The sequence below is a fragment of the Schistocerca gregaria genome, chromosome 2, assembly GCF_023897955.1.
Source record: "Schistocerca gregaria isolate iqSchGreg1 chromosome 2, iqSchGreg1.2, whole genome shotgun sequence".
Classification (NCBI taxonomy): domain Eukaryota; kingdom Metazoa; phylum Arthropoda; class Insecta; order Orthoptera; family Acrididae; genus Schistocerca; species Schistocerca gregaria.
In genome coordinates, this window is record NC_064921.1 from 985,466,963 (window position 1) to 985,591,605 (window position 124,643).

At 42.3% G+C, this 124,643-nt stretch overlaps 1 protein-coding gene across 1 annotated transcript; it reads right to left on the bottom strand.

The window, feature by feature from the left end:
- Positions 1-5,524: 5,524 nt before the first annotated feature.
- LOC126335469 (leukocyte elastase inhibitor-like) lies at positions 5,525-93,149 on the bottom strand. Its single transcript, XM_049998783.1, has 8 exons — positions 92,993-93,149; positions 89,514-89,600; positions 79,177-79,356; positions 59,956-60,163; positions 43,357-43,571; positions 19,244-19,429; positions 11,066-11,207; positions 5,525-5,947 (listed from the first exon to the last, which is right to left on the bottom strand). Exons 2-8 carry the CDS (start codon positions 89,586-89,588, stop codon positions 5,793-5,795), a joined length of 1,161 nt encoding a protein of 386 aa, XP_049854740.1. The 5' UTR covers positions 89,589-89,600; positions 92,993-93,149; the 3' UTR covers positions 5,525-5,792.
- Between the last annotated feature and the right edge of the window lie 31,494 nt (positions 93,150-124,643).

Genomic DNA, 124,643 nt, shown 5'->3' on the forward strand with positions numbered 1-124,643 from the left:
AAACCTGCAAATTTATGTAAGGGAGCTATTCTCGTCTCTATCGATGCCACGTGTACTAAATGTGAAAAATGTGAAGTATACACAAAAAACCGATCCCATGCTGCAAAACCAGCGTCTTGAAACTCTATAAACGACATGTAAAACTGAGGCACCTGACATGTATGGTTTCAAAAAGCCTGACACCTTACAACTAGCATGAAATGAAATGTAATGGGCAGCAAAATTTAGATAGTTCACTTCAGCGAACTTGAAATAGCGCAAAACTAATTTTAATCCTCAGACCAGATTTTACGTGAAAAAAAAAATTGCATGTGCTTCAGTACTACAACAGGGGGTTCCCAAACGAGATTCTTTACAGCACATTTCTCCGTGCTACATCACTTTATAAACTATGTTTTTGGCTCATACCGGATTTTAAGTGCGTATTTTACGTGTAGAAGTAGGAAAACTTTCAATCCCTGTACCTAGGAAGCGGATTAAGGTGTGAAGCAAATTTTCAAGGTTGTTCGAGATCGAAATCTTAGGAATAAATCGTAAACATTACAGCCATTTGCTGTGCATAGCCGTTTCGGAAAATTTGAAAACAGGGAGATGGTTCTTCTAGATAAATGGCTAGAGAATATACCGTTAAAATTTGAGCGATTTTCTGAAGTTATTTACTATTTAGATGTAGAGGTAGGGTAACTTTGAACATCTGTATTTTGGACGCGGATAAAGATATAGAGAACATTTTCTAGGATGTTAGAGATTGTGATCTTAGAAATAAATTGCAAATATTTCAGCCATTTGCTATGCATAAGCACCTTGAAATCCTCAGCTGTGGTTTGGTGCACTGCTGACCGTGATGATACAGTAAAAAGTCATTTTTGTGGGGTCTTCTGAGAAGCTGCCCATTAACTAATGGTGGCTCCCTAAGTCCCATCAAGCCCAAAGTAGACGACATCAAATGCGAAAAAAAAAAAACGATTTGCTCCATGTGCCTAATTAGGTGGCAGTATCTAATATTCATACTCTGACACTGTATTTTAGGATATCGACATTAAGAAATTGTTCTGTTGTGTATGCAAATGGTTCCTAGCCCGAGGACTATCCAAAAGACTTGACCCTAGCTTTTTACCACAACAGAACCCAAGGTATGAGCACCAGAAAATCTTGTTTTTATGCGTGATGTTTTCGAAAATATTAAGTACGCATGCTGTTGCATGCATACTGATAATAATCATCAAATGATGAAACAGCATCCCCACCATAAGCTAGTAAGGTGCCAAGTTGAATGAATGTCAATTTCGCACCTTACATGAGAGATTGTGTTGTGGTTGGCAGGAGAGCCAACACCGTGTTACTAGAGGAGGTAGAAATGCATGCGTTTTAGCTCACGCAGGCTGGCGTGAGGTCTGGAACAGGACAAGGAAATTAGAATTTAGAAAAAGCGGACGTAGCTGGTGGAATACTTAACTTTAATCCATTAACGAAGAAAGTCGCTCTTGACGGTACATGATTCACAATATCAATGGTAACTGAATATGGCGCCTTGCTAGGTCGTAGCAAATAACGTAGCTGAAGGCTATGCTAAACTATCGTCTCGGCAAATGAGACCGTATTTTGTCAGTGAACAATCGCTAGCAAAGTCGGCTGAACAACTGGGCGAGTGCTAGGAAGTCTGTCTAGACCTGCCGTGTGGCGGCGCTCGGTCTGCAATCACTGATAGTGGCGACACGCGGGTCCGACGTATACTACCGGACCGCGGCCGATTTAAAGGCTACCACCTAGCAAGTGTGGTGTCTGGTGGTGACACCACAGATTGTATACGTTGTAACAAGTAGATGAATATGTCACCTGGCATACTTTGGCTATAATGAGCAGATTTGTCTAGCAAAATGTACAGTATGGAATGCGAAGGGATGACACTCAATTCGATGGTATTGACACACTATACCCAAATCCTGCATTCCAAGAAGCATAAGGTGAAAAAAGCTGCTGGAGGAAATGTTTTGTTTGGGAGCAGACGTGAGTTGTGTCGTCACGCCCCTAGTAAAACGGAACACTTCTAAAATGGGGTTGGTGACCTGTGGCGAGAGGGACAATGAACACGCCGGGCGACACACCAAGGAGAGCAGCTAGTAGGCCAGTGCTGCTTGTGGTGGATAAATTCTTCAGAAAACTGTCTTGGGGAACTTCCAGATGGATACAAACAGACCATCGATGCAGCTGATAACATGAAATGTATGTGGTACGCACGTGATATATGTGTGTAACTTTTAGGAGTCAGGAGCAGGTGCAAAATGTCCGAGTGGCTGAAATCAACTCGGGAAGGGTAGACAGGGGCAATATTTCGAAGCAGTTTAAAGGTAGGTTCAAAATGGTTCAATGGCTCTAAGCACTAGGGGACTTAACATCTAAGGTCTTCAGTCCTCTAGACTTAGAACTACTTAAACCTAACTAACCTAAGTACATCACACACCTCCAAGCCAGAGCCAGGATTCGAACCTGTGAGCGTAGCAGCAGCTAAAGGTAGGTCCTTTGCGATTGGCAGAGGTAGTTTTCACAAGATGAAAGGAACGCTTCCACTGGTCTCGAAAAGCCTTGACGTGAAGCACGAAAGTACACAGGTGGGGGACAGTTTGCTGCGAAAGACACAAGACCGAAAACTTCGGGGACTCTACTCTAAACCAACGTCAAGTGTAGAACAGGGCGCATCACGCTCTGTACGAACCCAAAAGAGGAAATTTGTGTGAACACTGTGTTCACTTTGGCTGACATTCAGCTATGAATTAGCTGAAGAGTCGTTGAGCTCCGCTAGTGGAGAAACGAAACAGCTATGTAGTTGAAACTTGTGTGCCGGTCTGAGACTCGAACTCGTGACCTTTGCCTTTCGCGGGCAAGTGCTCTACCAACTGAGCTACCCAAGCACGCCTCACGCCCCGTCCTCAGAGCGTTAAATCCGCCAGTACCTCGTCTCCTACCTTCCAAACTTCACACAAGCTCTCCTCTCCATACCAGCGCACACTCCGCTGTAGAGTGAAAATTTCATTCTAGAAACAACTGCCAGGGTCTGGCTAAGCCTTGTCTCCGCAATATCCTTTCATCCAGGAGTGCTAGTCCTGCATGGTTCGCACGAGGACTTCTGTGAAGTTTGGAAGGTAGGAGACGGATACTGGCAGAAGTAAAGCTGTGAGTACCGGGCGTTAGTCGTACTTCGGTAGCTCAGATGGTAGAGCACTTGCCCGCGAAAGGCAAAGGTCACGAGTTCGAGCCTCGGTCCGGCACACAGTTTTAAGTTTCATATCAGCGTACACTCCGATGTAGAGTGAAAATTTCATTCCAGCTGTGTAGTTAGTTGTTCTTGCGAGAACTGAGAGCACATTGCTGCACCATCTATGCACGTGTATATCTCCATATTTTCCAGACGGGAGATGAGCGCACGTTTTCTCGCCTAACGAGAAACGTAAGACAGATTCAGCGGATGAAATCAGTAAGGATTGTATAGGACTTTCAGAGGGCGAGAGCAGCCATGCAGCCAATAGCACATTGCAGCTAAAAGGTAATTGCCGCTGGCAGAGCCATAAACTTGTTGGTTCACCACCTTGTGTCCACTGTGAACTCGAGCAACATTGAGTAACATTTTTTTCATCTTGTCACAAAAACCAACCATTCTCCATAGTCTTGATTAGCATTCTAAATACACTCCTGGAAATGGAAAAAAGAACACATTGACACCGGTGTGTCAGACCCACCATACTTGCTCCGGACACTGCTAGAGGGCTGTACAAGCAATGATCACACGCACGGCACAGCGGACACACCAGGAACCGCGGTGTTGGCCGTCGAATGGCGTTAGCTGCGCAGCATTTGTGCACCGCCGCCGTCAGTGTCAGCCAGTAGTTTCCCGTGGCATACGGAGCTCCATCGCAGTCTTTAACACTGGTAGCATGCCGGGACAGCGTGGACGTGAACCGTATGTGCAGTTGACGTACTTTGAGCGAGGGCGTATAGTAGGCACGCGAGAGGCCGGGTGGACGTACCGCCGAATTGCTCAACACGTGGGACGTGAGGTCTCCACAGTACATCGATGTTGTCGCCAGTGGTCGGCGGAAGGTTCACGTGCCCGTCGACCTGGGACCGGACCGCAGCGACGCACGGATGCACGCCAAGACCGTAGGATCCTACGCAGTGCCGTAGGGGACCGTACCGCCACTTCCCAGCAAATTAGGGACACTGTTGCTCCTGGGGTATCGGCGAGGACCATTCGCAACCGTCTCCATGAAGCTGGGCTACGGTCCCGCACACCGTTAGGCCGTCTTCCGCTCACGCCCCAACATCGTGCAGCCCGCCTCCAGTGGTGTCGCGACAGGCATTAATGGAGGGACGAATGGAGACGTGTCGTCTTCAGCGATGAGAGTCGCTTCGGCCTTGGTGCCAATGATGGTCGTATGCGTGTTTGGCGCCGTGCAGGTGAGCGCCACAATCAGGACTGCATACGACCGAGGCACACAGGGCCAACACCCGGCATCATGGTGTGGGGAGTGATCTCCTACACTGGCCGTACACCTCTGGTGATCGTCGAGGGGACACTGAATAGTGCACAGTACATCCAAACCGTCATCGAACCCATCGTTCTACCATTCCTAGACCGGCAAGGGAACTTGCTGTTCCAACAGGACAATGCACGTCCGCATGTATCCCGTGCCACCCAACGTGCTCTAGAAGGTGTAAGTCAACTACCCTGGCCAGCAAGATCTCCGGATCTGTCCCCCATTGAGCATGTTTGGGACTGGATGAAGCGTCGTCTCACGCGGTCTGCACGTCCAGCACGAACGCTGGTCCAACTGAGGCGCCAGGTGGGAATGGCATGGCAAGCCGTTCCACAGGACTACATCCAGCATCCCTACGATCGTCTCCATGGGAGAATAACAGCCTGCATTGCTGCGAAAGGTGGATACACACTGTACTAGTACCGACATTGTGCATGCTCTGTTGCCTGTGTCTATGTGCCTGTGGTTCTGTCAGTGTGATCATGTGATGTATCTGACCCCAGGAATGTGTCAATAAAGTTTCCCCTTCCTGGGACAATGAATTCACGGTGTTCTTATTTCAATTTCCAGGAGTGTAGTACCGAACATAGAACCGAAATCGGATGATTTGTCGTAATATTGACCATCTTCACAGTGTAGTAGTAAGAATAACCTCACAGAAATTGTGATATTGCTGTGTTCAGGGTTATTTCTTTTAAACAGGACATAATGCGTTATATTGACAACCTGTGTTATGTGTCATTATGTAAATTCGTGTACTTCTTTGACAATAATTCTGAAAGTAAACAAATTGTGTACAACTAAACACCGATGTGCTCTGTCATAGAATAAGGGTCCGCTCCTAACCCCAGCCCTTAATTCTACAGACTCTAACGCACTCACAGGGTGTTTTTGCTGATGTCTGACGAATGGAAAAAGGAGTGGAGTGTCAGTAGCTACAAGAAATAAAAGTATATCATGGCTTTAAATTAAAGTAAAATTAATGAGGAAAAAATTGCAGAAAAGGCGTTTGCAATTTATTTTTAGTTTGAGGGTAGATCTAACATTCAGTGTAAATCTGTGTAGTCGAGAGGCAACGTTTAAGATAATTATAAAACTACAAACAACAATGAAAACTTAGAAACATGGTGTATCTCAGTATTTATTCCAAACGCAGAAAATAAATTTTTACAGTACTATGCGAAATTTTAAGTTATTTGGGCATTGTGCAGTACGCACGTCCGAAGTGCTGCAGACCTTAGGCTAGGCAACATGTTCACATTACGATGTTGATGGAGGGTCCACGTAACGTCCCGCGAACAGCACAGTTTTTGTCCGCTGGTCCAGTATGAGGAACAGGAAGGGGTGATCCGCTTTAAAGATGATGGGTTGTGGCCCCCCAATTTGAAGGGAGGCTGGAACGGCAACCAACACAGCTGCAAAAGAATGCATCGCGTAACATTTGCTTTAATAACACTAGTCTGCGTGATATAAGATGACCTATGTGTTATTAATTAATATTTTTACATAGTTTCCAAAACTGTTCTTCATTTAATTCCAATAGTGTACAGTTTATTCACAAAACAGAAATTTTTTTCTTTTCTGATTACAGGAATTTTATTTGGACAGCAGGTTGGATACACGAATATGTCCTGTCTTTTTTTGTGTTTGAGTGAGGGAACTTCGCACAACAAAAGCATTGGAAGTTTTAGCGCCAAGGACAAACAACATTTTGCATGAACCGCACATAAACTACCAAAATATTGCTTAAAACACTACATTCTAGTTTCGGCTTTATGAATCAGTGTGTAATGGCTGCTTCATAAGATGGATCCTGTTGTAAGTGCCTTTGTTTCATCAGTAAATGAATATTGAAAGTTGGAATTTTTGTTGGTCCCCAAATTCACAGTTTTATGGAGGATCATGGATCTAAGAATGCAATGGATGTTACAGAAAAAGATGCATGATCTGCCATCAGGCCTGCTATTGAAAACTTTGTAGGTGATAAAAGATATTCAAATTACAAAAATACAGTCAGAACAAAGTTGGTACATTCCAAACAGTTGTGTTGTAACATGAGTGTAAAAGTGCACTTCCTACAATCGCGTATTAACTACTTCCCTGAAAAACTGGGACATTGCTGAGCAGAGCAACGAAAATGCTTCGACCAGGACATCAAGGAAATGGAAAAGAGGTAATAGGGGAGTTGAAGTGAAATTGCGATGGCCTACTATTGTTTGATGTTATAGATGAACATTAAAGTTGAAGGTTCCGTGATGAAAACAAAAGAGGGAATGTTTGAAAATTATACGTAACAGAGTACTAGTAATTTTGCTTAGACATCTGTTTGTAATATTTTAATGTGTGTCTAAAAATAAAACAATAATATTAAAAATATATCCTTGATTGAAAATTTATTGCAATGCGCGTGCTTCAATTACTATAGTCTTTAAAATGTGAGATAATGTTTTGCGAAAAATGTTGTCATGATACAACCAAATGAAATTAATTTTCGTAAGAAGAACTACGTATTCTAGACGTTATTTTTGAAGATTAATAGGACAAAATTTTTAAAACTGCAGCTTTGTGTTATATTCACTTTTCAAGACAAATTCGAATCTGATTCAATAGAAATAATCAATAAGAAAAATTCGGCTCCTTTTGTCACGTATATGTTACGCAAATCAGTTGCGAGATAATAAGATGCCACCGAGTGTAATGAAATAAACAAATGCGTTTTTAAAATTAATAGATTTATCCTTTTTGTCTGTGCATTGGCTTCAATTGCAGAACATATATTGAGGCATCTCATGTGTGTTGAAGTAAGTTAATCACTTAAATTTAGCATGCCAAGTATCCCAGTATCCCAGAAAGATGTGGACTATTTCTGATACTGCAATCCGACAAGGAAACATTATTTAAAATTATATTGCTCTTCATTACTGTCGGTCAGCACATTTAGTTCACTTTTGAGATGCCAAGAAAAAAAAAGCGATCTTGATACACACAGAAGGATTTTTAGAATTACTTACATGCTAAATTTCGTCTAATTTCTACTGTTTTTTTCTGCAAGTGAAAGGCAATGTCATTACAGAAAGTAAATAAAAAATTTTACTGAAAAATTTCAGCTGTCATGGTGATGGTATATTTCCGGACTACCTGCTGCGTTTTCCAAGATGTAGAATCTATTTCCACTTAATGATAAAGGAAGGTCATTTACACCATGTAGCTTGGACTGGAGTGGACCTAGGATTAAATCCTCTGGAACGCTCGATATCATTCATTAAGAAAAGTGAAGGAATTGCTTAAAAAGATATCCAGTTTTCCATGCACCTGACATAAGTCTATGCACATATTTCCTCTGCTTCTTCAGAAAAATAGGCCAAAGATTACCTGCATAAAGTGGATAGCTATCGGCATTGGCCCAGCAGTCTGTATTATTATTCATCACTTACCACACCTAAAGCATACCTGGATATGGCCTATGAGAAAATTAGAAATACTGTACATTTTAGACAAATTCCTAGCGGGGAATTGCTCCTAGATGCATATTTTTATGAGCAGTACGGAGCTACACATTATGTATCGCAGTTTTTTTAGCGAATGAAAGCTATACATTACGTGTTGCAGTTTTCTTAGCGAATAAGGTTGTTTACTTCTATCCTGCTGAACAAAGGTTCTGTAATATATCAAAAAAGCAAAATCTATTTTTCTCATTATGTTAAGTCCATCAGCATCATCGTCAGAAACATTTCCAGATTTATGATGCGCTAATATTTCCATTCTATTCATCGACACTAGATTTTGATGGAATTCCACACATAAATTTTGGATGTTAATTGCAGTATTATGTAGGACTGTCATTATAAATCGATTTTGTAATATTAAATTATTTGAATACAAATTGCACTTGATGTTGACTCGATATGCAGTGTCCCATATATCTGGTTGTTGTTGTTGTAGTCTTCAGTTCAAAGACTGGTTTGATGCAGTTCTCCGTGCTACTCTATCCTGTGCAACCTTCTTCGTCTCCAACTTACATCCTTCTGAATCTGCTTAATGCATTCACGTCTTGGTATTCCTCTACGATTTTTAACCTTCACGTTTCCCTCCAATACTAAATTTGTGAGCCCTTGATGCCTCAGAACATGTCCTACCAACCGATCCCTTTCCTAGTCAAGTCGCGCCACAAATTCCTCTTCTCCCCAATTCTATTCACTACCTCTCCATTAGTTATGTTATCTACCCATCGCGTCTTCTGCATTTTTCTTCAGCACCACATTTCGATAGCTTCTATTCTCCTATTGTCTAAACTAGTTATCGTCCATGTTTCACTTCCATACATGGCTACAGTCCATAAAAGTACTTTCAGAAATTACTTCACGACACTTAAATCTAAACTCAATGTTAACAAATTTCTCTTCTTCGAAAACGCTTTCCTTGTCACAGCCAGTCTACATTTTATATCCTCACTACTTCGACCATCACCAATTATTTGGCTTCCCAAATAGCAAAACTTCTTTACCACATTGTCTCATTCCCTAATCGAATTCCTTCAGCATCACCTAATTTAATTAGACTACATTCCATTATCCTCGTTTTGCTTTTGTTGATGTTAATCTTGTATCCTCCTTTCAAGACTCTGTCCATTCCGTTCAGCTGCTCTTCCAATGTCGTCGGCAAACCTCAAAGTTTCTATTCCTTCTCCATGGATTTCAATTCCTACACCAAATTTTTCTTTTGTTTCCTGTACTGCTTGCTCACTTTACAGATTGGATAATATCGGGGATAGGCTACAACCCTTTCTCACTCCCTTCTCAACCACAGCTTCCCTTTCGTGCCCCTGACTCTTATCACTGCCATCTGCTGTCTGTACAAATTGTAAATAGCCTTTCACTCCCTGTATTTTACCTCTACCACCTTCAGAATTTGAAAGAGAGTATTCCAGTCAACACTGGCAAAAGCTTTCTCTAAGTGTAAAAATGCTAGAAATGTAGGTTTGCCTTCCCTTGATCTAACTTCTAATATAAGTCTTAGAGTCAATATTGCCTCGCATGTTCCAACAATTCCACGGAATCCGAGATCGGCATCTACCAGTTTTTCCATAAAAAGTTCGTGGTAGTACTTTCAAACCGTGACTTATTAAACTGAAAATTACACCTGTCAACACCTACTTTCTTTGGGACTGGAATTATTATATTCTTCTTGAAGTCTGAGGGTATTTCGCCTGTCTCATACATCTTGCTCACCAGATGGAAGAGGCTGGCTGTCCCAAGGCTATCAGTAGTTCTAATGGAATGTTCTCTACAACTGGGGCCTTCTTTCGACGTAGTTGCTCTGTCACATTCTTCATGCAGTATCATATCTTCCATTACATCTTCATCTACGTTCTCTTCCATCTCCACAATATTGCCCTCAAGTACATCGTCCTTGGATAGATCCTCTATATACTCCTTTCACCTTTTTCGTTTCTCTTCTTTGCTTACGACTGGTTACAAGCGAAAACTTTCGTTGGGATTTAGGCAGGAAATTGGCAACTTAGAAATAAAACCGGCTGATACCTCAGTTAATTTAAATGACCCTCTTCACCTATTCCTGACTTCTTCATATTTTCATGATTACACTTATAACTGTCAAACAACTGTGAGGTCTACAAACTGTGAGATTAGAGGCCGTGTACAGGAGAGGTTGCTACTTTGCCGTGCATCTAACAGATGCTTGCAGTTTTTTGAAATTAGTTATTTGCATGATCTATAGAAAGACTAGACACCAACTTGTTCAGCTGTTCTTCAAACTTTATTCTCCACTGTAAATACTGAGGTATGCTCCGCAAAGTGAGCCATATACTTTAGTGTGGAAAAAAATCTTGATTTCTTTATGTGTTATCAACGACGAGAAAATACAATAATCGTAGACACAATTGTGAAGTATTATTACTGTAGAAACGTAACTCACTTGAATATGTCTACGTATGCCATATGATGACAGAGCGTCAGCTATTTTCAGTTGTTCATAACATCTTTATTTGCAGTAACAGTCGCAAAGAACTTTAACAGCAATTGAGGAAATTTTATAACTATTCGTTTTGTCTGTCTCAGGTCCACGACCGATTTCGATAATAACTTTATCTCCATGGTTTTCTGGAAGCAATGGCATGATATTAGTCTTATTACCAATAACAGTCACGTCGTTTTTATGGAAGCTGACGAGTAAATAAAGTTGAGTGATGGAACATAATGAGCTGCAAATGGCAAATGAGAATTCATTTCTCGCAACTCACTTTCAGAAGTAAAAGTTGTTCAGCCGTATACACATTCGATGCGTCAACTACACCGTTCCCATTCACCTAATTATTTTACCCGTTCTTTCTTCTACCAGACTGTTTACATAAGCTGATAGAGATCTGACTGACCTCTCGGTTTTGTCTTGATAACGAAGGAAAAGCAAAAGCTCTGAAGAAAGACGTTTTGGTGAAGTATGTCATGCTAAATTCAAGACATGTAAATCCTGTGATTGAGAACACATCAGACAATTTAGAGTTAAGCGTCTCTTACCGGTAGCAGCGGCGGCTTCCGTTCCCTTCTCGTTGACTTCAACGAAAGCCTTGTGCAGGACCTTGTCGACCTTAAGTCGCTCTTCGTCAGTAATTCCAGTGAAATTTGCAGCGTAGTCATCAAACATATCAACCATTCCAAGCTGAAAAATGGATACAGACTAAAGTTATGACAACATTTGAGCGTCATTAAAAATTAACCAAAATAATGGTGTTTCTTTGGGATAGTCTATGTTGACCGTAGTGCCAGTCAATGTTGTTACTTCGAGCGTCGTAGTGTAGGCAACCCTGCCTGCAAGGTGTTAGCAAAGGCCCGAATTTCGCCTAACCGGACCAAAATGGCCTTCCGAACTATGTCTCAGTGCATGCTGGTTGCTTTTTCCAGAGTTATTAAAGAAAATTTCTGGCAGATTAAAACTGTGTGCCGGACCGAGACTTGTACTCGGGACGGTCTGTCGCCCCTCGGTGTCATGTTTTTCACGAAAATAAGCTGCCAAATACTGCGCACCAAACATCCGTCAAACAAGTCAGGAACGCATAATGTTGATTTTATTATTAACCGCTCCTTATGCGATTTGTTCAGTAGAGCAAGAGGTGTACAGTAACAGATTGACTCCTAGTGGTCAAAACTGGAACAACTCTTTTTCCAGCGCATTTCGGTTCCGCATTAAGGCTTTAGCATATCAACGAAGTTTGACTGCCATACGATCATTACAGCACACAGTGGACCTCCGTAAGTAGCGGTACATTGATTACGAGGGTTGGAACTTTAATAGTGGCAACTGTTTGTTTACAGCTCGTACAAAATAGATACGTGTTTCAATGTTTTACTGACCTTCAGAGTGGTCACCAGCATTGTGTATAACCCGTTGCCAGCGATGTGGAAGTCGTAGGATACTCTGAACAGTGCTAGTTGTGTTGACAGATGGAGCAGCGTGGCCCATTGCCCGACGAATTTCTATCAGTTCTGAAGCGAATGCCTTGAAGTGTTTCCTTCAGTTTAGAAATAGAATTGACATGAGGGCTTAGGTCAAGGAGTGCAGTAGGTGGTTTAGCTCTTAGCAGCCCCGTCAGTGAAACAAGTCAGTAAGAGCTTGCACTGTACGTGCTTCAATATTGTCCTGCAAAATAATTCCCAGGTCCTGCAGAAAGTGTCATCACTTCTGTCTATATGCTGTTCAGTTTTGGAACACAACCTACGACCTCCTTAGAGACAGAAGTGATGACTCTTTCTGAACGGCCTGACCGTCAAATGGTTCAAATGGCTCTGAGCACTATGGGACTCAACTGCTGTGGTCATCAGTCCCCTAGAACTTAGAACTACTTAAACCTAACTAACCTAAGGACATCACACACATCCATGCCCGAGGCAGGATTCGAACCTGCGACCGTAGCAGTCGCACGGTTCCGGACTGCGCGCCTAGAACCGCGAGACCACCGCGGCCGGCCTGGCCTGATCGTCATTTAGCAGGGGCTGTAAGTACTGTACCACATACTCCACTTCCCTGACTTAAGCTCTCGTGAGTTCAACTCGATTTCTAAACTGAAGGAAACACTTCACGGCATTCCCGCTACAAATTCGTCGGGTATTAGACCGCGCCGCTCGAACTGTCAACACAACTGGCACTGCTAAGAGTATCCTACGACTTCCACATCGCTGACAATGGGTTGTACACAATGCTAATGACTACTTTGAAGGTTAGTAAAACTTTGAAACACGTATCTATTTTGTACGAGCTGTAAATAAATAGTTGCCACTATTAAAGTTCCAACCCTCCTATAAACACCTGGTACTTCAGGATCAACTGGAGGCCGAGTCACGTCCTCAACGAGAGTGCTTCGGATATTGGCCCGCAGAGGGTACTGTCCACCATTGTCCAGGAGCGCCGAGCCTGGAGATCGTTGATTGAACCGTGACATCACGGCCGCCTCACGATCCTTCCGCAGTGCAGCAGAACTGCCCACGGCCCTCTCGCTTCTGCTGACTGCGTCCGCACTTTGCTGACCCGACGGAACTGCCTGCGTCTAGGGTAGACAATCACATATTTCTGATTAATAAACGTTTTGTTGTGAATAACGATTTCTTGACGCCATCGAGCGTGAACAGATCCTTTTCACGGCACCCTGCGTGGTTCAAACCTGACAGCCGTAGTGGTCAGGGTCTGGCACCTACAGTACCGAAAACGGACAATTCCTACACATATATGTATGTATAATATTGTATTGTCAGTTGGTCCACATATAGGGTTGATAGCTCGAATTGCAGCCACAGGATAGGAAAAGCGTGTAGGGTAGTGAGTCTGTGTGATGGAAACAAAAGCGCGCCACTAGAAAGGTGCAGAATACAAGGAGGGTATGCCAACTGAGAATGAAGTACCGACCGGTCGTTTGCCGTCGGACTGCGCACGTTCCAGCATGGAGGCGAGGCTGAAATATCTACAGTTCCAAGTAATTAGCGCCTCTGATAGATGATGGCCCCGTGTCTAAAGATGTGGGGAAAATTACAAAGACTGGTTCAGATGCAGCTACTACTTTCATTTCGTGCAATTTGTCATGTTACATCTGGCTTTCAGAAATCACGTTCGAGATTTTCTTATGGTCTCACTCGCTACGCACAAACCATTAGCTCTTAAGAAAAAGTTAACCGTTTTTATTGGAAATGTAATGTAGTTTTCGCTGGAGCCCATGGTTTTCCAGTTATTCAAGGCAAAAGTACAAAAGTGACTCACCGCCACCACCACAAACACATCCCTTACTAACCAGGATGTCTAGTATATTGTTCGTGACACTCCTTCCTAACACTGAACAAAAGTTACCGTGAACGCGAACAGTTCTGAGTATCCAACATTTTTTGGTCTCTATTCATTGGGCTGTTGCATCTTTAGCGTAGGCGGCTATTTCGTGAAATTATTAATCTAAAATGCCCCTGTGGGTAACGAAGGATAACCGACTGTTGTAAACTATACGCCTCAATTAATTACGTAGATCAATCTTATCCAAACTTAACTTTTACAAGAACAGTAGTTTCGTTGACAAAAGGCCTGATGCACAAAATGATGAAATTATTTATTTTATGCTGTTCAAATTCACAAAAACTGTTAGGTAAAATTTACACAAAAGTCAATTTTTTTGTAAACGCTGTACTATGCCGGTGGTGTAATAATACTAGTCAGTGGGGAAGTGAGAAGTCGCAAGTTTTCGTATGGTGGTAGTAGGAAGTGCCATGAACAACACACTGGAAATCTGTACCCATCTGGGAGCCAGGGTACGGTTATAGATGATTTTGGCTTTCTTCTCGAATAACTCGAAAACTACGATGACAAACGAAAACATGTTTTTGTTGTTGTGGTCTTCAGTCCGGAGACTGGTTTGATGCAGCTCTCCAAGATACTCTATCCTGTACATGCTGCTTCATCTCCCAGTACCTACTGCAACCTACATCCTTCTGAATCTGCTTACTCTATTCATCTCGTGGTCTCCCTCTACGATTTTTACCCTCCACGCTGCCCTCCAATACTAAACTGGTGATCCCTTGATGCCTCAGAACATGTCCTACCAACCGATCCCTTCTTCTAGTCAAGTTGTGCCACAAACTACTCTTCTCCCCAATCCTATTCAATACTACCTCATTAATTATGTGATCTACCCATCTAATCTTCAACATTCTTCTGCAGCACCACATTTCGAAAGCTTCTATACTCTTCTTATCCAAACTAGTAAACGTCCATGTTTCACTTCCATACATGGCTACCCTCCATACAAATACTTTCAGAAACGACTTCCTGACACTTAAATCTATACTCGATGTTAACTAATTTCTCTTCTTCAGAAACGCTTTGCTTGCCATTGCCAGTCTACATTTTATATCTTCTCTACTTCGACCATCTCAGTTATTTTGCTCCCCAAATAGCAAAACTCCTTTACTACTTTGAGTGCCTCATTTCCTAATCTAACTCCTCCAGCATCACCTGACTTAATTGGACTACATTCCATTATCCTCGTTATGCTTTTGTTGATGTCCATCTTATATCCTCCTTTCAAGACACTGTCCATTCCGTTCAACTTCTATTCCAAGTCCTTTGCTGTCTCTGACAGAATTACAATGTCATCGGCGAACCTAAACGTTTTTATTTCTTCTCCATGGACTTTAATACCTACTCCGAATTTTCTTTTGTTTCCTTTACAGGTTGCTCAATATACAGATTGAATAACATCGGGGATAGGCTACTACCCTGTCCCACTCCCTTCCCAACCGCTGCTTCCCTTTCATGTCCCTCGACTCTTGTAACTGCCATCTGGTTTCTGTACAAATTGTAAATAGCATTCCTCTCCCTGTATTTTACTCCTGCCACCTTCAGAATTTGAAACAGAGTATTCCAGTCAACATTGTCAAATGCTTTCTCTAAGTCTACAAATGCTAGAAACGTAGGTTTGCCTTTCCTTAATTTAGCTTCTAAGATAAGTCGTATGGTCAGTATTGCCTCACGTGTTCCGATATTTCTACGGAATCCAAACTGATCTTCCCCGAGGTCGGCTTCTACTAGTTTTTCCATTCGTCTGTGAAGAATTCGCGTTAGTATTTTGCAGCTGTGACTTATTAAACTGATAGTTCGGTAATTTTAACATCTGTCAACACCTGCTTTCTTTGGGATTGGAATTATTATATTCTTCTTGAATTCTGAGGGTATTTCGCCTGTTTCATACATCTTGCTCACCAGATGTTAGAGTTTTATCAGGACTAGCTCTCCCAAGGCTGTCAGTAGTTCAAATGGAATTTTGTCTACTCCTGGGGCTTTATTTCGACTCAGGTCTTTCAGTGCTCTGTCAAACTCTTCACGCAGTATCGTATCTCCCATTTCATCTTGATCTACATCCTCTTCCATTTCCAAAATATTGTCCTCAAGTACATCGCCCTTGTATAGACCCTCTATATACTCCTTCCACCTTTCTGCTTTCCCTTCTTTGCTTAGAACTGGGTTTCCATTAGAGCTCTTGATATTCATAGAGGTGGTTCTCTTTTCTCCAAAGGTCTCTTTAATTTTCCTGTAGGCATCATCTATCTTACCCCTAGTGAGATAAGCCTCTACATCCTTACATTTGTCTTCTAGCCATACCTGCATAGCCAATTTGCACTTCCTGTCGATCTCAATTTTGAGACGTTTGTATTCCTTTTTGCCTGCTTCATTTACTGCATTTTTATATTTTCTCCTTTCATCAATTAAATTCAGTATTTCTTCTGTTACCTGTGAATTTCTACTAGCCCTCGTCTTTTTACCTACTTGATCCTCTGCTGCCTTCACTACTTCATCCCTCAAAGCTACCAATTCTTCTTCTACTCTATTTCTTTCCCCCATTCTTGTCATTTGTTCCCTTATGCTCTCCCTGAAACTCTCTACAACCTCTGGTGCTTTCAGTTTATCCAGGTCCCATCTCCTTAAATTCCTACCCTTTTTGAGTTTCTTCAGTTTTAATCTATAGTTCATAACCAATAGATTGTGGTAAGACTCCACATCTGCCTCTGGAAATGTCTTACAATTTAAAACTTGGTTCCTAAATTTCTGTCTTACCATTATATAATCTATCTGAAACCTGTCAGTATCTCCAGGATTCTTCCATGCATACAACTTTCTTTTATGATTCTTGAACCAAGTGTTAGCTATGATTAAGTTGTGCTCTGTGTAAAATTCTACCAGGTGGCTTCCTCTTTCGTTTCTTACCCCCAATCCATATTCACCTACTACGTTTCCTTCTCTCCCTTTTCCTACTGACGAAATACAGTCACCCATGACTATTAAATTTTCGTCTCCCTTCAACTATCTGAACAATTTCTTTTATTTCATCGTACATTTCTTCAATTTCTTCGTCATCTGCAAAGCTAGTTGGCATATAAACTTGTACTACTGTGGTAGGCGTGGGCTTCGTATCTATCTTGGTCACAATAATGTGTTCACTATGCTGTCTGTAGTAGCTTACCCACATTCCTATTTTCCTATTCATTATTAAACCTACTCCTGCATTACCCCTGTTTGATTTTGTGTTTATAACCCTGTAGTCACCTGAGCAGAAGTCTTGTTCATCCTGCCACCGAACTGCACTAATTCCCACTATATCTAACTTTAACCTATCCATTTCCCTTTTTAAATTTTCTAACCTAAGTGCCCGATTAAGGGATCCGATCCGTAGAACGCCAGTTTTCTTTCTCCTGATAACGACATCCTCCTGAGTAGTCCCCCCCCCCCCCTCCCGGAGATCCACATGGGGGACTATTTTACCTCTGGCATATTTTACCCAAGAGAACGCCATCATCATTTAATCATACAGTAAAGCTGCATGCCCTCGGGAAAAATTACGGCTGTAGTTTCCCCTTGCTTTCAGCCGTTCTCAGTACCAGTACAGCAAGGCCGTTTTGGTTAGTGTTACAAGGCCAGATCAGTCAATCATCCAGACTGTGGCCCCTGCAACTACTGAAAAGGCTGCTGCCCCTCTTCAGGAACCACACGTTTGTCTGGCCTCTCATCAGATACCCTTCCGTTGTGGTTGTACCTACGGTACGGCTATCTGTATCGCTGAGGCACGCAAGCCTCCCCACCAACGGCAAGGCCCATGGTTCATGGGGGGGAACCAAAACATATCCCAGCACAAAACTCAACTACGTTACATTTTCTACAAGAACATGTTCTTAAATTTGTTTGTGGGACTAAAAACCTGCACATATAGAGCGAGAGAATACGAAAATGTCACACGCCGTTTTTGAAGATATAACAACGCGAGTTGTATAAAAAGACAGTGGTAGTATCCGTTGACGCGCCCTGTGTAGTCCAAGGCAAATGGAAATGAGAAAAAGTGCCTCGTGTGAGCTATGTAAACGCTAAGGCTATGTTTACGTATTACTATTCAACGTCCAGGCATCGCTTCGCATCGTCGCTACCCTTCCCTCTTTTTTTTTTTTTTTTTGTTTGTTTACTCTTCCCTCCTTTTTTTGTTTTGTTTAGTATTGTAAAACTGTATGAGTCATTTTATTCTGTGTTCATTTTTAAGTATATGGACCAAGTTTAATTTACGTGAGTAGCCAGACAGTTACTGACCCAAATCGTGTTATATGTGATAGGATTCTCATCCGTTATCTAAAATCTACCTTAATGTCATAAATTTTCTTAGCCAAGAGCGTCCGATATTTGCCAGGAAAGAGTTTACCGAATGAATAAAGCAAAATATTTCATATTAAGCTACTGCACAATATCGAATAGGACTTGAAATTCGTAAGAATATAAATGTCAGTTTGAAAATAATTTAGTTTGGTAGCACTATTCAACTGACATTTTAAGTAAGTGTTTAGATTTTGTACAGAAAATATTGTTTCGTAAGTGTAACAAATGTATTTTCATTTATATGTAGTTGTGAAAATGGAACGTCTATGTAGCATAAGTAGGTCGTCAGGATATATTTCGTTGTTGGTTTATTCAGATGCATCCTGCGTATTTCTGTAATCGTTAACGACAGGGAGTGGTTTCCTTATCAATTACTATCCTATAATGAAATGAAAATTCAGCACTTTAGTTTCCTTGAAACAAATTTCTCAAGGATCAGTTACTGAAGAAATTAATTACTTACTTTAATGTTGGGTTTAAATATTACAATTTCCTTGCTTTCTACGTTTTCGTTTTGAATTGGCGATCCTAATTTTACATTGCTACAACTTGTGACAAAATCTTTGTGCAGCCTAACAGAAACGCTTCACAGATCGCATTTTTTACTTTGTTTGCTTCCTGGGACGTACTTCGGGGATGAATAAATGACTCTTATCCAGTAAACAAACAGTTAATAACACAATCACGATCAAAATGTTGAAAAATAGCAGCTCGCGAATTGCTGAATTGTGAGTTGGTATTAGGTCTGTCGTATGGTAATGTGCAGCATACAAAACATATGACTCGAAACAGAACAAGTGTAATCAATGAGTTGGATCTGGACTTGAAACTGGTTTCAAGCGTATGCAGTCTTAGTAAACAGTTGTGACAGGTCAGAAAACATTCAAATATCTTGCCTCTCACTACATTGTTACAGTTGCATTTACATTCAATGTTACCGTGGGTATCGCAATGCATTTGTTTAAAAATACGGTACTTAGAAACTTTGAAGCTAGATATACAATTGACACACGTCACTCGGATATACTTACTCTCGTTAGTGCGTCGTTAAGTTGTTTTGAGTATTCCATTTTGAATTTAGGTAAATACACGTGCACATTACTCTCATGCATGTTGTTAATAGTGTCTTGGAGACTGAAACTCGCAAGTTTCTCTTCAAGGTTTGCCAAGCCATTTACTTCTCTGGGTAGAAAAATCATCATGCTGAGTCTCTCTCCCTGTCGTAACAAACATGGAAAGAATCGTGAGGGACAATTTATTCAGCACATTTACAAGATAGGCTTATCAGTCAATGTTATTAGCCGTTCTTAAGTTCTCTCGAATGTTATTCAAATCATTAGCAGTCAAGGCATGTAGTAATAATTGTGACATGACTCAAACACACATCAGTGAAATTGGATAGAGATCAAAACTAGCACAGAGAAAAGTTGATACCAAATTCTGAAAATGCACAAATTATGTTAATCCAGCAGTATGTTTTAGACATCTGTAAACACAAATTTTATTTCTCCACGAGCAACACTCATGGAACATTGGACGCCCACTCTCTAAATCATTTCGTCTACTCTCATCTCGCAATTGTCTTTCTCAAGTCCTTAAATACAGCGATCACTAGATCATGGAATAATTTGTACCACAAATTACCCATTTCAAGTTCTAAAAATAGACTACCAGCCGTCTCTCGAGGCAAGGAAAATTTTCGTTTATTTCTCATTGAAGCCCTGTACACCACATCTCCGGTACGTTACCCAGAACATCAATGCTGCTTCCGATTTCTTTTATGCTTTATCGTCTTTAGTACCGCATGATATAATGTCTTGTTTTTTATTATAATTGTTGTAATATTATATATTATAATGTAAATACACTCATGTACTAATGTTAGCTACCAAGTAAATATACCTCTACGTCTCCCTTGTAAAATGGAAATTATGAAGTTTGATAGAAAGAATGACTTGTGACCCCTGACGGTATACAGCGAAAAACAAAATACTTGCATCGAAAATAAGAATGAAACTCCGTTGGAATACAGCAGCATTGTACGTTGCAGTGTAAACGTGACTGAACACATGTAAACACAAAACCGCACTCGTGCTCATTAGCGTTCCTTGGAACCGCTTTATATTAGGAAATATGTATCATGTGCGAAGCTAAACAGGTGAATTCGGGTTGCGGGTTTCCATAAGGTAATGTTTGTTTGCTGTAGCAAAGATTTTCATAATCGAAAAATTCCAGGTTGTTCCATTGTTCGGAGATTATGTAAAATACTAACTTCGAAGATTATCTGCTGGGATGATTTACAAGTTGACAGTTATTGAACTGTATGAAGTAAAATCGTCATAAATTTTGGACGCTCAAACTGCACGGTTGGTCGAGGGGCATGATGGGAAATAGTATGCGAATTATGGTTTGATTTAGCGACGGGGATGGGTTCGTCAATAAGCAGAATTGGGGCATTTGGGGAACTGAGAATCCGCATTTTGCGATCGAGAAGTCTCTTCACCCTCAATGGGTGACTGTGTGGTGTGAAATGTCCAGTAACGGAATAATATGTGCGATATTCCTCGACGGCACGGTGACTACCGAGTGGTACGTGAAGGTTTTGGGAGATGATTTCATTCCCATTACCCAAAGTGACCCTGAGTTCGATAGAATGTGGTTCATGCAAGACGGAGCTAGATCCCATCGAAGCAGAAGAGTGTTCGATGTCCAGGATGAACACTTTGGGGACTGGATTCCGGCTCTGGGGTACCCAGACCCCACTGGTATAAGCCTTGAATGGCCGCCATATTCTCCGGATCTGAGTACATGCGACTCCTTTTTGTTGGGCTATACTAAAGACAAGGTGTACAGTGATAACTCCAAAAGCATTGCTGAGCTGAAAACAGCCATTCAGGAGGTCACCGACAACACTGATGTTCCGACGCTTCAGCGGGGCATGCAGAATTTCGCTATTCGTCAGTGCCACATGATCTTCAATGATGGCAGGCATCCGAATACCTGTAGTGACGTTTACGTGTTGAATAAAGTGTGTGCACTCCTTGGCGACTAACTCAGTAGGAATATGCGTGCCATATTAAGCCAGCTCGCCCACTAGCACATGCGACAACGAAATCGCAGACGGAACGTGACCTTCACGTTAAATTTTCGAACAGCTGGCTAAAAGAAAGCTGAGATCAGACCGGGAGATCAGTATATCTTAACGCATTGGGTCAAGGCGGGGGGCTGCAGGGCAGAACGAGCGGGGCAGTCTCTTTCTGGTGCTATCAACGAGCTGACCTATCACGAACCATTAGGGCTTTTAATGACACAAATCGACGTAAGAGATGAAAAGTGTGCCAATTTTGAGATAGATTGTGTATGTCAGCTGCGTTGGCAGTGTTTTACGGCACAGACTGTAGTTAACTAAAGCCGCGCTAAGCGCACTTTAGAATTAACGTACTTGCTACAGCATAAGGAAGTGACTGCGAGAATAAACTCTGTGTAGGCCAGTGGATCCCAGCTTTTCTTAGATCATTACCCCTGATTGCAACCAGACACTAGTTACTGTCCCCCCTTTTATCACCTACTTTAGCACCTGACTAATCTATGAAATGAAATACTTTTCTTGGAACACTTATTTTTATGACCAAAGATGAAGGATACTTAGTTTGTGTGTGTGTGTTTTAGAATGAATGACGAAGAAATTTGTGCTACCCACAACTCCTTCAAAGATGAGAAAGATAGCTACCCACAATGAGGGTATACACTAGTTACAAAACATTCTTCCCCTGCATTATTCCTCTCCATTGGGGCACTTGCCTGACCTGCACACTCTAATTGCAACCCCATTTAAAAGCAATCAAGTTAAAATGTGTGTACTGTAATTATTGTTTGTAAATCATTTGACTGTGGCACTCCTTACTCCTGAACTGGCAGAAATTGGACTTCAGGCTGTCAATGCATTGTGTCTGTCTACTGTCTGATAATAATGATAATGATAACGATAATAATAATAATAATACTGTGTACAGAACTATAGTAGTCCTTATGCAGTTAATGCTGCATCTAGCTCACAATTCATTTCTCTCTTTCAAAGCGAGTGATGAAGCAACTTCACGGCTACTGTAGGTACTACCTACAACTTGGAGAAGACATTTTCTTGAGATATTTAGCACTTGTTACATATATGTCTCACTTTTATCATCAGCGATGTACTGTACAAAGCACAACATAGGTGTGTAGCGGATGGACTGTGTGAGGAACCTGTAACGTCACTGCATTAATACTGCTTTTTGAGAAAAAGTAATTATTGATAACTTATATAATCCATATTAGAAGTTACAAAATTGTGATAACAGTAACGATCTTTTGAATATAATTTAGTTCGTGCCTGAAACAGAATCGAATCGTTTAGTTTTCTCACCTCAGAAAATTTCATTTTAAGGTAATAATCAGCAGGTTGGGAACCAATGGTGCAGGCGGATGCTATTCTTTGCTGATATCGAGTCCTTGACACTGGGTCAATAATACTTTTCACTATGACTTGAGACACTGGAATAGAAGGACGTGATGTCGGAACGGATCTAATTTTAGCGTTGCGCGGCAGCCATTACGGAATTGGTCAGGGAATTAAGTTTAAATCTAGGTGTAAAGAGCATATAAGAAGTTGGAAATATGAGAACAGTCATTCTACCTTTGCCGAACACCTGATAAAACATGGACATGAACCATCCTACATGGAATGTGACATGACAGTTATCAGAGTGAATAATCACAACAAAAACCTCCTGACATTGCAAGAAAACTTCCACATACAAAGAGCCATTGCAATGGAAAAGAAGGTACTCAATGACCAAATCCATATAAACAATAACTCGCTGATCATGCTAGCCACCAAAACAATAACAAACTGAAGTGCAACCAGGATAAATAATTAATGAATATCCTTCCCCTCTCTCTCTCCCTCCTACCCCCCCCCCCCCCCACCCCCATACACACACACATACTCACAGACAAACACATGAACCCACAGATTAAAGGAAAAGTAATGCACTCAGCAAATTACACACACACACAAAAACTCATACCCCCCCCCCCCCCCCAAAAAAAAAGTGTGGATTGCACACACACACACAGACACACAACAAATGAAAACCACAAAACACAACAGAAACAAAAGACAAACACATAACAACAGTTGGCAACACTACACACTGCAAACACACATATGTTGATCGCCAAATTGCAGTGAAAGTGAAATATGATGTGACAAATGGCTAAACAACACCTGATTCGGCTAACTGGAGCATGAAGACCAGCAAATACATCACCAGAAACACATATATGTGTTAGCAGCACTGGAAATCGTAAGTAAAACGAAAGATACATCATTTTATGGAACTTGTGCTACAAAAGTTGCTTCTAACCTAAAAAAAACCGACAAAATGTAATAAATCAACAGATTATATCTAGCAGATAATACGCTTATTGTATATACAAAAAGAAACATGTATTTCAGGCCACTGATGATGCTTCCCAAATAAATGAAGCGAAACGCGTATGGCAACAAACAAACTGCCTTCATTTAGTTGCATTGACGGCACATACCTCCACGAATTAAGTTTATTTGAACACAGAGACGTAACATCTTGTGAATGGAAGATATGAAAGCGGTTCTTTTGTCAAAGAGAACTGTCGTATAAACATATACCTATTCCAAGGTGAGTGATTTCATCATTTCAACAACTCTGGAAACTTGCTCTTCAAGTTTCATGCACGCACGTTTAGACATTCGCCAGTGCGGCCTTATGAGTGCGAGCCTGCAAGCAAGCCCGGTTCCGTCGCAATAGGCCCTCTCTGTCCTGGAACTGTAATTTACTAATATTTTCTCCCCCCCAAAACTAAGACGACTATATTCATACATCCTAGAGTTCACTTGGCCACGCAAGTCTGTTACGAGAAATAAGTAAGGTTTTCAGGAGAGCGGCGTGCAACGGCGGCTGTGCTGAGTTCGAAGGCTACAGCTTCGTGCCGCTACCATTTGATCGTTACGCCGACTGTACGAACCCACATCGTACAAGCTGCCCTATCTACCTACACCGTACAAGTTAACTTATTAAACATAGACAGTGCTGGACAGTCCTAAAAGCTTATAACCATTCAAAGGCACTCTGAATTAAGAGGAAAAACGTTTTTCGTGAAGTTCAGTAGCATTTAACTTAACATTCGCGTAACTTTCATTCCAACTTTAAAATTTCAAATTTAATATTCATTGAAGTAAATCACGATTTAAATTTCTCCGCTGTATTTTTCTGTCGCCGTACAAGAGGATTTTCAATCAGAGTAAAACAACCATTCCAGAATTGACGGCCGATGGCATTACCGCACTAAAGACACTTATTTGCATCCTTACCCCGCAAGCTACGTTATGCTTCATGGTGGTGGGTGCTTCAGATAATACTTCCCTTTTCAGTTGGTGAATGACGTGTGTGTCAAAAACGGCTGGCTACAAGATTTCTTCTTTTAAGGTAATTAATTTTTCAATTGGTTTTGAAACATCCCCTTAGAAAAATTTATGAATTACTGTGCTGGTAAGCTTTTTACGTTATTTGATTTTCCAACAGCTGAGCAAAACTGAATGTATTCAGACATTTCTCTCGTTACTTATTCTGATCATCACTAAACTGACACACAAAATTTTTAGCGCAACGCAACCTGACTTTCAATAATCCCTACATAAGAATGGCCCCGACTAACAATAACCTATACCTTTCACGAATCACTTACCTCACAAAAATCTTTGTTACTCGAACTCCTACAATACAGCGAGCGCCAATACTGTCAGCTAAATAAAGGATTCTAACTACTGAAGGCACTAACTACTGATAGGCATAGTTAGCAAATGAAAGATTTTGGTAAGGACAAACAATGTATTTACCTTAATAGTGTTCAAAAGTCATATATATATATATATATATATATATATATATATATATATATATATATATATATATATATCAGTTCGTGACATCCAGTCTTAAAAATTTCGTTTTTCTGATGGACGCACGTCCAGATCGTCCGCTCTCTAAACTCCGCCCCCCCTCTCCCCACATCCACCACTGCTTGCAGCTCACCTCCAACTGCGCAACGCTACGCGCCACCGAGCGAGGTGGCGCAGTGGTTAGCACACTAGACTCGCATTCGGGAGGACGACGGTTCAATCCCGCGTCCGGCCATCCTGATTTAGGTTTTCCGTGATTTTCCTAATTCGCTCCAGGCAAATGCCGGCATGGTTCCTCTGAAAGGGCAAGGCCGACTTCCTTCCCCGTCCTTCCCTAATCTGATGAGACTGATGACCTCGCTGTTTGGTCTCTTCCCCCAAACAACCAACCAACGCTACGCGCTGTTCACCTCCATGTGTCCAACACTACAATAGTAAATATTCCAACAATGCAAATTAGACACAGACTGCACACAGCACAGTCAGTGATTTTCATACAGAGCGCTACGTTGCTTTACCAACATAAAAACCTAAACAGCCTACTTAGAGTTTCACGTCGTATTCCATCTTCTCCTATATTGGGCTGACACATGATGTCAGTATATTACATTTTGCGGGTTCTGTGGCTACATACTTTATAACATCTACAAAACAAATAGATAAATGACGCATTTAAAAAATTTGAGAGTATAATACCATTACCAACTTCGAAGATTTTCTTCGTCTTCAAATGGCTGGAATACATTAGCATTTTTTATTGTGAGGGGGGAATAATCAGTCTTCTGACTGGGCTGATGTTTCCCTACCCTCTTACTTAAGAGAAACCTTACTTATTCTCGTTACATCGTTTCATACTGTTTTTGATATTATTCTATATTCACTGATCAGATGCCCTTAACTATTTACTTTTACAAATCACCGTCTCCTACCATATCTCGAGTGAGTCTTAGTGTTTCCTTTTCAGATTTTATAGTTGCCATACCACATTCAGGAATCTGATATTCCACGTTCCGATTAGTAAACTGTCATTAAATTGACATATCTTTTCTTGTGATGGCCACCTCCCAGCCCGGAGATCCAAAAGAGGGACTAATCCGGGATGTTTTGCCGACTGGGATACCATCATGACTCTTTCTGCAATTACAGGCCACGTATACCGTGCATACACATCATGTTTCCTTATTACAGCCATTTCTACTGCCTTATGCGTCCTAATGCCATTAATGGCTGCCGATTTCTCCGCCTCTTAGTGGTAATTTCCCACTCCAAGGGCAAGGCGATGCCCCCCCCCCCCCCCCCCCCCACCGGTGTCCACTCCTCCATCTTCTTTGACAATGGCGGTGACACAACGCGGCTGATTGATACCGACCGCCATTGCTGATTCAGAATTTATAACTGGCTGGGATGTAACCCGACACCCAGGACTTTTTGTCTGTTAGTTAAAGGCACTATCCCTAGACCAAGCTGACCACTACACATATACACTCCTGGAAATGGAAAAAAGAACACATTGACACCGGTGTGTCAGACCCAACATACTTGCTCCGGACACTGCTAGAGGGCTGTACAAGCAATGATCACACGCACGCCACAGCGGACACACCAGGAACCGAGTTGTTGGCCGTCGAATGGCGCTAGCTGCGCAGCATTTGTGCACCGCCGCCGTCAGTGTCAGCCAGTTTGCCGTGGCATACGGAGCTCCATTGCAGTCTTTAACACTGGTAGCATGCTGCGACAGCGTGGACGTGAACCCTATGTGCAGTTGACGGACTTTGGGCGAGGGCGTATAGTGGGCATGCGGGAGGCCGGGTGGACGTACCGCCGAATTGCTCAACACGTGGGGCGTGAGGTCTCCACAGTACATCCATGTTGTCGCCAGTGGTCGGCGGAAGGTGCACGTGCCCGTCGACCTGAGACCGGACCGCAGCGACGCACGGATGCACGCCAAGACCGTAGGATCCTACGCAGTGCCGTAGGGGCGGCACCGCCACATCCCAGCAAATTAGGGACACTGTTGCTCCTGGGGTATCGGCGAGGACCATTCGCAACCGTCTCCATGAAGCTGGGCTACGGTCCCGCACACCGTTAGGCCGTCTTCCGCTCACGCCCCAACATCGTGCAGCCCGCCTCCAGTGGTGTCGCGACAGGCGTGAATGGAGGGACGAATGGAGACGTGTCGTCTTCAGCGATGAGAGTCGCTTCTGCCTTGGTGCCAATGATGGTCGTATGCGTGTTTGGCGCCGTACAGGTGAGCGCCACAATCAGGACTGCATACGACCGAGGCACACAGGGCCAACACCCGGCATCATGGTGTGGGGAGCGATCTCCTACACTGGCCGTACACCTCTGGTGATCGTCGAGGGGACACTGAATAGTGCACGGTACATCCAAACCGTCATCGAACCCATCGTTCTACCATTCCTGTTCCAACAGGACAATGCACGTCCGCATGTATCCCATGCCACCCAACGTGCTCTAGAAGTTGTAAGTCAACTACCCTGGCCAGCAAGATCTCCGAAACTGTCCCCCATTGAGCATGTTTGGGACTGGATGAAGCGTCTCACGCGGTCTGCACGTCCAGCACGAACGCTGGTCCAACTGAGGCGCCAGGTGGAAATGGTATGGGAAGCCGTTCCACAGGACTACATCCAGCATCTCTACGATCGTCTCCATGGGAGAATAGCAGCCTGCATTGCTGCGAAAGGTGGATATCCACTGTACTAGTGCCGACATTGTGCATGCTTTGTTGCCTGTGTCTATGTGCCTGTGGTTCTGTCAATGTGATCATGTGATGTATCTGACCCCAGGAATGTGTCACTAAAGTTTCCCCTTCCTGAGACAATGAATTCACGGTGTTCTTATTTCAATTTCCAGGAGTGTATGTAACACTATTAATCATTTGTTGAACGTGTATCATAACACGTGTCTAATAAATGTGCCCCATTTATTTCCGAAAATATGAATTTTAAGTGTTGTGTGAAATATGTCTTTCATTAACGTATCAGTGTTTTTTCCGACATTTTTCAGAACAATCATGAATGCTTCGGACGAGGTGGTCGCGGTTTGAACATTGTGGTTTCGCGTTAACGTAATTTTCAACATTTGCTCATAATACACAGGAACTCTCAAATCAAATATATAAATTTACTGTTATATAGGTGAACCATTTGTGAAACAAACGTGGTGGCAACTTGACAGAATTTAATCGTATGTGTAAGTGAGGTGACATTATACAGACAGATGTTGCGACCCGAAAAGGACTGAGCTTCTCAAAAACTGATTCAAGAAATCCGATTTTTCCTCTGGTGCAGGAAATTACACCCGATATGTTAAATAAGAAACGTTAGAGAGGATAGTAGTATTAATTATGTATGTGGATGAATACTTGTTGGTAGGACTTACTTAGCATGAAAGTAGTGTGTGGCTTACTCAAGTAAGTGTTTTATTAGCAGCAGTTTAACACTGGAGGTACTAAAACCACCAGACATTGTATCCTGATACAACAGCAGTAAATATTGGACGTGTCAGAAGAATCTGGGCTTTGCTCAGGAAATTCTGAGACAAAAACTTAAATATCGTGCCACCACATTATTTTACAAGGTATTCTAATCACAGTTTTTAACTGAAAAATGGAAGAAACCACTGATAATCATCAGACAAGTGTTATATAAAACTTCCAGATAGGGTTTTCCAAACCAAACAAGTTGAAATTTCATCTAATGATGGCAGAAAAATGAGATTTCGTAGTTGTAAGGAATAAAGATGATCTGACGGTAAGTATGTAACAACCACATTCCGCCTAAAACAGTTTCTGAGTTATTGGGCCAAGACACTGGTATTTAGATTCTCTTCGAAATGTGTATTTCTTAGGAGATTTGAAAACGATATGGAATTTTTGAATACGGATCTCAACGTACGGTGTGAAAAATAACATAATCAAGAAGAAAATTAAATTGACCTGTTTAAGACTTGTTAATGATATAGTTGAATTAGAGAAAAAATTAACTAAAGACTTTCATATCCTCTATGACGCAAGATGAAGAACAAAACTTTATCGAAACCATCTTATCGAAACTATTGCATGAGCCTCAAAACTTTACGTCGTTTTATGTATATGTACATTTATAATTGTGTAATGTAATTAATAAAATGCATTGGAACATTATTTGCTATCAATTTTAAACTTTTCTCGCTATCCATTTCCCTAAGGTCCTTAATTTTCCGTTTTAATATTATTACATTTACTTTTCAAGCACAACAAAATAAATCCTTTTTAACGCACAAAATCAAAAATATAAAAAATAGAGTGTGGAAATCAGATGTGTAACTGAATGTTATGATGGCTTTAGGGCTCTTCAAGTAACGCAATTTCTTTTTAAATGTGCACCACAACGTCATCAGAAAAACATGAAATATGTAAGTTTAAGCCTAAAATGATCAGAATGAGACTTCAGGGCAACAGTTTCCCATGAGGTGAAACAACCATCAGGTTTCTGGGACTAAAGGGTTCCATTATATAGAAGAAAACTGCAAGGTAACGTTATCACGAGCTACTGAAACTTTTTCCGGGAAATAAGAAATTTTTAGGCGGTAGACGGAGGGGGAGAAATTTCTCCCTTTGATTTCTTATGTCTTCCTTAATGTTACATTTATTTAATTTGAGTCAACTACAAATTCCTGCACAAAGGATTGACTTTCTGCAGGTCCTCCTGCCTTCACTACAATTTTCTGGCTTTAGAATTTTTCTAATTTGAACAGCTTGGGGAGATTTCTGACGACTTCCCGATCGTTTATAAATATCGTGATCAAAAGTGAGAGAGTATATGAAGACACTGATCGAGTAGCCCCGGATGTAAAGAAAGATGAAAACTGACAATCGTGGGGGACTGGAAAGCTATAGTAGGGGGAGAAACAGAGTAGAGGGTTTCGGGAGACTACGGATTTGGTAGTAGGGATGAGAAGAGAGAGATATTCCTTGCAGTCTGCATTAAATTTCATTTCATAATAACGACCACACGCTTTACGGGTCACATGAATCACAGAAGAGACAGGAATGTAGCAGCTGGGTTACATCATGGTGAAAGAGAGATTGCGAAATCACATACTGAACTGAAAGACGTACTCAGGAGCAGGTACAGACTCAGATCACAACTTAGTCGTGTAGGAGTGGGGTGAACTTTAAGGAGAGTCGTTAGAAAGAAGTGCAGAAGTGAGATATGAAAGTACTGAGGAACGATCACGTGTGATTGAAGTTCTGGGCCTGAAAGTGATGCAAGAATGAATGTCTCAGCAGGCAATTGAGTTCTAAAGGGAGTATCCCTAGAAAAGGCACTCACAGTAGTTGGACAGTCAAATAAAGGTACAAGAAAGGTAACTGCTAAGAAAACTTGCATAACAGAAAAAAACTTCAATTGATAAACGAAAGAAAGAATACAGAAAAGTTCAGGGAAAGTAAAATGGAAATGCCGTGTGGCTAGGGACTCCCGTCGGTTAGACCATTCGCCTGGTGAAAGTCTTTCGAGTTGACGCCACTTCAGCGACTTGCGTGTCGATGGGGATGAAATGATGATTATAAGGACAACACAAGACCCAGCCCCTGAGCGGAGAAAATCTCCGTCCCAGTCGGGAATCTAACCCGGGCCAGTAGGTATGACATTCCGTTGCGCTGACCACGTTTCTTTTTTTTTGCGTAATGATTGAACAAACTAACAGTACACACACACATATATATATCTACAATGCTAAAGTTCTTCAAGGTACCATTTAAACATATAAAAATGATTGTTAGTTAAACAAAAATATTACAAAAACATTAAATACACCAAAATATAACATATTCTGTCTTCATCCTTTTTTTTTGGTCGATGCATGATAACGTGGATGAGGGTGTTGCATCATGTGATGGGTAGGCATGGCACACCCCAAATTTGAGGGAGGTCAAGGAAGACGCTGCGGAGATAACCGCTAAGATGGTTTTTGGGCGAGGGTGCTATGCGCGGTCACAACTTTGTACCAGAAGTCAAGGGCTCTATGCGGACCACTCTGAAAGAGGTATTCTAAAGCATGTGCTCGAAACCAGATGAGTGTATGGTACTTAGCAAGAGGGTAGTGAAATGTCTGGCGCAACAACAAGAGATCTGGTGATACCGTCGTTTGGGTGGGGGGGGGGGGGGGAGGGGAGGAGGCACGAAGGTAAAAGCCCACGATTTGTTGAAATGGGAGCCATACGTTTCGTTTGAGGGGGCATGTAAGACAGTGCTCGTCGGTGTCTTCGAGCTGACAGTCAGGGCAGAGTGGGAACGTGACCAGTCCTTTGCGATAAAGACGACTGTTAGTCGGGAATTAGCCATAGACTAAAACATACCAGAGTGCAGACACCGACGACGGTAAAAAGGGTGCATGCACTCACCCCCAAACCGTTCGCCAGTTAATGTCAGGGTGCTGTAGCACGATGGGGTCGCAAGGGTTGGACAGCTTAAACAAACGAGGACGGGTGACTGGAAGATCGGCCCGAACGTAGCTGAGTTCTATGAAACAATTGGCGAAGTGGTTCAATAATGGAGAAATAGGTGCCACATTGATCGGTGGATCGAGAGAAGCTGGTCGGATGATATCTAAGAGACTGCGTGTTAAGGGCGGGACGGGCCCCAGCCAGTGCCGCAACAGAGTGTGGACAAAGAGGGCAGAAGATCGTGCCCGCACGTTGACAAGGCTACTTTTGCAGGATGCAGTGTTAGAGTGTTGTAGCGGACTTTGAAAAGTGCCCCTGCTGACACAAAATATCCAAAGGCTGATAGGATTCGGCGGCCAAGGAGTAACGGCATTGGGAGGATCTGGGTGACGTGTACCAGTTTAGGGGCGACATACATGTTGACATAGCACACACGTTGGAGTTGGTTTACGTTACGGTGCACTTGACCGCGGACATGGTGCCGAATCGACTGCAAAAGCCGCCGGTATGCCAGGGCCACTGTGCGGTGTGTGGAGCTCGTAAATTCGATACCCAAGTAACGAAGGGTGGTACTGACTGGGAGTGGGTTCGGCACCATAGCCGGGAGGCCGCGCCCAATGTGCATCATAGTCGATTTACGGACATTAAGAATGCTACCAGAAAGATGTCCATACTGGTGGATCCACTGGATGGCGTCATTGAGTTCCTTGGAGGAGCACGTGAGAAAGAGGAGGTCGTCCGCAAAAGCCCTACAGTGAAAGGTGCAGTCACGTAAAGTGAGACCCCGCAGTATAGAGGTAAGACCAGTGATGAGTGGCTCAAGTGCAATGGCATATAGTGAAGTAGACATAGGGCATCGTTGACACACAGAGAGTCGTATAGGAATTGGTCCTACAAGCCTTCCATTCACTTGTACCATCGAGACCGCGGGATGTAGTAACCGGCGAATGGCATCGACAAAGTGTGTTGAGAACCCAATACGTGTCGTCACCATGAGGAGGAATGAGTGTCGAACGCGATCAAAGGCACTCGTGAAATCGATGGATACCAGTGTTGCACGAAGGTGAAAAGCTGCCGCCAGCGCGATGAGGTCACGGCATTCTCCTAGGGCTGTTTGTAAGGTGGCCCCACAACCACGTGCAGTCTGCTCCGGTGAAAGGACCGTAGATAAGATGGTGCATATGCGCGCTGCTAAGAGGCGTGCATTCATTAATGTAAGGGGGCGATATGCAGAGGCATGAGACCCTCCCTTCGGCATAGGCACAGGTAGAAGAATGCCAGTGACGAATTCAGGGGAAATTGGGAAGGACAGAGTAAAGAGTTCCTGAATCATTTCCGTCCAGCAAGGAAGCATTAACGTGGTGAACGCCTGGTAAAACTCCACGGGGAGACCATCTGGTCCTGGTGATTTGTTCTTGGCCCCCTTGTTGATCGCATCTACCACCTCATCTGCGGTGATTGCAGACATCATGGATGTTGACTCCGCTACGGTGAGGCTCCGATCAGGGGAAGAACGGGAATCATCAGGAATTGGCGTTGCTATCAGTTCGTCGTCATAAAATTGGTGGTAATATTCAGCGAAGGCAGACACCACTGCCGCCTGTGTTGTGTGGTGAACACCGTCGGAGGTCGTGATGTTGGGGACGAAAAGTCGACATCGACGACGATGGTCGGATGCGGCATGGATGGTGGATGGTGTTTCGTCTTGGAGGAGGTCCTGTCGTCAGGAACGCACCACGACACCAGACAGTCGTGCACGTTGGAGAGAGAGGAGACGAGCTTCAGTATGCTGCTGTTCCCTATGGGTTTCTGGTGATGGAGGGAGCACATCGAGCTCACGGAGGACGGCGTACTGAAAATTTGTGGTGCCTCGATGCCATGCTGCTACCTCCTTGCCACATTACATGCAGACCTTTCTGATCGCAGGTTTGGCACATTTGAGCCACCAGTGGATGTGTAATGCGGGAGGCGTCTTTCGCAAGGCGCCTATGTAGTGTCAATACATTGTCGGCAGTGTGGATCATTAAAGAGGGAGGTATTAAGCTTCCAGTAAACTCTGTTAAGCTTCCAGTAAACTCTGCTGCGCCATACTGACTGAGGTGGCAAAGCCAGGGAGCAAATGACGGCGCAGTGGTCCGAAAATGCAATGGGCCATCGCTCTGCTTGGGAGACTTCTTTGCCAATGTGGGCAGAGACATAAAACCGGCCCAGTCTGCTCGCAGAATGCGCTGTATAATGGGTAAAACCGGGGGTATTTCCGTGAGGTTTCTGCCAAACGTCCACGAGATGAAAATCTTCGATTAAGGTGAGAAGCACCGGGCGTGGCGAATAACCAGGCATTTGGTCCTGCGGATGGCGGAGGCAGTTGAAATCGCCTCCCATGATAATGCGATCAAAGCGCGCAGAAAACAGGGGCGCAACGTCATATCCGACTTAAGTGGACCGCTGCCGACGGTTCGTGGAGCCAGATGGAGCATAGATATTGATGACGCGCGTGTCGAATATGGTAAGAGCCATGCCCCTTCCACAGGGAAGGATTGTTGTGTTCTTGAGTGTGATTCCTTCACGTATGTAGAAAGCCACTCCATGCCCCGATTGATCACATGTGGACGTGTATGAGTCGTAGCCGTAGACTGGTGGTAGTGTGGCAACGCGTGCTTCCTGAAGAAGGGCGACGTCTTCGTCACAGGCCCGAAGCAGGTCACATAGGAGTTGCAGCTCGGGTGCAGTGCCGATCATGTTGATGTTCAGCGTGACGAACCGGTACGTTTGTTTCAGTGGTGGTGGACGCGCATGTAGCATCACAAAGGGAAGTATGAAGAGGGCACCGACAGGAAGTCCCGTCCCATCAACTGCAGTGCCTCGCTTTTGATGTTACCAGGTAACCTCGTCTGGCAGAGGCAACTCATCTGGAGGAGGAGGCGTATCTTGCTCAACATCGTCGGCCCATGCTCCTGTGACGTGGGTCTGTCAAATGTCCATGGGCATTGCATCGTGGTGAGAGAGATCTGAAGCTGTCGCCGGGGAGACAGGCGTCTCAACCTGCGCACCGATCGTTTCATTGTGCGTGGCGACCTCCATGGTGGTCCCATCCTGAGAAACCTCTTGTTCATCGTGAAAGGTGTCCGCCGTCCTCTGCGTGGAAATGTCGGCTGTTTGGGTGTCACCTTCGTCGTCTCGAGTGGCGACGCTTTGAGAGCCCGTGGGTGAACGGCGGCGGCGTTTGCGGTTACGTGGCGAGCGTTGTTTGCGCACGTGTTCCTCAGTGTCGGACGACGGTAAGGAGGAGCGTCGACCTGTTTCGAAGGCGTCGGTGGGTAGAACGTAATTGTCAAACAGGTGTTGTGAAGAAGTACTGGTCTCCTCAGCGTCCGGTGCGGGAGCCTGTTCGGCGGCAAGGTTGTCAGGCGCTACGTCTGCACCATCCGTAGGTGACTGGGACGGTGGGACGTGCCGATCGGAAGGACCGGGCGACGGACTGGACGAAACTGTAGACGTGGCAAGAGCCGCTGCGTGAGTGACCGGTAGGGCGGTCATCGTGGGTGTGACGGACGCTTCCGACAACGGGAGCTGCGCGGTGCGTCGTTGAAGGCATTCAGACCGTAGGTGACCTTCTTTCCCGCAACCGCAACAGGTCCGAGGTTGACCGTCGTACATTATAATGGCACGGCAGCCTCCGATACGGAGGTAGGAAGTCACGTGTTTCTTCAACTCGATGCGGACCTGTCTGACACCGTTTAAAACGGGATAGGTTTGAAATTGTACCCATCGTTCGGCAACATGTCCCAGAACGTTGAATAGGGACGGAGCGCCGCGATGACGACGTCTGCAGATACACTCCTGGAAATGGAAAAAAGAACACATTGACACCGGTGTGTCAGACCCACCATACTTGCTCCGGACACTGCGAGAGGGCTGTACAAGCAATGATCACACGCACGGCACAGCGGACACACCAGGAACCGCGGTGTTGGCCGTCGAATGGCGCTAGCTGCGCAGCATTTGTGCACCGCCGTCGTCAGTGTCAGCCAGTATGCCGTGGCATACGGAGCTCCATCGCAGTCTTTAACACTGGTAGCATGCCGGGACAGCGTGGACGTGAACCGTATGTGCAGTTGACGGACTTTGAGCGAGGGCGTATAGTGGGCATGCGGGAGGCCGGGTGGACGTACCGCCGAATTGCTCAACACGTGGGGCGTGAGGTCTCCACAGTACATCGATGTTGTCGCCAGTGGTCGGCGGAAGGCGCACGTGCCTGTCGACCTGGGACCGGACCGCAGCGACGCACGGATGCACGCCAAGACCGTAGGATCCTACGCAGTGCCGTAGGGGACCGCACCGCCACTTCCCAGCAAATTAGGGACACTGTTGCTCCTGGCGTATCGGCGAGGACCATTCGCAACCGTCTTCATGAAGCTGGGCTACGGTCCCGCACACCGTTAGGCCGTCTTCCACTCACGCCCCAACATCGTGCAGCCCGCCTCCAGTGGTGTCGCGACAGGCGTGAATGGAGGGACGAATGGAGACGTGTCGTCTTCAGCGATGAGAGTCGCTTCTACCTTGGTGCCAATGATGGTCGTATGCGTGTTTGGCTCCGTACAGGTGAGCGCCACAATCAGGACTGCATACGACCGAGGCACACAGGGCCAACACCCAGCATCATGGTGGGGGGAGCGATCTCCTACACTGGCCGTACACCTCTGGTGATCGTCGAGGGGACACTGAATAGTGCACGGTACATCCAAACCGTCATCGAACCCATCGTTCCACCATTCCTAGACCGGCAAGGGAACTTGCTGTTCCAACAGGACAATGCACGTCCGCATGTATTCCGTGCCACCCAACGTGCTCTAGAAGGTGTAAGTCAACTACCCTGGCCAGCAAGATCTCAGGATCTGTCCCCCATTGAGCATGTTTGGGACTGGATGAAGCGTCGTCTCACGCGGTCTGCACGTCCAGCACGAACGCTGGTCCAGCTGAGGCGCCAGGTGGAAATGGCATGGCAAGCCGTTCCACAGGACTACATCCAGCATGTCTACGATCGTCTCCATGGGAGAAAGCAGCCTGCATTGCTGCGAAAGGTGGATATACACTGTACTAGTGCCGACATTGTGCATGCTCTGTTGCCTGTGTCTATGTGCCTGTGGTTCTGTCAGTGAGATCATGTGATGTATCTGACCCCAGGAATGTGTCAATAAAGTTTCCCCTTCCTGGGACAATGAATTCACGGTGTTCTTATTTCAATTTCCAGGAGTGTAGTTCGAACGGCAGTTCGACGGTCCTTATCGTTCGTGTGCCGAGACCTGCGTGATCGTCGGTAACGGGTCTGACGTTGCCGTCGGAATGACTGAAGCGCATTCAACGTTGTGTCTCTTGAAGCAACTTGTCGCACGCCGCGTCGTTGATCAATTTGATGTAGACGGTAGTGCTAACTGTGGACAAGTGGATACCAATTAGATCCGTTGTTGGTGTTTTAACTTCATCGCGAATAAATCGTACCACCTCCAGGGCCTTGGGTCGGGCGAAGTCGGAACAAAAGTTGAAACGTAATGTCTCCTTCCGATAATTGTACTCCACGGTGGTCTAGAAGGAAAACGGCCGAAGTAAACACAAACACAGGGTGCGCGCCTCGCCCAAAGCGCTCTGGCGCGTGACGGCCTCGCAGCACTGCCGGCGGCAGACTGTCCACTCAGCTACCAGGGGAGGACAGCGTAAGTAAGGAATACACCAATAAAAATCACTAAGGAATCAAACCGGAAGCAAATGTAGAGATGACAAAGCGAAATGGCTGCTGGAAAAAGAGTGGAGAAAGCGAAAAGAACTGGGCACCTGAAGGTTCAAAAATGGCTCTGAGCACTATGCGACTTAACTTCAGAGGTCATCAGTCGCCTAGAACTTAGAACTAATTAAATCTAACTAACCTAAGGACATCACAGACATCCATGCCCGAGGCAGGATTCGAACCTGCGACCGTAGCGGTCGCTCTATTCCAGATTGTAGCGCCTAGAACCGCACGGCCTCTCCGGCCGGCGGTCACCTGAAAGACATGTTCAGTATATAGGAACGTCAAAGAAGCATTCACTAAAAGTAAAAGGCGTCAACATCATGAATTCCACTATAATGACGGTGGGGAGCAGAGAAGTTTGAAGCGTACATTTGACGGTCTCTACGACGAAATTTGCCGAAATGATAGAAGAGGAAACGAATGAGTGTTTTTCAGAGTTGTCTATACTACTGGCCATTAAAATTGCTACACCAAGAAGAAATGGAGATGATAAACGGGTATTCATTGGACAAATATATTATACTAGAACTCACATGTGATTACAATTTCACGCAATTTGGGTGGATAGATCCTGAGAAATGAGTACCCAGAACAACCACCTCTGGCCATAACAACGGTCTTGATACGAATGGGCATTGAGTCAAACAGAGCTTGGAAGGCGTGTACAGGTACAACTGCCCATTCAGCTTCAACATGGTACCACAGATCATGAATAGTAGTGACTGGCGTATTGTGACGAGCCAGTTGCTCGGCTACCATTGACCGACGTTTTCAATTGGTGAGAGATCTGGAGAATGCGGCCGCCAGGGCAGCAGTCGAACATTTTCTGTATCCAGAAAGGCCCGTACAGGACCTGCAACATGCGTTCGTGCATTATCCTGCTGAAATGTAGGGTTTCGCAGGGATCGAATGAAGGGTACAGCCACGGGTCGTAACACATCTGAAACGTAACGTGCACTGTTCAAAGTGCCGTCAATGTGAACAAGAGGTGACTGAGACGTGTAAGCAATGGCACCCCATACCATCATGCCAGGTGATACGCCAGTATGGCGATGACTAATACACGCTTTCAATGTACGTTCATCGCGATGTCGCCAAACATGGATGCGACCATCATGATGCTGTAAACAGAACTGGATTCATCCGAAAAAATGACGTTTTCCCATTCGTGCACCCAGGTTCGTCGTTGAGTACACCATCGCAGGCGCTCCTGTCTGTGATGCAGCGTCAAGGGTAACCGCAAGCACCGTCTCCGAGCTGATAGTCCATGCTGCTGCAAACGTCTTCGAACTGTTCGTGCAGATGGTTGTTGTCTTGCAAACGACCCCATCTGTTGACCCAGGGATCGACACGTGGCTGCACGATCCGTTACAGCAATGCGGATAAGATGCCTGTCATCTCGACTGCTAGTGATCCGAGGCCGTTGGGATCCAGCACGGCGTTCCTTATTACCCTTCTGAGCCCACCGATTCCACATTCTGCTAACAGTCATTGGATCTCGACCAACGCATGTAGCAATGTCGCGATACGATAAACCGCAATCGTGATAGGCTACAATCCAAACTTTATCAAAGTCGGAAACGTGATGGTATGCGTTGCTCCTCCTTGCATAAGACATCACAAGATCGTTTCACTAGGCAACGCCGGTCAATTGCTGTTTGGGTATGAGAAATCAATTGGTAACTTTCCTCCTGTCAGCACGTTGTAGGTGTCTCCACTGGCGCCAACCTTGTGTGTTCTGGAAAGCTAATCACTTGCTTACCAAAGCATCTTCTTCCTGTCGGTTAAATTTCGGGCCTCTAGCACGTCATCTTCGTGGTGTAGCAATTTTAATGACCAGTAGTGTAATGCCAGTGTCAGAGGTTGATACAGCTTTGGAAGTGTTGAGAACAATCAAGGCAGAAGTGACTGATATCTTTGCTTGCTTGCTTGTGGTTCCGTCATGGGGTACCAACTTTGTCATGGTACCTCGTACACCACAGCTAGAATAACTATTCCCTTGCTCTCCAAAAATTATTACTTATTGACGTGCTTGGACATAGCGCATCATCAGAACATTAGAAAGAAATGCCTTCGTACGATGTATTATGTGTCATCTGTCTCCATCAGAACATGACTTCAGAATTTTTGAGCAGCAAGTGACCAGTTATTCCAGCTACCGATTCGTCAGTGGAGGGAAAAGTTTCTTCAAGTTTACGTTATGATCGCACTTTAAGTTACATGTACAATATAAATGAGTCAACTGTAATAATGGATGGAGATTAAGTAATTGACTAAATACTTTCTGTTCCTTTTCTTTTTTTCTTTTTAAAAAAAAGTCGCTATCAGAAGAGATTATCGCAGTGCTGGGTATTGGTTTCAATCAGCCAGTGGTCATCGTCAGTCTACAAGCGAATGCTGAAAACGGCTTACAGCAAATGCCTTTAGTCTTAGATCATACTGTCTGATCAAAACTGATACAGGGCATTGTCAGGCTCATCTGACTGTTACGAGAAAATATAAAAACTAAAATAATACAAATTGAGAAAGAATTACAGGAGCAGTTGAAAGCAATGAACATACCAATGAGTGTAAAATATGAATTGCAGTATCAGGTGAAGATAAGCTGGCAAATAGAAAATACGCTCTATATGTCCCAAAAACTGAAAATTTTCACAAGATGCAGTTGCTGTAATAGTCTATCTGTGACAGCGCTGATCAACCGCCAGTCACAGTTGTGTTTGACGTAGGCTAATGTTTTTATCTAAAGAAGAGCTCTACTTTAAATTATTTATATCGCACACAGTAAATAAGAATATATATTACGTTCTAAGAAATGAATATGTCAGTATCTTATTTCCTCCGTGAAAACTCTATAATTTTATAACTAAAGTAACACTTTCTACGTTTTATAAGTACTTTACTGTTATATACGATTTTCATTAAAAGTATCTCGAAATTACTGCACCTGTCGCCTGTTAATTTTTATTAACACATTACCGGCTTTGAACCGCCTACCGATACATCATCAGATGGTACACATTTATTGATTGTTTGCAGCAGTGTAGGAGTTGTGTAGCTGTGGTAAGCCACATAAACGAAGCATGTAAGCACTGAGTGCGGCGAGAATTATTCAGATTATGGGCTTGATTTTGCTGCATTACTTATAGTTACTAATATGCGTTGGTGGTTTGTTGGTGTACACGGTATTCTGGAAAATATAATGAACGCTTTCCAGTGACGTTAATTTTACTACAGTTCACACACTTTTCCACAGGTTACACGTTTCACATGCTTTATAAGACCTAAATAAACCAAGGAGCATTACTAAAGTTATGTCAAAGACTTTGTCTTAGAGAGCAGAATCTCTTTGTTCAGCTCTTGTAATACACATTGGCGACATTAAGTATGTATCTATTTCTCTGTTGCAAAAATAACATGTAACTATATGGCAAAATTGACATGTGCGAATTATAAAATCTATTAAACATGAATTTGGAGGATGTTACATCAACAAGTTTAGCACTGAAATTTCGTTTGACATTTCCTTTATCTTTCTTTTAATTAACATTGATCAATAATGAAACTTCCTGGCAGATTAAAACTGTGTGCCAGACCGAGACTCGAACTCGGGACTTTTGCCTTTCGCGGGCAAGTGCTCTACCACCTTTTTTTAAAAAAAAAGTCTCATTTTGTTCACTTTTGTTCGTTGTATCTACTCCGGGCGGACATCGTAAGACATCCGTTTGAGTTCGTTGTTAATCGATTAACTCAGGTTTTTTTAAATTACAGAGCGCAGCTAACCCTCTGACCGAACACGCTGAGCTACCGTGCCGGCCATTTTGGTCGCTTTTGTTCGTTGCATCTGCTCGGGGCGGACGTCATAAGACACCTGTTTAAGTTCGTCGTTGATCGAATAACTCAGTTTCTTTATTACAGAGAGCAGCGAACTCTCTCACCCAACACGCTGAGCTACCATGCCGGCGTTCCAAGTGACCTCCCCAAGCACGACTCATGCCTCGTCCTCACAGCTTAAATTCCACCAGTACCTCGCCTCCTACCTTCCAAACTTCACAGAAGCTTTCCTGCGACCCACGCTTTGGTAGCTCAGTTGGTAGAGCACTTGCCCGTGAGAGGCAGAGGTCATGAGTTCGAGTCTCGGTCTGGCGCACAATTTTAATCTGTCAGGAAGTTTCATATCAGCGTACACTCCGCTGTAGAGTGAAAATTTCATTCTATTGATCAATAATACTTACGAAATACACAATACACATCATTAACAATTTTTACATATGTTTAACTATACGTCTTCGTTTATTCGCGTTTTGTAGACCATGTAAGGCTTCTTGTCTGTGGCTAAGTGTGTGAAGTTCACTAAAATTAACGTCAGTGGAAAATGTTCATTATGTTTTACAAAACACCGTGTGCACTAACAAACAAACAACGGTTACTAATAACTATAAGTAATGAAACAAAATAGATTTCATGATGTGAATAATTCTCTCCACATTCAGTGCTTACACGTTTCGTTTACATATCTTGCCACAGCTACATGTCTCCCATACTGCGGGAAACGATCAATAAATATGTAGCATCCGATGAATCGCTAGACGTTTCGCCCCCGTACTTGAATAATAGAAATTGAGTAACAAAACAAAAGGCGACCGATTGCGGTATCTGCAAGAAAACTTTCTTCATCACACTCACAGTGTTCCTCATCCGTAATGGATGCAAGTTTTATGGTTTCGATTCACTAAATGTGGTAATTTCCTTCCCTAATTCTTCTAAGGTCTCCTAATTATACACGAGATAAAGAAAAGTTGTGATAATAAAGAGTAAAACTCAAAGGGAATATACGGAATCAGACTACATGTTGTAGTTAGGTAACGTGAATTCATGTCCGTAGTTACGAGATAACTTTGGTGAGAATTTTCTGAGTATGTATGTCTGGAACACTTACTTGCATGAAAGTTAGTCAGGGGCTGTGGAAAACTGGCAAAGAAGAGAATCGAACTCATGAAGTGTGGAGTTACAGGAGCATGCTGAAAATTAAGGTCCGCTGCAGAAACAGAGAGGAAATAAATATGTGGAAAGCGCTCACTAAAGGAAGGGACAGGTGAAGAGGACCTGTGTTAACATTTCAGAAAATTGTTTTCTTACCCCCAGGGGGAGCCGTAGAGGACAAAAACTGTACGGACCACACAGAAACAGGAATTCATCCAACAAACAATCAAGCACAATAGATAAAAGATTCCGTCTGGATCATTGTTTGTTTTATTAATGATTATCGGTATCGATCTGACTTGCACATTATCTGCAGATCTGGTGCTGCAAAGTGCAGTTTGACAGTAGTCGTAAGAGTGTCCATAAAGCTAACGCAGTCTGATGCTCTGCTAGTCGGATCGAAACCAGTAACCATTTACTAAGAAATAGTGATAGGGGCGGTGTTTTTACTCATTATAAATAGTTTGCGGCTCCTGAAACGTGCCATCAATGCCGAAACAATTAAGCATGTTGGTCATAAGTGCTCCTCCGAGAAGAAGATTAACAAGGGAGATAAAAAGTCGTAGCGGGCCTTATCAAATCATTCTGGAGACTGACGAAAAAAAAAAAAAAATACATGATATCGCAATGTCATGTGCCCCAAAAGGCCATCAGTGCTACATCGAGTTGCTGTTAGCATGACGACATGCCATACGATTCTAATAGATTGCCTCTTAGTCTGTTCCTCATTAGCGTGTATTGCTCTGAATGAACATGAAGTAGCTTTCCAGTAAGAGTTACTGCCGTTAATCAGGCTGCATAAACTTCACACTCTGCATTTCTACTTCCTTTAAGTTTAGTGTCATTTAATACAGTTACTACTGAATCATTTTCATCTGCCTTCGTGTTGATGTTGCTTTGTCAAACAGTTAGTTATCAACAGTCACTATTGTTGTCACATTACCTTATAAGGAAGGAGAAGGACTTGACAGTTTAAATCACTTATCTCCTTGTACTTGAGTTCTTCCACTTGGAACATCATATCTACGTTCTTCGCTGATCCTACAGCTGAGCGGAAGGGTAAAGGATACGTGTCACGCTTCTCAAACTTTTTCAACCACTCGCCTTTGAAGTAGATAGCGTTGACCAGTACCATCCGAGTATCGTTGTTCAAGACATCTGAAAAGAAAAGACAGTTATCAGTAAGCAATCGTTATTCATTACGCATACACGCAGAAAGCCTTTTCACGCAATAAATTATCTTCTTTAGAACTCTTCTATGTTTGCGTGTGAATTTAAACAGCGTCACAACAACTGAGTTTTGTTTTGGTTTTTGTTTTGTTTTGTTTTAGGGTGCGAAGACAAAGAGAGTTGTTAAAAAACGACTACACATTAATCACAATTGACGAAAGAGAAGACAGCTAAAACAAGTACGTGGAGAAAGTTCTATAAAATACACCGTAGAGAGTCGGATGTCGTGAACTAAAGATTAAATGTCCTTCACCATATTGCTATGACGGATAAAAAGTAAATCGCGGTCGACAGCTTGCGAGTCGTTCGCTAAACCGGCTGGCAAACACAAATGAGAACGTAAGTGGTTAAAAATAGGGCATTCCGTCAGGATATGGCCGACTATCCAATGTTGATGGTAAGGAGCACAAAGCGGTGGCGGAGCACCACTTAACAACTGGCGATGGCTAAAAAGACAGTGCCCGATACGCAACCTAGGTAAAATGGTCTCCTCACGACGAGACAGCCGAGAGGATGTCGCCCAAGCCGCTGGGAGAGACTTAATAACAGAGGAGCTTGTTCTCATGAAAAGAGGACCAGTTGTGATGCCAAAGTGGCACCTGCAATACAGAGATCATCGGAGGGAATGTAAGAACCAGTGGGCTGAGGTACGAGAACTGCAGCCTTGGCAGCAGCCCCAGAAGCCTCGTTTCCTGTTAGACCGACATGACCAGGAACCCAAATAAATATCACAGTGGCTCCATCAAGGAAGAGCAAGTGACAGCTTTCCTGGGCTACTTGCATTAAGGAATAACCGGTATACGCGACACAGACGCTTTGATCCCAGTGAGAGAGTCGGAGCAGGTAACGCACATGAAAAGCTTGTGACGCCGGATGTACTTCGTGGCCTAATACAGGGCGAAGAACTCTGTTTTTAAATACTGAGAAGTGTTCCAGATGCCGATAGAGAAAAATGTCGGTGCCAATGACGAAAGCACACCACCATCAGTCCGAGAGCCATCAGTGTACACAAAGGTTCTATAGCAAAGTTCAGTGCAAAGGTCGTGAAACTTCAAGCGATAGAGAGAGGCTGGAGTAGTGTCCTTACGGAGCAAATGAAGGCCTGGGTAAACACAGGCTGCCGCACGAAGCCAAGGTGGTGAACGGTTCACATCCATTGGGAAAGTGGCGTGTAGAGTCAGGTTAAGCTGCCCGACCAAGAGCCGAAAGCGCACTCCAAGATGTAACAGAAAAGAGGCACGCACCACACATTGGCGATCAAAGGAGTCATCGAAGAAGGAGGTATAGGATGGGCGGCCAAGCATGGCAGACAAACGGCATGAATATCGGATGAGGAGAAAGTCACAGCAGTAGGACAGCAGTAGTTCGACAGCTTCTCCATACAGACCCTCAATGCGGATAGTGTAAAAGTCACCAGTGGCCAAACGAGTGCCACAGTGATGTGTAGCATTGTGACAGCGTAAGAGGGACGACGTGCATATGCATAATCGAAACACCCATAGCATAGTTTCGAACAGACAAGGAACCGGTACAAACGGAGGATGGTGGTTCGATCTGCTCCCGCAGAAAGTACTAACGATGACACGTGGGACTGAGGGAATGAATATAGCGGGTCACTAGGTAAGACACATGGGAGGACCAAGAAAATTTCCTATCGAGCATGAGTTCCAGGAATTTCGAAGTTTCAACAGACGGAAGAGCAACAGGCTGTAATGTGACAACATGCCATTTAGCGAAGGCCAAGCATAGTCAAGGCACAACGGTAGAGAAAGTAGACGCTTATGCCATCTGTTGGCCAGAATCGAAGGCAAAGCGGAAGTGCTTCCGCCTGGTGGCAGCTAAATTAAATAACGCAATGCAGGAGACAGTGTCTGGCTTGTGCTGCACTCTGACAGTGAAATAACAAAAGAATTAAAATAAATAATATTGTTACGTGTAGTAAAAATATAAATGTAATATTACCTTAATGTACAAAAATGACTGTAGTTGAATATTGTAATGCTATGGTACATTAATTGTAAATAGAGAACTTGGCGTAATGTAAAATAACGTTTAGCTGTGGGGGGAATCCCCGAGAATAAGAACAGTGTATAGGTTGGCGCGTAATATTGGCAGTAGAAGTAAGTTGGCGTAGCTCTGAGGCAGAACAAGTGTTAAGTGGCGTATAAGTGACTGCTGGTGTGTGCTACGGTAACGTTGCTAACAGACCATTTAGAAGTGAGCTGAAAACAGATACGGACTTCGTTTATCGTATGGCTATAAGCTAAATGACCACTAAGGCTTGTAAGACGCGGTATTTCGACGAATATGGGCTGTGAGCGGCAAAATAGTACGGTTTCCCGCTCTGAGGTACATGGCACTGCATGGTGCAATGCTGCGTTAATTGCGGCGAGTTGCTTGTGCCAACAGCGAGGTGTGAAGGGATCAGCAGCCGCATGCAACGGCGTATTGTGATCTCAGTATCTGATGACGTCCACTGGTGAGCTCACTTTGGTAGCAACGAACTAGAAGTAATCTTACAAGAGTATTATTATGAACAATGGTTGTTATACCGACGCCATTACCAGTACATTTATATTCTGTGAATCAGTTTGTGTAATAATGAAACCAAGTTCTCTAGACTGTGTAAAGTTTGGAGGCAATAATAATTTTGTGGTTTAAATTGCATTCTACATCTACATCTACATCTACATCTACATCCATACTCCGCAAGCCACCTGACGGTGTGTGGCGGAGGGTACCCTGAGTACCTCTATCGGTTCTCCCTTCTATTCCAGTCTTGTATTGTACGTGGAAAGAAGGATTGTCGGTATGCTTCTGTGTGGGCTCTAATCTCTCTGATTTTATCCTCATGGTCTCTTCGCGAGATATACGTAGGAGGGAGCAATATACTTCCTGACTCTTCGGTGAAGGTATGTTCTCGAAACTTTAACAAAAGCCCGTACCGAGCTACTGAGCGTCTCTCCTGCAGAGTCTTCCACTGGAGTTAATCTATTATCTCCGTAACGTTTTCGCGATTACTAAATGATCCTGTAACGAAGCGCGCTGCTCTCCGTTGGATCTTCTCTATCTTTCTATCAACCCTATCTGGTGGGGATCCCACACTGCTGAGCAGTATTCAAGTAGTATTCAAGCAGTGGGTGAACAAGCATACTGTAACCTTCCTTTGTTGTCGGATTGCATTTCCTTAGGATTCTTCCAATGAATCTCAGTCTGGCATCTGCTTTACCGACGATCAACTTTATATGATCATTCCATTTTAAATCACTCCTAATGCGTACTCCCAGATAATTTATGGAATTAACTGCTTCCAGTTGCTGACCTGCTATTTTGTAGCTAAATGATAAGGGACCTATCTTTCTATGTATTTGCATGACATTACACTTGTCTACATTGAGATTCAATTGCCATTCTGTGCACCATGCGTCAATTCGCTGCAGATCCTCCTGCATTTCAGTACAATTTCCCCAAGTGTAATCAATTATGTAAAGGAAATAGCTTGTTATTACCCCTTATCCAGTGATTTCTATGTACTGAAACATCAGTTAAAAGTAATGCTGCGTGAGTATCGGTGTAGCTATAACGCAAGAGAAAATAGTCGGAATTAACGCCAAAATTGACAGCAGACGCCACTTTATGCAATGGATGGAAGAAGCCAGGTACTGTGGCGCCTTAATTTGCTATCCAGCCCGATGTGGTGGCTCTTCAGTACATTGCCATAGTCAAAAATTACTCGGTTCTGTCCAAGCAATGTAATTCTCAATTAGTGTTTTCAGTAACTATATTGTTCTTTAATTAAGCGTTCAAGGAAATTGCTGCCACCACAGTACACATTGTGCCTTCAGCACAATAGCATTAAATTCAGTAATCACCAACTGCGCCGCCAGAAATGCTTACAAACGGTTTTGTCAGAGGAAAAGCGAAATCCATTGTCGATGCTAGATGGTCAAATACGATCGAGACATCGCTGAAGATGTCGCTGAATAAGACAGGTCCATGGAGAGCTAAGATAGATGGCAAAATCATCAACTAAAAGGGAACCGGAGATGCCCAGCGGGAGATGGGCCATTATAGAGTTAATGGCGATAGTAAAGAGAAGGACTTTCAGGGTAAACCCTGAGGCACACTATTTTCCTGGAAAAGGCAGAACCCATATGCGGTTGTACGTACAAAGGAAAAGTGCTTGCTAGCAAGAGAAAGGTGCTGCAACATGTGGATATGAACATGGTCTGGACCTGGAGCGGAGGATCGGAGTGAAGTGAGAGTGTGATCTAGCTCCCTCAGAGTAAAGACGGCATTGTAGCACTCACAATTCTGAGAAGAGTATCGCACAAGCCTCCTACGCTCGTTTCCGATGGAAAAAGGCAGGGTGATAGTGGGAGGAGCTCGAAATCTCAGCAAAATGGCGGCCCCGAGGTGATGGAGATAGCAACACGATCCACTATGACATCGACTGCTACTGAGAGGCTGGAAACTGGAGAATGGACTTGGCCCCTAGAAATCCATCGGAGTTTGGCCCCACACAAAGGAAGAGTGAGTGGAACTATTAAAAGAACTAGTAAATGAAATCCAGTTTTTTTCTGCTATCCCGAAGAACTCTAGGACACTGCACATGCAACCGTTTACAGTGAATGCAGTTTGCCAATGTAGGATGATGGTTAAAAAACCGGAGAACACGTTTCCATGTGTGAATTGCTTCACGGCACCCCTCAGTCCAACAAGGGACTGGGAGACAGCCCAGTTAAGAAGAAGAAACTAGGGAAATGTTTTTTGTCGAAGGTCACCATGGAGGAGAAAAGCCTCCAATCAGCCTTAGAAAGCTGCCATTTGGGTGTGCACGTAGGTCGGACAGGAGACAGCAATCGTATGGCACATGGAAAATGGTCATTCAACAACGTGTCAGAGAGAACATACCACTCGAGATGATGAGCAAGCTGGGCAGTGCAGAAGGAGAGGTCCAAATGGGAATAGGTGTGACTGAAGTGTGAAAGGAACGTGGGTGCTCTCATGTTCAGGAAGGTGTGTTTAAGGTCAGCCAAGAGAGCACCTCTCAGACGAAGGGGTCGATATGCATTAAAGTCGCCAACCAGCAGAACGAGTTACAAAATAAGCTGGAGGATGTGTGCCCTGGTGGCCCCAAATGACAGTGGTATGTAAATGGTAGAAAAGTAAAATGCCAAGTGAGGAAGGAAAATACGGGATAACATGGAGCTGGGTAGTCAGGAGATGTGTTGACTATGAGCATAATCCTGAATGAGCAACATGACTCCCCTATGAGATGGAATGCCATTGTTGGGGAAGTTCGAATAAGACCCTGAAGAAATGCAAGAGCTCAAAGTGGTCGTAAGGACGCAATTTTGTTTCCTGGAGGAAGAGTACAAGCAGATACTGAGATTCTAAGAGCAGTTGTAAGTCCTCTTTGTTGGACCTAAGGCTGCAATAGTTCCATTGGCGGGGAGTCAAGACGAGGAATAAATGAAGGGGTGTCACCTCGGCGACTGTCGAGTGCCAGCCTTCGAAGTCTCATTGCTACAGGGCACAAAGGCACAAGGATCCTGCTCCATGAGGCATACAGAGGCGTCAGCATTCTCCTTCTGTCCATCTACGGAGTCCCGGGCAAAAATACCAATCGTGGTGAGGTTATCACATGGTGGTACCATCGAAGAGGATCTCCGAGTCTCCGGCCGGGGTGGCCGAGCGGTTCTAGATGCTACAGTCTGGAACTGCGAGACGGCTATGGTCGCAGGTCCGAATCCTGCCTTGGGCAGGGATGTGTGTGATCTCCTTATGTTAGTTAGGTTTAAGTAGTTCTAAGTTATAGGGGACTGATAACCTAAGCAGTTAAGTCCCATAGTGCTCAAAGCCATTTGAACCATTTTGATCTCCGAGTCAGCGAAGGAGAAGACCGTTTCCCTTTGTTTGACTTCTTGGAGACTTTTCGATTGGCAGAGGAAGACTCAAATGTTTGTTGGCTGGAGGGACGTAGGAAGTTTTCGCGGGAGTATTCTTTCTTTCCTTTTCAGCCTGCCGGCTGTGTAGCAGGTGACTTTGCCCCGTGAGGCCGAAGTATGGTGGCTTGTGGTGGCTTGTTACACAGCTGGAGGATGGGAGAAGGACACTACCACGACGCTGGGCGATTTCACAACCGCAGTGCTAAATTTGAGGTCACATGTCTGCATGGCCATGTCCTTCGTGGAGCGAGATGTACCAAGAACATTACTGTAGTTGCCAGATGGTAGAATGCAAAGTTTCCAACTAGCCAACAACTTGCGAGCGACTGGGGAAGGCACTTTCTCCTTCACCCGGATCGACATAGACGGGACAATCGCTGGAGGAGACAGTATGGTTGCATTGCACTGCTGTAGTGGGGCAAAGGAGGCGGACAATCGCCCTCGTGAACATCCCTAACACAGGTTACACATTTGGCCGGGAGTCGACAGTAGTCTCGAGTGGGGCTGTGACGATGACACTGGTAGCAGCGTATCAGGTACGGAATGTACAGTCGTACTTCATATCCTGCTTTGATCTTTGATGGTAGAACTACTCCATCAAAAGTGAGAAATAGAGTGCGTGTGGGCATTAAGGACGCATCTAGTGTTTTCATCACCCAATGGACTGCGATGACAATCTGGTCAGAGATGTACCTTTGGATTTATACCTCGGTCAGACCATTGAGCAGCTTACTGTAAATAGCACCACGGGAAGAATACAGCATTCGATGGGCCTCAACATGGATAGCCATGGAGAAGCGAAGCGGCAGGCAGTTGTGCTTGAGAATAAGAAGAAGTCTCCAAAAGCAAAGTGCCATTTCGTAAAGCGAGAGCTGGATTTCACAGGGCCAGCAATGGTATCGATACCTTTCTGAATAATAAACGGATTTACCGTAGCAAAGGACACACTGTCTTCAGTACGTGAAACCAAGAGGAACTGTGATGCAGCTGGGAGGGTCTTTCAATCGTTAGAGTCATTCCATTCATAGTAGACGTAGACTGAGAAGAAGATGTTTAGCTCATTGCGAGAAAATCTCCCATGATTGCCAGCGTCTCCGATGGCGCGCCCCTTCCAACTTGGGTCCCCCTCAGAAAGTGGCACACTCACCTTAGGTGATTGTTGACACCTCAGGTCACACATTCCGGATCGTTCTCTAACGAGGTTTGTTTGCAGTATAGGAACTTTGACTACTAATGGCCAGAGACAAACACTGATTATCTCCTACCTACTCATGGAATGTATAGCCAAACTACACAATTTTATTTATTGAATGCTTCTGTGTTATTTAAAAGTTTTCTGTGGGAGACATGTCACGATGTATGTAAAGCCCTCTACTGGTTAAGTTCTTACAATCGATGCGCGCCTACATAAGATCCTAGCGGCCCACCCAACAGAGGGCCCTGTTCATTGATCTGTCTCTTTGTCAGCTGTCATATAGACATTTTATCTTTCATAAACAATTTATAGGTTGCCACAGGCAATGTATTACGCTATATTAATTGTTGACCGTAAATTCACCATAAAAAAGGGTCGGACCTATACTCTTCATTAATTTCCTTTTAATAATTTTACATGGGTAACTGCATTCATCTTTTAATGTATCACAATTGGTTTCTATGATACTCATGAATTTTAATAAGTCTGCTACGTGCATTTTATCTAATATGCTTTTATCAGATTATGTTTTGCGTAAATGATGACTAAATATAAGCAAGCCCACAGTAGCGACATCTAGGAAGAGTGTAGGCAAACAGGTTTCTGGATGCTACTGTACTTCAGTAGCTAGTTGGCAATAATCACTCTGTGGACGATATGGCCTATTCTACACCATATTTTAAATCTATGTAACGATGCTATGCTGATCATATTTATATGTTTTGTCGATGCCATTATGGCCGTATCACTTTAGGACATGGTGTAAAAAAAGTTTGTTATACCATATTTTATCTATACATTTCCCTGGTTGTATGACAGTATATTGTGATACATATTGCTGTTTTATGTTAAAAGACACACTGCTCACTAGATGTATATATTTATATAATTTAGATCTGAGGATGGTCATTAAAGACTGAATCCGGTCATCGTCTAAAGAATTCATTTGTGATCAGAGACTGGAATAAAAAAGCATTTTACAGTATTGGATCACTGTTTGTATACGCGATTATGTTGCAGTTGGTGAAATATTTCAATCTCCTTACAGCCTAGGTTCTCAGTTTTTTACGCAAACCCGGGAGCTGATAACCTCGCTGTTGGGCGCCCTTACCCAAAACCGTGATGTCATCGTCCCAGACCTTGGCGTAAATTAATCAGACCCGTTGTGCACAGTGCACAGGGGTGATTCAAGTAATGCATTCCGGACTTACTTCATCCTCAGTGATTCCCTGACTCAGCAGATCCCATTCGCAATGAGTGATTGTGGGATTTCTTGATAAGGAACATGTGTCCACCTGTTGGGTCCTCAACTGCATTCGACACAGGAAACTATAATGTACGCAGCATGTCAAAACTATTGCCGATTTGTGATAACAACAGTCAACGTTGGATCCCTGCTGCGTGCAACAAGAACAGAGAAATTAGTGTGGAGAAATTTAAGTTTAAAGTCTTGTAGATGACAACAAAGATTTTATGACAATTTTAGATAAAGCGTATGGTAAAGGACAGCAAGGATGAATATGATGTGTACATTGAGAGGTGAAAGAATCATATCTTTTGAGTAATGTTATTATTTTTGAAGAAGAGAAGTTTGAAGTAAGACTGCAGCTAGGCTGTTTGGTTTTTATAGAAATTGTCTATTAACATTGTACCCTTTTAAATCATTATTTACTTCGTTAAGCATAGCATTGTTCAGACCAATGTTATGTGTGAAATCACGTGAAGTTTTACTCCGTCTTTCTGAATATATAATTCATTCTAAAATCGTTGTTTTAGCATATCATTTTATAGGAATAGCTTCTCTCCCAACCCCAGTGTTTGTCAGTATGCATTACCACATGCAACGGTTTGAATATGTATTTAGAAACATAAATCTAGATTAGCCGCTGCGTGCTTTCTGTTTCCTGTTGTGCTTTCGAAAAATCTATAACAATGTTATCAATACGCGAGGTATGTTGCGATTTTGATTTGGGCCAGATAATTGTTTTACTTCAGTTGCGCATTTAATACAAAGACAGGCTGCATTCAGATCAGATCAGTTCAAATTTGGTTCTATTTAGTCAAAGCTTAGAGTAGGAGTGTAAGCTGGATAACAGTTTGGGAATACACGGTTTTGGTAATACATAGACTTTTGTAGAGTGGGAGATAGAGCTGGGCTAAATTTCATACAAAAACAAATATAGTGGGGAGGCTGCAAATCTACATCACGAAAGTTGGAAGAAGATTTAAAATATGTTCCTTCAGAATGGGAGACGAGGATGTGATACCGAGCTGTACATGGGTGGCAAAGAGTTATCGCTATATCAGAATCATGTTAATTAGAAATACCGAATATATATTAATGATTCGTGGTGTAAAGGTATTGCCCATAACTTTTGCTGGTCGCAGTTGCAGTTAATTCCGGAGTGACTAATTTTCACCACGATGCCTATTTCAGTTATACGAGAATCTTTAGTATTAAGTTTCAACCCGTTTTTCGCGCTTGAATACACCAGGGAAGTGTAAGAGAAGCGGGAGACAAAGTCAGAGTCAGGAAACTGAATTACGCAACTTCTCCACAACTGCGCAGATGAGCAGTATTACGTAGACTACGAATACAGCCCCACTTTTTTAAAGTGCAGCTACTTACATGGGCCCATTGTGGGCTGTAATCACCGTATGGCAGCAAAACTTGGTAGATATTCTGGTTTCTGGGGCGTTAACGTGGAACCGATTTACGCCGAAAAAGTTAAATCCGATTGTGACCACCAGGTGAAAGTCTTGCGCCGTGAATGCATGAAAGACAAAGAAATGTTTCCATAAGTAATGGGTCAGAAACGGGATGTGGGCAGGAATGGTCAAACAAGGGAGGAAGACATGATGCTGATGACATTATAACCGCCAGTTACATAGTTTGTTCAGTACGAGCACACAAAGACATCAACGAGATGCTGTAGAGCGTCACATTTGCACCTGGTGGCCAAAATTGGAACAATTTTTTTTCCAGCGTAATATCACCCACTTTTCAATCCCAGTACAGCCCACACTGGACCGTTGGGAGTAGCTGAACTTTAAATTCTATCTCTTGGTAATTCTTCGCGAATATTCGCATCTTTAAGAGATGAAGTTTAGATTAAAGCTAGACTCAAATATTCCGTTTTCCGGACGGGAATCGGACCCATGACCTTCATGTTTGCAGGAATGCGCTTACCACCACTATACCACCAGACAAGAACTGGCAATTTCAAGGCCTTCCCTGTTGTTGTAATCAGTAATGGGTATCCGCAAGTAAACCTAATCTCCATGTTCTTGTTCAAACAGGGCGTATTCAACAGAGTATTTCACGTGGCCTACAGAAGATTATTCATCGTTCCAACTAAATTAAGCCTTACGTTACACGGCGATGTTTCTATTTCAAACCAAACGCAAGTTAGTTGCTACAAACTCTTCGTGATGGTGATAAATAATAACGTGCATTGTGAATTCATTCTGGGTGTGGAGATGCTAGATAATTTCTTTTCACGTTTGATATCCAATGTTTAGGCTACGCTGCAGCTAACCTCCAAACTGTAAGATTATGGGAAACACAGCAGTTACATACCTTAGTTGAGCATGAGGCAGACTGTCCAAAGTTTCACATGTTTTGTGCCTTTACCGTGAGAAAAGATTTAGGAATTTTTTTTATCGAAAGGCAGTTACAGGAAACACATACTTGGATATGTTGATAACTTTTTCCACAGTTAAGAGAACACAACGTATACTTCATTTTCAATAGGGCGGAGAGACACTGCATTGGTCTTTAATTTTCAAATAGGCTGAGCAATCTCACACTGGCATGATTCTTCAACAGTACAGAGCACCACTGCACTGGAATTCAGTTTTAAACAGGCCCATTCAGTTTTCAACAGACCACTCTCACAATGGCATTGATTCTTCAACAAAACAGTACATCACTACAGTGGGCTTCATTTATCAACATGGCAGAGCACCACTGCACCACTGGACTGGGCATCAATACACTGGGCTTCATTCATCAACAGGGTGAAGCACTACATCACTTGGCTTCATTTATCAACGAGGGAGAGCGCCACCATACTGGGCTTCAATTTTCAATGGGGCAGAGCACCAAGCACTGGGCTTTCTATTTATCAACAGGCCAGAGCATCAACACACTGGGCTTCATTTTGCAGCAGGGAAAAGCACCACCGCACTGGGCTTCATTTATCAACAGGGGCAGAGCATCAACACACTGGGCTTAATTTTGCAACAGGGCAGAGCATCAACGCACTGGGATTCGTTTTTCGACAGGGCACAGCCCAATTCCGCAGACCTTCATTTTTCAACACTTCTTAGTAACACCGCACTACCATCTGTGTGTAAGAACATTTTATAACAATGAGCTGCCTGTTTAGCCAGAAAGAGGCGAATTGATCTATTATATTTTTAAGGAGTTTATGTTCGTCGCTGACATTATAAATTACTTATTTCCCTATTGCAGTTTCGGCATTAGGGTCATTTGCAAGTGGCTCCGCAAAAGATTTTACTTCAACACATGTCGGACTTTAAAATCGTCTGATATGTACACATGTCATCGCCAAAAATAGCCCTTTCCACTGTAGAAATACAACAACAGCAGACTATATCTAAAGTGGAAAGGCCTATTTTTGACGATGGAATGTACACAAGTCGCAGAACTTCAAAGCGGGACTCGTGCGGAAACAATATCATTTGCAATATCACTTGAAAGTGGCCCAAAGTCCGAAAATTTCAATTGTGAAATAAATAATTTCTATAGTCAACGGCAAATATGATGCCCTTTAAAAAATTATACATGACTGAACCCCAACCATGAGAAGTTTATCGGATCTAGGTTTGCATTATTTGCCTCTAAGGTCGCCTTATCTCTCGCTCCACAGCAGCAGCAGTGAATGCTGTAGCCCCAGGCATGTTCGCTAAGTACGGAACGAATCTGAATCGTCTGGATGTTCGTCGTGCGTCCAGTGGAAGGCATATTGACTTTAGTAAAAGAGAAACTAAAATTTGTTCCTAAAGATCAGATACTTCCAAAAATGTTTGTGTATTCGTAAAATCAGATGCTTCATATGAAAATAAAAACTTCAATATATTCTCTTATGATATCCGGTGAATCTCTCTTTTTCAAACACTCGTTGCAACAACGAACAGATTCCTGCATAGCTGCAAGCAAGACCGCGCGCTTTATGGACGCGCAATTGAAGATACATCGTCTCGCCGACGCCAAAAGAGTTGTGTTCCGCAGAGTTTTATATTTGACCCCTTAATGCAGAATGTCATGAATTCGCATCATGCCAAAGCTGTGCTAATAATCGGAAGGTTAACTGTTTTTGAGCACCAGCACCGGTAGACGATCGATTCTGGATTAAGCTGCCATAGTTTCTGACAAGTGTTGCATTCTTCTGAGTGTTTCGAGTACCTCTAAGGTGCCACGATCTTTTATTTTTATCTTTAATCTAGAACTTTAATCAGTTTTAAGGGGTTAATTCTATACTGTAAATCTTTTATATGACGGGTCTATCATTAGCATCACGTATTCAATTAGCACTGTACATCGTTGATATTCAAGAGCTGTGGCGTTCACCTACTGGAGCGCCAAACGAGACAAGCGTTAGACTAACACTATGACCGAACAATCAAGTGCTGTTGAAGGTAGGGTGGAGGTTGCCTGCAGCGCAGTCGCCCAACCTCCTCATAGGTAGCCATCTCCAAAGAACAGAGAAATCGTGATTTTGGACAGCGATCTGCGTGGAATGTTGCACACAAGTACTCGATACTGACGACTGTCGACTTTAAGAAACACTTTGCCACAGTTAAATAACAAAGGAATTGCTGCCTCCTCATTCGTAATCATCATCGGCTCTTAACACACGTTAACCAAGGACACGGTGATTATACAGGAAAACACGGCAGGTAGCCACATCGGCCAAATCCATACAGTTGTCTGGTAGCACCAAATACACTCCTGGAAATGGAAAAAAGAACACATTGACACCGGTGTGTCAGACCCACCATACTTGCTGCGGACACTGCGAGAGGGCTGTACAAGCAATGATCACACGCACGGCACAGCGGACACACCAGGAACCGCGGTGTTGGCCGTCGAATGGCGCTAGCTGTGCAGCATTTGTGCACCGCCGCCGTCAGTGTCAGCCAGTTTGCCGTGGCATACGGAGCTCCATCGCAGTCTTTAACACTGGTAGCATGCCGCGACAGCGTGGACGTGAACCGTATGTGCAGCTGACGGACTTTGAGCGAGGGCGTATAGTGGGCATGCGGGAGGCCGGGTGGACGTACCGCCGAATTGCTCAACACGTGGGGCGTGAGGTCTCCACAGTACATCGATGTTGTCGCCAGTGGTCGGCGGAAGGTGCACGTGCCCGTCGACCTGGGACCGGTCCGCAGCGACGCACGGATGCACGCCAAGACCGTAGGATCCTACGCAGTGCCGTAGGGGACCACACCGCCACTTCCCAGCAAATTAGGGACACTGTTGCTCCTGGGGTATCGGCGACGACCATTCGCAACCGTCTCCACGAAGCTGGGCTACGGTCCCGCACACCGTTAGGCCGTCTTCCGCTCACGCCCCAACATCGTGCTGCCCGCCTTCAGTGGTGTCGCGACAGGCGAGAATGGAGAGACGAATGGAGACGTGTCGTCTTCAGCGATGAGAGTCGCTTCTGCCTTGGTGCCAATGATGGTCGTATGCGTGTTTGGCGCCGTGCAGGTGAGCGCCACAATCAGGACTGCATACGACCGAGGCACACAGGGCCAAACCCGGCATCATGGTGTGGGGAGCGATCTCCTACACTGGCCGTACACCTCTGGTCATCGTCGAGGGGACACTGAATAGTGCACGGTACATCCAAACCGTCATCGAACCCATCGTTCTACCATTCCTAGACCGGCAAGGGAACTTGCTGTTCCAACAGGACAATGCACGTCCGCATGTATCCCGTGCCACTCAACGTGCTCTAGGAGGTGTAAGTCAACTACCCTGGCCAGCAAGATCTCCGGATCTGTCCCCCATTGAGCATGTTTGGGACTGGATGAAGCGTCGTCTTACGCGGTCTGCACGTCCAGCGCGAACGCTTGTCCAACTGAGGCACCAGGTGGAAATGGCATGGCAAGCCGTTCCACAGGACTACATCCGGCATCTCTACGATCGTCTCCATGGGAGAATAGCAGCTTGCATTGCTGCGAAAGGTGGATATACACTGCACTAGTGCCGACATTGTGCATGCTCTGTTGCCTGTGTCTATGTGCCTGTGGTTCTGTCAGTGTGATCATGTGATGTATCTGACCCCAGGAATGTGTCAATAAAGTTTCCCCTTCCTAGGACAATGAATTCACGGTGTTCTTATTTCAATTTCCAGGAGTGTACGAAAGCTGTGTTACCATCCAGTAGGGTAGCCGCAGCCATGGTCTCCGAGCTGATAGTCCATGCCGCTGCAAACGTCGTCGAACTGTTCGTGCAGATGGTTGTTGTCTTTCAAATGTCCCCATCTGTTGACTCAGGGATCGAGACGTTGCTGCGCGATCCGTTACAGCCATGCGGATGAGATGCCTGTCATCTGGACTGCTAGTGATACGGGGCCGTTGGGATCCAGCACGGCGTTCCATATTACCCTTATGAACCCACCGATTCCATACTCTGCTAACTATCATTGGATCTCGACCAAAGCGAGCAGCAATGTCGCGATACGATAAACAGCAATGACGATAGGCTACAATCCGACCTTTATCAAAGTCGGAAACGTGATGGTACGCATTTCTTCTCGTTACATGACGCATTCACCAGGCAACGCCGGTCAACTGCTGTTTGGGTATGAGAAATCGGTTGGAAACTTTCCAGATGTCCACACGTTGTAGGTGTCGCCACCGTCGCCAGTCTTGTGTGAATGCTCTGAAAAGCTAATCATTTGCGTACCACATCATCTTCGTCCTGTCGGTTAAATTTCGAGTGTGTAGCACGTCATCTTCGTGGTGTACTCTATCGCGGTAGTTACGATAACCATGATCACTGAAAAGCGAAGAAGAAGAAACAAGAGTGCCGCTAGAGGAAAGATGCTCTTAGCTGCAAACAACTCTCGGACCTTGCTTGTAAAGATATAGCGAATAACTTTCCCATGGCTACCGACCGATTTCCATTCTTCTAGAAGTACGTTCTGTGCCGTTCAGTGTGGGAGCGCCCCTCACATTCGCACTTGTGAGCCTTTTTAAGGACAATCAAACAGGTAGGCCTCGGGGTCAAGGAAGCGCGACAGATCCTGCAATGGCAAGCATGCTACCGTGCTTCGTTGACAGAACTTTGACTCATCACTTTCTAAAAATCGCATTGTGCTCCGAAATTTTACTTTGAATGACGTATAACATAACATGAAGTGTTGTGTTTGCTGGTTTTCATTTCTTGAGGCGGGGTTCATGGTTTGTTCTCACTGGTTCCTGGAAATTAAATTTAGAATATTGTGGCGTAACAACAACGTTCTAAAAAGATCCCACCATCCACGAAAGACTGCTTAAGCAAATGATAAAACAGTAATGCACACAAAAATGTAAAGAATAGCTCTGCCACTTTCCAATTTATGAACACAAGTTGCAGGTCGTAAGTAGCTTCTATGTATAATAAGAACAGCCATTGGAGGCCCCTTGTTCAAGAAACATCTACTCCAACACGCTACATACGCTAATGTTGATCGTAAGAAAGAAGTAAAGGTAACATGAAGCTTTGATTGCATTTGCGACTGTTAGAGCTGTAGATGTACTTACAGCTGTCCTGTTCAGAAGTCCATGTTCGTGTCCCTATTTGGCCAATGCCTAAGCTGCAACAAATCTTGCTCATAATATGCAGAAAGATCTAGAGCGAGACATTTGTCACTCTGTTTCCGGCTCACACGAAATGGTTTATCAAATATAAAAATAGCTTTCTGTGTCTCGCAATGACAGCCTTCGACAATATCATGCAGCTCAGTAAAGTCATATATTTGGTCTACGTACAATGTTACACACATTATCGCAAGGAAAAGGTATTCGAGGTCAGTTGATGACCAATATCCAGCCTATGCATCTGTAATTAGTTTAGCTGAAATATTTATCTGATCAGTTACTGATTACGAATTCAGACTTAAGTATAATGGCAATGATTCTTGCTCACCTGGTGGAATTATGTCTTTTATCTTATTATTCGTCTTCGACTCGACCCAGTCATTTATTATTTTTCTTGCTTGTGGTTCTTGTAGGAAATCAACTTCTTCTACTCCAGCCTTGAACCTAATTGCTGACTGATTAAACCCTTCTTTGATGCCATAACCCTCTTTCAGAAATATCCTGTTGGCTATGTCAAGCAGCACGTCGTTACTGTCCTGAAACAATATTTAGTCGATATTAAGACAATAACAAAAAGAATTTCTTTGTCACCATATACAGAACAAAAGCACGCATTGCATTATCATGCAATAAACACAGCAGATCTGAAATATAGGGCTGTTACATCAAACTTTCAGTGTGTAGCTGCTGTCGAATTCTACAACTAATTTAGAGTTCTAATACGTATAATGACTCACCTTAACTAAAATAATCGTATGCCATCACAATGGTTTGTGCTTTATACATTGCATTTGCTGTTTCGAGTTCCGTGTGTTCATTTTCTGGGGTAATTTTAATTTGTATTTATTCACTTCTTTTTAACATCAGGTTCTCGACCTTGAACGAACTAGACTCGAGATGAAGTACACAGCTATGACAACAGATCATGTATGAAAATGAAAGGCAATTAAACACAGTGCCAGAAAAATTTGTCACTACATGTGGAAAGTAACATTGCATGATTTTGTACTAAGGAATGCACTTGAGCCTAACACTTCACAACAAGGAGTATATGTTTATCTAGATACCAATATCACTCAAATGGAGAGTTAGGTCAAACAGAGGTTCCTTACTGAGTTGTGTTATAGTCTGGTACTAAATATATCATAGTTTGATCAGGGCCGTAGAAAGCTTGTGCCGTGCGGTCCCGCCTGGAGCGCCATTGAAAAATCTCGCCACTTTCCGTGAGGGGTGATGCTGTCTGGGAGGATCGAGTATGTTTCACATTATTTTTTGCAGGAACTGACGTAATCGTGACCTAGGGGCACTGTGAAGGTGACCAAAAACGACGCTACTGATCTGTCAGTCGCTATAGCGCCGCATTGATGTTTACGGGTGTGCTGGGAGAGGAGCATTTCGCAGAACTCTTTGCAGGAATGAGTTCCTGGTCGCGCAACGTACGAAATATTTGTGACAATGTAGAATATGAGTTTTTCTGTTAGGTTGTTGACCTTTTATACACTTGGAAATCACTACATATTCGAAAATAAAAAGCCAGATAATTATTTCATCCTTCGTTCTCTAACGAGAGGGAAATTTTAAATCATAACATATGTGTATTACAGTTATAACGAAGTCCGAGACTGTGCTTAGCGCTTAGCATGTGGTGGTTTGCGAACTAACATCGTTTCACTCCATAAACCGCTACGTTATCCATTACGCAAAGGCTTAATCATGCGAATGTTATCTCAGATCTTTCTTGACGTTTTGGTTAGGAGGAAGGTGGATAGATCGTTGGGACATGCAGTTTATAGCAAGCGTACTCACACTGACCTGTATCTGCAGGCGGACAGTTGTCATCATCCGGCCCAACGTGAAGGGGTACTTCGTACCCTGGTACACAGGGCACATGTCATCTCCGACGTTGAGACTTTGCCTGCTGAGCTGGCCCATCTTGAGGCTACCTTCCGCCACAATGGGTATAGTGAAAGACAGATTGAACGGGCGTTGCGATATCAACCAACTGTGCGCCAGGTGACTGATGATGATTCTCAGTTGACTCCTAAATCTATTGCCTTTTTGCCCTACATAGGAAGCACTTCAAATAAGATAGGTCGTACTTTACGGAAATACAATGTGAAATGTGTTTTCCGACCTCCATCTAAGATTAAAGCGCTTTTGGGGTCTGTTAAGGATGATCTTGGTTTACGTAAGGCAGGTGTTTATCGCATTCCTTGTAGCTGTGGCATGGCATACATTGGTCAGACCATCAGGACCGTGGAGGACCGGTGTATTGAACATAAACGGCACACGCGACTACAGCAGCCTATCAAATCTGCTATTGCCGAACATTGTTTGGACACTGGTCACCCCATGTGGTATAATAATACCGAGATATTAGCATGCACGTCCGGCTATTGGGATAGTGTGATTAAGGAGTCTGTTGAAATTAAATTAGCTAGCAACCTTGTGAATAGGATGGAGGCTTTTGTTTAAACTCGGCCTGGAATCCTGCTCTTTCACTTGTTAAAAAACATAGGGACAGAGTTAACGTTTCCTCAACTACCAGTCCATAGTTTCTTACTATCGATAGCTCTGACTTCGTTCATCTTTGGTGGCTTTTGTTTATTCGTGTGTTATCTTTTCTGTTAGACTCGCAGAACCGAGCTCTCGTGTTTTCTGCACTTCGTCTGCTCGTTGCAGTTAAGCCTTGAAAATGGCGGAGTGTGCATCCGCCAAAATATCGGCAGTTGTCGAAAATTTAACCTGGCTGAATGCCCGTAAGTACTTTGAACATAGTTTACGCCAGGAGAAGCTCAGGTATCACATCTCAGATCTTACTTGTCATAATAGTTCTTAAAGCCTTGTAGTGTTGCTGTGTTATTAACTGACGTTGAATGCTAAGGGTGACACGTTTGTGATACATTTTCATTGCGTCATTGCTTTGAAAAAGCATACGGCGCCACACACTCTACTAAGTACGTGAATAATCGAAATGCGCACAGTTCACGCATTGGTCGTTCACACGAGTTCGCAAAAGTCGATAGTAGAAAGGCCACAAGAGACGTCACGACTGCAAAAAGTAATGTGAAGTCTACTCGACCTGCAGCCTTGGAGGAAAGGGGAGGGGACCCGATTGGAGTTGTTGCCGGTGGAGGGCAAAAAATGGTTCAAATGGCTCTGAGCACTATGAGACTTAACTTCTAAGGTCATCAGTCACCTAGAACTTAGAAGTAATTAAACCTAACTAACCTAAGGACACCACACACATCCATGCCCGAGGCAGGATTCGAACCTGCGACCGTAGCGATCGCGCGGTTCCAGACTGTAGCGTGTGGCTGGCATCTCACACGCAATTGTGGGTGTGCTTTTGTAGGGAGAGTAAAAGAGTTACGTTTTCCTGGTCCATTTAGTGTCGTGTGTTCGGATAGCGAGTACAACTCCACACGGCGTGGTTCCGCTGTGACTTGCGAGCGTCAGTTGAGTACACATGTGTCGGGTGTGCGGTGGTAGTCCAACGGTTAGAATTCTTCCTGCGGTCGGATCCCGCAATTTTATTTGAGCTGGTTCGTAGTAATTGTCAATAGCATATATGTCCACAGGTCGTGGTCTAGCGGCCTGCGTAGCTGCTTCTGGATGACGAAGCCCCGGGTTCGATTTCCGGCCGGTCGGGGATTTTCTCTGCCCGGGAACTGGGTGTTTATGTTGTCCTCGAAGTTTTATCATCATCATCATCATTCGTGACAGTGGCTAGATTGGACTGTGTAAAACTTGGGACGTTGTGCGGGCACTGACGACTGCGCAGTTGAGCGCCCCACAAACCAAATCATCATCAGTAGCATATGGCTTCCTCGTTGTTGGTATCATGCATTCGGGAATCGGATACAGCTCCAGTGCGAGTGGTTCCACTATGACGTGTGATCGGTAACGTGGAACACAGGTGTCGCTTGTTTCTCTGGTTCAACCATATGAAAGATATTGGACGTATAATTTGGTTGTCTTTTGTTTTGCATTGACTTGTGTTAAGGCCGTGTAGCTACTGTTTGACGTCTTGGAGATACGACACGAGTAGTAGGTACTGACGAAGAAATAGTCTGCACCTTCCCGAGACGATGACTGGAAAGTAAGGCGTCTGTATGATGTGCGCAACACCAGTCACTAAACTGAGACTGGAGGTACCACTGTTAGTTAGCTGTCAACTTAGTGGCGTGATGTGTGGACATGTTGCCTATGAGAGCTGTGTCCGACACAGTATTATATGTGTCTGGTTATATTCTTGTTTGCTCTGATCTGGTTGTTCCTACCTGTACGAGCATTGGCAGGTTTAATGGTGCCGCCGTCGGGTTCCCGTTGTTAATTTAGGTCTATGACTATTGCATTTGTAGACTTAGAGAAAACTTTTGACAATGTTGACTGGAATACTCTCTTTCAAATTCTGAAGGTGGCAGGGGTAAAATACAGGGAGCGGAAGGCTATTTACAATTTGTACAGAAACCAGATGGCAGTTATAAGAGTCGAGGGGCATGAAAGGGAAGCAGCGGTTGGGAAGGAAGTGAGACAGGGTTGTAGCCTCTCCCCGATGTTATTCAATCTGTATATTGAGCAAGCAGTGAAGGAATCAAAAGAAAAATTCGGAGTGGATATTAAAGTCCAGGGTAAAGATATAAAAACTTTGAGGTTCGCCCAAGACATTGTAATTCTGTCAGAGACAGCAAAGGACTTGGAAGAGCAGTTGAACGGAATGGACAGTGTCTTGAAAGGAGGATATAAGGTGAACATCAACAAAAGCAAAACGAGGATAATGGAATGTAGTCAAATTAAGTCGGGTGATGCTGAGGGAATTAGATTAGGAAATGAGACGCTTAAAGTAGTAAAGGAGTTTTTCTATTTGGGAAGCAAAATAACTGATGATGGTCGAAGTAGAGAGGATATAAAATGTGGACTGGCAATGGCAAAGAAAGCGTTTCTAAAGAAGAGAAATTTGTTAACATCGAGTATAGATTTAAGTGTCAGGAAGTCGTTTCTGAAAGTATTTGTATGGACTGTAGCCATGTATGGAAGTGAAACATGGACGATAACTAGTTTGGACAAGAAGAGAATAGAAGCTTTCGAAATGTGGTGCTACAGAAGAATGCTGAAGATTAGATGGGTAGATCACATAACTAATGAGGAGGTATTGAATAGAATTGGGGAGAAGAGGAGTCTGTGGCACAACTTGACAAGAAGAAGGGACCGATTGGTAGGACATGTTCTGAGGCATCAAGGGATCACAAATTTAGCATTGGAGGGCAGCAGGGAGGGTAAAAATCGTAGAGGTAGACCAATAGATGAATACACTAAGAAGATTCAGAAGGATGTAGGTTGCAGTAAGTACTGGGAGATGAAGAAGCTTGCACAGGATAGAGCAGCATGGAGAGCTGCATCAAACCAGTCTCAGGACTGAAGACAACAACAACAACAACATGTCTATTGATTGACGAGTTGTCTCATAATTGTTGTTGTGCATTTTAAGTTCCTTTAAAAGTTGAGGGCCTTGTGGCTTGTTGTATGGACATGGTTTATGCTTGTCCACGTTGTTTGCTACCTGCGCCTCTATAGCTATTTAGTTTACCTCGTGCAGTACTGAAGGGAACAACAGACGTGTTTGTTGTCTTCGTCGTCCACTTCTCTCTGTGGCGGTACTTACAATTCTTTAGTAAATGATTCTCACTTGGTAATAGCTGAGTAGCCTAACGCTCGCCTTAATATTACAGCACGTCTGATTTCCTATTATGGCTAGTGCTTGTTAATTTATAAAATGGTTCGTTCACCACCTTAATCTGAAGTCCTAGTTTAAGTTAATTAAGTACGAGCAGTCAGTTTGTTACAAGGGCCTGTTGCCATAGACTACATCTACATCTACATCTACATCCATACTCCGCAAGCCACCTGACGGTGTGTGGCGGAGGGTACCTCGAGTACCTCTATCGGTTATCCCTTCTATTCTAATCTCATATTTTTCGTGGAAAGAAGTATTGTCGGTATGCCTCTGTGTGGGCCCTAATCTCTCTGATTTTATCCTCATGGTCTCTTCGTGAGATATACGTAGGAGGGAGCAATATACTGCTTGACTCCTCGGTGAAGGTATGTTCTCGAAACTTCAACAAAAGCCCGTGCCGATCTACTGCGCGTCTGTCCTGCAGAGTTTTCCACTGGGCTTTATCTATCATCTCCGTAACGCTTTCGCGATTACTAAATGATCCTATAACAAAGCGCGCTGCTCTCCGTTGGATCTTCTCTATCTCTTCTATCAACCCTATCTGGTACGGATCCCATACTGCTGAGCAGTATTCAAGCAGTCGGTGAACAAGCGTACTGTAACCTTCCTTTGTTTTCGGATTGCATTTTCTTAGGCTTCTTTCAATGAATCTCAGTCTGGCATCTGCTTTACCGACAATCACCTTTATATGATCATTCCATTTTAAAACTTTATATGATCATTCCATTTTAAATCACTCCTAATGCGTACTCCCAGATAATTTACGGAATTAACTGCTTGCAGTTCCTGACCTGCTATATTGTTGCTAAATGATAAGGGATCTTTCTTTCTATGTATTCGAAGCACATTACACTTTTCTACATTGTGATTCAATTGCTATTCCCTGCTCCATGCGTCAATTCGCTGCAGATCCTCCTGCATTTCAGTACAATTTTCCATTATTACAACCTATTGATATACCACAGCATCATCCGCAAAAAGCCTCAGTGAACTTCCGATCTCATCCACAAGATCATTTATGTATATTGTGAATAGCAACGGTCCTACGGCACTCCCCTGCGCCACTCCTGAAATCACTCTTACTTCGGAAGACTTCTCTCCATTGAGAATGACATGGTGCGTTCTGTTATCTAGGAACTCTTCAATCCAATCACACAATTGGTTCTGATAGTTCATATGCTCTAACTTTGGTCATTAAACCACTGTGGCGAATTGTATCGATTGCCTTGCGGAAGTCAAGAAACACGGCATCTTCCTGGGAACCCGTGTCTATGGCCCTCTTGAGACTCGCTTACGAATAGCGCGAGCTGGGTTTCATACGATCGTGTTTTTCGAAACCCATGCTGATTCCTACAGAGTAGATTTCTAATAATTTTTTTAGTACCGCCATTTCGACAACCAGACAAATAAAACCCACCGTATAAGAATTTTCTATAAAATGATTCAAATGACTCTGAGCACTATGCGACTTAACTTCTGAGGTCATCAGTCGCCTAGAACTTAGAACTAATTGAACCTAACTAACCTAAGAACATCACACACATCCATGCACGAGGCAGGATTCGAACCTGCGACCGTAGCGGTCGCTCGGTTCCAGACTGTAGCGCCTAGAACCGCACGGCCACTCCGGCCGGCGAATTTTCTATAGAACTGAGTGGCGCGGCGCTAGTAAAGATACTAAACCTGAGTTCACTAGTTTGAGAAACCATGGTTGTGAAGTACAGCGGCCGCTGTTTATTTGTTATGTGTACTAATTTGGATTAATAACCGGGCACAGACAGAAACGTTAACTGTGTGTCATCACAGGCGTTGAGTCATTTATCCTACTGGAAGATGAAATGATCATATCCTAGTTCGTAAAACAGGAAAGGAAATTGACGATCTGCTAGATGATGATCAGTTTGGTTATAGAAAAAGTAAAGGCACCAGAGAAGAAATTCAGATGTTGCAGTTGATTATGGAATAAAGAATGAAGAAAAATCAAGATACGTTCTTAGATTCTGTTGACCTGGAAAAACCATTCATCAGTGTCACATGGTGCAAGATGTTCGAAATTCTGAGAAAAGGCGGGTAATATACAGTACGTACAAGAACCAGAAGGGAAGTGGACGACCAAGAACGAAGAGCCTGGATTAAAAAAGGGTGGAAGACAGGGATGTAGTCTTTCACCCCTACTGTTCAATCCATACATAGAAGAAACAATGACGGAAATAAAAGAAAGGTTCAAGAGTGGGATTAAAATTCAAAGTGAAAGGATATCAGTGATAAGATTCACTGATGACATTGCTGTCCTCAGTGAAACTGAAGGAGAATTACAGGATGTGTTGAATGGGATGAACAATGTAATGAGTATGGAATATGGATAGAGAGTAAATCGAAAAAAGACTAAAGTACTGAGAAGCAGCAGAAGTGAGAACAGCGAGAAACGTAACATCAGAACACGGGATCATGAAGTAAATAACATTAATGAATTCTGCTAGTTAGGCAGCAAAATAATGCTTGACTGACAGACGAAGGACGACATAAAAGAGACTAATGCTGGCAAAACGGGCATTATTGCCCAAGTGAAGTGTGCTAGTATCAAACATAGGTCTTAAATAGAGGAACAAATTTCCGAGAATGTACTTTTGGAGCAGAGGATTATATTGTAGAGAAACATGGACTGTGGGAAAACTGGGAAAGAAGAGAAAATCGCAGCATTTGAGATGTGGTGCTACAGATGAATGTTGGGAATTATGTAGATCGATAAGGTCATAAGTGAGCAGAAGTGGCGAGGAAAGAAACAGAATTATGGAAGACACTGCCTTTACAAAAGAAGACGAAGTAAACATTCCAGAATTAGAATCAAGAACACCTGCCCCCATGAGTAACTCAGAAGTAAGTATCCTCGGAGTAGTGAAGCAACTTAAATCACTTCATAAAATCAATCTTCTGGTACAAACTGTATACCGACTAGGGTCCTTTCGGAGTATGCAGATGCATTAGCTCCATACTTAACAATCATATACAACCGCTCGCTCGACGAAAAATCCGTACCCAAAGACTGGAAAGTTGCACAGGTCACACCAATATTCAAGAAAGGTAGTAGGAGTAATCCACTAAATTACAGGCCCATATCGTTAACGTCGATATGCAGCAGGATTTTGGGACATATATTATGTTCGAACATTATGAATTACCTCGAAGAAAACGGTCTAATCGTCTCAGTTATATGACTGGATTTGTGATTTCCTGTCAGAGAGGTCACATTTCGTAGTGATTGACGAAAATTCATCGATCAAAACAGAAGTGATTTCTGGCGTTCCCCAAGGTAATGTTATATACCCTTTGCTGTTCCTTATCTACATAAACCATTTGGGAGACAATCTGAGCAGCCGTCTTCGGTTGTTTGCAGGCGACGCTCTCGTTTATCGACTAATAAAGTCATCAGAAGATCAAAACAAACTGCAAAACGATTTAGGAAAGATATCTGAGTGGTGCGAAAAGAGGCAGCTGACCCTAAATAAGGAAAAGTGTGAGGTAATCCACATGAGTGCTAAAAGGAACTCGTTAAACTTCGGTTACACCTTAAATTAGTCTAATCTAAAATCCGTAAATTCAACTAAATACCTAGGTATTACAATTACGAACAACTTAAATTGGAAGGAACACATAGAAAATGTTGTGGGGATGGCTAACCAAAGACTTCGTTTTATTGGCAGGACACTTAGAAAATGTAACAGACCTACTAAGGAGACTGCCAACATCACGCTTGTCCGTCCTCTTTTAGAATACTGCTAAGCGGTGTGAGATCCTTCCAGATAGGACTGACGAAGTACATCGAAAAAGTTCAAAGAAAGGCAGCACGTTTTGTATTATCGCGAAATATGGGAGAGAGAGTCACAGAAATGATACAGGATTTGGGCTGGAAATTATTAAAAGAAAGGCGTTTTTTCTTTGCGACGGAATCTCCTCACGAAATTCCAATCAACAAATTTCTCCTCCGAATGCGATAAAATAAGGGAAGTCAGAGCTCGTACGGAAAGATATAAGTGTTCATAATTTCCGCGCACTATACGAGATTCGAATAATAGAGAAATGTGAAGGTGGTTCGATGAACCCTCTGCCAGGCAGTTAAATGGGATTTGCAGAGTATCCATGTAGATGTAGATGTAGATAAGAAGGATCAGGATGATAGGACATGTGTTAAGTCAATCAGGGAATAACTGACGGATCCTCAACAGTACTCACTCTTCCTCTTCCGACTGAATCCGACGTACACTCATTTCTTTTTTCAGGGCGCAGAAGACGTGAAAATCACACTGTGAAAAATCCGGGCTGTACGGACATTGTTGCATCGCTGAAGTGTAGCCTTGGTCCGATTGTCAGTGTAGAGGCCGGCTTTATCGTACAACAGCATGATTCCGCCCGACAGCATTACGATAGCCTGAGGGCAAACGGCAAAGTCAGCCTCCATCTCCCCCGCCAAAGAAATCCATAGTTGTTAACGCAAGCTCGGATATGTTCGTGATAACTTCTTCTACTGCAGAGGCTCTCTGCTCGTAAGTTTCCTCGAGCGTGAAACTACAATGCATAGAGCTATGGAGACACGTTGCAGAAACTGCGACGCGCTATAGCGTCACAATACCTGGGAATGCTGTAGGACGTACTTAAGTGTCATGTTGGACGATGAAACGCCCATCCCCACAATGCCAATCGGAGGAAGGCTACGCTTCAGCGACTTGGTTGGGATACAATGCAGCATTGTCCATACAGCCCAGATTCGTGGGATTACCACTTGTTTGACCTGTAGAGAGTCTTTTGTGGAAGTTGTCTTCAGTCGGTCGAGAAAGTGTAAGAGTTCATGCGGTTGAGGATGCACCAGCGACCGACTGCGTTCTACAAATCAAGAATTGATTATCTCATTTCCCAGTGGGATAAACGTCTTTGAGCCGTGTGTAGCTCGCGGTCATGCCGTTTGTTCTTTGTCATTTTGTCACGTCGAGTGGCGTCTTGTTTTTTCCGTACTTAATGCCGTAACGAAATTGCTGGCTTGCGTCCCTGGCTGGAAAGAGCAGCGCTTATCGACAATAGTACTGTCCTACTATCTTTGGTGTGACCGCTAGTATTTCCAGGTGGTGGTGGTGTGTGTGGTGGTCAGTCAGTTGGGACACAGCAGCGAGGAAGTCACTGAATTGCATCGTCAGGCCGGGATTGCTGGCAGCGTGCACGCGCTGTTGCATCGTGAGGCGATGGCTGCGAGTGCGACAAAGTTCGTTGCCCACCCAACCTGGATGCTGAAGCTGAGTGATCAGTTAACCTGTTATGAAACCTCAACTATTGTGACAGCTCTTCGTTCATTTGCGGGTTGTTGCTTCCTGGGCCATTCGGGCCAGCAGCAACGTGTGGTATGTCGGAGTCGGCGAAATCTTGCAGCCGTCTTCCTATATTGTGATTAATTATTAAATTGACTGTTACTTGTCAGTGAAGTGCACCAGCGGTATTTTCTGCCCTGTGGCCGTTAACGCCCCAGTTACCTGCCCTGTTCGTTAGTGCGCTTTTCCAGCAGTGTGCCTTTTCTCTTCATGTTGATGCTGCCCGGCATGGCGTGTGGTTCAAGAGCCTTTTAGGTTGTTTGGTTCATATTTTGCTTAGAGTGGTTATTGTTCCCTTGGCTGTTTTTACACGCCAATTTCTGTAAATGTATTGCTGTTCGTATCCTCGTCCTTGGCCAACATTTTCCATCGTTGTACCATTGGTCGGATGGAGGGGAATTGGTTAAATTGTTGGTCGGTCCTTGGGCCATCCCTAGTTTGGCCATCCTAGTTTGGGTCCGATGACTTAACTTCAACTCTTGGCTGCCTTTCTCACCTCACCTTACGTTTGAGCTACCTTCTCAGGCCGCCCCTTGGAACACTTCTGAGCACCACTTGTTATGTTTGCTTTAGATTGTGTTTTTCATTTTAGTTTGAAGTATTATGCGAGGCCTTTGACTGTGTATTAATTCAGTTTTTTTAATTTATTTTTTATAAGGGCCTTCAGCCATGTTAAATTAAAATTTTGAAGATTGATTTTATTTTAAAAAGTTTGTTTTCTTAAAATTTGTTCTATCTGAAATTGTTTGTAATCCAGGCCCTAAGCCGTTCGTTGCTCGATCTGTTATGTGTGGCCTTCAGCAGAGGATTTATGTTAACCCCTTTCAATAATGCCTTCAGCCCCGTGTATTCTTTAAAGGAGAATATTTTTATCAGAAGGAAGGGGCTTATTTTAAATTGTTTGTCTGACTTCGTGTTCCGGACTTCGCCCATTGTTTCAAATTTGTTTGTGGCCTTCAGCTGTGCAATGAGTTAATATTTCATTAATTGGGCTTTCGGCTGTTCTGTTGTAGGTTTAAAAAGAATTTCTTGGTTAAAATTTTTTTAATTAATGTGTTTTACTTATAATTGCCCTTCAGACGTGTAGTGTAGGTCTTCAGTCGCTAATTGTTTTCAATTTACATGTTTTTTTTAAATACAATTTTTACCTTCTATTTTTAATTGGTTTTGATTTCTAAGGCAGGCCTTCAGCCGTTCTTGTTTTTGATGTGGTTTTGGGCCTTCAGCCCAGAAAGCATCTCAAGTTTTTCTTAAACTTGGCCTTCATCAGTACAGTCTAATGGTGATTTTTTAAAGCAATATGTAAATAAGTGGTTGCGTATTTGATTGTGCAACTCACAGTAACTGTTTACGGCCCTATCCAAAATCGTAACCTTATCCTGTGCGCTCTCTGAGTACCTACCAACCAGGTTTCAGTCTTAAGGTGTGTTCTCATTTCCCAGTGGAATAAAAGTTTTAACGAGTGTGATTACTTTTGAATGGAGCCGTTTCATGGTTCCGTTGTGGCGGATGTTCGGCTTCCATTTGACTGCCTCTTAAAGGTCACCTAGTGATTCATTTACAAACATACATGACACTGAAACATCTTGCGCTTCATATAGGGTGGTATGTATGTTATGATAATTCCAAGTCATCTGATCACATTGAAAAATAGATCATATTCTGTTCCAAGGACTCCACCAAGTTGCTGATAACTGTGGGTGCTCAAAAGCTCGTTCAGCCATCAGGATCTGAACATATTATGGTGTATCTCAATTTAATATCTTCTCCCTCATTCGTGTTTAGTACTAACTTGCGCTCCTTGTTCTCCTGTTCTTAACGTAGAGGAGAAGTTGAGCTGTTTATCATCGTTCATTTGCTTCTCTCATTCTCTTTCCTACTAACATTAACATTCACTACGTCCTAGTACTTCATCTGTTTTTGCAGAATAAAGACCTAGTAGGTGTAATACTGTCAACACTAACATCGCGCCGCGCGGGAATATCCGAGAGGTCTGAGGCGCTGCAGTCATGGACTGTGCGGCTGGTCCCGGCGGAGGTTCGAGTCCTTCCTCGGGCATGGGTGTGAGTGTTTGTCCTTAGGATAATTTAGGTTACGTAGTGTGTAAGCTTAGGGACTGATGACCTTAGCAGTTAAGTCGCATAAGATTTGAAGTAATATCGCACTTGCGTCAAAACAAGACAGTTTTAACAACCAAAGACACACTGTGGAACAGAAATCTCGGTTCGGGGGCCCGTGTTATACTGTTCTACTGTTACTGTATGTGTCCAAAGATCCAAAACGTCAGCAGGAATAGCTGTCGTAGGTACGAAAAATAATATACCATAAGAAATTTAAGGATCTGATTCGGAATCGAATTAACAGGAAGAACAAAAATTCGTGGACTGTGACGCCACAGTGTAATACCTTGAGTACTAACAGTACAAAATGTCTTTAGCAGTATGTCGTCCCGTTTGGTAGTAAAGAGAATTTAAGGAAAGGCAATTTGGCAACATTACAGTCGCATGTTCGACAAGTATGTTGATTCAATATATCGCAGCTGTGCTATTCACTTAGTGCAATAGGAAGAGTTTTGTATTAGAATACTTGAGTTAGAAGAGTGTAGGTGCAGTATCTTTTTAATTTATAATTTTGATTTCCGAATAAGGATGAAGTACACACTGTTTTTTTAACGATATGTATCCAACGCTTACAGTTTCTGTAACATGAAACATAACTACTACCGGTCAGATGTTTCAGAGGTATACATGGAGAGTGCTAAACAGTGAATATTTTACCCGTCATAGGCCAGAAATAGTTACCTAACTTATCAACGTGTAGACGTTAAATACACGTGCTGCTTCTAATAACATCGACCAGCTGCAATATTTCCAGTACAATATCAATGATAACATGTCTTCCACAAAACATTCATAATCTTCAGTAAACTTTTTGAGACACTACCCAGTGAAACTTCCAGTGAATTTCATTTCAATAATAAGTGCTGTACGTGAAATCTGTGGTCACCTGATTTTGTTATTATCCTCTGTGATTGTCGTCTACTTAGAGCCCCCACCCCTTTCCAATTACTGAATACCAGGTTGTCGTTGTTTAAGCAGCTAAAAGAAAAGTAATAAGAGACTATCATTGCCGGTTTTGTTTCTTTACTAAAAGGATAATTGAAGTAAGTAATAATGAAGCCTCATTGTTGTCCAATGATAGTCAAAGGCAATGTCGTTGTTGCTAATTGTGTGAAAACAAAGAAAAATAACTTAAAATCGGAGTAATTCTGGCAATTTCAGTTCAAATAAAGGAATAAATTACGTTCACCTATTTTATACATGGTGGTCCATTGATAGTGACCGGGCCAAATATCTCATGAAATAAGCATCAAACGAAAAAACTACAAAGAACGAAACTCATATAGGTTGAAGGGGGAAAGCAGATGGCGCTATGGTTGGCCCGCTAGATGGCGCAGCCATAGGTCAAACGGATATCAACTGCGTTTTTTGTTACGTATTAGTGTAGTACGTAAAGAAATATGAATGTTTTAGTTCGACCACTTTTTTTGTGATAGATGACGTTGTAATAGTCACAAACGTATAAATACGTGGTATCACGTAACATTCCGTCAGTGCGGATGGTATTTGCTTCTTGATACATTACCCGTGTTAAAATGGACTGTTTACCAATTTGCGGAAAAGGTCGATATCTTGTTGATGTATGGCTATTGGGATCAAAATGGCCAACGAACGTGTTCTATGTATGCTGCTCGGTATCCGGGACGACATCATCCAAGTATCCGGACCGTTTGCCGGATAGTTACGTTATTTAAGGAAACAGGAAGTGTTCAGCCACATGTGAAACGTCAACGACGAGCTGCAACAAATGATGATGCCCAAGTAGGTGTTTTAGATGCTATCGCGGCTAATCCGCACATTAGTAGCAGACAAATTGCGTGAGAATCGGGCATTTCAAAAACGTCGGTGTTAAGAATGCTACATCAACGTCGATTGCTCCCGTACCATATTTCTATGTTCCAGGAATTGCATGGCGACGACTTTGAACGTCGTGTACAGCTCTACCACTGGGCACTGGAGAAATTACGCGACGATTACAGATTTTCTTGCACGCATTCTATTTAGCGACGAAGCGTCATTCACCAACAGCGGTAACGTAAACCAGCATAATATACGCTATTGGGCAACGGAAAATCCACGATGGCTGCGACAAGTGGAACATCAGCAACCTTGGTGAGTTAATGTATGGTGCGGCATTATGGGAGGAAGGATGATTGGCCTCCATTTTATCGATGGCAATCTAAATGATCCAATGCATGCTGATTACCTACGAAATGTTCTATCGATGTTACTACAAGATGTTTCACTGCATGACAGAATGGCGATGTACTTCCAACATGATAGATGTCCGGCTCATAGCTCGCGTGCAGTTGACGCGGTATTGAATAGCATGTTTCATGATAGGTGGATTGGTCGTCGAAGCACCATACCATGGCCTGCACGTCCACTGGATCTGACGTTCCCGGATTTCTTTCTGTTGGGAAAGTTGAAGGATATTTGCTATCGTGATCCACCGACAACACGTGACAACATGCGTCAGCGCATTGTCAAGGCTTGTGTGAACATAACGTAAGGCGAACTCCTCGCTGTTGAATGTCGTTACATGTATTGCCTAATGCATTGAGGTTGAGGGACATCATTTTGAGCATTTATTGCATTAATGTGGTATTTACAGGTAATCACGCTGTAACAGCATCCGTTCTTAGAAATGACGAAGTTCACAAAGGTACATGTATCACATTGGAACAACCGAAATCAAATATTCAAACGTACCTACGTGCTGTATTTTAATTTAAAAAACCTACCTGTTACCAACTGTTCGTCTAAAATTGTGAGCAAATACCATCCGTACTGACGGAATGTTACGTGATACCACGTACTTATACGTTTGTGACTATAACAGCGCGAGCTATCACAAAGCGAAAAAAGTGGTCGAACTAAAACATTCATATTTCTTTCCGTACTACACGAATATGTGATAAAAATGGGGGTTCCTATTTCAAAAAACGCAGTTGATATCCGTTTGACCTATGGCAGCGCCATCTACCGGGCCAACCATATCGCCATCTGGTTTCCCCCTTCAAGCTAGATAAGTTTTGTTCTTTATAGTTTTTTCGTTTGACGCTTATTTCGTGAGATAGTTGGCCTGGTCACTATCAATGGACCACCCTGTATATGTATCTATTGTAATAATATTATTGTGTACTCGGTTGGTTCGTATATCGGCGGTGTTAATCTGTTGAAAGCCAACAGGTGCTTATTTGACCCAGTAAATTTTCATAGTAAGTACCATTTATTCAAAGTTCGTAGTTTGCCATATCCAGGAAATTAGAGCGCGTAAGTAAGCGTTAATCTGAAGTTACGTAAATTACTGTTATAACAAAACAACTACCTCCAGTCGATCATTTACTTTTGTCTAACTAGTTTAACTACTCTCTTACAATTAACAAATCTGAGGATTAAGACAACTGATTTCTATGTTCAATATTATTTCGTAACGTACTGTGTTCACAGAAACGTGTGCCAATCTTATGTCGCCACAGGTAGACCCAGACATTTACGTTTTCATTGCTATCCGAATTATTGATCAGACATTGGACAGACCGTGTCCCATTGGGATAGCGACTGTATTAATTTCTGTATTACTTCAATTCGATTTGTTGTAGGCTCTTTGAGTCAAGAGGTCCTCCTTTTGTTTCGTATTTTACGTGAGCAGTCGCACTGTTTAAGTATGAAACCAAATCCAAATAGGTAGAGAATGAGGGATTAGAGTAGGTTGCTCATAACAACAACTTGTGCACTTCTCTCGACTAACCGGTCACAAATTTCTTCGGAGACGATAGCCTTGTCCAAAATCATGGACATGCAAGTGGTGTATACAACATTCCGTGTACATGTGGTAGGATCTACATTGGAACTACAAAGACAAGTGTGAATACACGGTTGAAGGAACATGAAAGTCTTTGCCGTTAACATCCACGAGATAAATTTTAGCTACAGTGCCACGAGAGAAAAATATGCCTCTAACGGTTATAAATATTATCTATCCGACATATGAAAAAACAGTGAAATAAAACGATGATAAATATTAATTAGTTACATAATATTTTATGATGTAATTGGACATATCGATGTATATCATACAAAGTCAATGATAATTGTAAATTCCTTTTATGATCTGCGTTCGTCTTCCTTTGTTTTTACCTTTTGTTGGTTGGCTTTTGTAGGTTGCTGACGCATATCAAACTGAGGTTTGTTAAGAAATTGTAATTATTTGTTAATTATTATTGAGAATAGAGTTCATTATTATAATAAATATGAGTGAATAATTATTTGTAACTTTAGTTCCTCTGTCAATAAGCATTATCTGTGTTAATTATTTCTTTCCGCTGCAAGGAACGCAGCCATTGGTGATAGCGATTTGTATCGCGTATTTATCTGTGTTTCTTACGAAAGTATCAAAGGTTTGCTTGGTGAAAATTAGTCAAAATAGTGCACAATATGAAAGTAAAGTTTAATAAGCATTTCAAATACTTATCCTGTTAAAACGAAATTTGCTCTAACAATAGAAAGTTACTATCAATTGTCTGCCGCCATCTTAACAATTATCTCAGCGGCAAATTCAAATCACGCAACTCTGCAGACATTAATGCCGAAAGTAATAAAAATGTGTAAAAATAAATGTGCACCGGTGGTTCCGAACTCATTTTAATGAAAATAATTCGATTCAGATTGGCTCTTTAAAAACAGTGCTCATAGACCGATCCATATAACAAACTTTTCTTGCTGATGCATGGAGCCGAAATTCATTACGCACGAGTTGCGAAGAATATTGTTTCAGGTAACATACGTCAGTGTTGTGAGCGGCTAATATTCGGTGGTTTTAATGATCATTTTGCTAAAGATAACTGTTTCCATCATAATCAATAGTTGTATAGCATCTGTTGTAGTAACTGTGATTTAGTGACACACAACTTACAGACAACACTTTAACACAACGTTAACTTGGAGTTCTTTAGCAACCTGACCAAATCTTTAGACGGGAGAAAAAATTATTTAGTAATTACTCACTGTAATAAAATAAGATTATCATTTCCATTTACAAATTAGTTAAATACCAAACCATTGAATAACACAGCGAACGCCACAGCCGACTAGGGAAAACAGAGAAGGCAGCTCTGGCGGAACATGCTCTTCAGTTGGGTCATCACATAGTGAAATTTTCGGAAACTGTAGTTTTATGCCCTATGACGAACTATTATCAACGGCAATATAGAGAAGCTATCGAAATATATAAACATGGGGATAATTTGATCAAAAAAGTAAAAAGCCGTGAAACTCAGCGATATATGGACAGTGGCGCTACAGAATCGACGAAAAGTTTTTATCTTTGATGTACTATGATTTATAGTTATATTTTATCCTTGACAAGGTATATCTATGCCATCACACGAAATCCAGACCACTCCCACTTTCCACGGTATTTAGGCCGTTCTTCGACGTACGACTCGTCAGCCGGCAAGACTCAGCACAACCAGAAGTACCTCTGAAGATGTCCAACGTAGATTTGGACGAACCGTCAGGGATAGAAGAGTTCCATAGACCACGGCCATACAACCCGGAAGAATTCTCGGCAACTCTCGTTATTATCCCTCGCAACCTGACTCAAATTCTGATGACTCGATCTGTCGTACTGCCATTCATGAACAGCGTTTCGAGGGAAATGTTTGCCGACAGGATGACGATCCCCCAAATACCGATGTTGTAATCCAACATGCTCTATAAAATGTCGACATGTTGCCCTGGCTCGCTCTAACACTAGATCTGTTTCCAGTCGAGCTGGTATGGGACATTATCGGGCAACTCCAGCGTCATCCACAAACAACATTATCTGTCCCAAGCACAACAGTGATCGAACTCCAGCAGACAAACGGACATCCAGGAGCTGTGCAACACAATGCAAGCAGGTTTGCATGCTTGCATTCAACGTTCTGGCAGCTACGTCGGTTATTAATGTACCAGCATTTCACATTTTCAATGGCTTATCTCGCCATTACATTCAGCTGTGATTGTGCAATGTTAATCACATGAACTGCTACTTAAACGTATATATTTCCAAAATTTCTTTACTCTACGTTAATTATTCTTTGGTGCTGTGATTTCTGTTTTCGTCAGATTTTACAATCTGTACATGATCTTCAAAAATGCATTAAACGCAAATAAGAACAAGCAACTGTTTTGCCTCTACCGCACTAAGCAAACTGCCTCATTAGGCATTACTGAACTCACATTTACAGAAACCGTTTTAAAACGTGTATCAAGGAGAATGATTTCCATTCTTCTGATATTATCGGATAAGTGATCTGCGTGCATAAGTCCCTTGCACAAGCATTACTCACCTGTAATCTGTTCATTACAGCCCCAACACCATCCTCAACGACAGCTCTATCCTCAGGTAGGCGCAGTCCTCTGGCAATCTGTTTGGCAGTATTGCCTTTGGCTCCAAGAAATGTCAGCGCGAGAATTACCTGTATACTAATAGGAGAGAAGAACAGGTTTCCTGGCTCTGCTGCCAAAACCTAAAAATGAACACACGTGTCACAGTCTGTATATTAAGGTAATTTTAAGACATGTTTGTTACGAGAGTTTAAAACTGTAAATCCTATATATCTTCATAGACATTATTAGAATTAATGATCGAATATAACGAATAAGGTACGCTATCAGCTGCAAAATACTAACGCGAATTCTTTACAGACGAATGGTAAAATCGGGGAAGATCAGTTTTGATTCCGTAGAAATATTGGAACACGTGAGGCTATACTGACCTACGACTTATCTTAGAAGCTAGATTAAGGAAAGGCAAACCTACGTTTCTAGCATTTGTAGACTTAGAGAAAGCTTTTGATAATGTTGACCGGAATACTCTCTTTCAAATTCTGAAGGTGTCAGGGGTACAATACAGGGAGCGAAAGGATATTTACAATTGACAGTTATAAGTGTCGAGAGGCATGAAAGGGAAGCAGTGATTGGGAAGGGGGTGAGACAGGGCTGTAGCCTCTCCCCGATGTTATTCAATCTGTACATTGAACAAGCACTAAAGTAAACAAAAGTCAAATTCGGAGTACGAATTAAAATCCACGGAGAAGAAATAAAAACTTTGAGGTTCGCCGATGACATTGTAATCCTATCAGAGACAGCAAAGGACTTGGAAGAGCAGTTGAACGGAATGGATAGTGTCTTGAAAGGAGGATATAAGGTGAACATCAACAAAAGCAAAACAAGGATAATGGAATGTAGTCGAATTAAGTCGGGTGATGCTGAGGGAATTACATTAGGTAATGAGACACAGTAGTAGATGAGTTTTGCTATTTGGGGAGCAAAATAACTGATGATGGTCGAAGTAGAGAGGATATAAAATGTAGGCTGGCAATGGCAAGGAAAGCGTTTCTGAAGAAGAGAAATTTGTTAACATCGACTATAGATTTAAGTGTCAGGAAGTCGTTTCTGAAAGTATTTGTATAGAATGTAGCCATTTATAGTAGTGAAACATGGACTATAAATTGTTTGGACAAGAAGAGAAGAGAAGCTTTCGAAAAGTTGTGCTACAGAAGAATGCTGAAGATTAGATGGATATATCACATGACTAATAAGAAGGTACTGAATAGAATTGGGGAGAAGAGAAATTTGTGGTACAACTTGACTAGAAGAAGTGATCGGTTGGTAGGAAATGTTCTGAGGCATCAAGGGATCACAAATTTACTATTGTGGGGCGGCGTGGAGGGTAAAAATAGTAGAGCGAGACCAGGATATGAATACACCAAGCAATTCAGAAGGATGTAGGTTGCATAGGTACTGGGAGATGAAGATGCTTGGACAGGATACAGTAGCATGGAGAGCTGCACCAAACCAGTCTCTGGACTGAAGACCACAACAACAACAATAGGCATCTTCTGGTAAATATGAGAAAATAAATTTTGCGTGATAGGATGAAACAACGTTAGTTTTTTACCACAGTGTCAACATTTTTTGTTTCATCAATTTATTTACAGGTACTTACAAAAGTTTCCTGTGATTTTGTTAATCATTTTGTTGTTCATTATTGAGTTAAAGGGGGGAGGAAAAATTCTTATTACAAAGGCAAAAAACAGTTAATTTAAGATGAAACATACTTAGCGCACCAGAACGATGATTACTTACTCCTACCCAAGGAATAGTTTGAATTTGTATTCCTTAGATACAGATGTGAAAGATGAATTTAAGATAGTCGACGGTGTTTCACTTTTTGTTGAAAGCTGTAGGCTGGCATCTGACTTATGGAATAGAAATACGTACTAGCTTTCAATAATTCTACCTAATTCTGCCTGTGTTTCATTATTTACTTTCATTCGACTTGATACGAACGATCCCATGGAGAGATACTGAGTAACAGTATGGTGCTGCTACAGATAGGCGCTAGGAATATCAGGCCTGACAAAAAAAAGACCAAAACTCCCCGGATAAGAAGAAAGCTCCTTGCAGAAACACTAAATGCTGACAGCAGCAGTCGAAAGTGGCGACTACGCTGTAACTGCGGCAATCCACAGAAGGGCTTGTAACGTGTCGTGATGTTGGTTGCAGCGTCAAAAAACTTGCATTCTCGAAGGTGGTGTGAATGAAATGACAGTCATATTGAAATGACAACAAAAGTGTGTTGAAGAAAACGCCTACTTTCAATTTACTTTCAAAAGACACACTTTACCGAAGCACATAAAGGCCGGATGCATCCGATTAAATCACCTGCCTATTGATTGTAAGGGCCAAGCAAACCTCCGAAAATGCTACTACGCCGCAGACAGACTATAAACCCTTTGTTTATCTCCGCAAATGTGTGTCAGATTCTCTCGTTATAGAATGGTTCGCAGCAAGAAGTGGAAAATCTTTATCAAGGAAAGAAAAATACGCGAAAAATAAGCACTTTATTGAAACGCTGACAGCTTTCTCATTTCTCAACAATCACGAATAAAACCAATGTAGAACATTGTAATGCACACATTGGGCTTTGGATTCTACCTCCAGCAGAACCAAGGGTATATTTGGTCAGAGCCTCGTAATATTAGGGGTGTTATCTGTATAAGTAGAAGCAATGTCCTGGCTGACTGACTGACCCATCATCGCCGATCCCAAACCGTTTAGGACAGAAACTTCAAATTTGGAGAAAGTGTAGATCTTCTACTGGCGTCCGAAAGAATTAACACCATTTTCATCCATCAGACATTATGATAGATAATTGCTTCTACGACCCAAGTGAGACACCGGTTGTCCATCCCCTCATAACGAGCTACCAACGATACTAATGGGTCGTTGATGGTCCTTTCCTAGTTTCAGGGAACGGCTGAACATGGCCGCCGTCAAAAGGCTGGACAGGTTTGATAAACGACCGCTAGGAGGATTTCTTCCGCCTCATTTATTACGTGTTACAACATGTTGATGCGGATTTGATCTTATCTGAGAGCAGTTTCACTAGTCTCAGACAGTAGCGAACCCACCTTGCAGAGGGAGAAAGAGCAGTTCTTTTCCTCAGTGTTGTTGGAAGTACTAACTGTCCTTCTACTCTAAAGTATGTTGGTGGCGGAAACTGATGTGTAATTAAGACCCAAAGAAGTGACAGACATTGCCTGGAAGTGGGCGTTGATTGAAACCAATGAGGAAAGTTGACAGTTGGAAACTTGCGCCGGACTGAGATCCGTGTCTCTTGTTTACTAAGCAGATGCTCTGCTCACTGAGCCATCCAGACACAGTGATCAATGTAGCTCCACCGACTACCCTAGAATGCTTCCGTCAGACCCAAATTCTCAACTTGTCCACACACTAATAATGCAGTGTCCCCTGCCCATCATCCTAATTAGTAGCGATATTTCGCCGATTCCCGTAAGAGTACGAGCATGGTGTGAATGTGCACTGAGGGGATCATTGGCCGTCTCCAACAACTGCTTTACTCAGGCATCGATGACTTCCAACTACTTCCGCAGACATCGCTCAGACAATGGCAGAATGTAAATAATTCATTTTCCGCTATGGAAAGACGAGATTCCGTTTTCCGCGGCCAAAAGCTGACAATAAAACTTTTAAGCGCATAGTGAAAGAGCCTCAGCTCTAAATTCTTCCTAAAGAATATAGCGTTAGCAATACCCATTTCAAGCGTTCGCAGAACCATTTCGATCCAATCACACGAAAAATGAGGGATGCTACTCTCTGTTTCGAGGTTCAGTGGCAGCACTTTTCATTGGCCTATTACATGGTTTTAAGATCATAGGTCTAGAGACATTTAATATACTTTGCTGGATATAGATCTTGCTGACCGTGTGGGGCGTTCCTGCTCGAGTCATAAATGTTTCTAGTGATCACGTTTTCGTGGTTAATTTTTTTGTTTGACTGCACCGTTCTTTATCTTCTCCGCATACTTGGTTACTGACTCAGAAAGTAGAGAGAAGGGCAAAAATAATTAACGGCACGCATCATTGCAGCTGTAACAATGGAGTTTTGTGTAACATGCACTTACTGAGTGCTGAGGTCAATAGCCTTGTCGTATACTTCGATAAAGCATAGGTTTTTCGCAAAACCACAGCAACAACATATAATATGTGATCAAGAGTATCCGGACACCTGGCTGAAAATGACTTACAAGTTATTGGTGCCCTCCATCGGTAATGCTGGAATTCAATACGGTGTTGACCCACCTTTAGCCTTGATGACAGCTTTCACTCTTGCAGGCATATGTTCAGTCCGGTGCTGGAAGGTTTCTTGGGGAATGGCAGCCCATTATTCACAGAGTTCTGCACTGTAGAGTGGTATCGAAGTCGGTCGGCGAGGCCTGGCACGAAGTCGGCTTTCCAAAACATCCCAAAGGTGTTCTATAGCATTCAGGTCAGGACTGAGTACAGGCCAGTCCATTACAGGGATGTTATTGACGTGCAACCACTCCGCCACAGACCGTGATTTACGAACAGGAGCTCGATCGTGTCGAAAGATCCACTCGCCATCCCCGAACTGCTCTTCAACAGTGGGAAGCAACAAGCTGCATAAAACATCAGTGTAAGCCTTTGCTATGTTAGTGCTACGCCAAACAACAAGGTGAGCAAGACCCCTCCATGAAAACCACGACCATAATACCACCGCCTCGGAATTTTACTGTTGGCTGAACACACGCTGGCAGATGACGTTCACCGGGCATTCGCCATACCCACACACTGCCATCGTATCGCCACATTGTGTACCGTGATTCATCACTCCACACAACGTTTATCCACTATTCAGTCGTCCAATGTTTACGCTCCTTACACCAAGCGAGGGGTCGTTTGGCATTTACCGGAGTGATGTTTGCTTATGAGCAGCCACTCTACCACGAAATCCAAGTTTTCTCACCTCCCACCTAACTGCCAAACACTTACACTGGATCCTGATGCAGTTTGGAATCGGTGTGTGAAGGTCTGGATAGATGTCTGCCTATTACACATTACGACCCTCTTCAACTGTCGGCGATCTCTTTCAGTCAACAGACAAGGTCGGCCTGTACGCTTTTGTGCTCTACGCGTTTCTTCACGTTTCAGCTTTAGTATCACATCGGAAACGGTGCACCTACGGATGTTTAGGAGTGTGGAAATCTCGCATGCAGACGTATGACACAAGTGACACTCAATCACCTCACCACGTTCGAAGTCCATGAGTTCCGCGGAGCGCCCCATTCTGCTCTCTCACGATGTCTAATGACTACTGAGTTCGCTAATATGGAATACCTGGTAGTAGGTGGCAGAAAAATGCACCTAGTATGAAAAACGTATGTTTTTGGGGGTGACCGGATACTTTTGATCACATAGTGTATTTTGCTCGACTTCAAAGTAGATATCGGCATTAGAGTACCTGCAGCTACTTTTGTATAGCGTATATCGGCGATTTGGGTGACGGGTGCAGTGAAGACGGGTCAGTAAGAGCTGTAAATAGAAATTTTTGGGAGTTGGGGAATATTCTCGCCCGTATGAAGGCGAGCCGTCGGAACTAAAGTCCTGACAGCGACGTACAAGTACTCGCTTGCTGCCGCACGCGGACTCTCTTGTAAATAAAATACATTCGTACGTGACGCATATGGTAGTGGTGTCACAGAGGGTACCGAATTTAATTTCATAGTTTTCTTAACAACTTTCTCGCTGGGCGTATATACAGGGTCCAACAAAACACAGATTCGTCAGTGACGACATTATTCGCTACAAAGGCAGAAAAGTTTCACATCTCTTACGGTGTTTTATGTCGTAATACTTTTATGATTTCACGATAAAATTTGTATGACATACATCTATATAGTTTGAGAATGTTCCTGTATTATTTTCAGGCCAGATATGTCAGTGGCTCCGTTTTTACCACAGGTAGAAGTAAAAAATACTTTTCCCTAGAATTTCTTGTAACGTTTGCTTAAATTTGTTTTTAGCAATTGGAAAAAGTTGGCATTTGGAAGGTACTCCAGCATATTATACACTAAAAATAAAGATGTCTGATATTTTTATCGATATTTTTACTAACATTTGAAATTATCACTAACTGAAAATGCTGTAGGACGGTGCGATGTCCAGTTTTCGTGACGGCCGCTATAGCAGTATTATTCAGCTGGTTTAAAATTTCTGACGCATAGAAGTGATATCTACTGCTGACCACGATTGCGCAGCTGTAAAATACTGGATCTGAATTCGTGGGGTCAAATGCAGGACGCTCTCTGATGATAAGTTTATTAAGAACCGCAACAGCGGTATGGAAGGTACGTTTATTACTTCACGGTCGAAGGTTACAACCCTGCCTCGGGCATGGATGTGTGTGATGTCCTTAGGTTAGTTAGGTTTAAGTAGTTCTAAGTTCTAGGGGACTGATGACCTCAGATGTTAAGTCCCATAGTGCTCAGAGCCATTTGAACCATTTTTTACGTCACGACCGCCCAATGGGTGTCAAGTGACCTGAAGTTGAACAAATCAAAGATTGGGCTAAAAGCTACAGAAACATGCGCATAGTAAATGCTAGGTACCTAATACCGAAAATTCGCCAACAGGCTTCCCAACTTACTCTCGAAGATATCGGCATAGTTCTGTGCCAGTTAGCTATGAACACTGATGATGAATTTTCAGTGTCAGTTGCATATCGTTTATTATCTGTATGTTTCTGCAGCTTATAGCCCAATCTCTGTTTTGTCTGTTTGGTGGCTATAATTTCGCACCTTTCAAGCACTCATCCACATACTTTGCCGTGAACTACAACCACAATTAGGTATCATTTGATAGGTTGTACATCGTATATATGAATATTTAAAGGAGACTGACATTGCCACGTTAGCCTTGTAAATAATTGTTAACGCTTATTGCATGAAAGGTGACGGATTGTCGTTTATTATCAGAACGGCGTAATGAATGATTGCCTATACTATTAGACGTTGAAAAACTAGTGGAGATGAAACGGTAGGCAGAACTCAAGCTCTGGGTGGAAGGCCCGCACAGGTGTTGGTCCTTCTTAAACACAGGAAGGAACTAGACGGTCGTTGTGGCGCCTGAGCTCTGGAGCACAATAGGGTGATTGCCAGCCGCTATTGTAACAGGACCGGAAGGATAACCGAGAACTCTGCAAATCTTGGACGCAGGGGAGAGGAACGAAAAAGCGGCACCTCCGAAACCACGCAGGCCGGGTTATTTCCAAGGATTTTTAATCAGAAGCGTACCCTTGTAGGAGTATAGATTTTTCCTCGCAAACTTTCCGCGCTGGACGACAAAAGACTAAAATATGGTTGGTCGGCGTTCGGAAGAATCTGTAGAGAGGGGAGAATATTCCGTGGTTTCTGGAATATGATTCGTTTTCGGAATTAGGAGGGTGGGGAGCCGAGCCTTGCTGGGAAGCCAACGGTGGAGAGACGAGGTCTTCCATTGTGAGCGCCCGTGTGTGACGGTCGCTCGGTATCAGCTTTGTTGGCACAGACGGACTTGCTGACCTTGCTCTCAGAAGAGTTTATAGTTAGAAGAGTTAGTCACTGTGCTGTTGAGAACCTATACGACTCTGGACTTCACCTCCGGGTTGTAAGTCGTCGTTGAGTACGCAGCGTTCAGTAATTGAGAGCACTTCTTCTGCCTATACTTAACGTTGAGACGTTATCTGAACTCCTTCCTTGTGGCTGGGAGTTCGCGTTTCTCGTCTGTAAAACACAGAGAGGAGAAGACAGTGTTATACTATGTTAGTCAGGGGACCGCCTTCTGCCGTCCTAGTGTTTGAAAGCATTTATATGTGGTTGGAGTTCTTCCATCGTCGCTGCGAGTACGAGAACCATCACTTCGACGCACTGGATGCAGTACATACGGTGATATAGCAAATTGCTTCGGCTTATTAGGCCTATAAAGCTAAACAGCTGTGATCACGTTAGTTTATTTCCACTGAGGATCCACACCACATTAGATCATCTTTGAAAGTAGTGTCGTCTAGTGTTTGGTACGTAGATGACGTCAGTCATTTCGCGTTAGTGATATTAGACCACGCAGTCATAATAAGGGGCAGAGTTGGGCAACTGGTTAATAATTTTAGTTAGGAAATATAGACAATTGTACGAGGGTAATCCCGAAAGTAAGGTCTCCCATTTTTTATAAGTACATAGACTTGTTTATTTCTACAATGGTTTATGTCAGTTTACAGCTATTTTTCGACATAGTCACCAATTCTGTCGACGCATTTTTGTAGACGCCGTGGCAGTTTTTGTATGCCCATGTCATACCAGTTGGCCGCCATGCTTTCAGAAAGTTACGAACCTGTTCTTTCACGTTGTCGTCGGGACTGAATCGCTTTCCGGCCAAATGTTCTTTTAACCTAGGGAACAGGTGATAGTCACTGGGCTCCAAGTCAGGACTATAGGGTGGGTCGGTGATTATGTTCCACTGAAACTGTTGCAGGAGAGCAACGGTTTACCGAGCGATTTGTGGGCGAGCGTTGAGGTGGAGAATGTGTACGCCCTTGCTCAACATTCCTCTTCTCCTTTTCTGAATTGTCCGTTTGAGTTTTTTCAGAGTCTCGTGGTAGCTGTCAGCGTGAACTGTGGTCCCAGCGATTCACCTCCGACGACGAGGTGAAAGAAGAGGGTCATAATTTTCTGAACGGCATGGCGGCAAGCTGGTATGATATGGGCATACCAAAACTGCCACAGCGTCTACAGAAATGCATTGACAAATGTGGTGATTATGGCGAAAAATAGCTAAATGTTCAAGCAGTAAACTGATGTGAACCATTGTAGAAATAAACGAATTTAGGTACTTATAAAAAATAGACCTTACTTTTGGGATTACCCTCGTACTTAAAGGATTGATTTTAATCTATAATAAATATATACCGAACAACAACGTTTATCATTTAGTAGTATTAGTTGCCTTCATTATTCATTTATGTTTACATTGCAATTTATATGTAAAAAAGAGCATTAAAAGATCCTAACATCTGTTTCAGGGGGTAGTCAGACAGGGCCAAATCGTCATTTTAGCGTTTATTGTTTTCCGTTGCGCACATTCAATTTTACACCCGCCTGGAGTAGCATTGTGGATGTTAAACTGTAGGTCATTTGATAATGTTCTCTGAAGGAAAACGACTGTGACGTAACGAGCGTACCTTAGATATAGTTACAGTGATTTTATTGTCATTAACGTTAATCAGCTGTGGAGCACAAAGAATGATCAAAATTATTTATTGTCTGATGATTTACTTGATTCACATCAAGTGAATGGTCAGACAATGAGTGAATATTTTCAGACCTTTGGTCATGTCATCGGGGTCTCCTTCTCCTGGGCCGAGAGTGTAGACAGGTTTGAAAGAGTAAGATGAGAATGTCTCAACTCGGTATGCAATAAGGTTCGAGCTTTCTTGGAGTTAATGAGCACCTGGATGCCTGCAACTCTGAGTCTGTGTTTGTCCACGAGCTAGCAAGCAGCGTCATGTTAGACACGGAAGATTACATTTTCTTGCAGATAATGTTGCATAAAAGTTTCAGAAGAAACATGTTCGCTCTTAATAGCGAAAGTATGCTGAAAACGTAATTTTTAAGCACTATAAATGTCACTACCACGATTTCCTTCACTTGATTAGGTGGGAGATTTATAATTTTCTCACAGTGCTACGTAGGTATCTATTACAGATGTCGCGCCTTTAATAACTTCGTAGGAAAGAGATTCACATAATGACACTAAATCTTTGTTCTTTTAATGAAAATTGTAAATAGTCAGCTTCAACTATTCGTTTTTGTGTATGTTACATAAATTATCAGATGACAGAACATCCAATTAAGTGACCATCAGGGCCATGTTCGGCGAAGCTATTATCATGAAACCGGTGTTGCTAACTTTTACACAAACTGCACTCAGTCGTACTTAACTGTTGCAGTATATGAAAAAATTTAACTCATCTTCTTATTATATGGTGCTCTACCCTTCACAGAAAGCCGATATACACTATTGCATGGATGGGTAACTGTACGTCTATCAGTTCTTCGGGTCTTTTGGTTATGCTCGTGTTGATTATTTTCAGTGGACTACAGCTAACAAAAACTTTAGTCTCCGACAAACACTAGTGATAGAAACAAGAATAATCATAAGGAAATAGAAATACAGAAACACACACAGTAGTTGAAATATCACAAATATCTTTTTTTTTCCCAACACGTTACTTCGTGCTATATGTACTGCACTGATCGGATACCAACCTTGTACATGTCGAAAGTAAAGACATTATTTGCCTGCGATATGTTTTGCAAGGCTACGTTCACTTCCTCTGCCATTTTTTCGACAGTCTGCAAAAATAAAGGAACACTACATTATCAGAATGTACAGCGTAAGTCGATAAACATTCAAAACATTTTTGTATCAAAATACCTATAAGATGCTGCGAACTAAGTTACGCGGAGAACTTGCACATATATGTTAATAAGTACAAGTATAGCTGTATTTTACGAACTTGTATTACGTTAGAACCTGTTTCGCTCTCAATGAACGTCTCAAGTCAACCGAAAGTTCACGAACAGTTACCGTAACTAACTTTCACAAATTGGCAGAAAGATGGCGGTGCCGTGAGTCGAAATTCTCTACTCGCTATACATAACGATGAAAGGCAAATTCTGGAATACGACGAGCACAATGAAAATTGCCCGGTTGTCTGGAACAAACACATCCGTCAGAGCATGCAAGGAACATAACATTCTGCGCTGTAGAGAACTATTTATAGCGGCATGTTATCCTCCTTTCAAATACAACTGGCTGTCTAGGGCCCGACAATGGAGAATTTTTCACTGTGATCTTCGTGTTTCTAAATTGCCTTTCAGCATTATGTACGGTGATTAGACAGTTTTGAGTCATGGAAACGGCACAATTCCGCCACTTTGTTAGTTATGAAGACAGTTGGACTTTCGGTCATATGAAGATCTTCATTTGTAACATAAGCGGTTGCAGCGTAATGAACGTTCTTGAAATACAGCTATGGTGGTTATTGTTAACATTTACATTATTCATTTGTTGAAGCACAAAATGATCAAGATTACTGCTTGAAAAAAATTCTAGAAGTACAATGTGTATTGGTTTACTTATAGCTAATGTATGTACAAGTTTCATACGTTCAGTATCTTCGATTTACGAATGGACACTGCAAAGAGAAAACTTTTGAAAACACTGTTTTTTGCAGCGGTGGGAACGGGAAATACACTGCTGGAAATGGAAAAAAGAACGCATTGACATCGGTGTGTCAGACCCACCATACTTGCTCCGGACACTGCGAGAGGGCTGTACAAGCAATGATCACACGCACGGCACAGCGGACACACCAGGAACCGCGGTGTTGGCCGTCGAATGGCGCTAGCTGCGCAGCATTTGTGCACCGCCGCCGTCAGTGTCAGCCAGTTTGCCGTGGCATACGGAGCTCCATCGCAGTCTTTAACACTGGTAGCATGCCGCGACAACGTGGACGTGAACCGTATGTGCAGTTGACGGACTTGAGCGAGGGCGTATAGTGGGCATGCGGGAGGCCAGGTGGACGTACCGCCGAATTGCTCAACACGTGGGGCGTGAGGTCTCCACAGTACATCGATGTTGTCGCCAGTGGTCGGCGGAAGGTGCACGTGCCCGTCGACCTGGGACCGGACCGCAGCGACGCACGGATGCACGCCAACACCGTAGGATCCTACGCAGTGCCGTAGGGGACCGCACCGCCACTTCCCAGCAAATTAGGGACACTGTTGCTCCTGTGGTATCGGCGAGGACCATTCGCAACCGTCTCCATGAAGCTGGGCTACGGTCCCGCACACCGTTAGGCCGTCTTCCGCTCACGCCCCAACATCGTGCAGCCCGCCTCCAGTGGTGTCGCGACAGGCGTGAATGGAGGGACGAATGGAGACGTGTCGTCTTCAGCGATGAGAGTCGCTTCTGCGTTGGTGCCAATGATGGTCGTATGCGTGTTTGGCGCCGTGCAGGTGAGCGCCACAATCAGGACTGCATACGACCGAGGCACACAGGGCCAACACCCGGCATTATGGTGTAGGGAGCGATCTCCTACACTGGCCGTACACTTCTGGTGATCGTCGAGGGGACACTGAATAGTGCACGGTACATCCAAACCGTCATCGAACCCATCATTCTACCATTCCTAGACCGGCAAGGGAACTTGCTGTTCCAATAGGACAATGCACGTCCGCATGTATCCCGTGCCACCCAACGTGCTCTAGAAGGTGTAAGTCAACTACCCTGGCCAGCAAGATCTCCGGATCTGTCCCCCATTGAGCATGTTTGGGACTGGATGAAGCGTCGTCTCACGCGGTCTGCACGTCCAGCACGAACGCTGGTCCAACTGAGGCGCCAGGTGGAAATGGCATGGCAAGCCGTTCCACAGGAACGGGAGAATAGCAGCCTGCATTGCTGCGAAAGGTGGATATACACTGTACTAGTGCCGACATTGTGCATGCTCTGTTGCCTGTGTCTATGTGCCTGTGGTTCTGTCAGTGTGATCATGTGATGTATCTGACCCCAGGAATGTGTCAATAAAGTTTCCCCTTCCTAGGACAATGAATTCACGGTGTTCTTATTTCAATTTCCAGGAGTGTATATGCAATGACTGAATGCGGAGGCATCTGGAACCACAAACTGAGCCTGAATAGCTTGACCACATGTTTCCAGCTTCGTCTTGTGTCAGCCAACATTAAAAACAAGCCAGAAGGTCGTCGATGAGTGCAGTTCGCGGTAAACGATTTTAAATGGCGTTGTTTTCTCGATATGGACCTAGTGTCACCTGTACGACGACAACTACACACGAAGGCAGAACTTTATACAACGACCTAGTGAAGGCTATACAAAATGCTGGAATTGTTATCCAACACCGTCTGCTCATGAATGCATCACCACCTTCTGTTTAAAACCGTATACATTGGACAGGCTGTGTAACTAACGTACAAAATTTCTTTCGAGTATGGCCGTTGTTTCCAGGTGTTTATGTTACTACTTCATGTTATTAATTCATTTATGTCATTATTGGTAGCCGTTAAAATATGTTGGTAATACGTCTATTTTTTAACTTTCTCGCCTGCCGTGGACTTACTTCATTGACCCCCAACCCCCGTCCTCGTTCATTTGCTGGTGGCAAGATAGAGTTGTCCACAACTACCGCATAACAGCAGCATAATAGTGGATAATGAAAAAAAAGTGGTTCAAATGGTTCAAATGGCTCGGAGCACTATGGGACTTAACTTCTGAGGTCATTAGTCCCCTACAACTTAGAACTACTTAAACCTAACTAACCTAAGGACATCACACACCTCCATGCCCGAGGTAGGATTCGAACCTGCGACCGTAGCGGTCACGCGGTTCCAGAACTGTGAAAAAAAGTGGATAGTAAACAATAACTGCAGTCTAATGCGTACGTTACTCGAGAAATTTCGCGTAAAAAAATTGTTACGGCTCGTGAGTCCAAGATACGATCGTCAGCAATGACAGAGATTAAAATTACTAACATTCGCCAGGAAACAGCAAATTGTCGAATTCAGTGTGTGTCTGATTAGAAATTATTCTTCATGCAGAATAAAATGTATACAGATAACACCAGCTGCTTATTGACTCGTTTTCAGTGTGTGCCTGTCATAGACGCGGATACCGGACAGTCACAGTAGAAAACAGAGACTGCTGTGTCGTTCAGAGAGGGGCTCACCTTAGCTGCAGCGGAAGTTCACCGAACCGCTTCTGCCGCAGCAGTGGACTGGAACGCCTCCGCAGCTGTGGGGCTGTCGTGGGCATACACAAACTTTTCCGCCCGAAGGCAGGGATGACGTCGTCCGTAATCTCGTTGTCTGTGGTCTCTGGAGGTCATCAACGGTGCACAGCTGGCGTCGGTTCCCTGCAACCATCAGCTGGTATGTTCTCCCTCCAAAAGCACGCAGTTCACAGAACGCTAATGACAGTATTCCAGCTACTTCTCCTTTCCCCTCCTCCTTCTAAAGTAGGCACACGAACGTGACTCCATTGGCACTGCTCGCACAATGCAAACACTTCTTCATTTTACTTTAAATTTGTTTCTGTCAGCTTCTCTGTAGCCGCCTTTGTCGTCCATAACAGTCTGTGATTGTTACTCACTTATTAAAGCGTAAGATACTTTTCTTTTCATAGCAATAGAGCCAGCTATGATGAAAGTAACCCACCTCATATGCGAGATGCATGAGAAAGACCATATACACTAACGCTTCAAGATGAACCTTAATTTCAATACCAAAGGTGCTGACAGGTGTGAATATTAGCTAGCCATCGGTTTAATTGTCATAAATTAATTATAGAAGAACAGACAATCTGGTACAAGCCAACCTCAGGGAAGGCCAATTTTGATTCGGTGAAACGTAGGAATGTGCGAGATAGTCCTGAGCCAACGACTTACAGAATGGAATGCACAAAGGCAAAATTCGATTTATACGACAGCCGTCCAATAAATAATGTGCAACGTTTTTTTTCAATAGGAAGTATTTATTCATAAAAGGTATAACTTGGTGTAGTCTTTCGCCCCTTCTGTACATCGAAGAAGCAATGGCGGAAATAAAAGAAAGGTTGAGGAGCGGACTTAAAATTCAAGCAGAAAGAATACCAATGAAACGATTCGCTGTTGACATTGCTATACTAAGTGAAAGTGAAGAAGAATTTCATGATCTGCTGAATGGAATCAACAGTCTAATGAGGACAGAATATGGATTGAGAGTAGACTACTGGCCACTAAAATTGCTACACCAAGACGAAATGCAGATGGACAAATATATTATACTAGAACTGACATGTCATTACAGTTTCACGCAATTTGGGTGCATATATCCTGAGAAATCAGTAACCAGAACAACCACCTCTGGCCGTAATAACGGCCTTGATACTCCTGGGCATTGAGTCAAACAGAGCTTGAGTGGCGTGTACAGGTACAGCTGCCCATGCAGCTTCAACACGATACCACAGTTCATCAAGAGTACTGACTGGCGTGTTATGACGTGCCAGCTGCTCGGCCACCATTGACCAGACGTTTTCAATTGGTGAGAGATCTGGAGAATGTGCTGGCCAGGGCAGCAGTCGAACATTTTCTGTATCCAGAAAGGCCCATAAAGGACCTGCAACATGCGGTCGTACATTATCCTGCTGAAATATAGGCTTTCGCAGGGATCGAATGAAAGGCAGAAACACGGGTCGTAACACATCTGAAATGTAACGTTCAAAGTGCCGTCAATGCGAACAAGAGGTGACCGAGACGTGTAACCAATGGCACCCCACACCATCACGCCGGCTGATATGCCAGTATAGCGATGACGAATACACGCTTCACCGCGATGTCGCCAGACACGGATGCGGCCATCATGATGCTGTAAACAGAAACTGGATTCATCCGAAAAAATGACGTTTTCCATTCGTGCACCCAGGTTCGTCGTTGAGTACACCATCGCAGGCGCTCCTGTCTGTGATGCAGCGTCAGTGGTAACCGCAGCCAAGGTCTCCGAGCTGGTAGTCCATACTGTTGCAAACGTCGTCGAACTGTTCGTGCAGATGGTTGTTGTCTTGCAAACGTCCCCATCTGTTGATTCAGGGATCGAGACGTGGGTGCACGATCCGTTACAGCTATGCGGATAAGATGTCTGTCATCTCGACTGCTAGTGATACGAGACCGTTGGCATCGAGAACGGCGTTCCGGATTACCCTCCTGAACCCACCGATTCCATATCCTGCTAACAGTCATTGGATCTCGAGCAACGCGAGCAGCAATGTCGCGATGCGATAAACAGCCAATCGTGATAGGCTACAATCCGACCTTTATCAAAGTCGGAAACGTGAGTGGTACGCATTTCTCCTCCTTAAACGAGGCATCACAACTACGCTGTTTGTGTATGAGAAATCGATTGGAAACTTTCCTCACGTCAGCACTTTGTAGGTGTCGCCACCGGCGCCAACCTTGTGTGAATGCTCTTAAAATTAATCATTTGCATATCACAGCATCTTCTTCGTGTGGGTTAAATTGGCTTCTGTACCACGTCATCTTCGTGATGCAGCAATTTTAATGGCCAATAGTGTAAATCGAAGAAAGACGAAACTAATGAGAAGTGGCAGAAATGAGAACAGCGAGGAACTTAACATTAGGACTGATCGTTAAGGAATACTGCTATCTAGGCAAGAAAATAAGTAATGACGGACGAAGCAAGGAGGACATCAAAAACATCTGGCACTGGAAAACAGGGCGTTTCTGAAAAAGAGAGGTTTGCTAGTATCAAACACAGACCTTAATTTGAAGAAGAAATGTCTGAGAATGTACGTTCTGAGGACAGCATTGTATGTTAGTGAAACGTGGACTGTGGGAATACCAGAACAAATGAGAATCGAAGCATCTGAGACAGGATGCTACAGTCGAATGTTGAAAATTAGGTGGACTAATAAGGTAAGGAATGTGGAGGCTCTGAGAAGAATCGGAGAGGAAAGGAATATGAGGAAAACACTGATAAGGAGCAGGAACAGGGTGATAGGACATTTGTTACGACATCAGGGAATGACTTTCATGAAACTAGAGGGAGCTGTAGAGGGCAAAAACTGTAGAGGAAGGCAGAGATTGTAATACATCCAGCAAATCATTGCGGAGACGGCCGGAGTGGCCGAGCGGTTCTAGGCGCTACAGTCTGGAACCGCCCGACCGCTACGGTCGCAGGTTCGAATCCTGCCTCGGGCATGGATGTGTGCGATGTCCTTAGGTTAGTTAGGTTTAAGTAGTTCTAAGTTCTAGGGGACTGATGACCTCAGAAGTTAAGTCCCATAGTGCTCAGAGCCATTTGAAATCACTGAGGACGTGGGTTGCAACTGCTACTCTCAGATGAAGAGGTTGGCACAGGAGTGGAATTCTTGGAGGGCCGTATCAAACCAGTCAGAAGACTGATGACTAAAAAAGAAAAAAATGGTGGCAGTATTAATCAACATTTCTTTCACATGTACATTTATTCCCTATCACGTTCTGCGGTCTTACGTCAGCGTTGCGTAAGAGCATGTATTCGATGCTGATAAAACCTCTTTTCCACTGCACACAGCCATGTTTCCACTGCATGACTTTTGTTCTCATTACTTTCAAAGTGTGTCCCACCTACAAAATCCTGAAGTGGCCCAAACAGAGGACAGTCCACAGGCGCCAGGTCTGGTCATCCAACCCAGTTAGGTGGTACGTTCTGAGACTTATGCGTGGACTTCCTTCGTCCTTTTGTAACCAGATTTCTTTGAGGTCCTGTTGAGACCGAACACATAGAAACGGTTCTCAAGTTCTTTCAGAGTCTTTCCATATGCATCTGAATTAATGGTTGTCCTTTCTGGCAACAAATCCACGAAAATGACACCAACATTCCATCTACATCAACATTTACATCTACATCTACACCTGCGTGTTACTCTGCAATACACAATTAAGTATCTACTAAAGGGCTCATCGAACCATCTTCAGACTACTTCACTACCGTTGCACTCTCGAACAGTGCGCTGGGGAAACGAACACTTAAATCTTTCCGTGTGAGCTCTGATTTTTCTTATTTCATTACAATCAACATTTCTCCTTATGCAAGCTGGCAACAGTAGAATATTTTCGCATTCGGAGGGGAAAGTTGGGTACAGAAATTTCGTGAAAAGATTCTGCCGCAATGAAAAAGAGTCTTTGTTGCAAAGACAGCCATCCCAGCTTTCAGATCACATCCGTGACCCTCTCTTTATTCCCATTTGGTATGGATACCAGACGCACAGCAATACTCTAACACAGGACGGACTAAGGTAGTGCAGACAGTTTCTTTAGCAGACCTGCTGCATTGTCTAAGTGTTCTGCCAATAAACTGCAGTCTTTGCTTTGTTTTCCCCACAACATTATCTACGTGATCGTTCCAATTTAAATTATCCGTGATTCTAATCCCTAAGTATTTAGTTGAATTTACAGCCTTTAGAGTTGTGTGATTTATCGTGTAGCCGAAATTTTGTGGATTAGTTTTAGTGCTCCTGTGGATGACTTCACACTATCATTAATGAGTGTCAATTTGCACTTTTCGCACCAAAAGATATCTTGTCTAACTTATTTTGCAGTTGATTTGGACCTTCTTTTGACTTAACAAACAATCTCAGACGGTCCAAAAATGGTTCAAATGGCTCTAAGCATTATGGGACTTAACATCGCAGAGAACTACTTAAACCTAACTAACTTAAGGACATCACACACATCCATGCCCGAGGCAGGATTCGAACCTGCGACCGTAGCGGTTCCAGAATGTAGCGCCTAGAACCGCTCGGCCACAGCGGCTAGCATCGCAGATGGCTGCTCGTATTGCCTCCTAAATCGTTCAAGTAGATCAGATGCAGTAGAGGACCCTAATACTTCTTTCGGAAAACCTAGATTTCACTCTATTTTACTAGATTGCACTCCGTCCGCTTCAACGAACTGTGGCCTTTGTGAGAGGTAATCACGAAACCGCTCATATAATTGAGATGATACTCTGTAGGCATGCAATCTGATTAGTAGTCGCCTGTGAGGAACGGTGTCAAAAACCTTCCGGAAGCCCAGAAATACTGAATCGATCTGATATCTTCTGGCGATAGCTCTCACTACTGCATCTGAGTAAGGAGCTAGTTGTTTTTTGCAAGAACGATATTTCTGAATCTGTCTGACTTTATCAATAAATCGTTTTCCTTGAGGTAATTCATAATGCTCGGAGACGTTACAAGTTTCAAAATCCTACTGCAAAATAAATCCAGTGATTCGGATCTGCAATTCAGCAGATTACCCCTGTTTCCTTTCTTTTGCAATTGTGTGACTTATGCAGTTCTCCAGTTCTTAGGTGCGAATCTTTCGTCCTGCGAGCGGTTGTATATAATTGCTAAGTATGGAGCTATTACGCCACCATAGTCTGAAATCAACCTGGTTGCTATACAGTCTGAACCAGAGGACTTGTCTTTATTAAGAGATTTAAGCTGCTTCACTTCACCTGGGTCATCTATTCCTAAGTTACTCGTGTTGCCATCAGTTCTTGGTTCAATCTGTGCGTTCACTTTGCCTTCTTTGGTGAACAAATTTTGGAAAACTTCGTTTTAGTGGCACTGTCGGCAGTACCACACGATTGCTGTCGTGGAACAAACGAACTGATTCTGTTTTGCGGCTGGTGTACTTTTATATGAAGATAATTTCTTTGGATTTTTTACCAAATTTTGAGACAGAGTTTTGTCGTGGAAACTGTTAAAAACATTAAACCCATAAGACTGTCATCATGGCTTTGTCAGTAGAGTAACTGCAGAGGGCGCCTCTCCAGTGACTGTTTTTTTTACATCCGACTTAAAGTAACGCGCCAAGGTGACAGAAAGGCCTCTCATTTGGCCTCATACTGTTCCAACAGTACAGATAAAGTGGCTTTTCTTTGAAATTTGTTGCGCGGTAGTGAGCACTTACGAAACACATCTCGAGGACACTTTTGAGTGTTCATGAATCTCAGTCAGCTCAGACGCAATTTCAATGCTCACCGATAACTTAAGAGTCGATACGGCAGTCTGTATGAATAATAGCATCTGCGCGAATCACAATATTGGGAGCAATGACTGTGACCGAACATCCGGAACGTGGCAGAGCATGGAACTCGGATCCTATAACTCCTAGCGCTTTAACTTTCTGTACCATCGCCCAACAGTACTATCAACTGCATAATTACTAAAAACTGCACACAAACGTTTCCGGATTTTAATCACGGTTTCGTTTTACACAACCAAGTATTCAAGTGCAGCCCCTTGCTTAGAACGAGTGTCTTTTGTAGAGGCCAATTTGATGGCTCAATATAGCTCTGCAAGCTTTAGGAAATGCTCGAATATCCTTTCACGTACAGAAGAAACATCAAATTCTAAGCATCTAAGACGAACGCTCTGTCGTTAAACATGGAGGGAATTTCTCTGTAATAATATTTTGTTGACACCGACCTACATAGGGAGGAACGATCACCAAGATAAAATAAGGGAAATCAGAGCTCGTACGGAAAGATATAGGTGTTCAATCTTTCTGCGCGTTCTACGAGATTGGAATAATAGATAATTGTGGAGCTGGTTGGATGAACCCTCTGCCAGGCACATAAATGTGATTTGCACAGTATCCATGTAGATGTAGATGTAGAAGCGACCATCTATATTCTTCCTTGTGAAAAAACTGAGGATATACTCACTGTAATCATCTGGCGATATTTACTGAACGACCCTTGTAAAGTCTGAAGATTTAGAGAAAGCTTTTGACAATGGTGGCTGGAGTACACTCTTGGAAAAATTTAGATAGCAGAAACAAAATGCAGGGAGAGAAAGACTGTCAACATTGCATCTCTAACGCTGCAACACACTCTTTATTACACTGTAATCACTTGATGATTCACAGTTCCAAGCTGCGCAGAGGCTTAGTAAGTGTAGGACACACCAAAAGAGTAATGCACAGCGGCGGGAGAAAAAGTTTGCCAGATGTGGAAAGCGGACCTATAGTTCCATTCCCGACATGACACGCATAGTACAGCTCGGTAAACGGCAATTGGCCCCGGAGTAGCGGCCAGTTCTTTAACAAGGAGGGAGTTTCTCTATCATTCCTAGAACTTTACCTGTGGAGGAGACAACTGCTATTACATACACAGTCCAACCAGGTGTTCAAACTCTCGCACAACAGTTAAAAGGGCTCAAAATTTGGGTACTTCATTTTGTAATTGCACTGTGTTTGGATGCTAGTCAAAGATAGCTAACAGAGAGATCAACTTACAGTAATGCCCATGCTAGAGAGTAGTAAAATCCATTTAAATTTTCATTATAGTTAGATGTACATTCATTAGCATCAGATGCATAATCAATATAAAACTGCTACATTTTTATTTAACGTTAGTCTGATGTGGATAAACATAATGTCGTTGTTGTTGTGGTCTTGAGTCCAGAGACTGGTTTGATGCAGCTACTCTATCCTGTGCGAGTTCATCTCCGAGTAACAACTGCAATCTAAATCCTTCTGAATCTGCTCAGTGTAATCATCTCTTGGTCTCCCTCTACGATTTTACCCTCGACTCTTCCCTCCAATACTAAATCGGTGATCCCTTGATGCCTCAGAACGTGTCCTACCAAGCGATCCTTTCTTTTAGTCAGATTGTACCAAAAATTCCTCTTCTCCCCAATTCTATTCAGTACCTCCTCATTAGCTTATGCCAACACTTCTGGGACTCAAAAAATTGAATCCAGATTCTATTTAATATTCAATTTAGGAGACGGAAACTTGGATGCCTGCATTGAGAATCATGTTCCTAAATGCTTGTCAAAGTTTTTCTGAACATGACATCTCTCAGATCATTAATGATACGCTGAAAGTGTCTCCGCCTCTTCCTCTAAGCAGTTCAGTTTTGGAACACAGCCTGTGACCAGCTTAGAGAAAAAGCGGCGACACTTTCTGCACGATGCACCCAAACTTTTGTAGGATAACGCTCGGACGCGTTTGGTACAATTTGTAACTGATTTGCTAGAGCATCCACCACACTCCCCTTGTGAATTCAACTTGATTTCTAAATTGGAGAAAGCTGTTCATTGCATTCGCTTCAGAACTGTTACAGATATTAATCGGGCAAAAGACCGCTCCACTCGAACTATCAACACAACTGGCGCTGTTAGGTTTCTCTAAGACTTCTGTATCACTCGCAACGAATTATACACAATGCCGGTGATTACTATGAAAGACTGTAAAACTTCTAACCGTGGTTCTCTTTTATTTAAGCTGTAAAAGAATATTTTCCATTATTAAAATTCGAACCCTCGCATTTTTACACTCACAGACACTAAAAAAACTAGATGATGAGGTGAGGAAAAAACCTTTGGAATTATAAAACAAAAGTTTATTTAAAAATATAAAACACCTGTAAAGTAATGCATCTTCATTGGGTCTACATGCTTTTGTTATGGTAATAAACAAAAAACAGTCCTTAGGTTGCGAATAAAAAAGCATGAATAAAAAAAAAGGATTTTCAAGTACTCACCTCCTCTGCCACATTTTCTCCTATCATATCCTTGTCTTGTTAGACCCCTGTTTATTTGTATATACAACATTCCCTTTATGAATGTATTATTTCAGTCAAAAAGCTGTTTGTCGTATTGGAGTTGTGACATCTTCACAACATCAACAACTTAGATAATATATAAACAGGTTTACGGACATCAATCTGACAAAAAGAATACGACCTGTACTTACATAGAATATGCTGCTTAACTGCCCATTCCTCCATCTGTACAGCAAGATTTTAGCATGTTGGTAGCCATCTGCACATTCCTCCTCTTCTTCAGGAATATTATTTTCGTGCTGGTGCCCTTTCTCGCTTACCACCATCTCTACAGCAACGTTAATTTGCATGCTGTTGCAATTGTACATTCATAAATACCTCCATCTCTACAGCAAAATTACTAAAATTCTGCTACTGCTGCTGCTGCTCATCGTTCAGTTGCTGTTGCAGCTCTTTAGAAAGCTTATGAATATATGCTGTAACACATAGAATGAATTCCTAGCTAACTGACTCTCAAATATATACCTATAATACACAGAGCAGATGTGAAAATTACCGAAATATCAGTTTAATAAGTCACGGCTCCAAATACTAACGCGAATTAAGGAAAGGCAAACCTACGTTTCTAGCATTTGTAGACTTCGAGAAAGCTTTTGACAATGTTGACTGGAATACTCTCTTTCAAATTCTGAAGGTGGCAGGGGTAAAATACAGGGAGCGAAAAGCTATTTACAATTTGTACAGAAACCGATGGCAGTTGTAGGAGTCGAGGGACATCAGATGGAAGCAGTGATTGGGAAGGGAGTGAGACAGGGTTGTAGCCTCTCCCCGATGTTATTCAATCTGCATATTGTGCAAGCAGTAAAGGAAACAAAAGAAAAATTTGGAGTAGGTATTAAAATTCATGGAGAAGAAATAAAAACCTTGAGGTTCACCGATGACATTGTAATTCTGTCAGAGACAGCAAAGGACTTGGAAGACCAGTTGAACGGAATGGATAGCGTCTTGAAGAGAGGATATAAGATGAAGATCAACACAAGCAAAACGAGGATAATGGAATGTAGCCGAATTAAGTCGGGTGTTGCTGAGGGAATTAGATTAGGAAATGAGACACTTAAAGTAGTAAAGGAGTGTTGCTATTTTGGGGCAAAATTACTGATATGGTCGAAGTACAGAGGATATAAAATGTAGACTGGCAATGGCAAGGAAAGCGTTTCTGAAGAAGAGAAATTTGTTAACGTTGAGTATAGATTTAAGTGTCAGGAAGTCGTTTCTGAAAGTATTTGTACGGAGTGTAGCCATGTATGGAAGTGAAACATGGACGATAAACTATTTGGACAAGAAGGAAATAGAAGCTTTCGAAATGTGGTGCTACAGAAGAATGCTGAAGATTAGATGGGTAGATCATGTAACTAATGAGGAAGTATTGAATAGAATTGGGGAGAAGAGAAGTTTGTGGCACAACTTGACTAGAAGAAGGGCTCGCATGGTAGGACATGTTCTGAGGCATCAATGGATCACCAATTTAGTATTGAAGTTCAGCGTGGAGGGTAAAAATCGTAGAGGGAGACCAAGAGATGAATATACTAAACAGATTCAGAAGGATGTAGGTTGCAGTAGGTACTGGGAGATGAAGCAGCTTGCACAGGATAGAGTATCAAACCAGTCTCAGGACTGAAGACCACAACAACAACAACAACAACAATACACAAAGGTCATGAAGAAAAGTTTTTATTGGCGCTTTCATGGAACACTGCCCCCTTAGTAGCCTGGTCACAGGAAACTGCTTTCAATGGGGAGGCATTAGCCACAACATCCTCATCATCATCATTAATCATTTCAGCTTCAGCTATAACGTATATAGAACGAGTTGTTAAATGATGAAGACACACACACACACACACACACACACACACACAGACATACATACACACATGCACCCATACACACACAATCACACACATGTGTGTAATTTGGAAGAAAAGTGTTATTGTTACTAATACAGAGCACCATCCCCCATGACATCTGGAGCTGTGCGTTCACATGCTTGTAGTTCAACAACCATCTGTGGTGAAGAAGCACACACATTATCTTCATCAGTGAAGTCAAGTGTCTGCACAGCAACAATGGAGAATGGATGTGTAACTTCATCATCTTAATCACTAATCACAACTGTACGATACGAAAAGAAGCATTGTTCAGACCCTAAATACAAATAAAGTCAACGAAATTTCAGATAAAGACTTAGCACTTACATGGACTGAAGCTTTCATCCACTTGAGGCAGATTAGTCTCATTGGAAATGATCTTTCAGATGCTTCTGAAAATGTGGACTGAAAAAAGTCTCCACTGTCCATCAACATCTCAACTGCAGCACATGTGGAAAAATCATTAGTTGGTGAGCAAATACACATGTAAACCACGTACACCTAGTATCTAACTCATATTTTCAATAAAATTCAAGTCCTCAGCAGATTTCTTGCACTTGCTATCACTAGAATTCCTTGATGCAGATCATTTCATTATTGGCGTATGGCTGGTTCACTGCTTCGTTGATAAATATGAATGAGGTTGCTACCACCGCAGCAGCTTGTTTATACATCCACTTGTGACATCATGCACTTTCTCTGACACCGTTATAAGGAGTAAGGTGTATTTCTTCCATAACTAGATGTTCCCAGCCAAGCATTGTTGAGGCTGAGTCAAGTTAAATGGAAAAGAAAAAAACCAGAAAGAATAAGTTTCTAATATGTATGGCAATTGGTTATTCATATTAGTCTCCTTGTCTCTCTTTGTTACATCACCTCTTCCACTTGTCTTTGACCATCTCCTCTTCCTTCCACTTTCTATGTCCATATACTTATCCCCTTTCTCTCCATCCAACCTCTCCTCCTGCCTTTCCGTCTCCTCCTGCCCCCTCTCTCCCCCTCTCTCACTTCATCACACTTCTTCCAACTCTGTTCATCACCTCCTCTCCCTTTCTCTGTCTATCTTCTCCTCCCTCTTTCCCTCCAACTCCTCCTGTCCTACCTCGCTCCTGCTATCTCTGCCTATCACCTCCTTCCCTTTGCTACGTCATTCTTCTCGCCCACTCTCCATGTCTTCCTACTCCTTCTGCCCATCTTCTCCTTTCCGCTTTCAATGTCCATTTCCTTCCACCCTTCTATCTTCCCTTTCCCCTGCTTCTGCCTTAAGCCTTGTTTATTGTTACTGCAGTTTCAGATTTAACAAACATATAGTAAACGAGGGAGAGACAGACTCATTAGAGAAAGGACTTCCTTGTAACTTGAAGCACACTTTTTCGAAGACATTAAAGAAATAATTTCTGAAGTAAAAGTAGCTTGTATTTGTCCTGAATTAAACAAAAATGAGGAAATAAAAGTTGCTTTACAAACGAGCAAAACCCTACACAACGCACTACACGCAAATACTTATAATACCCAGAACCTGTCACAGTAAAAACTTTAAATAAAAATGGGTAGATGCAGGAGCTTTAGTGTTACCGTATTATATGAAAAAGATTATATTGACTAAACATTATACAGCATATCGAACTGAATGGCATAAACGAAATTAATAAAGATGCACTCAGTGAGTTCAATACCGAACTTAAAAGAAAAATTGATGCCTCTCAGTTTTTAACTGACCCATTACGTAAAGTGAAGTTAATGAACCCAAGGTGTCCTACTGTAAGAACTCAGATTAAAATACATAAACCAGACAAGTCAATTCAATTTATTAATAATAATGAATAAGCTCCCAGTAGTGAACTGAATTACATTCTCAATGAAAAACTTAAAAGTATGTAAAAAGTTTACAAAACATTCAGCATAAAAAATAGCATCCAGTTTGCTGACAATGTAGTAAATGTGAATACCCCAGAAGACGTGATTTTCGCCTTTTGGGATGTTACTAATATGTTTACGAATACACCTAACGACGAAACATTAGAAATAATTACACGTAATTTTCTACAGCATAAAACTACCGCTGTAGATGAGATTGTAAAGCTCTTTCACTTTCTGCAATTTAGTCTTGAATTTAGGTTATTTAGCTTTAATTGAAAAATTTATTGCATGGGAGACGGTCTAGCAATGGGTAGTGGTTTATCCAGCATATTATCACAAATTTTTCTTCATGCCTTGAAAATTAGCTTTTGTGATAATTTCCCCGATATACAGAAGAAAATACTGTATCATCACCGGTATGTTGACGACAGTATAGTTCTAGTTAAAGGAACCAAGCAACACTGAAATGAAGTAGCAGACAAAATCAACCAAATGCACCCAAAAATCAAATTGAACATGAAACTGATAATAGCATCAATGTTTTCTATTCGTCAATTAGTAAATCGAATGGGAGACTTATTTTTAAAGTTTACTGGAAACCTACGTATTCAGGTATAATTATTGGAAATAATTCAGATCATCCAATCCATCACAAGAAACCGTATGTCTATTCAGCTTTATACAGAATGATATAGTTACCACTCACAGACGAAGACATGGCTTCAGAATCACACAATCAAAAAGATAGCATTAAAAAGAGCATTCAAAACACGTTATAGGAACATTGCAATCTAAATTCAAATCGTTCAACATTGGGTGAATATTTGAGAAGAACTGAACATACAGTAGGTGAGATGCAAGACAGTATGAAAATTATCCACATCGCAGATAAGGTTACACTGATAAATGTTATAGAAGAATCGGAAATTTTTGTAGAAAAAAGAAAAACCCGAAAAATTTATGAAAGGAACAAAACTAATTTACTCTATATGGGTTCTCCCAGTTATTTTATGAAGTTCTGTAGAGCAGCAACCAAAATATAATACCTGTGTTATCATCCGGCTGGTCCTGGCGAAGGTTCGAGTCCTCCCTCGGGCATGTGTGTGTGTGTGTGTTTGTCCTTAGGATAATTTAGTTTAAGTAGTGTGTAAGCTTAGAGACTGATGACATTAACAGATAAGTCCCATAAGATTTCACACACATTTGAACTTTTTTATCATCGTAACGACAAAATATTTAAGAACCAATGGTTTTGAATGCATTTTTGTACAGACATTTTTAAACAAATATTTTATAATGTATTTTGAAACATATTTTAACTTTTGTAGGCGTACTCTTTTGCAGAGATAAGCAGATATGTACTGATCTGATGACTATACGCACGCCGACAGAAGAGGCGGTTAATGAAACATTCGTTTTCTGCAGTTGTAAATTATCTTTGAATAGACTGCACCACGGACGTGACAATCAATGTTTTACAGTCAATTTCATCTTTGGCGCTGTAAGTGTTAATGCCATCACTTACTGCTGTACTTTAAACGTACTTTAAACGTAAGTTTAAGTACTATACTACAGCCAAATTAATCTCTAGAGCCGTCAGCAAACTGTAGACCTAATCTTTAATACTGTCAGTCAACTTCAAACGTAAGTCACCCTACTGGAAGCGGAATATGTACTTTGCGCAAAGTCAATGTAAGTTTTCCGTATTATCTTAATTTGTATCTTTTACAGTGTATGCTGTCGTTTATCTCAACAGAGCAACCGGTCATAATAAATGAGGGATCCTGCCCTCTCGTCGAATATAGGGTGTCTAGGAAGCTGTTTTCTCGGGTAGTTAGACAACATTCAAGCAGATCTTATTAATGGAGTATATTACAGTAAATTGAATTGGCAGTTCCTTAACTTTTTCTTTTTACAACTAAGTATCGCAAGCAAAAGGCGACATGCAAATAATCAATGTCTTTCAATGTATACAATTTCCAAGCAAGCAATTAAAATAGATCACAAGTCATGGCTAAATCCTTTGGATCGTGGCTCGTCTTCTAGTGTAGTTTTTCTAGTTATTCTTGTCGCTTAGGTACCGCTCCTGTCGTGGCGTCGTACTAGTTGGCGTTCTATTGGTTGACGTCGTCTCAGAGCATTCTCAACTGTCACGTTTCAGGCCGACTTGCCGGTGCTTGATGTTACGCCGGAGCAATAAAAAAAATATTGCGGCTTGTGGCTGTTTTGGACAACTTTGTTATAACAGTCACTGGCTCTGCAGACAATGCCTGCCCTTGGTAAGCTTTTGAAGGAGACTTTACTTAATTCAGCATTATTCATCGTCCCTTGTTTGTATAGACAGTTGTCTGTCTATGCTGTGCTAGTGTCAGTTCCTATTTTACATTTACAAGGACTCTTTCTGTATCTTCAAAACGCCCCATCAACATTTTTAACGTTAAGCACGCACTTATGCGCTTGCATTCGTGTATAGACATGAGTAGTCCTGTCTTCCTCAGTTGTGTCTAATATTACCGTATGTTGATAATTTTCTACATAGTATGTAGAAAATCGTCCACGCAACCTGTACAGAGATTTTAAAATATTACTACATCAAAGAGAAAAACCAACCACCATAACGGTTTATAGCCTATAGCCATTGCCCTAAAATGTAAAGTAAATAGTAACAATATGAACACATTCCATGTCACTGAAAATGCCTTGCAGAGAATAAAGGCTAAACGCATATGGCACGAAAATTGCGTTGCCTTCAGTTGTAGTTAGATGGCCCAAAAGTAAAAATTATCAATATACCGTTAAAGCGTATCTGTTTCTTTGGCGATTTAGCCAACTTGCTTATACTGGATTTCTACGCAGATAGATGAGTTTTTAAGCTTGGTGTGGTTCCTACATTACGCATACAATCGACCTCAACTCCATTCAGCTCATATCCTATTTCCTGAAACAGGTATGCAAAGGCTTTACTTGCGAGATGGGATGCAGATGTAGCATTCCCATTTTTTTCACATACGTCCCTTTCGCATGTAGGAAACTATTGCTGATATCTGTCAAACCATTCATGTTTGAATAACTATACGTTTCTCGTCGCTACTGTTAAATTTTGTCTAGGCACGAAGCATGTGCAAGGATGTTATTATCTTGTAACTTGTACATCGCTCTCTAGGGGTGAAGCTAAACAGAGCATTTCCATCCTGCAGTTTCCGAGTTTCAGCCGTATGGATTTAAGGAAGTCATAGTTTCCCGTGTTAACACACTGCATTTCTGTTCTGAAATGCTTCTCGGCTTGCTAGTTTAATGGTTTCATAGTGTTCCTGCAATACTCTGTCCTAAATGTCTTAAATCTTAATGTATAATGATTTCTTCTATACGAAGTTCTACAAGATGACCATTGAACTCAATATTGTCAATTGTCTGAACAATTCATGGGAGCAAGTAACTCAAATAGTTTATACAAAGAACCCACCAAAGAGAAAAAAATCGTAAATTGTGTGAATTAATTTATCGTTAAAATAATCGTTGGGTGCAATATTCCACTCAGTGTGTGTTTTATTAATCGGTAACATATATACTTTCTGATCTGATTCATAAAATTAATTACTTGTCATTAGATGCTGTCTCTTTGGAAAGTGGTGATATTCAGCATCCCTTTCCAAACTCAAGAGTCTCAAGCGTATTTCTGTTTCAAGTGTATTGATGCTTTCACCATACTGAAACATATCTATAAACTCTCTTAAATATGTGTTTAAGTCCTCAAAATTATGTTCACTGTATAGTATCTTTATGATCTTATGACCTCATAGATGTAGTTTGCAGTGCACGAAGCGATATTCAGAATTGTATTGTACATTTCAAGCCCTGTTAAAGCAGTAGATCACAATTGTTTGCTTAAATTTAACAGTGAAAATAATTTGCATGTAGAACTTATGAACTCCCTTTAACTTACAGGTGTATGATGCTACCCACACTTAAACTTCAACTAATCTATTAAGATGTGTAGTACTCTCTGTTTTATATGTAATCCTCCCTCACTGTTGCTGTCGCTATGAGAAACATAAAGCGTAAATGTACAAAAAATGTGTGCCAGTCTTTGGATAATGTCAGCAATTATACAATATGTCGTTCTTTGTGAGACAGTAACATAATTCTTCTCTGGTTGTATATCTCCAAAATAATCAAAGTGATAGATGTTCTTCTGCAGTGAATATTATTTTCAACTTGTTGAGGCAGTCAGGCAGTCAGGTAATGAAGGCTATTTTCGAGTACAAAAACAGTGCAGAAGAAGAGGCACTACTCCGCATAGGGTTAAAACACAACGTTCAAGCTCCACTGGACCAAAAGAACCAAGAAAAGCTCATCACTAGTGTCACACAGATTTCAACCGTAGCCTTTAAGAAGCAAAATGACAGAACAGCAGCCTGCCACAAAATTAACGAAATCATACAAAAGGAAGTTGCAAAACCATTCCCAGCATTCAAGAAAAGAGAAGAAGCCCTTACACATACCATTAAGACTAAATTAAACATGAATAATGCAATACTGTAAAAACTGTCAAGGATAACAACTGTTGTAATGAACAGAGCAACATACATAGAAAATAACTTAAGACTTCTTTAAAACAGCAACATAACAGAAACATATAAAGATCCAACAGCCAGAATACAAAAAAGAGATTAAACACGTTTCAAACAACATCAACTTTGTACTCACCATCCAAGAAGCAAGCACCTTGCCTTAGATCACAACCAAAGATCCACAAAAATGGGACCCCCATCAGGCCTGTAGTGAACTGTAGGAACAGCCCAACATTCAAACTCAATAAAATACTCTTGAGAATTCTCAAAGAAGCATACACTTTCAATAATGAGAGAATACTTAAAAACACAACAGAATTTACACAACATGCCAAAAACATAGAAGTACCTGATGCAGCCACACTTACCTCATTTGACATACAAAACCTTTATTCCTCCATGCCAATAGATCCCACACTACAGATAATCAATGCCAACCTACACATAAACACAAAAAAATCCCTTCAACTCACATTACTGGAATAATGGACCAGCTTGATATCACACTTTCACACAACTATTTTAAATTTAACAATGAAATCTACAAACAAAGAGATGGTTTGGAAATGGGCTCAAATCTTTCCGGATTGTTAGCAGAAATATTTATAAGAAACCTAGAAGACAAAATCATGAATTCCAATCACCACCACCTCAAAAATATCATCTACTGCTACAGATATGTAGATGATACCTTAATCTTAATCTAAGGCTCTAATGATGACATCAGTGAGTTGAACCAGTTAGACAACAACTCCCATGAAAAAATAAAAATCACAGTTGAACGCCAAACAGACGACAGTATGAATTTCTTAGAATTACCATTAGAATAAAGAATAACAGACATCAGTTTGAAATTTATCAGAAGCCTACCAAAACACATACAACAATCCATAACTCCTCTTGTCACCCCACAGCTCACAGAATTGCAGCATTCCAGCACATGATCAATAGAGCTATCCAACTACCACTCTCTGGAGACAAATGTGATCAGAAATTGAAATAATAAAACAAACAGCTATTGCAAATGGCTATAACAGCTCCATAGTAGACACCCTAAAACACTCATTAATGGCAAACACAACACAACACAAAAACAAAAAGAAAATTACATCTTCCATACAATCCCCTTTCTAGGTAATATTTCATATCAGATTGCCAATGTATTCAAACGAAAAGGCATAAGCATATCCCTTACAACAGACAACAAGATTGGACAGAAGTTACCCCAAAACAAGAGCACTCGAAACACACTTAATGACACAGGTGTGTACAAAATTGAATGTCTGGACTGTGACTGCTACTACACAGGCCAGACAGGCAGATTAACTGAGGTTAGATTAAAAAAACACATGTCAGCACTAAAAAAACAAAACAAAAACAAAAACACATCAGCAATAACCACCCACCTGCATGAAACAAAACACCATGTTAACAACACGAGTATCAGCATCCTACACATTCAATCAAAAGGCGGAAAACTAGACATCCTTGAAATACTCCAAATACACAAACACCAAACAAAACAACCTGAATCCATCTTAAATGACAAAAGTGACAATATTTACAATAGTATCATCTCTGTTTTAAACAACTGCCTACATCATTAAAATTGCACACACAGACACACACACACACACACACACACACACACACAGACACACACACATTCACACACACACACATCTTAATATTTACCATAAATACTTAGTCATGTTACCATGACAGCTGCCAATAGTACAACAAGAGATTGACCTCATTTACAGATATTTCATCACACCAACAACAGCTTGTCAGCTTGAAACTATATGTACATCAACTACTGGCACAAACTGTAAATCCATCTGCATATTTTAAAACATTAACCAATGTATTATCCCAAACTTCAGGCAGCTAATATATGTAATCGATATAATCTTAAGACCCCTTGCCATGTAAGATTTGCTCTCATACAATCACTCTTTCCACCCCCTCTCTCTCTCTCTCTCTCTCTCTCTCTCTCTTCCTCTCCTTCTGCCTGCAGCCTTTCATATCTATCTATTAATCCCAATAAAAATGGTTATTTCTTTACAATTTTACCGCTGTAGGCAGTATGATTTTTGTGCTTAAAGTCTGGAACATTTGACCTGATAGTTATAAACAAGTACGAAGTTTAAGCCGTTTAAACATTTCACCTGATTGTATAGACGAGTATGAAGTTAAAGCTGTTTTAGCTTGTCAAAATTTGATTTATATGCCACCTGATGTATTTATTCCAACACATGTCTTCAACAGCTCAAAACAAACACCTCCAAATTCTTTAAGAAATTATTCTGTAATAATGTTGTTACGATGTATATTCCTTGTACTTTGCGATAATGTCTTTCCTTCTGCTATACGAACCTTGCACCTAGCAGTTTCCAGACGCCATATTTGTTTACAAATATGACAGTATACATGTGATGTGTTATGGCAGCGAAAGAAACCTGTGACCACTGGAGGTACCCTATTTTACTTATTTTATAGAACGAAATTTTCATTCCACAGCGGAGTGTGTGCTGATATGAAACTTCCTGGAAGATTAAAACCGTGTGCCGGACCTAGACTCGAACTCGGGACCTTTGCCTTTTGCGGGCAAGGGCTCTACCAAGTGAGGTACCCAAGCACGACTCACGCCCCGTCCTCACAGCTCTGCAAGGTTCACAGGAGAGCTTCTGTGAAGTTTGGAAGGCAGGAAACGAGGTACTGGCGGAATTAAAGCTGTGAGGACGGGGCGTGAGTCGTGCTTGGGTAGCTCATTTGGTAGAGCACTTGCCCACGAAAGGCAAAGGTTCCGAGTCCGAGTCTCGGTCCGACACACAGTTTTAATCTGCCACGAAGTTTCATACTTATTTTATGTTTACCATGAGATATAATTTTAATTTTTTACCAGAAGACACACAAAACTATGTTCTGAAATTGTGTTTTTTTTCTCCACTTGACAGTGCCACACGTTACTCCAAAAAATCGTAACACAACACACACACAAATGTCATACTAACTATCGTAAATCCACCTGATGATGGAGGTTTAATCCTTTGAAACACGCGGAGATAAATAAAACGGTGAGTGGTAACAGTAAATTTGGTGATTCATTTAATGGATGTTATTTTAATTTTTCTTAACATATACAACCAAAGGTGTTCTGAGACCACCCTAAACGCCAAAATTAACAATTCTACATTATTTCAGTTTCCGTGTTGTTCTAAGCAATGTACTGCACGTAAATGCTCCATTAAATCTTAGTGTGTTGAACTTCCTGACATTTTCGAAAGGTCTTTCTTGTTTAGGAAATAGAAGTATCCTCATGTTTTAGGTACTGGTAGAACCCTGAGTGCTTTAACATGTATTTTCCTTCATTCTTGCTTTATGGTTCGTTTAGCTGTCAAGATGAGTGAATGCATGTTGTTGAATGTCCTTTGGGTGTTTTTGGACAACATGCAACATTCATGAACCCCTTTAAAACTTATTGTAGGGCTTAGTTTAATTTTCATTTTCAACTGACTTTGTAGCAATATGCAGTCCAATGCCGACATCCCCTTTTCTGTATAACTCCTTGGCCTAAGTTGGCTAAAATTCCATATGCTACTTGATTTTATTCTTCTTTTTAGTTCCAGCATATGCTATGTCATGCTCCTTTTAGGCCTCATTCAGCAGCTGAAGCCTTCAGTTACATGTTGAAATATGGAGTTCAATTGGTTCTTTCTCATTTAATTACCATGTCCATATATGATATGCTTTGTTCGACTCATGCTATGCAACTGCACAGTTTGTTGCTTTACATGATTTGTCATATACCATCCTCAACATCAGCCCATCTATTGTGTGATGTGGAAACCCAAACCATTCAACCGATTCCCTTTTTTTCTCGTCACCCAATGATGTGTTCTACAAGAGCAATGGAATTCTTTAGTTTTCGGTACGTCTGTGTAGAAACCGCCCGCTATTACACTTCCTCTGCTGTTTTTCAGTATATATATGTGGATGCTTTTGTTCGTTGCATATTGTGAACTGGAAATATCCTCTAACACTGTCTTTTATTTTGAAATGCGAACGAAATTACCAACATTAAATCTCTATTTGTGTGGCTCAATCATTTTGGTATGACTGTACACCATATCTATAAGCTTATTGTCATGAATGTCAGTTGCTTTTATGTTTATTGTCCAATGTATCGCTTGATAATAATGGTCAATTATTTTCGAAAGTACATCACTCCATTTATATGACTCATGACGATCGAAATGCTTTGAAATGTAGTTTTTTATTGTTTTCTTCAATCATCCCACGACAGATGCTTTCATCTGTTCCAAAGTGAATAATGGTGTAATTTGTATCTATGCATTAAAGTCTTTGTGTGTAGATTATATCATTCTGCTGAATGATCTGCCAGCAAACTGACTACAGAGTGACTGATACCTGATTGAAGCAATTGTTCAAACACCCATGTGTCAGAGATCCCAGTCATTGTTTTGAACAGGTATCACTGATACTACGAAGCAGGTCATTCCAGAGTCGAGTTCCTGTTTCTGAGAACCACACTGAGAGGCAATTTAAGGCAATTTTCAGCGACCGCCGTTCTCTGGAAAACTTTTAACATCTCGCCGCTGTTAAGGAACAGTAAAGGGGTTTTCTGTTCGGTTGAAGTACCGGACGGGGATTTTAAACTGTAGCAGATTATAAAGTGAACTCTGTACAAGACTTTAGATTGTCAATTGTTCCTGATTCTCAGAGTTTGCAATAAGGCATTCTACGTACGTTTTGCGTTTACAGAAAAGTTGAATATAACTACCTCGTGCATTTAATGAAAATGGAGGACTGTGAGTAAGCCAATGTGCTGTGGCAAGTGCAAAGGCACCTGGAGCAGGAGAGGAGCGTTCCGCAGGTATTCAGCCGTCATGCTCTGCGTCCCCTTGGAGCAGGCAGCTCGTGACGTATCAACAGCAGGGATTCCCAGGAGTCGCGTCAGCGGCAGGGATTCCCAGTACTCGGTTGCGGTACAGGTGTATAACATGTCACTACTGAGGTCATCTGTAACTTCCAGGAAAATAAATAAAATGTCTGCTGCGCACGTAGAGCGCTACACACCTATCCGTCCAGCCAAAATGACGACACCAACGGCTAACGAATGCCCACCACATCTGTTATGCCTGATGTTCCATTCTTGTAATTAAGACTTCTCAGCACTGCAGTCGAACTGCAGCTGAGCTTGCGTTGCAGCACCGACGAAGCACCACAAGTGCACGTGTCGAGTACATGGTCCACGGACAAGGTGCCGAGTGAACAGAGCGTATCGTAGCACACCATCGGTATGTGCATATAAGTGTAGGAATGTTATAAGTGGGTTTTTGAAAGTAGCTTATCTACCACGAGCAAATAACTTGCAACCTAATTAACTAGAAAGTTCAGCTGAAACCACGCTAGAGGTTTAACTCCTCGCCTTGTTTGCTAGAGCAATGAGCGTATCTCAACCGAGTTTTCATCAGAATAATAATTATCTTATGATGTACTCCTTAATATTTCTATTTTGTATCTTTTATTCGCAAATCATGAAAACGGATGGGATATTGTAACTAATAGCATTTTTAGTTCTCAAAATTCCCAAGTCACTGTCTATATTCAATAACCTAATGAAATTCAGCTACATTTACAAACATAAACATTTTCTGTAACGTGCTCACTAAGTGTCGAAAGTTTATTAGAAATACTGCCAGAGGTTGAAATTACCGCTCCAAATGTAAAGTTCATTTTTATAACACGACCAGTTTCGGACGCTCGTAAGCCCATCCTCAGGTGTCGTAATTTGGTGCTGCGGCCCCCGAGTGCCGCGGTGTACGTGTAGTAATCGCGGTGTGCTACCAGTGAGCTCTCATAGGTAGCACACCACGCCTATTACACGTCCAGGGACCACAATACCAAATTACGACTCATGAAGATGGGCTTATAACAGGCCGAAACCGGTCGTGTGATGGTAAAAGAACTTTACAAATGGAGCGGTATTTTCAACCTTTGGTATAATGCCCAGTTGCGGATGTTCCACCAACAGGATTGTTTGTGGAACCTGAAAAATAACAGTGTATCCCTATTAAAAGAATTGCTTCTTTACGTTGTGACGTAGTTCTGAATGAAAACATTTTCAAAGAATCCGATCTGGTTTCGAACGATACTTCTGCTTCAGTATCTATTCCGTCATTTATTCAGAGAATAAGTGTTTATCCAGTTTTTAGTACAGAATGGGACTTAGCGCGAAAAATGGTTGCAACCCTGAATTCTTGAACTGGTGTTTTTTTGTGTAATACCTTTTATCCCATATCTATCCTTATGTATAAAATTTTCGTGTCACAGTGTTCGTTGCCATACTACTCCGAAACGGATAGATCGCTTCTGACGAAATTTTACATACATATTCGGTACGTCTGAGAATCGGTCGTAAACTATTTTTCGTACCCTTAAGTGATAGGGGTGGTCCACACCAATCTTTTTCTTATTTTTTTAATTTTTTTATCTACATCTACATACATACTCCGCAATCCACCATACGGTGAGTGGCGGAGGGTACATCGTACCACAGCTAGCATCTTCTCTCCCTGTTCTACTCCCAAACAGAACGAGAGAATACTGACTGCCTATACGCCTCTGTACGAGCCCTAATCGCTCTTATCTTATCTTTGTGGTCTTTCTGCGAAATGTAAGTTGGCGGCAGTAAAATTATACTGCAGTTAGCCTCAAATGCTGGTTCTCTAAATTTCCTCAGTAGCGATTCACGAAAAGAACGCCTCCTTTCCTCTAGAGACTCCCACCCGAGTTCCTGAAGCATTTCCGTAACACTCGCGTGATGATCAAACCTACCAGTAACAAATCTAGCAGTCCGCCTCTGAATTGCTTCTACGTCCTCCCTCAATCCGACCTGATAGGGATCCCAAACGCTCGAACAGTACTCAACAATAGGTCGTATTAGTGTTTTATGAGCGGTCTCCTTTACAGATGAGCCACATCTTCCCAAAATTCTACCAATGAACCGAAGACGACTATCCGCCTTCCCCACAACTACCATTACATGATTGTCCCACTTCATATCGCTCTGCAATGTTATGCCCAAATGTTTAATCGACGTGACTGTGTCAAGCGCTTCGCTACTAATGGAGTATTCAAACATTTTTCCTTTTCATCTGCATTAATTTACATTTATCTATATTTAGAGTTAGCTGCCATTCTTTACACCAATCAGAAATCCTGTCCAAGTCATCTTGTATCCCCCTACAGTCACTCAACGACGACACCTTCCCGTACACCACAGCATCATCAGCAAACAGCCGCACATTGCTATCCACCCTATCCAAAAAACCATTTATGTAGATAGAAAACAACAGCGGACCAACCACACTTCCCTGGGGCACTCCAGACGATACCCTCACCTCCGATAATTTAGCATTACAAAATACACGCAACCATAAATTTTCACCCTTCTACCGCCAACCCCTATACAAGTAATAGCGATTTTAGTAATTTAATAATTTTCTACTCCGGTCGATAACTGATCAATTATCACTTGATCAGTTATCCCCGCCAGGGTGTCTACCGGTGATAGTCTTTCACTATTCGATAGATAGGTAACTGAAGAAAACGTACCAAAAGCAACGACTCGAATATCCCTCTCTGAATCGACGTAACTAGACCGAGAAGTTTAACTAGGTAGCACGCGTCATTCGCGAAACCGACATTTAGGCCTAGCGCACACGCATCGATTTTTATCGTACGGAAATATATCGTACGATCAAATTCTTTTAGTGGAAAGTAGAGGTTCCTACGCTCTTCTTTGCTCCTCTAAACCAATTTAGTCGTACAATATTTTTTCGTACGATAAAAATCGATGCGTATGCCCTTGACGTTATTCATAATGCTGGAGGAAACGTTTCGACACGAAATTGGCGCTATGTTTGTAGGCTCATGGACGAGCCGTGTATCGCCTGCAATTGTTAAATCCGCGCTATCTACCGTAGGAACGCTAGAACTAAAAGTGGCCGATATTGCCCGACTTGACCCTAAGCCTTTTCTCACTCGCTACCCAGTTTTCGGCAATTATTATTGTTTGTGCCACGAGCTCCCGCCAACAACGACTATTGTGTTACACGTATACATTGTGTTACACGTATACAATATTCTTATAGATTAGAAATAATTTATATGGCAAAAGAATGTTTGCCAGGTCAGCTGTAACATATAAATATTTTCAGAGGCGGTACGAAGTTCGCCGGGTATACATTGTGTTACACATATACACTATTCTTCTAGATTAGAGATAATTTATATGGCAAAACAAAGTTTGCCGGGTCAGCTGTAACACATAAATATTTTCAGAGGCGGTACGAAGTCGCCGGGTATACATTGTGTTACACGTATACAATATTCTTATAGATTAGAAATAATTTATATGGCAAAACAAAGTTTGCCAGGTCAGCTACAACATATAAAGATATTCAGAGGCGGAACGAAGTTCACCGGGTATAGCTAGTATGCTTATAAAAATCATTGTGTGTATGTTCGTTCCACATCTCTTCTAAACCAGTAGACCGACTTCAACCAAGCTTGGTTCACATATCGCTTAGTGTCTGGGAAGCAACACTGGTATGTAAAGAGACACATTTCTCCTACAATCGGTGAGAGTGTTGGGTGGAAAGGGAGTGACATAGAAGTATAGCTGACGAACGTCTCGGGCAGTTTCCACCAAATTTTTTGTATTGTTTGTATAACTATTTGCACAAAAATTCCTCTGGGGTAATAATCCTCTACTACCTCAAGGCGTCAGGGCTGGGATTTGTTCACCGTTTTGCGCCGGCCGGTGTGGCCGTGCGGTTCTAGGCGCTTCAGTCTGGAAGTTCTAGTGGACTGATGACCACAGATGCTAAGTCCCATAGTGCTCAGAGCCTCTGAGCACTATGGGACTTCACATCTGAGGTCACCAGTCCCCTAGACTTACAACTACTTAAACCTAACTAACCTAAGGACATCACACACATACATGCCCTTGGCAGGATTCGAACCTGCGAGCGTAGTGGTCGGGCGGTTCCGGACTGAAGCGCCTAGAACCGCTAGACCATAGCGGCTGGTTGAACCATTTGTTCACCGTTTCAGCTGTACGTGTGCTGGTGAGAATGTTAAAAACTTTTCAGTTATAAACGTATTAGCCTCTGGTTGGAAGTATGTTTTGTAATTTCTTCAATGTGTAATCGATTTCAGGACTGTCAATCTAATGTACACATACACCCTAAAATATGCCTCTGATCGATGTTAGATATTTTTTCCGGTATCACAGATGGCTGTCATCACCGACCACCTAACGTGCAATTATCACGTCAACGACTCCACACAAAACAAAACCTCAGCAGTCGACAGCGGCATACACACATTTGTACATCGTTTATTGGTGGATATATCTCTTTTAGCGATATAATTACTGTTGTGCCAGAGAGACGTATGGTATTGTGCTTGGGAGACTCTGAGCGTTGATTCAGCCGCCTAATCAGGAAAAGTTTTCTTCATCGCCACAAATTGGTCCGCTTACCTGCAGTGTGTGAGTTGTGTCTGAAGTGTATCTGTTAAGTGTTACTGTCGCTTATGTAGCACAGTGTGGTGTGATGTTTGTTTGGTATAGTGATGAGAGTGAATCCCAGCGCTGGTACATATTCCCCATCCGACGATCGGGTCACCACGGACAGTTTTACATGCCTTCACTCCACGAGACACTGTGGAGAGGTTTGAAATTCAGTTCAGATCATTGGTGCAACGTCTGGTGGTCAAGAACGTTACGCCATCATATGACCTCACCTTCCTGGTTAGATACAGGTGGTTAAAATTTCCTCCACCACAGACATTCTATACGTCTTTCTGAGAGTTAAGCGATATAATTGGGTTAAAGGCCTCTGCTGCGGAAGTGGGAACGGTTCTTCATTTCCGTGGCTGACATTCCGTTTTCCTCTATTGGCACAGATCCGACAGTTTCTAATTTTCCTCACACAGCATTTCGAATAGATTGCAGTTCTTAAAATAACCTTTCGGTATGCAGATAACAGTCAAAATGACGAATGGAGGAGATAACGTTGCGCTGTAGCAGACACTTCAAACAAACTCCTTGTTTACATTCAACATTTACTAGGTACGTTTTTGTGAAATCAAAAGATGTTTTCCGTCATCTACTAAACAATATATTTGTGTAGTCACTGAGGGAATAAATTCTTCAAAATATTCAAGATTTTATTTATTTATTTTTATTTACACCTCTAATTCCGTAGGACCAAATTGAGGAGCAAATCTCCAAGGTCATGGAACATGTCAGTACATGAAATCACAGCATAAAATAAATAACAGATAAAATAAAACTTTTATGTACCCAAAAAAAGTCAAGCCATAAGCTTAAATAAATGGAATCAACAATATAACATACGAATTAGCTTAATATGTCAAAATATCCAGACTAATGAACAGGGGTCGACAAGAGGTTCGCGAACTTACACCATTTATTGCCCGAACTGCCCTTTTCTGAGCCAAAAATATCCTTTTAGAGTGGGAACTGTTACCCCAAAACATAAATCCATATGACATAAGCGAATGAAAATAAGCAATGTAGACGAATTTTCAATTCGAACGATCACTTACTTCAGATACCGTTCAAATAGTAAAAACGGCAGCATTATGTCTTTGAACAAGATCCTGAACGTGGGCTTTCCACAACATTTTAGTGTCCACCTGAACACCTACAAATTTGAACTGTTCAGTTTCACTAATGATATGCCCATTCTGTGAAATTAAAACGTCGAGTTTTGTTGAATTGTGAGTTAGAAATTGTAAAACCTGAGTCTTACTGTGACAGTTTATTTTCTGTAAGCCACGAACTTATGTCATGAACTGCACTATTTGAAACAGAGCCAATGTTGTTCAGTACATCCTTTACTTCCAAGCAAGTGTCATCAGCAAATAGACATATTTTAATTCTATCACCAGTTATTGGACATCCACTAATGGAAAATGTCTCCTCTAGACTTTTTCAAGAACTACGTTCTTTAGTTACATGCATCCAAGTTGCTCCAGCAAATTTTCCGTTAGACAGTCCTCTGGTCCTTTTAATGTAGGTTAATTCTTACAAAGAAGAAAACAGCAACCACCCACTATTAACACTGCTATTTATTTAGGTAAATAGCGCCGTTACCGGTTTCGAACTGGCAAGTTCATCATCAGACGGCTGTTCACATGATTTTCAAGATACACTTTACATTATCGCCCGTTTCCGATTTTTATTATTCCACTGTGACGAAGTATTTTTGGTGTGTTGTTGCCCTACCGTAGAAAAACAGTGTTAGAAGCGCTGTATGTGAAAATAACTAACCTCCAAACGATGAAATACAGCGTAAATAAATATGTGAGATTAAGTGGTTATGGTAGTTATGTCGAAAATTCCGCGCGAGTTTGTTGCGAAGTTGCAGGATTGTATTTATCGCAAATTTCTAAATTAGCTTAACGGTTTAATTTTTGTAGGAGTTCCTTGACAATAGAAGGAATGAACCATGAGGAAACTCCTCATTTTAGACTTCAAAGTGCTAAGGTTTTTGAAATCTTGTGACAGCTAACTGAAAATGGGTGTTGCAGAATACTGCACTTCTTTCTGCACAAGAGTCAAGGGGGTCGTTCCAAAAGTAAATTGGATTTCTGCCTAGTACTAACTGAGTGAAAGCAACTAATTCTTGCGAATAACCTGATATTGTTAACAACAAATGACGTTAAAGAAAATGTGTATTGAGAGGCTAATGTCAATATTCCCAGGGTAAAGGAAAGGGATCAACACAAGGTTTCTGAACTTACACCACATACTTGGTTAGTTAGTCAATTAGTTACGAGTTCTATTGATCAATCTCACGGTAACAGTTATGATGTGGAACCTATCATGTGTATTACAAATGCACCCATGAATCTGACATTTTTATTACCTGCCCCATTCCCTTAAATGGCACAAAATGCATATGTAATACCTATACATTTATTTATTTCTGTTCAAGAACTCATCTGTGGTATGGAAGGAGTTGTAAGGGAGATATTATTTAATATTTTTGAAAGTATTACTGCTGTCTGTCAGACATTGTATTTCATCTGGTAATTTATCGATGATATTTACAGCTGCATATTTTACCCCTTTCCTTACCAGAGACAGGTTAAGTGGAGGATAGTGTAAGTCTTTCTTTCTTCTGGTATTATAATCATGAATGTCAATGCTGTTTTTGAAATGGCCTGTGTTGCTGAGAACATATTTCATTACTGAATAAATGTATTGTGAGGCTGTTGTTAGAATTCCCAACCTCTTAAGCAGATGCCTAAAAATGTGCGACTATGAGTCTCACACTTTATTTTAACCACTTTCTTTGGAGCGAACTCTAAGTGTTGAGTTACCCCAAAGTATTATTCAGTATGACATCAGAGAGTGAAACTATTCAAAGTATGTTTGCCTTACCAATTTCTGTATACTCATAAATGGCAATTATTCTGATTACAAAAGCTGCTGAACCTAGTCGTTTTAGGATATCCAAAGTATGAACCTTCCAATTACAGTTCTCGTCAATATGTACACCCAAAAACTAAGTACACTCTACCCTGGCTACTGATTTCTGTTGATGTGTTATATTTATTGAAGGAACTGCACTCCTTGCAGCAAAAAATTGGATATACTGTGTTCAGAACAAGTCCATGCACAGAAAACCAATTAATAATATTTCCAAAGACATTATTTGTATCATTTTATATTGGAGTTTCTCTTACTGGATTAACAAAAATGCTTGTATCTTCAGCAAACAGTGTCTGTTTACTTTCCTGTTTCAGATAAAATGGAGGTCATTCACATATACAAAGAACAGAAGGGAACCCATGATCGAACCCTGTGTAACACCTAATGTAACTTCACTGCAATTAGATGAAGTCGCAAACTTTCCTAAATCACTTAAGTCACGTAAAAAACATTTTGCTTCCGCTTATGTAGATATGACAAAACATTCAAATGCTGTTCCATTTACACCATATAATTGTAATTTCTGCAACATAATGTCACGGTTCACACAATCAAATGGTTTGGATAATCACAGAAAATTACTGTCGGTGCCATTTTACTATTTAAAGACTCTATTATATGGACAGTGAAATTGTATATTGCTGTCTTAGTGGAACAGCGTTTTTGAAGTCTGAACTGTGATTTACTAAGTATCCCATTACTGTTGATATGGCTAAAGTCTCTTGAGCTAATTACTTTCTCCACAATTTTTGAAAAATCTGTAAGCAAGGATACTGACCCATAATTATTGACATCTGTGATGTCCCCTTTTTGTAGAAAGGCTTGATAATGGCGTATTTTAACCTGTCTGGGAAAATACCTTGAGGTAGTGATGCATTACATGTGTGACTCAGAACATCAGCTGTAAGTGCTCCATATTGTCTTACTATCTTGCTAGACATGTCGTCTACTCCAACATAACATATATTTTTCAAAGATTTAATAATTTTCCTTGTTTCAAAAGAGGTTGTTAGGTGAAAATTAATCTAAGATTTTTCAAAAATGTCTCTTCCACGTACTTCTTGGCATTTTCTTTTCAACTATTCTCATCAGTTTTTTCACCTACATTTAAGGAATGGATGTTGAATACATTAGCTACCTGTGTGCTGTTGGTTAGGATGGTCTCATTCTCTGTAATAGTAATACTACCTACCCCAGTGATTACTTTTCCTGTCTCCCTCCTAACAACATTCCGTATTGATTCGATTTTATTCCCCAAGTTGTTAATTTCATCTCTAACATACATATTTCTTGATTTTTGGACAACTGTTCTGAGAATGTTACAATAAAGTTTTCAGTGTAAAATTACTTATGGGTCTTTACTTTTTCTTGCTGTCTCATACAGTTTTCTTTTTCTTTCTGAAGACACTTTAATACTTGTAGCAATCTAAGGTTTCTTTGAAAACTGTTTGTTGTTATATTTAGTAATTTTCATGGCAACAATGTTCAAAAAGGGATATTACTTTATCATGAAATATGTTGCATCCATCATTAGAATTTGCCTCATGCATCTCCTGAATTAACGATTCTTAAACTTTTTCTGAAGTTCTTTATAGATACAAAGTTGAGCAACCTCACACTTCTAAGTAATGGTGTCTGAACTGTACACCCTGCTATGTTTTACAAGTTAACCAATGGTGCATCATGGTCTGATAATCCATTTATCACAGGGAAAGCATGTGTTAGTTTTTCATCCTCTTGCTGTACAAATACATTATCTGTCTTGAGATATACATGTAGGGAAATGGACCACTGATTCTAAATTACATGTCATTAATAGCACTTCTAGTTCACGTACCCTATCAAAATTTGCTTAGAAAGTGTACATAGAAATCACCACATATTAATATCATCTTTTTGTCTGACAGACAGAATAATCTCATAATGGGGACCTGTACACTACATTATCTAAATGCAGTTCACGTGCACAAACTTCAAATTGCTGATTGACACAAAATTTGTTTACTTCTACAGTTTTTTATTTATACCCTTGTTTTGTATAAATGGCAACTTCTCCTTTATCCCTGCTAGATCTTCAGGATGCTAAATTACTCCCTTTTACACCAACACTATCCACCCCCACAGTTACATGGTGTTCACAAAGTACATCAATCTCATTCTTATTTTTGAGAACATCTAAACACACTAATAGCTAATCTACTTTACTTTTTATTCCCCACATATTTGGATGAAGTAAGTTGATACTGTTCTTAGCTTTATCCCTATTTACTGCACAAGAAGCTTCTTTTATTCTATTTGTCTTGATTGTTGTCTATTTGGACTTTGGCTATAACCTAAAAAGCCTCTCTGTCTAGTACCTCTTACAGTATCT

Bases quoted from the DNA above. Each gene is read 5' to 3' on its own strand.
- LOC126335469 (XM_049998783.1), bottom strand. From the start codon at position 89,588: ATGGCAGAGGAAGTGAACGTAGCCTTGCAAAACATATCGCAGGCAAAT. The intron at 19,430-43,356 runs GTAATGTGACAA...TTGTTACGACAG, and splicing joins TCCTTCTCCTTCCTTATAAG to GGAGAGAGACTCAGCATGAT. The intron at 5,948-11,065 runs GTAAGAGACGCT...ATTCTTTTGCAG, and splicing joins GGAAGCCGCCGCTGCTACCG to CTGTGTTGGTTGCCGTTCCA.